At 50.6% G+C, this 141,126-nt stretch overlaps 1 protein-coding gene across 1 annotated transcript; it reads left to right on the forward strand.

The window, feature by feature from the left end:
* The first annotated feature begins 3,822 nt into the window (after positions 1 to 3,822).
* Positions 3,823 to 42,873, forward strand: SMAD6 (SMAD family member 6). The gene is made up of 4 exons (XM_053988778.1): positions 3,823 to 5,061; positions 7,760 to 7,816; positions 9,491 to 9,568; positions 41,874 to 42,873. Exons 1-4 carry the CDS (start codon positions 4,317 to 4,319, stop codon positions 42,413 to 42,415), a joined length of 1,422 nt encoding a protein of 473 aa, XP_053844753.1. The 5' UTR covers positions 3,823 to 4,316; the 3' UTR covers positions 42,416 to 42,873.
* The last annotated feature ends 98,253 nt before the right edge of the window (positions 42,874 to 141,126 follow it).

Below are 141,126 nucleotides of genomic sequence, written 5' to 3' on the forward strand. Positions count from 1 at the left end.
CATTTAGCTTTGTAACAACATTTCACCATTGTTAACTACATTCCCCAAAAGTTTAAATTTTATTTTTGTTCATAACAGTTACATCCCATGGGAAGGGTTTTGCCAAGGCTGCAGCTCCTCCAGGATGGGGGCACAGCCTGAGCTGCTGAGATCACATCTCTGCCAAAAGGGTTTCAAGATGCCAAGGAGCTCTGGGAGTGTGGAGTCCAGCAGTTGGGAAATTCTCCATGGAGGAAAACTCTTCAAACATAATTTTTTTTTAATGCTTTGGATTTATCAAAATGCCTCATTCTGATTTTAGCTTTTTCCATTTTGAAGAGGGTCCAAGGTCCTATCACAGTGTGTTACCACACAGGGCATAACATTTGCAAGAGTAAAATGAAAAGTCAGCTTGAACTGGAAAATCATGGCAATGTCATGAAAACAAAGGAAACGGGACATTCTGATGTTGTCAAAACCTTTTTTCTCTGGTTCCTTTCAAAATCAGCTTCCAGCAAAACCAGCAGGATTTTATGAGGCATTTTAGTTTTTGGCAGAGCCCCTGGCTCTGGCGCAGCAGGTTTGGGGTGATTTCTCTGGTTGGGCTCAGACGCTCCGAGCCCCCATTCCTGGATGGAAAAGGGGGTGCAATGTGTCCCCCAGCCCTCCCCACCCCTTGGGGGTCCCCATCTGCCCCCCATTTTCAAGGCATTAAAATAACCTACAAGTTGAGCTCCTACTACGTTATTTAAGTGTCAATTATTCATTTTGTGTTTTAACCCCTGCATTCTTCTTTTTGATCAGGAATGTATCAAATACTAGAGATTAATAATAATAAAAAAAAAAGAAGCAGCAAATGATGACATTAATTTTCCTTACTGAACACCTGGAGTGCCACAGTCAGGGTTTGGGCTCTACTGATGCCTTTGAGGGTGCTGGCAATGGCAGGGCTGGTCCCTGTCCCCATTTTTTTTCCCCATCCCAGCTGCAGTTTGGCTTTGGGAAGAGGTTGGTGCCCTCCTGGCCACCCACGGTCCTCTTGGACCCAGGAGGATTTGGCTTTCTGTCATACCTGGGAGATCCATGTCAGATAACACTGGCAGGCTTTCAAAAGCTTCTCTCCAGCTTCCCTGCCAAGACCTATAGGATGTGTTCCAGAGCATCTCCCAGGAATGTTTGTTATTCTGACAGGCAAAATTAAAAAAAAAAGGAGGGTTAAAAAAAAAAAAAAAAAAGGCAGTGAAAGAGGACATTGCTGTTAATCACTAGCAATCCTTTAATAACCTACATTACTATAAATTCTACGTGCATTGTGCCGGGCACAATCGAGGGCTCTGTTGTGGCTGCCCACGTTGGGGCAGGAACAGGAACAATGTGCTGTTGTTGCAGGGGCTGGGATGGATGGCATTCCGGGTGCAATGGGGCTGCTCCTGCATACCTGTGCCCGTGGAGATGCTGGGCTGCTCCAGATCCCATGAAAGCCCCATTGTTCTTCCTGCCATATTGCACACTCCGTGATTACAGAGCGTTGGATGAGCGCTGAGACGTTGCTCGTTGGAATAATAACCTATTCTTAGCTCCAGCAGTGCTATATTTAAGATTTATATATATTTAAATGCTGGTAATTGCACATTTGGGATGTATTGTAATTTGGGCGACAGCTTGGAAAGACAGTGGTGGGAAGAAAAGCATCAGCTGCGTTTAGGGAGGTGAATCCTGGGGTCACACAGGGCAGGGTGATCCGTGTGGATTTTAAACAAGGGTTGGGACTTCTCTGGAGCAGCCTCAGGATGGGCAGGGACCCTGCCAGGGTAGGAGATTCATCCCTGGAAGTGTCCAAAACCAGGCTTGGAGCAACCTGGAATAGACGAAAGTGTCCCTGCCCATGGTGAGGGGTGAAACCAAATGGGCTTTAAAGACCCTTCCAACCCAAACCATTGCATGATTCCACGAGGTCCAGGAAATCCCAGTTTCTACTTCCATGCCTGAAGCTGATTTTTTTTTTTTTTTTTGCCCCCTTTTGTGCCTTTTCACTGTGAAAAAAAAGGCATTTCCTTCCCACAGTGGGGATTTTGGGAGACTTCAGCCCAAACCATGGTGAAATGTGGCTGCAGTGTCAGGGGCAGCCAGTCCCTCACAGGTTTTGTAGGAGTTTTTATATTCTTAACCAGGCAAGCTGCACATTTCCTAAACCCCAAAATGGCAGGGGAAAAGGAGCTTTGCCCCTGGCCCTACAGGTCAGAAGGGGCAGAAGTGACCCTAAAATCAAAAGATCTGTTTCCATTCTGTATTTATATTGGTGTAAACGTTGGTGCCACGCACCTATGGATTTTAAATGGAGTATTGCATGATGCACTGATTAAGTTTGCTGTGAAAAAAAAAAAAAATGGTAGTGTTCATCAGTAGATTTAAATTATGTTCTTGGGTGGATTAGGGCAGGTTTGGGGAAATGTGCACAGAAATTTGGACGTAAGCCTTCAGGCATGGAAAAAGCCACCCAAAAGATTCCAAGAGAAAAACTACGAACATTCAGGTTGCCGAGGATCTGTTGGTAGAAATAATTTCGTTGGTTCGGTTTTGGGTGTTTTTCCCTTAACTGATCTGGGGGATTAATTGCCCAGATGAGTTTTTGCTCATTAGCGAAGCCTTCAGGCTGGCCCCAGGCTTTTCCTCCAGCAGATTCCCACCCATCCATCCCAGGGTGGGGGAAACTTCCCCGCATCCCGGGGGATGGAGCCGGGATGGGCAAAGCCGTCCTGCCCCGAACCCCGCCACTCGCTTCCCTGGGCGGGCGCGGGGTGCGAACGCCTTGTTTTATAGGAATTCATTTATTTATTCTGTGTTCGGGGAAGGGGCATTTGGGATGGGTCCCATCCCCGGCGTGCCGCTCCCCACGGGCACTGCGGGGCGGGACGCGAAGCCGCGGCTCCCCGGGCTCCCGGCGGCGCTGCTGGTGGCCTCGGGCCGGTCTCTGTCGCCCCGTTGCCCCCCGTTCCCCCCCGTTTTCCCCCGTTTTCCCCCGTTGCCGGCCCCGCGGTGGCGGCGGGCGCGGGCACCGCGCGGCCCCGCCGTTCATTCACGGGCACGCCGGGGCGGGAGCGGGGGGCGGGGCCCGCGCCGCGCGCCGGCCAATGGGAGGCGGCGGCGCCGCGCGTCACGCGGCCGCGAACCAATGGCAGCGCGCCGGGCCTGAACTTTTGCCACGGCGGACAAGTTGATACATCGCGGGGGGGGGGGGCGTGTCCGGCGCGCGGGGCGGGGGCGGGGGGGGGGGGAGCGTTAACCCCCGCGCTGCCGTGACCTAATTCCACAGCGCCCCGCTCGCCCCGAAACCCACCCCCCACCCTCATCCTCCCCGCCGCCCCGCTCCGCTCCGCCGCTCCCCGCGGGGCCATCCCCCCCTCCTCCTCCCCCCCCTCATCCCGCCCGCCGGCAGCGGCGGGAGGGCGCGGGGCGCTTTAAGCGGTCGGAAACCCGAGCCGGTGTTTGCGCAAGGGCCGGTGCCGCGCGGAGCCGCCGGAGTGTCTAGACTGGCACATGATGGGCGGCAGCCAATGGCGGCGCCGCTCGCGAGGGGCCCCGCGCGCGCGCCCCGGCCACACAAAAGCCGGCGAGGGGCGGGCGGGCGCGAGCGGGCGGCGGCGGCGGCCCCGGGAGCCGCGCACGGACCCGCCGGACCGGGGCCGCGCCCTGCGATGCGGACAAGGGACGCGCTGACAACCGGCCTGCGCTGCGGGCTCTGCTGCTGCTGCTGCTTCTTCGCCTTTCTGATTTAATTTTTTTTTTTTCCCCTTTTTGGTTTTTTTTTTTTTTTTTAATAATTTTTTTTTTCTTTACTTTTTTTTTTTTTTTTTTAAATACTATTTTTGGCCGAAGGGATCCGACGCCTCCGAGCGGCCCCCCGGCGCCGCTTCCCCGCCGGGCGGCACCGCCGCGCCGGGCGCGCTTCCCCCGCTCCTCCCCACCTTGTATGGTGGAGCGGCCGCGGGGCGCAGCCGAGCGCTGCCCCGGGCTCCCCCCGGCCCTCGCCCCCGCCGCTCCCCGCCCGGCCCCGCGTTGGCAGCCGATGTAGGGCACGGCGCGGCGCGCCCGAGCCCCAGCGCCGCCACGGGAGCGGCCCCCGCGGCGCCGTCTATGCCCGCGCCGCCCCGCCGCCCCCCCCATGGTGCGGCCCCGCCGCGGGCCGTCGGAGATCCGCTGGGCAGCAGCGCCGCGGGGAGTCCGGGCTGCTCCGGGGCTGCGATGAGATAGAGCCGGCGGCGGAGCGAGGAGCCCCGCGGAGGAGGGCGGGGGGGGCGGCGGAGAGCGACGCGACCCCCCGGCCGCCCGCGGGTCGTATGTTCAGGTCCAAACGCTCAGGGCTGGTGCGGCGACTTTGGAGGAGCCGCGTCATTCCGGACAGGGACGGCGGAGATGGGAGCGCCAGGAGCGGCCACGACCTCGGAGCCACCGGCAGCTGCAAGATCGCGGAGAAAAGCCCCTCGGCGGAGCTCCGCGCGGTAGCGCGCAGCCTGCTGCTGCGGGAGGCGGAGGAGCGGCGCGGGGCGGCGGGCGAGGCGGCGCCGCGCGGGGACCCCATGGCGGAGCGGCGCGGGGCCCGGCTCCGCGCCCCCGGCTCCGCGCCGGAGAGCGACGGCCGGACCGTGACCTGCTGCCTCTTCTCGGAGCGGGAGCCGGGCGGCCCCCAGCCTCCCCCCGGCCCCGACGGCGCGGCCGACGGCGGCTCCCCGGAGCGGCGGGGCCGGGAGGCGCGGGCGCGGCTGCTGCTGCTGGAGCAGGAGCTGAAGGCCGTCACCTACTCGCTGCTGAAGCGGCTGAAGGAGCGCTCGCTGGACAGCCTGCTGGAGGCGGTGGAGTCCCGCGGGGGGATGCCCGGCGGCTGCGTCCTGGTGGCCCGCACCGAGGTGCGCCTGGGGGGCCTGGCGGCGCCCCCGCACCTCCTCCTGGGCAAGCTGTTCCGCTGGCCCGACCTGCAGCACCCCGCCGAGCTGAAGCCCCTCTGCGAGTGCCAGAGCTTCGGCGTCGCCGACGGACCCACGGTCTGCTGCAACCCCTACCACTTCAGCCGCCTCTGTGGGCCAGGTGAGCGGCGGCCAGTTGGGTCCCCCCCGCCACAAACACGCACCGATTTGGGGGTTCGGGCTTTCTGACCCCTTGGCGGGTCTATCCGAACCCTCGTGGGCAGCGCTGCCCCGGCCCCGCGGTGTTGCGGGGATGCCCCGGGGGGGACGCGGCTGGTTCGGGGTCCCCGCCGGGCATCCCCCCTCTCGTGGAGCCAGCGGTTCCAGTTGTGCGTAAGAAGCCCTTTCTCTTTATTGGTTTTTTTCCCCCCTTCCCGCGGAGTTTCCCCGCTCTCCGGGAGCCGGACGGGCGATAATCGGCGGCTCCATCCCGCTGGCGCCAGCCTGGCTCGCTCGTATCGGAGCCGGGCGGTCACCGCCGCCGGCTTAAAGCCGCAGGCGCTTCGGGGGGGGCTGCGGGGATGTCCCCGCCGCGGGGATCCCCGGACCCGCGGGGACATCTGGGGCTCCTGCAATTTTCGGGGGGTTTCTCTTTTTTCTTTTTTTTTTTCTTTTTTTTTTCTTTTTTTTTTTTCTTTTTTTTTTCTTTTTTTTTTTTTTTTTTTTTTACCGTGGGCAGAGGTGAGCGTTTTCAAAGCGTGGGTTTGGGCTTGTTGAGGGTTTCTTGTTTTTTTTTTTTTTTTTTAAGCAATACTCGATCGTGTGCCCATCTCAGCAGGGAATGGTTACATGGAGGAGAGACACGTTGGAGTTTGAGGTGCAGAAATGGAAATAATATTTAATAGGCTGTACAAAAACTGTAATGAAAATGGACAGCTGGATTCCCACTGCCAGAGGGCAGGGCTAGATGGGATATTGGGAAGAAATTCTTCCTTGTGAGGGTGAGGAGGCCCTGGCACAGGGTGCCCAGAGAAGCTGGAGCTGCCCCTGGATCCCTGGAAGTGTCCAAGGCCAGGCTGGATGGGGCTTGGAGCAGCCTGGGACAGTGGGAGGTGTCCCTGCCCATGGCAGGCGGTGGAACGGGATGATTTTTAATGTCCCTTCCAGCCCAGACCATCCTATGATTCTATGCTGACTGTCCCTCTTTTTGGCAAGAACTTTGATTTTATTCTTTCTTTTGCAATCTGGGATCCTGCCTCGCTTTGCATCACTTCTTTCAAAGAAACTTCTCTTCTGGGCGTGCTTCTCCCGAAGGTCGCTAGAGGCTGGAGGCAGCTTTTTTACTCCAGCTGGAGTTGAGCTGCGTTTTTAGGAACGGGGCATTTCTTTTAGGAACGGGAGAAGTTTCCCAGTCTCTTTCCTGCAGCCGTGGTGGTTTTCCCAGCGGCGAGCGGCTGCCAGCCCTGTGCTGGGAGTAGTAGAAAGCAGAGCTGTTATCAAGTGGCTCCTTATCGCTTTGATAACGGGTGACTGTGCCAGGACCCCACCCGCGCCGGCTGGGCGCTGGTGACAGGAGCCAGGAGAAGGCCTTGATGCCCTTTTTCCACAAGTGGCTCCCTGCAGGGATCGTCCTGTTGGCGTTTCCCACCCAGTTTGCTGTGGGGTGTGAAAGTTCTGGGGTGCTTCCAACCAGTGCCTGGTGACAGCAGGTCTGGAGTGGGACCAGCACAGGCAGGTCCGGCTGTTAGCTCCACATGGGGACATCAGCACCTTTATTTTTTTTTTTGTAGTTCGGGATTTATAAGCACCCTGCTCCCTTAGGCGAAATGGGGAAGCTTTTCTGAGAAGCAGTAGATGACCCCAGAGCCATCCCACAGGGGATGCTGAGGTGCTTTTTGGGGAGCCCAGCCGGGCTGAGCTGCAGTTGCTGGCTGAGTGCTCTCAGGTCGGGGTGGGGGCTGAGGAGCACTCCCGTGTTTCCCTGCTCTGGGGTCGGTGTGGTGCCACTGATGGACTTCACAGAGCAATTTCTCACTGGAGTCGGTGCCTGCTCAATGCTGATAGAGCCCAGCTGGCTGCACGCTCAGTTTTGGCAAGTTTCAATTCAAGAAACATCACTGTCATACTATGGAAGGGGAAAATAAACCCCTGCAATCAGGGCCTGCAGTTGGTGAAGGACCTTCATTGGTCTTGACCCTTCCAAGAGCAGAAGGAGCTGGTTGAATGACCTGGTCCAGCAAAGCACCTCTGAGGACTTGCTGAACTTGCAGCACATGACTGCTCAGTGCTGCTGCTTAAAGCTGAGCTCGGGAGCTTTGTGGGATGGATTCAGGGTGAGAGGGACCACAGTGGCCTCTGCTCCTGAGCCACTCTTGTGCCGAGGCCTTTTGGGATGCACCAAAGTTACGTGGATGGCTTGGTGGCTGAAGCCAGCCTGCCTCTGGTGCCAGCCCTGTGTGCCAAGAGGAGTCTTCTCATCACCCAACCCTTCTTTTCAGTGCTTGGGAAGTGTTTGGGGAGCACTTGTTAAGCCCTGTGTGTTGGAGTCACCCATGGAAGGTTGTCTCCCAGTGCAGATGATGGAAATGTGGTTCTTGGGGAGCAATTTGATGTTTTGTGTGACTCAGTCTGTGGGTCCCCAGGCACAGATATGGGGCAGAGGGGTGCAGCATTTTCAGTAGCAAAGCCCACTATTGAACATTCAAGGCGGAACTCCCATTGTTCAAAAATTAGGAAAACCTTGGTCTCCAGTTGCTTCCAAGTGTTTTGTTTTCCACTGGGTGTTTATAACCTTGGAGGAGCTCCTACCCCAAAAGAGAAAGCGAGAGGGTTTGTTGATAAACCGAACACGGCGCTAACCTGAAGTTTTGTTTTTCCAGAGTCTCCACCACCTCCCTACTCTCGGCTGTCTCCTAATGACGAGCAAAAGCCACTGGGTACGTGTTTTGTCTCTTTTGATCTCCGGGGAACTCGTTCATGGTGCTGGTTCTGAGACAGCCCTACCTGGCACGTCGGGCAAAAGCCAACAAGTCAGGGTTTTATGGCTGCTCATTATTTCTGAGCAAGCATCAGCTGACGGGTTTTAAGAAGAAAATGGATGCCAGTTTATCCTACCAAATTACCGTGTAGACACATGCATATTTTCCAAAATAATATGAAGCTCTATTTTTAATGAAGGCGTAATGAAAGGTTACCAGACGTCATGTTTTGTCTGTGTGTGTAATCTGCGGGAGGGGGAGCTCCTGGGTGCCATTTCCATAAAGGCCTGGCTGTGCTGCTCCACGGAGGAACCAGCTATTACCCTGCCTCTGCTCCTTGCAAAGAGAAGGGAAGTCTTTGAAACTCGGGGTGTCACTTTTCCTGGGGAATTCTAAAAGGTTTTCCAAGCAGAGTTGGTGAGAGCAGCTTTGGGGTGGCTGGGCTGGGTGTGGAGTGCAGGATGCTGGGTGCTGGCAGCCTTGGATCCTGGTCCTGTGTGCTGCACGTTGGCCTGGAGATGTTTAGAGCTGGCATCGCTGCATCCTCACCATCCTTTCTCATCGTCCTTGCTTCTTGTGCAATTAAATGGGAAGCAGAGACACGGGAGCATGGGAGGGAAGGGCGGAATCCCACATCCCTCTTGGATTTCTTGCTGGGATCGGTGCAGCTGGAGCCTTTATCCCGTGGTCAGTGATTTACTGGGGTTAAGGACCAGGGGGAGCTGCTTTTGCTGCACGGGGAGGAGACAAATGGGGTTCAGCAGGGGTAGGAGGGGACAGCAGTGCCTGCCTGTCCCACCCAGCCCCGGGGGAAGGCAGGAGCTGCCCCTGCCAAAGGTGAGGCCCTGCCCTGCCAGGCCTGGGAGCAGCTCAGCCATGTGTGCACCCCGTGCCCGGCGCCTTCATCGCCACAGGGCTGTGACCAGAGCAGCCTGCAAGGCCAAGTTGGCTGCTGGTGGCTTTTTTCTTTTTTTTTTTTTTTTTTTTTTTTTTTGTTAGGTGTGGAAGCAAAAAAAAAAAAAGAGTTGTCCCTCCCTGTGTTCCCCCTTCCAAGTTAATTCCTTTTAGAAACTGCTTGTGCTGCAGGGAGAGATGATAGTGAGCGACACGTGACTTTATTAAAACAACAGCCAGGGGTTGAAATTTGCTTCACTGGCTTGTTTGATTGGAAAAATAATAGTTAATCTGTGAGCAAACAGTTGAGCGCTTAATTAGAGGGGTGTAAGCAAAAGAGAATAACAAAGACTCTTAACTTGTTAAAACAAAGTTTCCTTCGCTTCAGCAAAGAGGAAGGAAGGAAGCAAGAATAAACAGCTTCAAGAATTTTAATGGTGATAATTAAGTATAGTAACTCTGACTTGTTTAGAGGCTTAATGTAACTTTATCCAGTAAGCACCAAGTTCCTACTTGTTTGATCAACTTAACTGGAGTTATTTTTGTGGTCGAGGCAATTCAAACTTTGCATTTGCGTGGTGGAGCTACAAAGTTAATCGCTGCTTTCTGGCTCTGTGGAGAGTTTCTCTCGGGGAGGTGGTGGGAAGCCCAGCAGCCAGGGGTGCTCACATAGCGCTGGCAAACGCAGCAGGACTAAAAGTGCTTTTTCTTTTTTTTTTTTTTTTTTTTTCCCCCCAGATCTATCAGATTCCACGTTGTCTTACACTGAAACAGAGGCTACAAACTCTCCCAACGTCACGCCCGGAGATTTCTCAGGTTGGCAGCTGTTGGTGCCTTTCCTCCCCGCCGTGGGGGGCTGCTGGTGGGGCAGGACAGCGGGAGGGGACGGGGGTCCTGGTCCTGCTCTTGGTTTGTGCTCTGGGTGTGAAGAGAAGGACAAAAAGAGCAGTTATCTGAGCTGGTTTTTCATGGAAGTCCGTGCTCTGCGTGTTGCGAGAAGATGCTGTTTGTGGGATGAGCAGGCACGTTTGGAGGTGGCCACAGGGCCACTCGTGTCCCGTGTGGGACGGGTCCCAGGCTGTGGGGCTGGGCTGTGGGCCCTCCCCATTTCCATGTTCCAGCCTCTGGGGTGGTTCTTGCCGGGACCGTCGGGCTGGTGTTACCTGTTGGGCCCTGGCCCCGGGCTGCAGTCCCTGCTTTCATGAGCAGGCTCCCAGCTACGGAGCCATTGAAGATCCTGAACAAAGCTTGGCTTAATTAGGTCCTGGTTTTTTGCTCTGCCCCACCCTGCAACCTTTCATTCACTTTAATGGGGCTCTGCAGGGCCTGGGGTGGTTTTACCTGATGGGAGGTAGAGCTGGGGCCGTCCTTGGCTCAGTGCTGGGCTCTGGCTGCATCAATCATCCCACATCTCTCTCCTTGGTGTCTCACCCCGGGCTGGGGGCTGACTGTGTGGGGCAGGAGGGGCCTGGCTATGGGACCAGCTTTAATTTCTTTGCCTGGTTCATGGTCTGAGAGCTGGGATGAAGGCAGACAAACGTGGGTTTTGGTGGAGCCCCACGTGCCTCCTTCAGCAGCTGGGGTGGGGTTTGGACACCTCTGAGCCTCCTTGCTGGATTGCTGAGCACGTGGATGGCATCTGCTGCTCACCTGGGGGATGCTGTGAGTCAAGGGGGGTGCTGGAGGGGACCTTTGGGGTACTGGTCCCTTGGTCGTGGCGTTCCTCTTCATTTTCTATCCTTGCAAGAGTTCATGGTCAGTCTGGCGAGGAGTTTGGTGGGACGTGGGCATTCCTGGGGATGTTTAGGCTGATCCCAACTCCAAAGGGTGTCAAACAGCTCAGGGTCTGTATCATGGCACGGTGGCACGTTGCCCTCTGGGGACTTTCCCTTCTCCTTGTCCTTTCGGGTGTCCCTGTGGTGTCCCACAGGCTTTGTGCTGCCAAGTGTCCAGAGCAGGGGAGCAACTGATAGCAGCACTGGGACCATTCAGCCTTGTGCTCTGATAAATATGTGTTTGCAATTCCTAACAAACATTTCTAGGGCTGGATGCACATCCCTAAAGCTCCCCGTGCCCGTGGCTTTTGTTGTAACTTGATAATTGGCATTAATTACAGCAGCCAAGTTGGAAAAGTGGGGTTCCTGAGGATGTAATGGTTTAGCTTCCCTCGTGGCTCAGTCTTTATGGGACATCTGGTGGGTTTGCTGGAAGAGAAGAGAGATTTTAACTTTTCCTTGAACAATATAATGATAACATGTGACCAAGATTGTGCTGAAACCAGATCCCTCCTCTCCCCCTGTGCCGTTTCCAATGGTGTAACTTTTAATAAGAGGCTGGGGCTGGGTGATTTATTTTTCCCCAGTGCTCACGATTGCTGAAAGAGGATAAGAGCCCTGCTGAAGTTAACCCATACATGTCATCACGGGGAAGTACAAGGGAAAAACCCACTTAGGCTCCAGTCTACCTGCCACATTTCAGTTTGTTTATTCTCCATTTCAACTCATTTAATAGCTCTGCTTGAAGTGTAGGTTGTGGGAGTGATACACAAAGCACGTGGTCCTCCCTGCCTCCTCTTGTGTACTCAGTGTGCATTTAACTTGTCTTCCAAAAATAAGTACATTTTGGATCTAGCATCAAGCCACTGCTATTTATTGGTCCAGCTTTGATCATCAAAAAGGCTTTTCCTACTAAAACCACAAAATTCAATTTTGTGTAACAAAGAGAACCATTCTTCTCCTGTTTCTCCTTTACTTGATGAACTTCTAAACAAGAGGTTTTAGCATGAAGGCAAAAGATGATCTCTGTCATATGTGTTAATTTAAAAAAAAAACAAACCCTCTTTTTGAAGTAAAACCCTCCATGGCTATAATATTGCCCTTAAAAAGAGGGAAAGTCTCCATTGAAATACCAGGCTCACTGTAAAGTTCAGAGGAACAGTCAGGGCTAAATGGGAGCACAAATTGTGGGTGGTTGGGTGGATGTGACCTGGATCCCTGGATGATACCCCAGAGCCCTCTTCACCTCATGTTCAAAGCATTTGGAACAAAGTTGTTTGTCCAAGGATCAGCGTCCAGCCACAGCTTTTCCCTTGGAATGGGGATGCTCCTGTTTTCCCAGCGGGGTGCAATGGCCTGGGGAGATCTGGGTTGGTGGGAAAAGGCACTTGGAGATGTCTGACCCCACAGTTTCCTCCTCCTGAGCTCGGGCAGTGCCACATCCAGCACAAAGAGGGGCTCCATCCTTTCCTCCTTGGATTCATTTCTGCCTGGGGAGCAGAGCTGAGGCAAACCTGCTGTTTGGGGATTATATTTTAAAGCCAGGTGGTTCCCTGGCCTGGGCTGAGCCTGTGTGTCCCCCGGGAGCCAGCAGAGCCTTGGCCAGCCCCGGCGTCCCCGCGGCTCCCGGCCGGAGCTGGGGAAATACCAGGGAAAGGGCAAAATCCAGCAAGGCAGGAACAAAAGCTCAGCCTCGTGACTCATAATTGGTGGAACGTTTGTAGTAATTTTTTTTTTTTTTTTTCCCTTCCCCTCAGACTTGGCTCCTCCAGCACATGCCAAGAAGCTGCTGTACCCGTTAGACTTGCCAGGCGTGTGGAGGGCTGAGCCTCTCTGCAGGGGATGGGATGGGATGGAGCAGCTTTGGGATTGCCTGCCTTCCTCTGAATCCCACAGGGCTCTCCCGCACTGCCCTGGGAAGGACCTTTTCTTAAAACCCATGGAATAGCCCCATTCCTGTTGAAAAAGCCCCATGATGAGCATTAGCCAAAGTTGTTTTTAGCGGTGGCTTTAAATTCTGGAGGTGCTGAGGGGAGGCCAGGTGGGAGAGCAAAAGGTGGCCTTGCATCTCTAGGTCTCTGTGCTGACTTGACCATCCCCAGGGGAGATGCTGGTTTGTTTTCTCCAAAAACAGTTGTTTGGATTTTTTTTTTTTTTTTTAACTTAGAAATCACTTCCCATGTGCTAAAAACTCTCCAAGAGTTTTAGCTCTGAACCCGTGTGTAGCTGAAAATGTGCATCCTAAAGAAGAAATGTTGAACTGGTGGTTTGTTGGAGGAGGGATGAATTCCTGTCCGTGCTCCAAAGCAGCAGGAAGGTGTTTTCCACCTGGAAGTGGAAGCACAGGCATGAGTTTATTCCAGCAGCTCTGCTGATGTCCAGAGGGTGCTGAGCTGGTGGAGATGGGCTGTGCTTGGTGACTGGTGATGGTGGAGGAAAGCTGAGAATTAACAGAGAGAAAAAAACAGAGACTGAGTGGGCAGGAGCTTGTTTAAATTATTTCTGGGTTGTTGTTTTTGTGTCTTTTTTCTTTTTAAGATGGGGAAGATTTTGCAGGGCAGTGGTGGGGCTGGGGGCATTGGATTTGGGGAGCAGGGTCCCTGTACCACCAAAGGGAGGAAGAAGGCAGGAGCATCCATCCCAGCTGGTGACTCAGCCCTGCTGAGGTGATGCCACAGCTCCAGGCGAGAGCCAGAGGGTTTTTTCCTGCCTCCAGCAATATTTAGGATGAACTTAAGGAAGCATATTTTAAAACCCACTGAATGGAGAAAGTGAACGTCTCCCTTCCTCTCCCCACCCCCCTCAGAAATAACAGGCTGCAGGATTTATGCTAACAAGGAAATTTATGAAGATCCTGTGTGTTAGGAGTAGGGAAAAAAAAAAAAAAAAGCTCATTAAATCTGTCAGGCGGATGTGTGTGGCAACTGGGCAAACATTGCCCTTTCCGGGCTGGGGGAGAGGTTCTGGAATTACCTGTTAATAGAAAAAAAGGGTATTTTTGTCAGTAATAGGACAGCAGTTTCTTCTTGGGGGGAAGTGTTGGGTTTTGAGGATAGGCTCTGGCTTTGCTGTGTCTCAGTGACAGCTCTGGGCTGGGGGCTGGGTCTGACCCAGCACCACCCTGGAGCCTTTTCATCCCTTCTCCCCTCCCTTCCTGCAGGAATGAGTCCTTTAAAAAAGGCACAACATATCTGTGCATCCAGTTTAATCACAGACAGATGTTTGTTTGGGCCAGTAATGGTTTTGGTTTCTTTTTTTCTTTCATATTTAACTGTAGGTTTGCTGGCTTGTCTTCCCCTGTGCAGTCTAGAACAATCAGGGTTTGGCTAAAACCTCTCCTGGTCGGAGGAACGAGCCTGTTGCCAAGAGCTACTTCTTTGATGCAAAAAAATACATCCTGGAGGTGCTTTGTCAGATGTTTTTATATTAAACAGCTTTCCTCCATAGTTTCACTTTGCCAACGGGAAATAAAGTGCATCTATTTTCCAGTGTGCTTCAGAGAGGAATTCTTTGCTCGCTGTGGAGGCTTTTCCCACTTGGCTGTGGATGGCCATGGATGTTGGAATCCCCATAGGAGAGCCTCAGAGCAGCAACCTGCCCTCCCTGGGGCTTTGCCCATGTGCAGCTTCTGGCCCTGCCTGGGGCTGGCATCAAAGGCAGCTTCTCCAGCTGTGGGGTGAATTGTGGATTAATCCCTGAAAGGGAAGGTGGGGAAGCTCTGGGAGCCGTTCCCTGGGCTTTCAGTGCTGTCCCTTTCACAGAGGTGCAGGTGTGCTCCTTTCTTTTATATAAAGATGTCTTTCTGGGGTGGTGCTAAACCCACTGGAGCCAGTGGATTTATGGAGAGCAGGGGTTTTTTTCCACATCCCATTTGTGCTTACCATGGTGGGGAGCTCAGGTGGCAGCTGCTGGAGTTCAGCCATCCCTTTGGAGCAGAAGGTGAAGGGATCATTGATTCTGGAGCCAGCTGGGCTCCTCGTTGTGTCCAAATCCTCTTGATAGCCGTGCTTCATCCATAAGCAGAGTAACCCAGCAGAGAATATTCCACCTGGGAAAATCACAAGCAGATCAAGAAGTTGTTCAGAGCATCGAGCAAGCAGCAACTTAGGAAATATTTTTTAAAAAGTCAGATGACTTGCCAGTGGAAGAGAAGCACCCTAGGTCAAGGCTGGAGGGAGATATTACCTCCATGTGGTTGTTTTTCCATTAAAACCCTGAGGAATAACTCATGTTGGGCCACCAAACCAAGAGCTGGAGCTGGAGCACTGAGCTGTCCCAGAGCTGGTGGGTGGCAGTGGGTCTTCGTGGTGCCACCTGTACCCGTGTCTTGTGTGGAGAGGTGGCTCCATCTGTGCAGGGCATGGGGCCCTGGCAGGAGGCTGGAGCTCTGGCAGTGCCTTTGCAGCTGTAGAGGTGTTCCTAAAGCTGTTTGTATAAAATACCCCGTGGGTTATGGGCTTGTAGGGCAGAGCTCTTGGTCCTGGGATTAGTGCAGAGCTCAGCCAGGACAGCGATGTGGGGAGGGGAAATGAATTTTAATACAGGCTGAGGAATTTGCTGGAGGTGGGAAGGGGTGGCTTGTGCTGAAGGTCTCCTGAGAAGGGGCATCAAGGTTCCTCTGAGGTTTTGCATCCTGAGCAGCAAGGAGCAGCAGCCCCCAAAAACAGTCTGACAGGAGGGCAGGTGTCTCCTGGACTGGGAGGTGGAGAATGTCCCTTTGTTGCTAAAACAATCCAAGAGGCCACACTTTAGAAATGAGGACAGTCAGGGCTGTCCTTAAAGAATCTGGGCAGCTGGAGTTGGGCCTGGTTAGGAGGAAGGAAGGGAAAAATCCAACCTGGCTGCCAGAGCCTCGGGGTCATCTGCCTGGAGTGGCGCAGGCTGCACAAGGGTGGAACAAGGTTGGTCTTACCAGTATTGGCCCCTGCCTGATGCAGAGATTAAAGCTGCTCTGCAGATGATGCCTCTGTGTTTGTGTGTACACACAGCTCCTGAGCCCCAAAGGAGAATTTTCCATGAGGGAGCCAGGCAGGATGGTGCCCTGAAGTGAAGGTTCCACGGGCACTATTTGGCAAGCATGGTTTATTGGAGACAAGACTCTGAAGTTCTCTTCAGAGAGAGAGTCTCAAGACTCTGAATATTCCAGCAAAGAAGGAGAAAATTGCTTTTTCTCCCTCTGTTACCTAGAACTGGGATGGATTTTCACAGCTAGCCTGGATGTTTTCAACCTAGAAGTTCTTGGAGAAAGTACAAGATCCAGATAAAATGTGTTTTTGTCTGTGGTTCATTGAGTAGTTATGGTGTTTGGCCTTGAATCGCAGAATAATCACGTCCCTCACTTCTCCAAGCACCTAGGCTTCGCTCTTTAAAAAAAAGAAACATCAGGAAGTAAGCAAGTTACTTAAAAGTAAATTAGTTTAATCTTTGTAGCCTAAATGTTACATTCTTGCACCCTATTAGGGGTTGGATACAACTTTCTAGGTAGTAAAACTTCCTTTGATGTAGCTCTGGTTGTGTCCTTTAACCAGCATGGATCCGATGGCTCCGGCTTTGTTTGAACTTTCCTTTTTCCCTGTGCCTGTGTTTTGCTTTTTAAAGGGATTTGCTGAATACTGGACACAGTGTATTTATGACCTTTGAAAACGGTGAATGTTTTGAAGGAGGAATTTTGGCTTCTTATAGGGGACCTGTAGAGAGAGGCTTGTGTTCACAGTCCCAGTAATAGATTTTTTTGTGGCACTTTGATGAGTGAGAGGTGTTTATAGGCTTGATTCATAACTGAGTTACCAAGGTTTTCCACGGAAATAACTTATTAAATGTGTGGCGCTCACCGGAGCCATTGAAGTCTGGAGATTTGCTCTTCATCAAAGGCACCTCCTTTCCAGGGCTCCAAGACCTAACTCAGCATTTTACCTCTGGAGGATGCTCAGACCCAAAAGGGCTGTGTGGTGTGGGAGCTCGAGCTGGCTTTTAGTAAGAAATTAAAAAAAAAAAAAAAGGCAAACTGGAAGGAGGAGTTAAAAAAAAAAAAAAACCCTCAGGAAAAACATCCCCCCCTGTCACTGGGAGCTGCTGATGGTTAAACCTGGTTTTCTGGAACACTGCTTGTTTGTGTGGATTTTGCTTCTCTGCTCGACAGCTGAAAAGTCCATCCCTTCAGTGCTGCTGAGGGCTTTGAAGTGTCCCGAGCCCCTGGAACCACAGGTTCAGCTTACTGGCAAAGGAGACTCAGCTCTTTGTGCTTCCCAAGAGCCAGGCTTGGCACGTGGGGCTGTGATTCCCAGCTCTGCCCCGTGTCCTGCACGGTGCTCCAGGTCCTGCTCTTGGGTGCTGATGCAGGAGGGGGGAATATTGGCTCACTGAGCTCCCACCTTGCTCCTGGGGATTTGGGGTTGGGGGTGCCTGTCCCAGCTCTTGCTCTGCCCCTGCTCTGTGCCTTTCGCTTGGTTGATTCATCAAATCTTGGTTTGGGCTGGAAGGGAGCTTAAAGCTCATCCTGTTCACCCCCTGCCATGGGCAGGGACACCTCCCACCATCCCTGGTTGCTCCTGGTCCAGCCTGGCCCTGGACACTTCCAGGGATCCAGGGGCAGCCACAGCTTCTCTGGGAAACTGTGCCAGGGCCTCCTCACCTTGGCAAAAGTCCTTCTCCAGCTTTCTTGTAGCCCCAGAAAATGGGTGTTTAGCTGGAAAAAAGCATCACCCCAGGGGCAGAGTGCTGGGAGAATGGAGGGGAAGATGTGCAGCACTGGGGTCTGGGCTTGGGATGCTGAGGACTGTTGGATTCCTGTTTGGGTGTGTTTTTTTCTGTAAGGACAAAACCATTTCACGTGGAAATGCCTGTCTTGGCTGACCTCTGGCTGATGCTGGCTGGTAATGGCCTTTGCAGCTCCTGGGGCTGGAGCAGGGATCAAACAGCTCTGCCTGGAAGTGCTGGACTGTGCTGCTGCCCCACCACCCCTTTCCCAGAGAAGCTTCTCCTTCAGGGGGAAGCTGGTTCCTCATTCCAGGCTTTGGATGTGGGGAAAAAACCCACCAGCATCAGAGGATATAAACAGAATTAAACCCAAAGCTCCTCTCCTGCTCCAGTATCTCCTTGATCAGCCCCACACCCCAGGTTTCCCCCTCTTTTTTCTTCTCGTATTTCCCTAGTTTTCATCTTTAAATTTGTAAAGAGTTGCCTCTGATGCCCAGACCTGAAAACCCTCACGAAATACAACCTGTCCCTGCCTCCCCACAGGGATGCAGTCTCTGGCAGGGAACAGGCTCAAGCTGGGATGCTGCTCCCTGCTCTCAGCATTTTGCCTTTCAGGTTATAAAAGCCCATGGATGAAACCTGCCAAAAAGTCAAATTCCCACCAGTGCAAGAGAGAGGGATGTGTGGAGAGTTTGTTTTGCCCCTCACGGCAGTTCTGTGTTCCTGGGGGATGCAGGAGGTCTTTGCTGAGGGTTCAAGGAGCCCACGTGCTCCTGTCCTGCAGCATCCCCCACCCCACTCCAAATGCATTCCCAGAGCAAAAGCTGGAGCAAAGGCATCCCTCCCTTCCCAATGGCAATTCATGGAAGTGCCCTGGTGTCACATTTGCTGTCCCAGCTGGACACTGATGCTCTGCTGGCCCCACTGTAGCTTGGCCACGTCCCCACCTGGGCTTGGAAGTGCTTCCCTCCCCTTCCTCTGCCTGTGTTTGGTTTATGGCTTTGGAGATGTTCCTCCTCCTAAGTGCTTGTGGCAGCTGAGAGGGACCAGGCTGCTCCAGGCTGGAGAAGTTGGAGTCTTCAAGCTGCTGCAGGGGCATCTCTTGATGCCAGGGATACTCGGGCAGGATTTCTCACAGTGGCTCCACGGAAGGGCGGGAGACACAACTGTGTTGGTTTTATCTGTGTATTCCATGAGCAGGAGCAGAACCTGCCAGCAGAAAGACTATTTTTCAGGTCTTTCCATTTATTAAGGTCTCATTTGCTAAGATTTTTCCATGAGAGAAGCCAAAGAATGTTAAAGGCTTGAAGAAAAAAAAAAAAAAAAAAAAAAGAAGTGCCAGCTGCTTTGTGCTTTCGCACAGAGCGATGCAAAGCTGTTTGTTTAATCAGGGAAGAGGTACCTGCAGGAGCTGCAGCACCAGGTGCTGGGTGATGAGAGGTGGGTAAGGCCCTGGCACAGGCTGCCCAGAGAAATTGTGGCTGCCCCTGGATCCCTGGAAGTGTTGGACTGGGCAGGGAGCAGCCTGGTCTCGTGGAGGGTGGGATGAGATGAGCCCTCCCAACCCAACCCATTCTGTTTCTCTGATGAGGCCTTTAGATTTACCCCACCTGCCTGAGAGGCTCCTGCTGGGATGGACATGCTGTGCAGAGCACATCCCTTTTCTTCCCTTTCCTCTTTCTTTTCCCCTCCTGGCTGCTCCAAAGCCTGTTCCTGTTCCTGTTGCTGAGCGTGGAGCTCACACAAGGCCCCGTTTGTGCGGTCCCGCGCCGGGAAAAGCCAAGTTTGTCCACGGGGAAGAATGAGGCACTTGATTCATCCCCCCCTGCATGAGGCTGTGGGGTCTGGGAGCATCCCTGTCCTGCACAGGGAAGGCAAACATGGCCTGGGCTGGCTGGGAACTCCCAGGGTTCTGCTTTCCCTTAGTCCTGAATAAATGTTGCTCCTTGGGAAGCACTGCTGCATCTTCCCCTCAGCTCTGTGGCAAACACGGTCATTGTGTCCTGATTTTTTTCCTGTTTTTTGGTGGGTTTTTTTGTTTGTTTGTTTGTTTGGGGTTTTTTTTATTTGTTGCTCTTTAAACCCTACAGTGAGAGCTGTAGGTAAAAAATGAACTACAGGTAGTTTTTGGGGTTTTTTTTCCAGCATTCTTCTTAAAATCCAGAAGAGTGGTGACACAGCCCAACAGGAGCTCTCAGCCTGGAAGTGTTTAAGGCCAGGTTGGATGGAGCTCTGAGCAACCTGGTGTGGTGGGAGGTGTCCCTGCCCGTGGAAGGGGGTGGAACAGGATGGTCTTAAAGGTCTCTTCCAACCCAAACCATTCCATGGTTCTATGATCCAAAGCTTTGCCAAGTCTTGCAGCAAACAGTCACTGGTGTTTATGAAAAGCTCAGGCTCCAGGGTTGGATCTGCTTGGGCTTGTCTGGTGCAGCAGCTCGGGGTATCCAGCTGTGGAGAGAAGGAGCAGATGTGAAAATGGGCAATTTCATGTCTCAGACCCAATCCCTCCCTATAAACTCTGTCTGCAGCTGCCACTGAGGGCTCAGGCTGCTCTGCCACGGCTCTGAGCACAGTAAAACTGAATCCAGCAGGTTTTGATTTTGGTCTTTTGTGAAGAACTCTTTCTGCTGAGGTTTTATGAAGCCCTGAAAACACAAGAGTGTTTCCAGAAAGGCTGTGGGTGCCCGGGCTGGGTGCAGAGCAGTCCTTGGTGGCAAGGCCAGGGCTCAGTTTCCCTCAAGTGTCACGGAGTTGCTTTCTGAGATCTGCAAAAAAAAAAAAAAAAAAAGAAAACCCAACAAAACTTTATGAATCGACCAGGAAGCCAGTAAAAATTAGTAGTAACAAGCTCATTTCAATAGAAATGGGTTTGCTGCTCTGCTGGCTGCCAACCATTTATGAGACTGGCCGGGTGCCGGGTCCAGCGCCGCATCCCTCACCCTCCTGCTGCTGGAAATCATTTGTGACTCCAAAAAAATAAATAACACTATTGTGGAGCTCTTTTTATGGCTGGGGCCTGAGCTGGGTGGCAGCTCTGGAGTTTGCAAGCCCTGCCTGGGGGGCTCTCTGCTCCATCTCAGGTGGGTTCCTGTGGGTTTGCAGGGTGCAGGTGAGGACAGGGGATGGGAGTTGCATCCGTGGCACGTTGGATCTGTTCCTGGATCTGATCCAGGCTAAGAGCTGGGTCAGTGTGGCTGTGCCAGTTCAGGGGTGTTGCAAGGGAGTGCTGGATGCTGCTGGATGTTGTGGCAGCAGAGGTTTAGGATGGATATTTGGGAAAATTTCATCCCCAAAAGGGCTGTCCAGCCCTGGCACAGCTGCCCAGGGCAGTTGTGGAGTCACCATGCCTGAAGGGATGCAAAAATCATGTGGCTGTGAGACTTGGGGACAAGTGGAATGCTTGGAGGTGCTTATCCTAGAGGCTTTTCCAGCCTTATCCATTCTGGGATTGCTCCTGTCTCTGGTGGGGACATCCCAGCCCCCCAGGCCCCAGGATGGTGTCTCAGGAGTCAGGAGCTGGCTTGTGTGGAGACCCCAGAACGGGCCCGTTTCTGCTTTGGCTCATCTTTAAATGCCACAGGGGTTTCCAGCATGGGAATTCATCTGACTCTTCCATTTGCACCGGGCCTGTTCAGTGCTTGTGTGTGACTGAGAAAACTTCCACCCCCAGCAGAACAAGGAAATTCCTGGGAGAGTACTAAGGTGAAGATCCTGTGAGTTCACGGAGCTGCTCTTCCCCCATGGCCGAGTTATTTGAATGGAAGGGAAATGTCAGCAGAATTATGTTTTTTATATAAAAAAAACAACTCACTCACACTTCACAGGTCACAGACTAGGAGCACACTGGGCAGCTTCTTCATCACTGGAACAAGAAAATTGGAGTCATTCTTTATTCCCCAGTAATTACAGCCACATATTTTGAAATCTCCGTGTCTTTTCCATGTTGAATCGCCAGTGCAGACCTTCAGAGCAGGATTGAATTCAGCTGTGCTTGAAAGGGTCGGTCATTTGAGACTTCCAACATTAAAAGATCTTTGCAAATTAGTTTTGCTCTTGCCATGCTGAATTTGTTTGTGTAGAAAACCTCAGTAGATTTGGTATGTGCCTGTCTTTGAAGGGCTCTGCTTCAAAGGCTGCAGCTCTGGGTGTTTTATGTGCTGAGCTCCGCAGTTCCCCGAGCTCTGCTGCCTCACTGGGAAGTGTCAGCTCATGTTAAACCTGCAGGAAGGAAAAGCTGAGCTTGGCTTTTCAAAGCTTTCAAGGAAACTGGATGCCCAGGGCTTATTCCTGTAGGAAGCGGGTGCTGGAGCTCCATGTGCTGGAGTGTGCCATTGGTGCAGCCCCAAGAATGGTTCTCTCCATTCCCTGTGGGTGAGAGGAAACCTCCAAACCTGTGTGTTTGGAGAATTGGGGATAGCTGGTCCCAGAAAATTCAGTTGAGATCTTGGCAGTGAGCAGCCAAACACAAGAGATTGATTTGGACTGTAGCTAGTATTCAAACAAAGGTAAACAGTAGAAATGATATTGTGAAATTTCCTGCTTCTTGGCTTGAAATCTGTTGGTTTTTTTCCAAAGAAATTGAATCTCAGAAGGGAAAATGGGAGAACCTGTCTCACATCCTGGACTTGTGCATGTTTAGATCAGGTCTGCCACCAAACAGGTTTCGTTGGAGTGGAGCTGGAGCCCTTTCCCCTCCAGCCTTGTGTATCCGTGCACATCCCAGCGGGCTGATCTCTTTAAAACACAGAAACAGTGGGGAAAAAAACCCATGAAATAGAAGGTGCTAATGGAAGGGCTGAAGGGCTGTCACCTCCCAGAGCCTTGGGCTGCCCCAGAGAGGGGCTGTCTGTGCCCAGACAAAGCTGTGGAGGTTTTTGTGAGCAGCGAGTGCGCTGGGCTGCCTGGTGTGCTGGAGGGAAGGAGCTGCCCTGGCTGGGTGCATGCAACAGCATCAATCCAGGTTTAAATGAGGACAAACCAAGCAGCACCAGAACATTGCTGGGAGCCAGCAGATAATCCCAGATCAGCCTCGGGCTGGATCGCTGGCGCTGCCTCGCAGAAAGCGCTGGTTTCTCTCCTCTTCCCCCTTTTCTCCCTCTCATTGAGATTTCGACATAATATTATTTTAATCCCGATCCTCTGGCCCCTCCTCCTCCCTCTGCCCTTCCCTGCAGGCTCTCTCCCCCCATGCAGGCTGCAGAGGCTCTCAATGAGAACCAGCTGCCTTCCAAAGCTGCTTCCCCCCGCAGCGGGGCCGGGCCAGGGCGAAGCTGGCACCGTGTGGGTCGTGCCTGCCTGGCTCTCCCCCAGCGCCCAGAGCTTTTCCTCCTGCCTCTGTCCTCTCTCAGTGGTGTTTGGAATCCCAAATCCTGGGATTTGGGGCTGGCTTTGGAGCCATCCCACCTTGGAAGCACGGTGGGGTGGGGCACAGGGAGCAGCCGGGTTTGGGATGTGCCACGCGGCTTCCCAGCTCCCTGCCACCTCCAGCCATCCCAGCACAGCCTTGCTCGGCTGAGAGGTTGTTAAGGCTCAGCTTTGTTTGTTTCTCGAGCTCTTCTGTGGGTCAGGCTGCCTCGGTGCACGTCCCTGGGGCTGTGTTTGGTGTGTGTTGAGCACAGGAAGCGCCCACTGGGATTTGGAGTCATGTTTTCCACCCTGCTCAAACACCCAGGAAGGGTTTTAGGGATTCAGGGGGTGCTTCCAAGGCAGGCAAGTGACTGAAATTGGTTCAGGCATTAACAGCTCACATGTGCCAGCTGCACTAAGTACCAAACTCCTCACATCCAGCCTTCAGGACAGCGGTGAGGGTGGGCACAGGCTGGTTTAACAGAGGGAAGGAGCATTTCTGCAGTGCCCGGGTGAGTGCAGCCACCTGAGGGAAACAGCACAGGCTGATCTTGCAGCTTCTATTCCTTATTTCTCCTTTGAAGTTGTGCTTAATGCTCGTGTCACATGAATGAACTGAAGGAGGGTGTATAAAGAGCAGGCAGCAGAAATGTTTTCCCAAAGTGCTGTGTCTTTATCCTGGATTAGTGGTGGCACAGGGGTGAGGCTGTGGCTCCTGCTGTGAGTGGTGCAGTTGCACACACTGGAGGTTTGGTGGTCTCCAAACTACAAAGGCAACAGTGAGTGTTGAATGCAGATCCACTCCCAGGCTGGGAGCATCAGCCTGGATACCTTGGATTCATTCCCTGAGCTGTGATGCAGAAAGAAATTCTCACCGATTCAGCATTTCACAGCTTCCAAAACAGGGTTTTTCTGACTAACTCAACCCAGCAGGTCCGTGAGAAAGGGGGGATGAGAAAACACTTCCCTACACGTGCCAGAATTCCAGCGTGGCCCTTGGAGAGCTGTGGCCATCGCTGCCTTCCCCAGGTGCCACCCAGGCTGGTGGCACTCCCAGAGCCAGGGGGGGAGATCCAGGCTGGCTGTTTGGAAAACGCAGCGACTCCAGCGCTCCCAGAGCGGTGCCTCTCTGTTTGAGTGAGCTCGTGGGTGTTTATTTGAGGGAAGAGCAGCTCAGCCAAACATCCTGCTTTTAAACTCGCCTCTGCAGCCCTCGGAAAGATGCCTGCAGCTATATTTGTGTGCAGCCTCCAAGTGCTGGGCTCTGGGCATAGTCGGGATTTGCAGGGAGGGCTTAGGAGCAGCCTCCCGTGTTTTGGGGTTTCTGCTGCAGTGGAAGCTGGGATTTCCTCAGCACGGCACTGGAGAGCTGCAGCACACTTCCATCAAGGTATCCAGTGTCAGGCAGGGAGCTGGATGTCCTGCAGGGCTCTGAAAATCCCCCTTCCCCAAGCGGGGTGTTGCAGCCCTGAGTTTTGAGTCAAAACAAAAATCAGTGGGAGCTGCCAAGTTTTGCGGGGGGGAGTCTTGGTTTGGGGTCAAAACCGCTGTGGTTTTTTTCCCCTCGCCTTGTTTCAATCCCAAGCACAGCCCTGCCAGAAACTTGGCTCAGCTTCCCCAGCAGAATTAGGGATGTATTTATGTTTCGGGGTTTGTCAGGAAACCTGAAACCAGGTGAGTTTGGCCAAGGCCAGGCTCTGGCTGGGACAGGGCTGCAAGGAGGAGCGGGACAGGGATGTGCCTAAGGGAGGGCACAAGCAGGACTTATTTTTGTAGACATTTCATAGCAACAGGGCTAAAATAGAGTTGTTGCTCTTTCTTCTCCATTGCATTGAAAGGAGACCCTTTTTCTGCTGAGCAGAGCCTCTGTGGTGGCTGGGATGGGGCTCTGGGTTGGTCCTTCAAGCTGCAGGAGAAGTTTGTGGCAGCTCTTAATTTTAACCATTGATTCTGAAATAATGGGCTCATGAATAAGAGTTTTAACTTCACCCTGCCCTGAACACCACAGCATTGTGCTTTTCCAGCCCTGGCATCCTTCAGTTATGTGGGTGTAGCTTAATGCCACCACTTATACATCAGTTCTGTGTCTGCAGATAGAATACACCGATATATTTATTCTCACAATCCATTTCCAGCTCCATTTCCTATCCAGAGTCATCCAGGCAATGACACATTGCCCTTAAGATTTGAATTCCCTTAGTGAAATGTTGTTTTTGCATGTGATTAAAGAGCTAATAATGTTTTGGACCATTTTGATGGTGTTTGGGTAGCAATTCTTGCACTTAATCTCAGAATAATACAGATGTCAATGTCTGAGATGGTTTTTTTAGATACTTAACTGCTGCCAACAGGGAGGAAGAGCCAGTTGAGGGGCACAATCCATCTTCTCTCTACAGAACAGGGCTAAAACAGGGCAGCTAAGTTGTGCCCCCATCATTCCCTGCTCCCTGGGGAGTGCAGGTGGGAGGGTCTGGGCTTGTTCACATGGATTTGGGGTGCTGCGATTTATCCTCGGATCAGCTGAGCCAGCAGAGAGGATTTGGGTGGTTGTGAGGCACTGGAAAAGAAAAAAAAAAAAAAAAACAATCACTATTTTTAAAAGAGGGAACTCTGTAGGATGTTGGCCACTGGAACAACCAGCAAAGTCCTCTGTGGCTTCCACCAGCACCATCTCTGCTTCGTGGCGGGTTGGGAGCGTGATGTCATGGGCAGAAAATAGCCCCTGTTGTTATCAGAGTAAAAGTTGAATTTCTTGTAATCTCTGCCTGGGCTGCTGCCCCTTCCAGCCCTCCCTCAGCAGGAACCTGTGAGCACACCCCCAGCCCCTTCCTGATTGTTTTTCCAGCCCCATTACACAACAGCACGTTTGTTTGGATTTGCAAATTGGTCCCGAGCAGCAGCGTCAATAGCTGGAGATACACACAGAGGGGGACGGACTTTATTTGGGTTTTAGGGCCTTCGGAGCGAACGGTGCCAAAATAAATAGGGGAGTTTTATCCTGGGCCGTGTTAACCAAACAGCCCTGGGAGCTCCTGGGGAGAGCTTCAGTGGAGAGCAGCAGGGATGGAACCACCAGGGATCCCGGAGCGCCGAGCAGGACTCGGGACTCATCAATGTCCCCTTGAGCCTGGGCTGTTGTTTTTATTCCTTAATGATGGATTTACAAGGAAATAAGGACATCAGGGTCGGCAGCAGCGCGCTGGGTGACTGAGCCCAGTTATCTTCTGGCTTTGGAAACCACGTTTTGTTTATCGAGCTCTGTCTTAGGAGAAATTCAGATTTTTGTTCCTCTGCTGCTGCTGCGTTGTCCTGCAGTAAAAACCTGGCCAGCATTTCCACTCTTAATTGGCTCATGGCAGGTTTATCCCCATTTTTCCTGGATCTCTCTGCAGTTCCTCGAAGCTTTGTGGCAGGGCTGGGAGAGGCCAGGTCAGAGTTTTCTTGTATTGCTGGGCTGGAGCGTTGGGCTTGGTGGTTGCATGAGTTGTACCTTCTTAAAAAACTCAAGGACTTCATTTTCCTCCTTTTGGGGCTGTTTGAGGCACTGGTGGTGGAACCTTGCTCCGTGTCCCCATGAGCAATTGTGACTTCATCACTGACAGCACCCTGGACCAGCCTGAGAGCTGCTAAAAAAGACAATTTGAACGCCCAGGCCAATTTCTGTTGATTTTCAGCTGTCTAAATACAACCATGGTGAAGTCAGTGGAAATACTTTGAATTTCTGGTCAATATTTGGAGCAGAACCTGGCTGTGCCCATGTGCAGCATGGGAGGATTTATTTGTAAAAAAAAAAGAGGAAAATATGACGGGGGTTGGAGAATAAATGGGGGGTGGAGAATAAGGCTCAGGCTCCCTTCTTCTTCCTGACTTTTTACCATCCAGAAAGAACTTTCCCTTTGGAAAGCAGGTTGCCTCAAGTGGCCCTGGTGGCTTGCTGAGGGCCCTGGGTTATGACAATAAATAAAAGCCAACGGCGCTTCTAGAAATGTGAGGAATGTGGAAATGTTTAAATGATTTAGTACCAGAAAACTTTATTTAAACATTTAATCGCAGAACACGCTTTCATCTTTAAAACATCAGTGCTTGAACTCCCATCCAAGTTTTTTTCCAGTCTTTCTATGTGCTTCATCATATACAACAGCAAGCTGTGCTTTGCAAAGAGAATAAACTTCCAGTTCCCTGATTCCGTTTGTTGTTGTTGCATCAAAAGCAACTAAATTACAGTAGAGAAGCTGTTTTGGGGAGAAAGAATCTTAAAAATGTTATTTTCCTATGTTAAATAAGGTCTCATTTATTTGAAGGATTGGAGCTGGTGAGTGCTGTGTCCAAGCAAATCCCATAAAGCTGCACGGTTTCCCTATGGAAAGCAGCCTGGATACAGATGTGTCCATCAGCACATGGGGGTTTTTCCCAATGCAAGGGAATATCCACCTCTGAGAAGTTCATCTCCCCAGAAAGCAGCACGAGAGAGGCTGGCACGGGTGGGTGCCACTGGTTTGGACTGGTGAGGGATGCAGCAGTGGGCTCTGACGAGTTGGGCTTGACTCCAGACCTTCCACAGGCTTCGGGGGAAAAAAAAAAATCATTTCATTCTTAAAACGGATGAGCATTAGTGGATTGTTTTTGAATTACATAATTCTTGAGTGTAGAGGGCTGTGCTTTGAAGAGGAAAAACCTCAGGGCTCCCTGCACACCACCACCCACCAGCCATCAATCCCTGATTGTTCTCAGAGGCAGCCACGCCGCAGTCACCCCGTAGCAATGACTCAGTGCACGTAACCACGCTCCCTTTTGGGGTGAGCCCAGGGGATCAGCTTAGTAATGATTTTCCTGAGATTGTGACCTCAGGGCCCCTTGGGTGCAGCATTAGCACTGGAAATGTCCCCGTTTGTGTTCCCAAAGTGCAGCATTAGCACTGGAAATGTCCCCGTTTGTGTTCCCAAAGCCGCCTGAGCGTGCGCGGCCGGGGCTGGGGAGATTTATGCTTCCTAAGTACATTGTAAAAGTTTTATAAAGTAGCTTAAATATTTACACAATAAGCATTTAAGGAAACAGTTATGCCTCTAAAGGAGCTGCTGATCCTTTGGGTCCATCAGACCATGGACATGAGGGTTTTTTAACTGTCTGACCTCCAGGAATTGCTTTTTTTTTCTTTTTTTTTCTACCTAACTGGTTTTAAGCAGGCAAACAAATGGAAACTCATACACAGGAACCTATAAATAATGTTAATGACCTGGCTTGTATCCTCAAAAGCCAGGAAATTTAGGAACACGCCGGCGAGCTGGCCCTTTGCTCACTGAAGGGTGGAAAGCATAGCTGGGAGGATTCTTCCCCAGTATCCCACCCATCCCTGCCCTCTGGCAGTGGGAGCCATTCCCTGTGTCCTGTCCCTCCATCCCTTGTCCTCAGTCCTTCTCCAGCTCTCCTGGAGCCCCTTTAGGCTCTGGAAGGGGCTCTGGAGTCTCCTGGAGCCTTCCCTTCTCCAGGTGAGCACCCCCAGCCTGGCTCCTTGGAGCATCTCCATGACCTCCTCTGGAATTGCTCCAGCAACTCCACGTCCTTCTTTGCCTTGCACTTCCCCCAGCACAACCACCTTGCTTCTGCTCCCAAATTTCCTCTGGCCAGGCTCCAGTGATGCTGCATCTCCAGGGAGCTACAAGGGGCCCGTGCAGCCCCCTTTTATTTCTTGCTTCATCCAGCACCAGGCTGTGAAATTGCCTGGAATTCCCCCCTCCGGAGCTGCTCCATCCCACTGTAAGGGGGGAATCCTGGACAGGTTTGGGTGGGAAGGGACCTGTGCAGATCATCAAGTCCGATCCCCGCGGATGTGTTGAGGAAGGTGGGAAGGTCCAGCCACTGGTCCTTGGCTTGTTCTGCTTCAAGGAGAGCATCCCAGACCCCTTGGGTGACCATTCCCTCTTGTTTCAGGCCAGCAGGGAATGGGGACCCCCTTGGCTGGGTGGGTGGGTGCTGTGCTCCCCTCCCCACCAGCACCCACCTCCCCTTCCCTTGTGCTTCCTGAGGCACTCGGGGCTGGGTTTTTTTTCCTCCTGCTCGCACGGCAAACGGATGTTTAGATCCGAGAGGAAATGGGATTGCTGTTTGCTTGGCTCCTCCTGGAGCAAACAGCCCTTCAAAATAACTCCAGTGGCGTAAGTGCCAGGAAAAACAGCGAAGCCAAAACCTTGTAAGCAAATAATTGGCCTTTTTGTGAGAGGGCTCCTCTTCAGCTCCAAGTTTGCAGATCAGAGCTGCTCTTTTCACGTTTTGTTTTGAGGTTTTGCAATTCTTCTCAAAGCAAACAGATCCAGTATGTGCCAGATGGGTTTTGCTGATCCCAGAGTGCTGCTTCCAGGTGATTCCCCTGGGACACGCAGAGCTTTTGGGTGGGAAACTGGAATTACTGGAGTTCTGGAGCTCAAATCTGGACCCTGAGTGCTGGGTGTTGCCCTGGAGGAGGTGGCCCCAAACGGTGCCCTCAGGGTGTGCTGTCCCTGTCCCTGCTCCTGCAGGGATGGCTCCTGCAGGGCCCTTGGCCGGGGCTGTGGGAAGAGCTCGGCCTCCCCACGCAGCCCAGCCCAGCCTGCCTGAGTCACCCCGGGCAGGGAAAGGCTCAGCAGGTTGGGAAAACCAGCTGGAAACTCCCTGCCTGCCCCAGGGCTCAGCTTTGCCCCAGAGCTGCACCCTCCAGGTGGGAAAACGGGGCCACGACCACCCTAAAACAGCCATCCCAGAGGAGAGCCCCAGAGAGCTCCCCAGGGTGAGCACTGTACCTTCAGGGGTTTCTTTGGGATGCACAAGCCAGGAGCCCAATCCTTGCACCCCCAGAGGCTCGTGCAGGGGAGCAGGATGTGTTTAAAACACGCCAAGTGATGAAGTGTCACCCAGACCGAGCTGTCTCACAGCTCTGCAGCCATCCCATCCCCATTTTCAACTGCTCAGCTTCCAGGGAAAGGGCTGGAACGGGGGCTGCCACCTCCCTGGGGTGTCCCTGAGGGATTGACAGCCACCAGCACCCACCAGCACCCAGGTGCTCCTGTGGTGGAAAATGCTGAGTTTTTCAGGGTTGGCAGATCTGACACAGAGGATGCAGAGGTGGCAGCGTGTCCTGCTCCCTCTTCATCTCCCTGTGGAAAAACTCGTTTGAGTAACGACTGCAGACGCTGAGGTGAGGTACAGGGGGAGCAGGTACTTTTTTTAAACTTTATTTTATTTTTTCCTTTGGAAATGCAGCCTCTCACAGCCATGCTGTCACACTTAAAATAAGGTTTAAATTACAGGGCTGGCTGTGGCTTTTTCCCTTTCTTTCAGAATTTTTGCCAACTTGCAATTTACTTAATGAAATCCTGCTATTTCGTTTAACTGGGATATTTTTTGCAGATGTTGATTTAACCCAGCTTTATAAAATATGTGAACTGTGCAGTTTCTTTCCTATTTTTAACAATTTAAAGATTCTAGTGCAGGACTTGACAGAGCTTATAACACCAATATCTGTTTGTACCATGTAGGAGTGGGGTTGAATGATGAGACTTCCACATCATCCACAGCCCCATCAGAAACAGTGTGAAATGCTGCAATAATGGGCAAAAATTTCCCAAAGTGGGAATTTGTATGAGCTTTGTGAATGTATTTCTGGAAAAGTATCCAGCCCTGGTTCTACACCCAGTTATTCTTCAGGGTTTTTGCAGGGGGATTCTCTACATCCACGTGGATTCTTTATATGTGTGATATATATGGAGTGAGGGGGAAAAAAGGGTCTGGTTTAGGCTGGTGACAAGCTGCCTTTTTAACGTGCAATTCCTGGTGTTTCCCCCAGTATCCCTCACTTTATTTTTTAGAAGGGATTTCCCCGGAGGGAGGGGAGGAATCTGATATTTCTCCTGCAGTGCTGAGTTGAGGGAGTGCAGTGTTGGACTCATTATCCCTGAGGATGCCTTCACGTGCTCCCTTAATCTCCCTGGCCTTGATGTACAAAGAGCCCGACCTGCTCCCCTTCCTCTCCTTCCCTTTTCCTCTCCATGGGAAGGTCATTTATTTGCTGATTCTTTTGCACTTTCTGAATTCAGCCTTTGCTTTCAGCCCCAAAACAGCTTGTGGAGGAGTCGCAGCCACAAACCCCGCGTAGACCAATCCTGGAAAGGTTATTTTTTTCAGCTTGAAAATTCAGCTCCCAAGAAAGATGAGAGCTTGTCCTAGAAAGGTGGGAGAGTTTTTTAATCCAAACAGCTCCACTGGCTGTGTCCTTGCTATAACACAGCACGGAGGGACAGGACGCAGGGAATGGCTTCCCACTGCCAGAGGGCAGGGATGGATGGGATCTTGGGGAGAAATTCTTCCCTGTGAGGGTGGGCAGGCCCTGGCACAGGTGCCCAGAGAAGCTGTGGCTGCCCCTGGATCCCTGGAAGTGTCCAAGGCCAGGCTGGAGCACCCTGTGATAGTGGAAGGTGTCCCTGCCCATGGCAGGGGTTGGAATGGGATGAGCTTAAAGGTCCCTTCCAGCCCAAACCATTCTGGAATTCTGTGCTAACTCATTCATCCTTTTCTCCTAGAATATCCCAAGCAAAGCTGGAACTGTCTGGGATTCGTATTAGTGCAGCAGGACAGGATGTATTCCATGGAGCTCTCTGTGGATTTTGGCATTTTCCTATTTTCCCCCTTCCCTCTTTTTTTTTTTTTTTTTTTTTTTTTTTAAGCAACTGTGGTTTGTAGAAATGAAAACAAGTCCTTCTTGGCCAGGGAGGGTAATTGGTGTGAGTCACCTCCAGTCTCCATGGGCAAGTACAGCATGAGGAATGTGGGAGAGGACACTGGGAGATGGGGATTGCAGAGGTCTGGGCTGCAGTGATGCTCTTCAGTGTCGTGGGTTTCATGCAAATACATTGATTTTCATCCCCCACCCCTCCTTCACACTGATTTCCTTGCTGTTTCTCTGCACTTTAATGGTTTTACAGCACCCCTCCAGGGAGTATAAAAATGTGACAGTTGGACTCCATGATTTTAGCATTAGAGCTGAATTCTAACAATTTACAATTTAGAATTGTAACAATTCTACAATTCTAAGAAAAGATTTGTTTGATCTTCAGGGATGGTCTTGTCCCAGGTTAGCAGAAACTTCTCTGAGCTGCTGGTTTGTGGATTTTGCAGAAGCAGGGCCCCTCCATGGCACACAGATGGCACAAGGGCTGTTTTCCAAGGCACTCAGGGTGCTGCAGATCCTCCTGGAGATGCCAGCACGGCATCCTCACTGCTCCACTGTGGACGTGGGGCTTAAATCCCGAGCTGCTGAAGTCATTGTTTAGTCTTTGCTTGAAGTGGGAGTGAGAGCCCGTGGATGCTGGCCACGAGCAGTTGTGAGTGGCCCAGCTGCCTGCTTGGAGCGAGGGCTGGGGCGGCCCCAGGGACGTTTACACACAATACATGGAGCAGCTATCGGAAAATCTGGCGCGTGTGGGTGCCCACGCAGCCCTGGGCACGTTGTAGGAGGGCAGGAGCCATCCCTGTGCTCCCTTCCACCCCTCCTGGTGGGATTCCTGCACCCTTCTCATCCCTGCTCACCCCAACCCCATCCCAGCCCTTTCAATCCCTCCATCAGGCAGGAGCCCGAGACCTCCCCGTACAGGTTTAGCCTTTCAGCATGACCAGGTTGGCCGGCACACCAGAGGGATTTGTTTCCATGCAAAGGCCACGCTGGCACCCAAAATCCTTTTAATTCCCTGTAAAACCCCAGCAAATCCGCCACGAGCGAGGACTTGCAGGAGCCGTGGGCGTTGTGACAGCGGTGGCAGCCCCGGAGCCCTGGCTCCCGTCTCGAGGTGCCTGCACAGACAGAGAGGCTCGGCAGAGCTCTATCAGGAGCAGGATCTTGGGTTCTGGCCAGGCAGAACAAAGCCTGAATTCCCATTCCACTCGCAGCCCCTGTCTGCTTCCCATCTATGTGAGGGTGCTGATACCATGCTGGAAAAAAGCGCCTTTTTTGCTGGGGAGGAATTATCAGATGAGGGGAGGCTTCAGCTGGAGCCCATTTGGAGAGAGGGTTGGGTTGGAATGGAGAACCCACAGCCGCTCTGGGGTCTGGGATGAACCCTCTGGCACAGGGTTGGGTTGAAAGCCAGAGTTCCCCAGCTGAGGTCTCACGTCTGCCCGGCACCGGACTCCACGCCCAGCTGGCCAAGGAGGAGCAAAGCAGCTCATTCCCATTTGTATGGAGAAAAATACTTGTTGGGCTGCTGCTTGTGGCCCCCTCAGGGAGCCTCCTCTGGCACAGGTTGTTTTCCAGGTCGGGGATGGTTTCCTAAAGCTTTCTCAGTCCTTGATACTCGCAGTGGTGTTGGCGTGGAGCCGACAGACACTCTGTGGCTGCTGAGAAATCAGGGTGGCCTTGGGATTTTTAGCCCATTTGCTGCTCCTCACGTCACCTCTGGAAGCCATCAGCTCGCTCTCAGGAGTGAATCCCATGGAGGTGTGAGAGCAGGGAGAGGCTCTTGCTCCAAAGGGAATGGCTGGGGCTGGAGCACAGTGCAGGATCTCAAAATACGTCTGGTGGTGGTGTCTGGTTTGGTATTGCTTTGGTTTTCCTCCAAGGGAGGCAGCTCCACTCATTTCTGGTTAGGAAATTAAAAATCTGCTGCAGCCACAGCATGCTCAGGGTCCTGTGTCCTCTCCGAGCTCTGAAGCCCAGAGTTCCCATTTTTCTGGTGTTTTGGGGAAGTGGATTTTCTGTGATCAGCTGGGACACCTGAAGTAGGCCTCATGAAGGGGAAGCTGAGCATTCCCCTCTGGAAATGGCAAATTTGGGTTGTTCCTGGAGGGAGCTGAGCTATAATTTGGGGTTAGGCTGTGCAAGGAGGTGGTGATGGGCTGCCTGGCCTTTGCAGGACAGCCTTTCTGGTTTGGAGGAGCTCAGGTGCCCATGGATTATCCAACAACTGGATATAAAAAGCAGCCACTGCTGGGTCAGTGGTCCTGCTGCTGCTGCTGGGGACACCCTGATGTTCTTGGGAAGTGTGAAAAATGAGGAGCAGCAAGCAGCATCTCTGCAGCCTCTTCGTGGCATCCTCCCCAACTCTGCCTCTGGCTTCAAAACCAGCTCCAGCACCTCAGTGCCCCCTCCACCCTGGGAGAAACCCCTTCCTTGGAGGTCTTTTCCATCGTTAATGATTGAGGATTAGTGCTGGTGTGCACCAACAGGGTTTGGTTTGGTGCAGCCAAAGCCTCTGGCCCGCTGAGGAGATTCCCAGGCTCGGCTCCAGCGCCCAACGTGCTCTTCCCGAGCGGCGCGATGGAGGCGGCAAGGGGTGTTATTCCTGTTTCTCTTCTGAGGGACCTACTAATTAGTTTCTGCTTTTAAAAGGCTTTGAAGAGCTCAGCCGAAACTCCTCTGGGAGCGAAAACTATGATTATTTATATTTAGCCCATTTCCCAGCGCCTCGGCCCCGCCGCGGGACGCGCCGCAGCTCCGGCCGCTGGGCGGATCATCCCCCACCCCCAGGGGATTCTGACAGCACCCACAGCTGCTCTGCCAAGCCAGAACGGCTCCCAAAGGCGGCTGAGAGCCCAGGAGATCCCATTTGGCCATCCCAATCCCTGCCCATCCCACTGGGATGTGGCTGGGATTGCAGCCCCCGGATTGATGAGCAGCGGGGCCGGGCGTGGGGCAGCGCGGGGAAAGGAGCCTTGGACATCACAGCTGGAAGGGAGTTCTGCCATCCCGTGATTTATGGGGTGATTTCTCCCAGATCCTCAGTGTTTTTCAGGCTCTGGGAGAACAAAAAAGCAGCTGCACACATGGTTGGGTGGAGGACCTGGAAATGTGCGAGTTCTCAAGGTAAAAGTGGGGGGAAAAAAGGGGTTTCCCCCCCATTTTTGTCCTGGCTTCCCCCACCCTGCTGCAGAGGGCACTTTTGGGAATGAACCTTCTCCCCTGTGCATGGAGCTGGTGCCTTGCCAGGAGCAGGCAGAAGAAAAAGCCAATCCCAACCAGACGACGCTCGGAAGATTTTCATCAAACCTCCGGATTTTACAGAAAATCAAATAGTGGGGACCTTCCCTTGCCCAACCTTTCCCCTGTGGTTTTCACCAGCTCGTTTTTCTCCCCGTTTTCCAGCTGCTTGAGGCACAGGGATGGATGCTCATGGAGATGCCAAGCACGACCCCAGGATTTTGCTGGGTTTGGGTTTATCCAGGGCTGGTTTCCAAGAGGGAAGAAGTCCCAGCCAGGCTGTGGTTGATGACAGGTCTGATGCTTTCAGAAGTGGCAGCCAACGTGGGCGGTGACGTTCGGGGCTCCTTTTGAAGCTGTATTTACACTGTTGTGTTCCCTCGGACGTGCCAGGTGTAATGCAGGTACCTGCACAGCCATGGATATGCCTGAAAGCTCTGAGCAAGGCAAGCTGAGGTTAATGGAGACTGTTGGACTCAAAAACATTTTAAAAACATCACCTAGATCTCTGAAAACTTTGGCCTTTAGAAGGAACACATAAAAATGTCAGGGAAAAATACCTGAGTTGGGTTTTTCCAGTTTTCACCTTTGGCTGAAAAGCCCTTTCTAAAACAGGGGAGCTGGGGAGAAAAACAGTGCTAAAATACCTTAAACTCATGTTCTGGACTGTGGATTTAGTGGCCAGGGAAAGTCCATTAGAAGCAAACTCCTTGAGTTTAGCTTGAAAATAAGCTAACTGATGATGACTTCCAAATTTCCGGGCAGAACTAAACATGGCATGTGTTTTGCTTTGAAGGATAAAAAAAAAAAAAAAATTAGCATGAGCTGATGATTTTGCAGAGTGGTTTCTTTTATGCAGAGAAAATTGTTTTCATCCTCATTCTTGGCATTGGCTCCTTGTCCTGTGTTGCTTTTGTTTCTTGGGCTGCCATGGAAATGTCCCCCTTTCCCCCCAGGCCTCTCCACACACCTCTTGCACCAGCTCTGGTGCTCGTCAGACCCTTTTTTTTGAACTAATTTAATTAATTAACCCAGCGCAAGTGTTCTTCAGAGTTAATCATCTCCTGGGTTAACAAATTAAATCTGCTGGAGGGAGCAGCAGAGCTCTGCTCCAAGGGAAGGGCTGGAAGAGGAGGAGGAGGAGGATGGTGGACGTGGTGGTGGGGAGGGCTCTTCTCAGCTGTCTTCCCGTGGTTTTTGTGGGATAAATGAGCTGAGCTGGTGTCCATGGCTGCCCAGCAGCCACATCCAACACGAGGAGCGTGCCTTGTGAGGGTGGAGGAGCTGGGACCCCGCAGTGGCAGCGGTGACACCAGATTAACGACAACAAAAAACCACACTCTTGTTTTGTAGCTGAGACGGGAGCTGGGCTGAATCCTTCCATTCAGTGGAGTAAACCAGAAGCCTGGGAGAGGGTTTGGTGCTGTGCAGCACGGGAAGGTGCAGCTGGCTGTCCCTGTGGCTGCCCTTGGCCATCGGCTGGGCAGCCGGCGACCGCTCCTCAGGGCCTCTGTGAACCTTTTGAAGCTTTTCTTGGCGAAAGCTGGGACAATAAAGGATCCTCTGTTGATGCTGGGCTTTAAGGAAAATGTCCAGGAGGAAAACCAGGGCTGCCCATCCTGCCTTTTTCCCCTCAGGAGCCCGTTGTCCTGCTTTCACAGCAGCTTCCCTGGAGAAACCAAGGAGCAGCTGGGGAAGGGGACTGAACTGTCCTGTCCTCACCAGGATTTCCACGTGGAGAAGCTCCTGCCCAGCCTCCTGTGTCTGTTCCCTGCTGGGATTAGGATGTTGCCCTAAATACACACAGTGGGGCCAACATTGGGGCGCTCCCGTGGTGGCTCCCCAACCCCTCCGAGGTGCCCTGAGGGTGCCACCCACGGCTCCTCCTGAGGATGGGCAGCCAGAAGGGGCTGGTTTGTGTCCCCTGAGGGCCCCCCGTGCTGGGGACAGCTCTCAGCCTCTCCCCAGCCCAAGGGGCCGTGCTGGGGTTGGTGCTGGTGGCTCTGGGGGGCACAGTGATGCATTCCAGCTGAAACCTGTAAGGCAGAGGTATTTTAAGTATATTGGCTTAAAAAAATGGTTGTGAGCTTTGCTGGGGCAGATTGACAATTAATTTATTTTTTTTTTTCTTCTTCTTTCTTTTTTTTTTTTTTCTTTTTTTTTTTTTTTTTTTTGCGGGGCCATAAAAATTCCATTTCTGCTGTGGAAAATTTTAACCCCTTCCTAACCCTGGCGCTTGTTTCCAGGGGTATTAATGGGGGATTATTTTAACTGATGGCTCCCCAGTGAACTGTTAATAGATTTTGGGGAAATGTGTATGTTCTTTGTGCTGGGCTTTTTATCTGCACCCTGTTCACAGTGACCTGTGTATGGCTGTCACCTTCCTGCTTCCCTGCTCCTGTGTGTTGGGCAGTGTAAATACAGATCTGTGCTGTGGCAGAGGGGAGGAAAACGACTGAGCATGGGGCTAATAGTCCAAAAGTGGAGTAAAAGAGAATGGAAAGGTGTTGAGGGAGGATGTAACTGAGCTCCATGGCCATGGAGTGTGAGGCTGCCCTGTGACACAGGAGGGAGGGACATGGAAATGGGGAGTGGGCTCTGTGGTGGGGGGACTTTTGAATATCCTGCTTCGTTTTCAGGTTGCCCAGATGTGCCTTCAAGTCCCCATCACATCTGGAGAGTGCAGTGATTTATTTTTTCATGTGCATGGTCTTCTTTCTGGGCACCTCTTCAATGTGTTTTGAGAAGCTCTTCCTTGCAGCCACGTATTGAGGGGGGCCATTTGACCTGCTGAGAGGAGGTTTGGTGGCTTTGGAAAAGCCAAAGAGTGAATCAGAGCCGTTTCTTTCATGTGCTTCGTGATCTGCCCATGTTTTCCACCCTGCTCTCAAATGCAACATCAAGCAGTGGGACTGTGCAGCGTTTTGTTTTGGAAAAAAGCATCTTTCTTTTCTCTTTTAAAGCACTCCTTTGAACTTTACTGGCATAAAACACTGTCAAATCACAAATAGTCTGAAACCTCAAGTTATTTTCTTTACCTCCACAGTCTGCAGGGAGCGACAGCAGCAGCGCTGCTAACGCTGGGAGGATTTACAGTGTTTGCTCTCTGCATTTATTCCCAGGCCCAGATTCCTTTTGCCTGAGCCACGCAGGAGCCTTTTCCCTTTAAATTCTGGGTTGGATTCTCCTGTCTTGTTCCTTTATCTCTAATTGTTTGAATTCACTTCGGGATGTGCTGCGAGGCATCGGCATCGCTGCGTGGAGGAAACAGTGGTGGAGGAAGGAGTAAACACAAGGCAGAGTTCCAGCCCCTCCATCTGATGGATGAAGGTGGCTTTGATGGAGGAGATAGCCCTGACGCCAGCCCCTCTGGAGCTGCTACAAGTTGTAGTTGCCTACAATGATAGTTGTTAAAAACCCCTCCTGTACCACTGTGGGACTCAAATATTTTCCTTTCTTCAAAAAGAACGCTAACAAGCCCGCCTCTGTTCCAGCAGAAGTGGGAGGGGGGGGAAAAACAGAACAAAAAGTGGATTTTCTTGTCTGTGCATAAAGGGCAGCGTGGAAAAAAAAAAGAGGAGGGAAAAGTGGAATATTTATTTAAAAGGAGAGGAGGAGGAGGAGGTGGTGCTGTGCCGGCCGCCCCTGCTCTCTGCAGAGTGGTAGTGGCTAATGGCTGGAGGCGAAACTAATACTTGGCAGGGGATGAGACACAGCACAGGCCCCCCTGATTTGGGGGCTTGCTGAAGTGCTTGTTTTATGTCAGGGCTGCGGGATGAGTTCATCTTTGCAGGAATTGGTTGAGTGCACTGGGAGATAAAAGGAGGGAGAGGAACCCACCGCAGCACCGGGAGCGCTGGGAGAGGGACCCTGCAGGCAGGGGCTGCCCAGATGAGCCTTGAACTGTCCCCTTCCAGGGGATTGTTTCCCTGTGGGTTGCTTTTTTTTTGGATTTTAAAGACTTTCCTCTCGCCTGGCCAGAAGAAGTGGGTTGAAAGGAAACTTCTCACTTCTTGAGGTGCAGTTACCTGAAACTCACGTCGACACCTGTTTGAAGGAGCACAGGACTTCTCCAGGAGTGCTGTGAGCTGGCAGAGCTGGCACTGCCAGCCAGGAGCTGTGGGATGACAGAGATGAGGAGCTCATTGGCTCATGAGGAGTGCATTCATGGCTGGAATGGAGGGAAGTTCCTGCCAGAAGTTGCATGGAAATGCTTTTAATAAAGCTATTTCAAATGCATGTGAAAACCATCTATGTTTTTATGGATGATTTTGCTTAGATATTTCCCAGTTCCTGGAAAGCAGAGACGGCACCAGGGCTGTTGGCACCTCCAGCAAAATATTTTTGTAGGATAGGCGCTGTTTTCCTCCAGCTTTACTTTTCCCCCCTTGTATATTAATTTGCACTAAACCATGAGAAACTCCTATTTAAATGTTTATTGCTGACTGTTCCCCTGATTAATGGAGCTGCTGGGGACACTGGAAGTTTGAAGTTGTCCCATCCTTAATCTGTAAGGGAAATGCAGGGGCTGAGCAGTAGTTTCTCAAAAATGTAATAACAAAACCAACATGGCTAATGGGCATGGAGGGCTTTGAGGAGGTTGGGAGGTTAAACAGATGCAGAGCTCAGTAATTGCTACCAGCCTCCAGCCCCGGCAACATGAAAGGCCCTGAGCTGGTCTGTAGCCCCCAGATCACTTGAGTGGGACAACAGCAAAAGTTCAGTGTTTGGAGAGAGCTTTGGGAAGGCATTGGGAGCATCTGTAGGATGTCCCAGGGGAAAAAACTGTGGAAACTGGATGCTGTGGAAGATGGATGGGTGTCTTAGCACCCTGGTTGAGTGGAAGTTGTCCAAGTTGATGTGGCAGGGGGGTGGACTGAGATGGTGTCCCCAAAAATGTGATCTGTGGTGGGTGAAGGGGAAAAAATCTGACACGGTTCCCCCAAAAATGTGATCTGTGGTGGGTGAAGGGGAAAAAAACTGACATGGTTCCCCCAAAAATGTGATCTGTGGTGGGTGAAGGGGAAAAAAACTGACATGGTTCCCCCAAAAATGTGACCTGTGGTGGGTGAAGGGGAAAAAACTGACACGGTTCCCCCAAAAATGTGACCTGTGGTGGGTGAAGGGGAAAAACCTGACACGGTTCCCCCAAAAATGTGACCTGTGGTGGGTGAAGGGGAAAAAAACTGACACGGTTCCCCCAAAAATGTGACCTGTGGTGGGTGAAGGGGAAAAAAACTGACACGGTTCCCCCAAAAATGTGACCTGTGGTGGGTGAAGGGGCTGCTTCAGGCTGATGAGCATTGCCCACAGCAAAGGGCATCCTGCTGCCTGCCCCGTCACCCCTTCCCCCACGGCCCTCCCCTTAAATTTGTATAGTTACAACTCCAGTTAAACTCCAACAAAGCCGCTTAATTCAAAGCTGGTTAATGGGGAGGGGAGCCCGGTCTCCTCCGGGGTAATTTGAGCCTGAAAAGAAGCGGGGCTGGAGGGCTGTGCCTGAAATCCGGTGTGTCAATGGGGGCTCTGGAGCAAAATAATGGCATCACCCCGCGGGCGAGTTAATGGGACATGATGGCACGGAGGCACCGGGGTCAGCAGGCCGCGGGCACGTGAGGGATTGTCAGGGAGCTTAATGCCGGCCACGGAGCGCGGCCGGCTCGGAGCAGAGCTCCTTGCTGGAAATTCCACGGCGGTTTTCCGTTAACCGGTGTGGTAGGAGCAGGAATGATGTTCAGCAAGTGGTTAATTCGCCCTCTTTGGGGCTCCTTCCTTTCCTGTCTTCCTTCTGGAGACATCATAAATTCTGGAGGCATCATAGATTAAACAGATTTCTGGCAGCCTGCGTCCCTCCCGTCTTCCCTGAGTGTAATTCCTAGAAAGAAGAGATGTTTCTCATTGTCTGGAGAGTGTTCCAGTGGGTTTTTAGAAGGACATGTATAGTTCATAGCAGCTACTCCCCCTTGGCATGAAACACTTCCTCAGATTTCATGTTCCCCGCGGGAACATCAGCGTCGCTGTCAGAGAATGTTACACAGAGGAGACACCCGGCGGGTCACTCATCCAGGCACATCCTGGACATCCCCGGGGGTCAGCTCGCCACAAGTTGGGCTTGGAAAGCGGGGTTGCAGGAGCACAGGGGTGCTGGGGAGCCACCAGGCTCAGGATACCGGCACAGCGTCCATACCGGCTCCGGGGCGAGGAATGCAAACATCCTGAGGGCCCAGCTGTGGATACAAGGTTGGACATTAAATGGAGAGACGTGCTGAGCTCACGGGAGATAGTGGGTGTCCTGTGGGGTCTCCAGCCTGGGCTTGAGCCGCCAGTCTTGGTGGCATTTGACACAATCAAAGAGAGGATTTGGGCTGAGCACAAGCTTTGGGTTGAAGATGGACTTTGGGTTGAGCACAAACTTTGGGTTAAACAGAACTTTTGAGGTGAACGCAAATTTTGGGTTAAATACAAGTTTGGGTTGAACGCAAATATGGGGTTGAACGTGAAGTTTGTGTTGAACACAAGTTTTGGGTTGAACACCGCTTTTGGAAAGAGTATGGAATTCGTGTTGAGCACGAGTTTTGGGTTGAGCACTGTCTTTGGGTTGAGCACCATTTTTGGAAAGAGCATGGAATTTATGTTGAACACAGATTTTGGGTTGAGCACCAGTTTTGGGAAGAGCATGGAATTTGTGTTGAACACAGGTTTTGGGTTGAGCACCAGTTTTGGGAAGAGCATGAAATTCGTGTCGAACACAAGTTTTGGGTTGAGCACCATCTTTGGGTTGAATACCAGTTTTGGGAAGAGCATGGAGTTCATGTTGAACACAAGTTTTGGGTTGAGCACTGTCTTTGGGTTGAACACCAGTTTTGGGAAGAGCATGGAATTCATGTTGCAACACAAGTTTTGTGTTGAGCACCAGTTTTGGGAAGAGCATGGAATTTGAGCACAAGTTTTGTGTTGAGCACCATCTTTGGGTTGAGCACCAGTTTTGGGAAGAGCATGGAATTCGTGTTGCAACACAAGTTTTATGTTGAGCACCAGTTTTGGGAAGAGCATGGAATTTGTGTTGAGCACAGGTTTTGGGTTGAGCACCAGTTTTGGGAAGAGCATGGAATTTGTGTTGAGCACAGGTTTTGGGTTGAGCACCAGTTTTGGGAAGAGCATGGAATTTGTGTTGAGCACAGGTTTTGGGTTGAGCACCATCTTTGGGCCGAACATGAAGTTTATGCTGAACACAAGGGTTGGGTTGAGCACAAGTTCAAGTTCTCACTGAGCAAAGCTGATGGGTGGGAGGAGCCGTTTCCCAGGCTCCATCCCTGAAGTTTCCCAGGTGATCCCAGCACTCCTGACTCCCTGTCTCTCCCCACAGACGCCAGCACGTCGCCCGATGCCGTGAAGAGGAGCCATTGGTGCAACGTGGCCTACTGGGAGCACCGGACGCGCGTGGGCCGCCTCTACACAGTGTACGAACAGTCTGTCAGTATCTTCTACGACCTACCTCAAGGAAACGGCTTCTGCCTCGGACAGCTAAACCTGGACAACAGGAGCGAGACTGTGAGAAGGACTCGAAGTAAAATCGGCTACGGGATTTTACTGAGCAAGGAACCGGACGGGGTGTGGGCCTACAACCGCAGCGAGCATCCCATCTTCGTCAACTCCCCGACACTGGACATCCCCAACTGTAGGACTCTGATCGTGCGCAAGGTGATGCCGGGCTACTCCATCAAGGTGTTTGACTACGAGAAGTCCTGCCTGCTGCAGCACACGGCCGAGCTGGATTATGCAGACGGGCCCTACGACCCCAACAGCGTCCGGATCAGCTTCGCCAAGGGCTGGGGGCCATGTTATTCCAGACAGTTCATCACGTCGTGTCCGTGTTGGCTGGAGATCTTACTCAGCAACAACCGGTAACGGTCAGCCTCCGACGAAAACGAAACATCAACAGCAACAAAACACACACACACACACACACACAAAAAGAAAAAAAAAAAAAAAAAAAAAAAAAAAGGAAAAAAAAAAGAAAAAAAGACACAGACTATCCCAAATATCATCTACCTAGATTTAATATAAAGTTTTATATATTATATGAAAATATATATTATACTTGTAATTATGGAGTCATTTTTACAATGTAATTATTTATGTATGGTGCAATGTGTATATGGACAAAAAACAGAAAATGCACTTTGGCTTATATAATTCTTTCAATACAGATTTTTAAAAAAAAAAAGAAAAAAAAAAACCAACAAAAATTATACAGCAAAAATAGGAGAAAGCCCTAATTTTGATGTATGGTTTTTTGAAATATTATTAATACCCAGACAAAAAGCTAATACCAGTCACTCATTGATAATAAAGTATTCGCATTATGGGGGGGGATTTGTCTTTTTTCTTCCCCCCCCCAGCTGAAGTTGGCAGCAGTCAGGGGGGTTCCAGGGGGGCAGCTGCTGTCTCCCATCTCAGCCAGGACCCTGGAAAACCAAAAAAAAAACGAGTTGGAAGGCTGCAGCTGGCTCTGAGAGGAGGGTGAGTGAGGCCAGTTGGGGAGCCAGGGAGCACTGGGAGGAGGTGAGGGGAAGATCTGTAGCTTCCTCAGGGCTGTCTGACCTCTCTGATAACGCAGAACGTGGTGGGAACATGGTGAGGATGAGGGTGCACATCCACGTTTGTACAGACTCATCTTCATCAGTGCTAATCAGTAGGACTTGGAGAAAAGCAGGGTATTGCATGGCCACAAAGCTGCCCAGCAGGACCAGCCTGGATTTTTGGCCTTACCCAGGGGTTGTCTGTGAGCCCTGCGTGTCCTGGACGTGTTTGATGGTTGAGAAACAAATGGAGGTTTTGGACAACTCATGGTTGGGTGGATCCTCCACTGGAGCATGGCCTGGATTTTGGGAACGTCTCCAGTGCCTCGGAGGAGTCATGAGCAGCTTTGTCCCGTAGATCTCCCAGTCTGTCATCCAGGCAATAAATGATCCAGGAGTGTTTGGGAAGAATATATTTACTCTGAGGAGCAGCCGCAGCCAAAAAAATGTCCTGGTCAGATGTGCCTGTCTCAGCTGATTTACTCTGCCTGGAAATCCTGGATAAAATCAGCTCCTTTGCTCTGACTTGTGCTGGGCCTGGCAGGGGCAGGTTGGACACGGGCTTTGCTTGGTCAGGGAAGTTATTTATTGCCAGGGAGTAGCTCTGCCAAGTCCTGGAGTTCTGCTACAATTCCCTCTGCCTTGGATTCCCATCAAATCCCAGCCTCTGGAGCCCAGTGACTGGGAAGCTTTCAAGGTTGCAGAGGATGTTTCTGTCACCCTCACATTTGCAGAGAAAAAGAGGCAATGAGACCTCAAAGAGTTAAATAGGGCCTAAATTTACTACTCAAAAACCCTCCTGGTGCATGTCAGGGTCCTGCATTTTGGCACCTGGACCTGATGTTCCTGCCACAGCCACGAGTGAGGATGGGGAATGACAGAATTGTGGAATCCTGGAATGGTTTGGGTTGGAGGAGACCTGAAATCTCAATCTTGTTGCACACCTTCCACTGTCCCAGGGTGCTCCAAGCCCCATCCAGCCTGGCCCTGGACACTTCCAGGGATGGAGGGAGGTGGGGGCTGCATCCCACAGGGAAGCACAGGAACCTGGGTGGATGCTGGGAGAGGTCTGAGCAGGGATGTTGCAATGACATTCCCACAGTCATTTTTCAAATTATAACCATATTTGATGTTTAATTGGGACCACATTGGTCGAATTCCTGCAGCATCAGTATTAATACTTGACATCATTAATTTTTGTTTGTGTTACAGCCATTCTTAGGGAACGGTGTCAAAACATGTCACTCTCATTTAAAGCAGCTTTCAAGAGCTTTGCAGGGGTTTTTTTATCCCTTTGGCTTAGGTTTGGTGGGTCCTGCCAAACCACCCACCTCTCTTGCTGTATCGCTTCCACACAGTCTATCAAGAGGCCATTTTTTATGTTTTGGGGTTTTTTTAAAGAGATTTTTCTCCGTACTGTCCTCATTTTACCTGGGAAGCACCAGCAGAAATTGCTTTCCCTGATTTCTTCTTCCCAGCATTTCCCACCATCACCCCTTTGCTCCCTGTCCTCGTGCAGCAGTGCCACCATTTTCCACTTTGTACCCACTTCATCCATAATTTTGGACAAAACAGCACCAAGGATGGATTTGAGGGTTAACCCTGGGCTTTCCCTTGTGCAATCCACTGATGGTGCTTAATTCTCTTTCTTTTCATTACTCATGTGCTTTCCCAGGAATAAATCTGGAGTTTTATTTCAGTTGACAGCGGAGCTTTAGAGGGAATAAAAAAGGATTTTATGGTGAGGCAATGAAATAAGACATCAAGTATCCTTTTCTGTCTCATTTTGCCCCTTTAATACCTTATAATCGTTGAAACTTAGAACTCTTTAAAGGAGCTTTAGGACTTCAAAGCTACTGAGCTCCACACTGGACCCTCTCAGAGCTCAGCTGGAGCCTTCCCTGTGCATCCCCTGCACTGGGCTTGGACCTGGGGCTGGGAATTGGCACCTGGAGCAGCCCTTGGCATGGCTGTGGGTGGAGGGCACTTCCATGGGGAAAGAGGAGTTAATTCCCTGCCAGGTTTGCAGGAGCAGCTGGGCAGGGTTGGGGTTGATTAAGGAGCTGGTGGGATTCTGCTGTGCAGCACCCACAGCTGCTGCTGTTTGCCCCAGCCCCTGTAAAAGCAGGATGGTCACAGCCCTGCTCTTTTCTGAGCAGCCTCCTGAGCCTCTCTGAGTGGGGATTTTCCTCCTTCCTGCGGGAATTGTGCTCTCCCAGCACCCAAGGTAAGTGGAACACTCCCTGTTGTTGGGTCTCTGCAGTGTTAGAACATTTTAAGGGTAGAAATTAAGGAGCCTCCTGGGCTGGAAGGTGCTGGGCTGTGTTTGGACTGAGCTCCTGGTGCTGCTGTGGGGTCTCTGTGGCTCCTTTTGAGCTGGAGGTGGCCCAGCTTTGTCCTGAGGAGGCTGTTGGGTCACCCCTGTGGTTACAAACCACCAGGGGCTTGTTTTGGGCAGTGCAGTGGGGCACTGAGAGGTTTTTTTCCTGTAGCAGTGCTGAACTCCCAGGCTGAGCTCAGGGAGTTGCGAGCCTCTGCTGCTCTTGGTGCCAAGGCTGGGTGTCTGCAGCACCCCTCAGGCCCAGGGCAGGCATCCCTGAGCAAACACAGCTTTGTCCTGGTGCTGGAGGGGCCCAGCCGGGCACTGCCCCCGGAGCTGCTCTGCTTTAGGGGTGACTGTGCCAGAGGGGATGGTTTTATTGCAGGATGGGGCTCTTGGGTGGGTTTGGTGCCTCAGCTGGTGACTGTCACCCCTCCAGGGTGTCCTCCAAGGCAGTGACTCCTCAGGTGGAGCTGCCCAGGGAGCAGCCAGCAGAGCCTGGGATGGGTGGTGTGATTCACCTGGCTCCTCACGGGGCACCTGAGGGGGTGGTGGGACAGGGAGATGTCCTGAGGGGGTGTTTGAGCAGTGAAGCTCACTGGACAGATTTTCTGTGAGCGCCAAGGCTTTGTTGGAGGCATCAGCTGGATTCTCCTGGTGTTAGGGGTGCACCCCAAGTCCACTCCAGTGGAAGTCCTGAATTAATAATTCTCATATTGGACCTGAGTCCTTGCAGGCTTTGGTGCGTGGAGTGTGTTTATTTGACAGGATCCTCTTAATTTAGTAATAATGGGTTTTTAAACTGTGCACTGGGCTGGGGAGGAGCAGGCAGTTGCTGCTGGTGAGTCCCAGAGGCTGCTGCTCCTCCTGTGAGCAGAGATCCATCACCCCAGTCCTTGACTTCATTGCTGCTGTGACTGAGAAATGCTTTTCACCAGCCGGAATGGAAAAGAAATTATTGCTAAATTCATCTACTCTCAGCTCTTCTTGAAAAGAGAGGCTGAGAGCCCTTTGTGGCACAGGTTTGGCTACAGTTTTATGGGGGCTGCCAGTCTTTGGGCCATAACCCTCCTTCTCAGGGCTTTATCTCCACAGTGAAAGTGGAAGGGCTCCCTCAATGCATAATTCAGAGCTGGAATTCAAATCCAGGGCTCTGTGTGGGCTACCAAGGGAGAGGACAAGAATCCCTGTTGGTGCAGAGGAAGGAGCTGAGGTTTGGTTTGGGGTGTGATGCTGCTTGGCTTCATGGGCTGTGAGTGGTGGAAGGTCTCCAGCTCTTTGGGATGTGGGTTAATGCTTTTAGCAGGGCTGCTCACACACCAGCCTGTGCTTCCCCAAGCCCTGGGTGCTCCAGGCTGGGGCTCTGCTGCTCTGGGGTGGGATTGAGGTGCAGGAAGAGCTTTAACAGCTGCCCAGGGTGATGCTGGGTCAGAGGATGGAGCTGCTGGTGCCTCTCAGGGCTGTGGGATGAGCCAGAGGGGGGTTGTGGGGTTTTCCCTGACAAACACCAGCACAAAATAATCCAATGTCTTTCTCATCCATCTAAATGCCTCGTGGAGGGAGCTGGTGAGGGGACAGGGCTGTGGGGAACTCTGGCAGAGGCCTGGGGAGAGGCTGGTGCTGGATCTGCTGCTCCCTGGCTGGTTTAAGCTCAGCTTTGGAGGAAATGGGAGTTGGGTGCTGGGGAGGAGAGACCCTGCACCTCCCCCTCAGTGTCCCTGCTGTCCTGAGCTGTTTGGGAGCAGGAGCTGCCTGGAGGGAGAACAGGATCTGCTCTTGTGAGCGTCCAGCACGGACCACGGCCTTCCCAGGAAGCAAAAATAAGGCTTCACCTCCATCTGCCCTCACCTGGGGTGGGCTGGGGGTGCTGCAAGGGGGTCCATGGCATCACTGGCTGCTGGTGATACCTGGGGCTGCTCCAGCACCCCAAAACTGCATCCAGGAGCCTGGCTGAGTGCAGAGCATCCCGAGTTATTTCCTGTGAATAGCTCCTTCTGCTTCCCTCAAAGGTCTCATTTTCTGTCTGGAGCGTGATGAAGCATTACTTGCTGCTTTGTGGATAATCCTTCCTATATTCCTGATTTATGGATGTGCTGGTGTGATGCACAAAGTGGCATCTGTGCTCTGCACACTGTGGGAACAACCCAAAATTGCTCTGAAACTCGACTGGCTTACAATTATATTGGATTCTATTAAATTAAAACACATAGCACATATATTACACAATAAACCGCAGCTATTTCATGGATCAAATTAAGTTTTATTTGGGCAAATTACAACCTTTCTTACAGTTGGGCCTTTGTGAAACCATTCCTTTTTAATAAAAACAGGCATTTTTGGCAAATGCTCTTAAAGTGTGCATTCCCAATAATTGCATATACTGTTGCTATTCTTTCTGGGATATATGTGGCTAATTATCTTCTGCTTAGGATAGGTTTAAATGAGTGGGATCTTCCCTTTGCTCCTCCCCCACACCTCCCTTCTGCTGGAATTTCTTAGTGCTTTCCATTTTTATTAGCTTGGCTATGGAAGAGAGCAGAGGGGGGAAAAAAAAAAAGTCTTCTCATTAAAAGCAGGAGTGCTTTTCCCGGAATTTCTTGGGGAAATGTGACTCTCACAGCCTTCCTCCAGCCCTGACACGGGGACAAAGCTGCAAATGGACCTTGGAGAAGTGGCATGGAGCTCTGGGAGCGTGGTGGGAAGTGCACCCCACTTGTGGGGGGCTGGTGGAGGGGCAAAGCTCTGGAGAAAATAAAGATGTTTGTTGAGGAGGGGTCTTGAGGGGCTCCAGCTGCCGTGGAATTGCATCTGGGGGTTGGATTTTCCTGCTTGCCTGAGAAGATGCAGCTCTGGTTGTGGCCTTTGAGGCCGGGACATCTCTTGTGGCTCCTTACCCAGCAGGATTTCGGTGCCGCTGCCGCTTTCCCTGCACGGGGACAGGAGGGGCTGTGGGGTGGCACGTCAGACCCCAGGGAGTGCCTTTGGCAAGGGCTCATCCTCACCCAGCTCTGGTTAAAAGCAAGGCAGTGGTTGAGGAATTGTGGGGATGGGCAGGCAGGGTGGCTCATTCCTGTGTTTCCTTAGGAATGAAGGAATGAGCCCCCCCAGCTCCCCTCTGGATTTGGGAAGTGCTGCTCTGCTGCTTTCCTGCTTCTGGCTTTCTGCTCACTGCCAGGCTTGGAGATACCAAATTTCTCCCTGGGAATCATTTTTCCCACAGTATTCTCAGCCTGAACAGGGAAGCAGAGGAAGTGTCCTAAGTTCTGCTTTCCTCAGGTGATGCCAGAGTGATTTCCAGACCCCCAGGGTGGAGGTAAAGGGAGGAGCAGCCTCCAGGCTCCCCAGTTCCTGAATCCAGCCAATGTCAGGCTCCTGTTTCCTGCCCCAGCAGCACCTTGGTGTGTGGGAAGGGTGCTCAGCCTGGTGGGATGGGGACCATGGAGCTGTTGCTGAGGATGTCCAAAGCACATCACATAAAACTTCAAAGCGTTCTGTCAGCTTTCCAAATCCTCCTGGGCACCACTGTCAGGAGATCAAGGTTTGTGGAGCCTCCCAAAGCACATCTGGATGCTGTTTATGGGATTGTGCTTGGTATGATCACATCTGTGGGAGGGGTTGGCACTGGGAGCTGCTCTGGGAGTGCCAGGGCCACGGGCTGGTGGCATCTCCCTGTGCTGTGGTCACAAGAGGAGCCCCAGAGCTCAGGGTTTCCTTGTTGCTCTCAAACTGCTGCCAGGAGTTTCCTCAGAGGCTGGTGCTTCCCAGCTCCTTCCTTCACAGCCCTGGCAGTGCTGGGAGCCTCAGCACCCTCCAGCTGCCAGTTTGGGTGGGGTGAGAAGCTGGTGGCCTTGTGCCAGGGTGGTGGGACTGTCTGGGGACTCCCCTGTGCTGACAGAGAGTGGGCACCAGCCTGTGCCACAGGGAAGAGGAAAGGAGATTGTTCTTTCCTATGAAACACTCACAAAAACTTCTTTAATGATTGATTTTAATTTTTTTAAAATAATAATAGTGTCTTTGACCTCTTGCCTCTTCCCAGAATGGGTTTTCCATTGCCACAGAACGTGTGGTAGTGGGGCAGGAGACAGTGGCACTTGCTCGGTCCCCCAGTGTCTCTGCAGCCCATGGTGGGGCAGGAGCCAAATGAAGTGGCCAACAAAACATTTTTGATGGCCAAGCCTGTGTGATTCAGTCACAGTGGCAGCAGGTCACAGCCTGGCTCTGTCCCCAGGGTGTGCCCTTCAGCCTGGCATCCCAGGGACAGGCATGGGCAGTGGGAGAGAGCAGGGATGGGAGCAAAGGGAAGAGTCCCCAGGGCTTCCCTTGCAGGTTTTGGAGGGAGAAGATTCTGCACCTTGTCCCTGCTGGTCTCTGCCATCCAGCATGCTCTGTCCTTGTCCATCTCTGATGGTCTCAGCACCTGGTGGGTCGGGTCATGGGTGGCATTTGGGACACGAGGCTCTCCAGGCTGGTGGCACAAACCCCTCCAGGAAGGGAACTGAATCACCACCACCCCCTGAGGGCTCTGTGAGGAGCAGGGCTGGGCCTCCTCCCCTGCAGCAGGGATCTGTGTTCACTTTGGGGATGCAGGGTTGAACCACAGCCCCTTTCTGGGGAAGCTCCGTGGTGGCTGTGAAGCTCCTTCTCCCGAAGGATGCCGGGGGGAAGGGTGAGAAGAAACCCCCCACACGTCTCTGGAAATTGCTTTCCTTCCTCTTCTCCTTCCAAAACAGTGTCATTAACAGAAATAAACTCCTCAGTGCTGTTAATTTTGAAGGCCTGTGTGCCAAGCTGGAGCTGTGCTGGGAACAGTTAATTATTACCCAAACGGGGTCTGAGCGGGGCTGAGAGCATTGAGGAATTATGAAACTCGAACGAGGGAGGCCCGTTCTTGGCAAACACTTCCGTGATCCAAATGCTGGGGAATTCAGCATGTTTTTCTCTTTCTTCTGAGGACTCTGAGCCAGCCCATGGTGCAGCTCTCATGGAGGGGATGGAGTGGGACCATCAGCCCAGGGAAGCTGGTGCTGGAGCAGCTCCTGCAGCTCTTCTGCCACAGCAGCAGTTTAAAACAGCTTTGGCGAGTCCATAATTAACCCATTATTGCTTCTTGGAACTGCCAGAGGTGTGGATTCCTGGGTGTGAGGTTTGCTGCTGGATCTGAAGGTGCAGGTTCATGAGCATGGTCACAAAGGCTGTTCTGCTTTTCTGAGCCTCCCACCAGGAAAGTCCCTGCTGAGTTGTGTTGCTGCTGCATGAGGTCCCCTCTGCTCGTGGCTTCTGCTGTTTCACGAGGGCAAATCCTCCCCTCCTCCAGCTGGTTGTGTTGGCAGAGAAATCCCTGGCAGGGTCCAAGCTCTGCTCTCCAGAAAGTGGCTGGAGGGAACATCTGACATCGCCCTCCATCTGTGGCAATGTGATGGCAGAACTTGCTTCCTCTCTGCTTCCCAGTTTTATCAATCCCTGAAATTGAAGATCTGGCCCAGCTGGATCAGAGCTGTGCCCTGTGCTGGGGTTAAGTGAGCAGGAGTTGGGATCAGTAACCCCTGGGATTGCAGTGCAGCTGTAGGAACTCGGGCAGGAGGCTCCCAGCACCTGAGGTGGCTTCATGTGATGTGCCCTGATGGGAACTGAGCTCAGCTTTGCTTTTCCCATTAAAAAAAAAAAAAAAAAAAAAAAAAAAAAAAGCAACCTTGATAGCTTTGAATTCCTGCTTAGGAAACCTCTCACAAAAATGTGCACACGAGCTGGCATCAAGCAAGATGAAAGGGGGTCTGTGGTGGTTTTGGGAGTTAACCAATGTGGTTGGAGATTTTCAGCCTGAAATTAGACAAGCTGAGATGAGATTTCCAGAAGGCTTTTGATAGCAGCTTAATGCTCATAAACTTTGGTTTATTAAATGTAAAAGAATTTTTTTTTAATGTGATGTTGTGAAATGTTTCCTCCAAGATAAGTGGTGGTGTGTGGAGGGAGGGTGGGAGGTCAGAGCTGCTCCTTGAGTAAGACTTGGGCAATCCTTCCTCTCTCACCAACCCACAGCCCCCCCTCAGAGACCCCTCCTGTGGCTTTGGGCTGATCTGGTGCCACACACCTGAGAAAGGGAGACCAAGTCAAGGCTCGTGAGGCCCCTGGGCATCACCTCTTGGAGCAGCAGCAGCAGCCCCTGAGTCAGGGGAAAATCAGCAAAACAGCTCTGAATCCTCCATGTGGGCAGGAAAACGCAGCAGATGGACTTGGGGAGCTCAGCCTACTTCTTACGTGGTCAGGAATGAACTTCAGCAGCAGCACTGGGCATGTTCTTTCTTTGTTTTAGAAACACCTCTGGGGCCATTGCTTAGAGAAGGGCTGGGAAATGCTCTGTTCCCCCAGTGCTGTGGTTTCCACCCCTCCTTTAGAGCTGCTTTTGCTACCAGGCCCCTCAGGTGCATCAGGAGAGGGAAGGATCTGGGGACTGGGCTTTATTTAGTGCTCTGAGGCTTTGCGTGTGCACAATTCAGTGCAGCACCAGCCCCGTGGTGGGATGTGGGTTTGGGCTGAGCTTTGGGGTGTTACTGACCCTTTTCACTTTGCTGTGCAGCCTCACCTTGCTCCGTCCTGCCCGGGTGGTGTCCCCAGGCACGGTGGGGGTGACACCACCGAACTTGGGAGCACCAGGGAGAGCCCTGAGCTCGCCATGGAGCCGCTCCAGTGCGGAGGGACCGCGTGGATCCGAGGGGCTGTGACCCCACTGTCCCTTTGTGGCACCCCCCTGGCCCCACGGGGGATGTTTCTGAGCACTGGGAAAGCTGCTGGGGCTGAGCCCCTGCCCTGCCTGGCCCCAGCATCCCCCTGGCTGAGCAGTGCAGGTCCAAGGTCAGCATCCCCCTCCCCCGGGGCTCTCCCACTCCTCAGAGGTCACTCGTGCCGAAGCAGAAAAACAGTGCAGCAAAGCAGAATTGCTGCTTGAGTTGCTTTTTTTCATTAAAAAAGGAGGCAGGGAGAGACATCAAAATCAACCCCCTGCCCCCACAAATCCTTCCCTTGTCTCGGAGTATTAAAAACATCCTGGAGCTGGGGCCATGCCTGTGTTCCTCGGCACTGGAGGAGGATTTCTGCCAAGACACTGACCCCTTGTGGATTTTGCAAATGTCTTTGAATCTCTTTTCCTCTTCGAAAGGCGAGGGAAAAAAAAAAAAAAAAAAAAAAAAAAAAAAAAAAAAAAAAAAACCAACAAAACAAACCAAAGCCTTTCAAACCTTTGCTTGGTCCTTTGCAACGCAGAGCCATCAGAAGATTTATTCTTAAACGGAGGCTGCGGGGTGATTTATGGAATTACAGCTGAGCCGCATTGTGTGCTGGTTACAAATTGCACAGATATTCCATGGGACGTGAGCTCCAACGAGCACGGGATATATTACACTGCAGGGAAAAGGGGAGCTTAAAACCAGCTGGCCCACTGTAACAACTACAGCCACTTCTCTTTGAAGAGGAGATGATCTCCATCTGGGTTTAATACAAACCATGATGGACTGACACCGGCTCTCGGAATATCTTATACAAACGGGATCATTTCTGCTTGGTTTTTTCCAGAGCTGTCACACCGCTTTATTCCGTGTTTTATTCCTTTTTCCTGCCCCCCCCTGCTCTGTTGTTTCTTCATGTTGGCCACTCCTTGTCGAGCTTTAGGAGCTGCTGGGGGTTGTTTCTCAGCAGAGGAAGGGTTTTCTCTGAGTGGGGAGGGCGATGCTGCGGGTGCCACGTGTGGAACCACGGAGCTGAATTGGCTACCTAGAAATACAGCCCAGATGTGAACAGGGAAAAGGAAGCTGGAACACATTATCAGGAAGGATGCGTCTCCTTTGGAGTGAATCCCTCCCAAGGAGCCCCCTCCTCTGGCTGTGGGTGCCTCCAGGAGCAGCCAGATGTGAGCCCTGTTGTGGTGGGTGTGCTCTGGGGGGGTCATGTGGGTTGGGGACACCCCCTGGAACCTTCCAGGCAGCACCAAGTCCTGCTGAACCAGGCTCTGTGGGGCTCTGAAGCTCAGTCTCCAACATCTGGTGTAAAATCTTCATCTCTCCACAAAGGAATGTCCTGGCCAGGTTCGGTAGCCCGTGAGTGGGAGGAATTGGTGAATGGATGAGATTCCTTTTAAGCACTTGTTGTCCTCTAGGATCAAAGGTTTCTATGTGAGCAGTCTCATCTTCTGGCTCCTTAGGAAGTCACGGTGGTTTTATTTCCCTCCCTCGGCTGGATAATGGATCATTTAGCAGTGATTTTGTTCCCTGGCCTGGTTGAGCTCTTAGACCTGACTTCTGTTGTGGATATCTAATGGCAAGTCTGGGATTTTTGGTGTGAGTTGGCTGTTGTGAATGAATATTCCTGACACACCCAGTGCCAGGAAATAGCCCTTAAAATCCAACTGCAGCTCGGAGTGCTTCAGCCTTCCCTGAGCTTTCCAGGCAATGTCCATGGTTCCCTGCCTCAGTGCTCCTGGGAAGCATCCATAAATACCCACTGGGGTGAGAAATCCTGATTTTCAGTGGTTGATAGTTGATATTTGCCTCCCCTGAGACAGCTGCTGGCCCTGGGCTTTTGGGATGGATCCTTCCCACTCCAAATCAGTCTCCTGCCCCTCAAGGAGCTGTGCCTGGGGTGGGTGCAACTTCCAAAGCTGAGCTCCTCACCCCTGAGATTAAATGGACAAAACGTGGGGGAATTGTCTCCACTGGGAGCTGCAGGCTGTAGTTATATCCTTTATGGGCCAGTCTTTATCCCTCCATGCCTGCTCCAATCCAGCATGTTCCCAGTGCTGCCCTCAGGCCAGGGAGCCCCAGCTCCCAGACATTCCAATTTTGGTCACCCTTTGAGGACTTTTTGGGCCAAAGAGTGCTGTGATGTCTGGCAGTTTGGTCCCTGGCACACGCCGTGGTCTGGCCTGGGAGAAGTGCTGGGAGGACAGAGCAAAAACTCTGAATTTCTGCAGCGCCAGGCAGTCCTGGCTGAGCCTCCCCGCTCTGGGGGGGTTACAAAACTCTGTCATGGCTTTCTCTGAGATACTAATTAGGGATGGACAAACCAGAGGGAAGAAAATAAGAAATCCCTTTGCGCTCGTTGTGGGGTTAAGCAAAGTTCAGCCGACTTTCTTCCTCCCCCCCGTGTTATTTTTCCCTTCAGTGCAGGCTCTGCTCATCCAGGTTCCAGCAGGACTGGGATGCAGGGCTGCCTGACTGCTGGAGCTGTTGCTGCAGGATTTCCAGACAAGTCTAACCTAAATCTGGGAGTCTGTGGGACTTAGAGCAATCCTGATGTGCTCCTGGCCCTCCGAACAGGATAAATATAGGTGTGCTGTGCATCCTGCAAAGCTCTGGGTGTTGCTCAGGGTGGCAGATCTTTATCCCTCCTTTTTCAGATGGGGCTGAGCTTGGTGCTGAAGGTTTGCTGGAGGCAGCAGCCCTTGGGACCCCCATCCCAGCCGGGCTGGCTCCCCCTGCAGCCAGGCTGCTTTTGGTGGTGTTTGTTAATGGTTGGACTTGACCTTAGGGGTCTTTTCCAGCCTAAAGGATTCCGTAATTCCATAAATCCTCCACTCAGAAATCCTCTCCGCGCTGCTGCTGGCCTCTCTCTGAATTCAGCTCGGTGAATCCAGACCCTAAAGCTTTCTAAACAAATCAGAAGGAGCAGGGAGTGAATTAACAGGCCCCAGTGGCCCTGGCTGGGCTCTGCTCCTCTCTCTCCAACAGGAGCCTCTTCCCGCAGACCTCCCTGCCACCACAATGGGCTTGTCTCTAATGAAGCTCTGCATCCCACTGCAGCATTCCTCTGATGCATTAGGAAATGGTAATCATTCTTCTCTGGCACTGGGTTTGATAAGCAATTGCCTTTGGCCAAAAGCCGTGCCAAGATTTTGCTGCTTGTTAGGGAGCTAAAGATGTGACATTGCAACGCTTGTAATTGGGATAATTTAACATCCCGTTAAATACAGGCAGGAATGGCCCTGTCTCTTACCTATGTTTGGGGCAGTTTTATGTAAATCCGGTCCTCATTTGGGAGAATCACTGTTTTAATGGAAATATGGACACATTCTTCATTACATTAATTCATTTTCAAGCGTGGAGGAGTGGCAGCACGGAAAGGGGGGAGCTGCTGTGATGGGAAATCTGGAGTGAGCCATGCCCCAGTTTGGCAAACTGAGAAATAATGGACTATGGTCCAAATCCTAAATCTGCTTTCAGGCGAGTCCCTTCTTTTTAAGGAGATGTAAAATGAAGGTGATATTTAGAATTTCAGGGTCCTTGTAGGGTGGTGCCATTAGTGATCATTCCCCTAATTAATCATCACTCTTTGGGCTTGATGAGCAAGGAAAAAGTTGGGAATTGTGTTTTGTAGGGGTTCCTGCAGTGCCCACAGCACTGCCTTGCCCCCGGTGTGGTGGATCCCAGGACGTGGCTCCCGGAACATCCCACCCTTGGGAGGATCCTGGCTTGACCCAACTTCCTGGAAAAAATTCACTTCCATGTCAAACCACGACACTCCCGTGGGTTCTGCCACAGCCTGGAGCCTGTCAGGCAGCTCCTGTCCCCCTGGGGAGCCCATGCCAGCTGTGGCCTTGCCACGAGCAGGTCTGAAAGGAGCCAAGCTCACCCCGTGTGAGGCAGGAGCAGCTCCAACCCCTCCTGTCCTCCTCAGGACCGTCCCACCATGGCCAGGAGCCCTCTGCACCCAGGGCTCTGCAGCTCCTTTGAGCTTCAGGGCTGCTCTGCCTCCTCAGCTCCTCCCTGCTCCTCTCATCAGGACCACGGGCTCTCCTGATCCACAACCCAACCAAGGCTTCCTCTCCCTGCTGTGGAAAACCTCTCCCGAGGTCTCCAAGGGCTTCTCCTCTCCTCCAGGCTGGATTGCCTGTTGGTTTTGGAGGCTGTGCTCCCCTGGCAGCCTTCCAGGTGTATATTTAGAAAGGGAGATCATACCTTCCATCTCAGGAATAACCAATGATGACTTAATTCAGAGCATGAAAATTAAAAACTCCCTCTCTGACTGAGGAGCATTCAGGCCCTGCAGCCTCCTCCTTGTCAGCTCTGATTTCCCCACTGGGCTGGGGGCTCCTCTTGCTCAGCTCTGGCCATCCTGGGCTTATCTGGGGCAGGAATGTGTGGAAGGAGCCATGGGGACCACCAGAGTCTCCTCTGCTGGCTCTGCTGCTGGTGTCCAGCTGTGTCACTGGGCATCAGCACTGGAGCTGAATTCCATGGGAGACTCTTGGCCATTTTTAGCAGGCAGATGGCTCTAAAAAAAAAAAAAAATCCTTTTAAAATCTCTTTGGATCATTAATACAACTTTACACTTCCTGGAGGCTTTTCTGGGGCACCTTCAGAGAGCTCTGTTGGCACATTGCAAACAAACGGGCTGGAAAGTTGGGTGTAACCTCCATCCTGGCAGGGAGAACCCATTTCTGGTGTCCTTCACGTGGGCTGGAGTTTGGTGCTTTGCTCACAGAAAGGGTTGTGGCTCCTTTGGCAGTCTCTGCTCCCGAGGAATAAGAGAACTCTGGGCTGTGCTGGGCACAGGATGCCTGGTTCCCTCCTTTCCTCACTGCCAGCTGAGAGACAAGGCTGGGAGCAGCTGGGCCAGTGGAAGGTGTCCCTGCCCACGGCAGGGGAGTGGAAGGAGCTGATTCTTGATGTCCCCTCCAGCCCAAACCAGGCTGTGATTCTGTGACTCTCTGGGCAAGCCTAGCACAGCTGCTCAGCTCCTTTACACCCAGCTTTATTGGTAAATCTGGGATTAGCACCAAAACTGGGCTCCCGAATCCCTGTCCTGCAGCTTGGGGCTCATCTCTTGTGTTTAATAACAGCGTGGAGGGGTTGGCAATGGGTTAGAGATTGATAAAGCCCTGGAGACCTGCAGGACAAAAAATTCTGTGTGCTGCCAGGAGAAACGCTTTCATTCTGCTCCTGGAAGCTCAGCTTTCCCCTCTGCTGCTGATCTCACCACTTTTTTCACCTCCTCTATCAGCTGTGTTATCTGAAGGGTGCTCTGAGTGAGTGCAATGTTGAAAGGCCCCAGAGTTAATTGGCATTAAGGATGGTGTAGTATTATTAGGTGTGCCTTAATGTAACAATCTCCATTTTGGTCTATTTACTCTGTACTACTGAGTAAATGTGGAGATAAAAGAAGGTGGAATTAGCACTTCTCTTGCTTGCACTAAAGCCAAGCTGCATTATTTTCTTTTCAGTGGGTTTAGGCCTAAAAGTAGCTCAGGTATGTGCAAGTTTAAACAAGACGAACCAGGGCCCCATTAAAAATTACTCTCTCCTGGATAATATTCAACACAGGATTAATGGTAAAGAGGCTGATGTCATCCCAGAGCTCCCGTGACCCTTTGCACTTCTTTAGCACACTGCTGAAAGAAAACGTTCCTGACACACAGGCCTTGTCCTGCTGGAAAATCTGAGGCTGCCTTTCTTTCCAAGAGCAGAGGGAGAGGTGTTCTGAGCAGTGCAAGAAAAATTAGTTGGGAATGAGGGACTTCACCTGAGCAACCACCTTCCCCTCCAAATCAGCTGGCTGCTGTGTCCATCCCAGCTCCTGGGCTGAGGAGGATGTCCATCCCATTGTCCATCCTGGTGTCCATCCTGTGTCCCCAGAGCATGGAGAAGGTTGGGAGCCCACCTGTGATGCTCCCTGTGCAGGATCCTGCTCACTGCCCTCCCCCCTTGGCAGTTCCAGCAGGTGCCAGGCAGGGATGGGCTCTGTCCCTGCTGGGACACTCTGGAGCTGAGCTGTTCCAGGCTCTGCTGGAACAGCTGGGGCTGGACAGGTTCTCCAGGGATGCCAGGGCAGACACCTCCATGGGATTGCTGCCAGTTCCCACCAGGCTGCAGCTGGCTGGGGATAAAAGGAGACTGGATGTGGCCCTCAGTGCCATGGTTTAGTCGAGGTGTTGGGGCATGGGTTGGACTTGACCTTGAAGGTCTCTTCCAACCTGGTCATTCTGTGAAATGATGAGTTGGCTTCAGTTTTCCCTGTGCTTGGGTAGCTCGAGGAGAAAACTGGAGACTGCCCGGGCTCAAGTGAATTGAATTTAAGCTGTCACAATTTTAATCAGTGACACTAGAAATAAAAGGCTGTGCAGGAGTTTGGTGGGTTTGGATGGGATCAGTGAGGTTAAGTGGCCCCAGCGCTCTTCATGGAGAGCATATCTTGCTTTTTGAATTTAGTTTTACCTTCCTGCCTAAGCTGGGCTCTAAAACCCTGATTTCTTCTTCAAGGGCTTGGCTGAGCCATGCTCTGCACTGCACCAGCCTGGTGCACTCCCAAATTGGGCTGGATGAAACCAGAGCAGTGTTTTGGACTGTGGGGTTACGAGCAGGTCCCGTGATAAGGACCTGGGTGTGCTGTGGAATAATTAGGGACTCTCATCTCAGAATCATCACAAACATTAATTAGCAGATTTCATAAGATCAGTCACCTTTTCCCCGTGCCTGTAGGGACAGGTAAATGTTCCAGCTCTGTCCTGGTGTGCAGCCTGTGGCATTGGAGGGGCAAAGTGCCCTTGCAGCAGCTTTGGAACTGGGGTTTATTTGTACAGAGAGCCTGCAATGTCAAAAAGCAAAGCAGTGACAGCAAGGATGGAAGTGGCAGAGCCACTTCTGCTTCCTGAACCCTGGTTTGGGTTTAGGGATCCCCATGGAAAAATCAAGATGCTGGGGTGAAGTTTGGCACTTTTATACTGAATGTGAACAACCAAGCTGCAGCTTGAGGTAAAAAAGGCACCTGGGAAACAATCCAGAAAGGCCAGTCAGGGGCTAGAGAGGAAAGCTCCAGAGTGGAATTATTTCTCACAGATTTCTGGGAGTTTTCTCTTTTTTAGCTTGAGCCTTAAGTGAACACTTAAACCAGCCAGAATAAATCTGGGGAGTTCTTGGCCCGTTTCACTTGTGGTCAGCATTGAAAAAACCTTTTGGAAATGAACTGGAGGAAATTCTGCTCTCTTTGGGGAGGCTTGGATAAGGACATTGAGAGGCACCTCTGGCACAAGGACAGCGCTCCCTGTGCTGGTGGCAGAGACATCCTGTGCTGAAGGACTGAGGGATGATGGAAGTGGCATTTTGGGATGTGTCTGATGTGGCTTCCCCTGACAGAACGGGTTCAGCTCCCCCAGGTTCTGGGTCCAGAGCGTTTCCTCCTGCTGAGCAGCCTCAGCCAGCAGCTTCAAAGGCTGCTCAGCCCAAACCAGAAACCTCAAGAAAGGATTCAGCCACGGGAAAAGCCAGAGGCCACGTGCCGTGCATCTGTCTGATAAGCCACTCCCAAATTTGTTCCTATCAAGCTTCAAAACAAAGGCATCTCATGGTTTGCATTTCCCTTTTCCTGTCAGAAAGCCAAAAATGCCATTTTCAGGCCACGCCTCTGTGTGCAAGTTGCAATAACTTATTGAAATCAGTTTGGATTGATGTCATCAGTTGTCCTTTAGGGCCCGGAGGGATTTTAGGCTGGGATTAGATTTTGGGGAGATCAGAAGGCAGAGCAGTGAGTGCCTGATGGAGGGGGCAGAGCAAAGCCTGGCTGGGCTTGTGCAGAGGAGGGGCTGGGCTGCCTTTTTGGTGGGAAAGGCTTTTCTGTGCAGTGGCAGGCAGTGCAGGAAGCCTGGTGGGAAGCTCTGGTGATGGATCCAACACCTCACATTGAGACCAGAAGCCTTTGAGATAAAACAGGAGCGTGTTCTGCCAGTTGCCATTAGCACACAGCCAGTGACTGTGCAGATGGTTTGGATTCTTCCTGATCAGATGGGGAGGGTGAGATGGGAACCCTGGCTGGAGCTGTGCTGCAGAGCCTGGAGCTGGTGGGATTCCACAGGCCCTGACAGATGTTGGTCACCAGCCTTTGGGAATGCTGGGGGGGGAAATAATCTCCATTTCACAAAAGCTGGTGCTTTTCCCTTTGGGAGAGGGGCATTCCTGGGCTCTGGGATCAGGAGCTTTGCTGGGGCTCTGCCCATCACCAGGAGAAACCTGACTGATGCAGTCACCTGCAGCTCTTACCTCCCAAAAGATGGGAGTGAAGAGAAGCTTCCCTGAGCTGCCCTCAGGGTGGGAGAGCCTTGGGAATGGGGCAGCAGCTCGTGGCTGACCTCACATGAACCCCAGTGCTGGAGAATTGGGAATGGAGGGATCTGCAGGCTGCAGCTGGCAGTCGGAGGAGCTGTTTCCAGAGACATCAGGTCCTGTTTGCTCCCAAACCTCTGTCAGCTGTGAATTTCCATGGGGAATCGTCACTTCAGCTGCAGGGCTGCTCTGGGGCAGATTTTCTGGGCAGGGTTTTATTGCATCTGTCAGAACTGGGGTTTGGGGGAGCAGCAGAGCCCTTTGTCCTGTGGAAGGGTGAAAGATGTGGGTGAAGCACAAGGCATGTCTGTAGCTGGGATTTTGGGGTTTGATCTGGCACCCTGAGCAGGGGAGAGGCTTTGGAGGCACCTCAGAGAGAGTGGGGAGCTCTGGGTGAGCCTCGGGGGGGTTCTGGGGTGGTTGCACAGAGCAGCTTCTTCCAAAAATGGGGAAAAGGAGGAAGGGGAATTCTGGCACTCAGTTTGGCAGGTGGGAGGAGTGTGAAATGTGGGCACGTGAGTGGACTCCTGGAGGCATTTTGGGGTTTGTAAGTGATGCTGGGAGAGCTGCCTGTGTGACCAGTGCTGAGGATTGGGAAGGGCCCATCTGGACCAGTTTGGACTGGGCCACCTGCTGCTGTCAGGCTGGGAGAGACTTCTTGTCCTGTTTCTACAGCACTGGAGTGTCCCTGGGGCACCTGCTCTCTCCCTGCAGCAGTCCAATGGATTTAAACATCAGAAGAACTGTTAGGTCCCGGTTATCCCCTGGATTTCCTGCAGGATTTGTCCCTTGGAATCTTCACAGCCCAGTGAGAGGCTGGTGGCAGATGGGCAGGTGGCTGGAGGGCAAATTTTGTTTATAAAAAGTACAGCCCCAAAAGGATGCTTTCTGCCCCTTCCATGCCCTCGAGGGAAGGTGCCTGACCCTGTGGGGTTTTTTGCTCCTAAAACAGCAAAGATCTGACTCCAAGAGCACCCTCTTAAAAATATTATTGCCTGGTCTTCAAGCAACTTCTTATCTCGTACTTTGCCTTGATCTAGGAGGGAACTCCTTTGTCTGTGTGTCACTGAGCACAATCAGTTCCAGTGTTCTGAGCACCAGACACGCTCTGGTTGCAGCCTTTGGCCCTGAGACCTGAGATTTGCCTGTGTTTACAAGCCCAGTAATTGCTGTCCTGAACCTGTTATCAACAGAGATACATGCAAGGGAAATTGCAAGGTTATGGCTGAAGCTTGCAGGGTTTTAGACTAACAAATATTTTAGCCTGAAGATATATTCAGCTTGATTTTGCTTTTAAGTGGCTCTGGGTAACATGAGAAGTTGCCTGTCAGATTTGATGGGGTCAGTAAAATTCAAGCATGTTGGACTGTAATTAACATTTGAAAAGAATTTGCTTAGGAATTAGCTGTTGGCAGTGCAGAGCAGCTCCTTGTGTGGAAGCAGAGCTGCCCATCAGGGTCCACCCTGTCCTGGGCAGTGCAGGAAGGGAAATCCAGCCTTTTCCACTTGTCTTCCTGACAGTTCCTGCAGGATTCCTCCTGAGGTGCTGACTGCATCAACCACCAGTGATTCCATTCAGGAATGGCATCATCACCCCAGCACTCGCTGAGAGGCAAAGGCATTTCTGCACTGATGGGGGTGGGGTGAATTTATAACTGAAAGTGTTTAAAGAATGGAGTGGTCTGGAGGCTGAATTGTCACTTACTGCTGCACATCCATGGAATAACTGCTGTCCTGCTGAGAAATGTCTCCAGCAGTCCTGAAGTGGGGTTTGGCTGGTGGCAATTTTTGTTGTGATGTCACCTGGAAATCCTCCCTCAGGGCTGGCTCCTGCCTGGGCTGAGGGACTCTCTTGGAACCCTGGTTACTGGGAATTTCAGACTTTCTGTGCTGCCAGGCACTGACCCCCAAGAGAACACTGCATCTGACCTGAGGCCGTGGAGAAGTCTTCCAAAATGGAATGACAGAACTGGGATTGTGGGTGTGGAGTTTGAATAGAAATGTGCAATATCACATAGTTAAAAACTTAGAGTTTAATGTTTTGGAATATTAGTAGTATATATAGAGCAAGATGGAGGTTTTAGGGTGGAGGCTGGTTCTTCTTCTTCACCTTCTTCTCCTTCACCTCCTTCTCCATGGGTGTGGGTGGTTTTGTATAATTGGATAGAAAAGTCCACATTGTGGGGCACGGGTGGTGGTTATTGGGTTAAAAGTGAAAATAATTGAGGTGTCATTTCTTAATTGGCCAGTTTATCCTTAAAAGGTCTTGTAGGGAGAGAGATGGGGCTCCATTTTCAGTGTGTTAGAGTGAAATGCTGTGGAACTCATGGTTTGTGAGACTGTAACAGAGATAAGCACTAATAAACATCTGAGTCTGAACAAGAAATACCTTCTCACACATTTAAGACTCCACAGGACTCGTTCCTGACAGGAGCTTAGCCAGGTCTGGGCTGGTGGTGGCTGTGCCAGCCGCGGTGACTCCACATGAGCCACCAGAGGATCCCCAGGACACGCCTGGTCCTGGCTGGGGACAGCTGCAGGCAAAGCTCCCCATGGGGTTTGATGAAGGGCAGCCCTGCTCTTATGGATCAGAATGAACTGTAACTGAGCAAGGGGAAACCTCAGTAAAAAATGGTTTCTGGTTCTTTTTTCTGCAGTTCCCAGCTCCTGAAGGAGTGACAGTGGATTTTGCTTTCTCCTGCCCACAGATGAAAGGCATCCCAGTGTATTGCCCAGTGCAGATGTGAAATAGAGAAGTCCCCAACTTGGCTTTGGCCTGGTCATTTGTCACTGTAAAGACAAGTGAAATTTCAGTTTTTCTGAGTGGCAGTAGAATAGCCCTTTGTCATTGTCACTAAGTGACAACTACTCAGACTTTGGGTTTCAAAGCATTCAGGGAAAGAAAATCTGTTGTGTTGAGATCACAGGGAAAACGAGGTTTCAGTTTATCAAAGCTTTGGCAGTTCGGCTCAATTTGCCAAATCCTTCCCTAATAAATAACTCGACGGGCTTTGTCAGGGAACAATAGTGTTACTTCATAGTGCTCTGTAATTAAGGCTGAAATTGTATTGATAGACACCCAGAGGATTTTTTTGGTCAGTGTGGATTAGAGCTGCTGGTTTGGGGAGCAGAGATGACTTCTGAGAGCTGAAGGTGCCATCCCTAAAATGTTAAACCAAGCTGTGCCTCAGAGCTATTTTTCTTCTTGGAATAAGACACTTTGTGCTTGGTGTGTGGGATCAGGAGGGGATTTTAAATATGCTCTAAAACCCAAACATCAATGAGGACTTGAAAATGTAGAGCCAAGTAGTGGTGGATGGGCAGCAATTCTGTTAATTAGACTCATTAATGTGCCAGCAGCTGTTAATGCTGGGAACAGATGATGATATCGAAGAGCATCTGGTTTGTTTTCTTCTTTATAACTGGTGGGAGTTAGTGGGGCTCGGAACAACCTGGGCTCATGGAAGGTGTCCCTGCCCATGGCAGGGTTTGGAATGAGAAAAGTTTTAAGGTCCCCTCCAACCCAATTGGTTCTGCCCTTCTGAACATCTTCAAAAAACCCATCATAGACAAAAAAAAAAAAACCAACAGACTGTATGGAGTGCTTTCCATTTAAACAGGGATTTATGGGCTTTTCCCCCAGATTATCTTTCTGGTTTTTGGAAAGGGTGTTGTGCCCTCCCTCTGTGCTTGCCTGAGCCCTGCAGGGTCCTGGAGCTCAGCCCTCTAAGCACAGCTGCCCTGGAACTCAGAGTAGCTGGTGCAGCCCTAAAGCAGTGTTTGAACACTTCTTAGCTCTGCCAGACATCAGCCTGGATAAGGAAAACCCTTGTGGGATTTATTCCCCAGCCAGGGCTCTGTGGGGCCAGAAAAAAATCTGAAATAATTGCAGGGGTTGTGTCATTCCTTTGTCACCCCCGTGCTGTCAGAGCTCTACAGACACAACATTGTTCATTGCACCGAGCCCGGTGCCAGGCGGGCGCTGCAGCTCCTCTGCCAGCACCAGCTGTGGGCAGTGGTGATGCTCTTTTTTTAACCAGAATCCCAAAATTCTCCTTCCCTGAGGGTCACCTCCTGCCCTTCCTGGTGGCAGTGGCTGTGTGTGGGTGCCAAGTCCTTTGTGAAGGACTCTTCCAGCTCCTGGAGAACTGAGACACACCAAATTTATCTGTCCTGTTCTATCTGATGAAGGAGCTTTATCTCTTGCACCTTGTCTGCTGAGGCCACCCTGTGTGCGTGAACGTGCTCTGGGTGGGCATGAGCGGAGTGTGGTGGGATCAGCTGGCCCTGGCCAGACTCTGGGAAGGGAAATTGGGTTGTGCTCCTGTGCAGAGGCTGCTGAGCCCTGCTCTGGCTGCCCGGTGCTGTGTGCCTGCCCTGCAGAGCTTATTTCCACTGCTGACGCTCAGCTCCACCTTTAGGATATCCTTGGAGCATTTTTTTTTGGGGCAAACAGGCTTTGCTTCTTCACCAGCTCGGAGTTATTTGGGCTTTCTGATGTTATCTCCGAGTTAGTTTACCTTCCTTATCGCCGCGGGGGTTTGGCAGGGGGGATTTCTGTGTCTGGTTGCTGTCTTGCAAGGCTGGTGTTGGGAAAGCCCGCCTTGGATTTACAGCTTTGCTCTGGATCTGCCTCTTCCATGGGAAAACGGCAAGAGGTCTTCATCTCCACAAGGAATTGGGTTGGGTTTATCTGAATGGCACTGACAAAGCAAACAGAGGGTTTGGTTGGAGAGGACATGGGGGAAGGCATGGGAGTGAAAGGTCCTTCAGGGTGGCAGGTCAAGGATGAGCCAGGGCTGGACATGTGGGAGCTGTGCACAATAGACACCCATTTGGAAACCTAATCCTTTAATTTCCCCTCATCAAGCGGGTCAAAATAATATAATAAAGGCTTTCTCATGGAGATGCAAGCTGTAATTCAGGGCAGCCTTTTTTTCATTTCACATTTTCCCCTGCATAAAGTCGCTGTCTCCTGTTCCAGAAGCAGCAGCAGCATTTGAGAGCAGAAATGAGCAGCCCTGGCAGGACTACAAAGGGCTCCGGAGGAGCAGGTACGCCGGGGATGAGGTAAGTGCTGTCGTTTGGGTGAAATAGGTGTGGAAAGTGCACTCTGCACACGTTAGGCTTCAAAGCCAGCAATAATTACTGCGTTTGAGACTGTATCAGCACCCGGGGCTGCCATTCAAGTCGGGCAGGAATTCTTTGTGCAGGGCTTTTGTTCTCCAGACATCCAAGCACCCGAGGAGCCCAGGGAAGTGTCGTGGCTTTGAGCTGGGCTTGTGTGGAGGCCTGGCTTTGATGCATTCATTGCGGTGCCCTGTGAATATGACTGGGCTGGAATTGCTTTTAATGGCAAAACCATGAAAGGAGAAAATAAGCGGTGGGGTAGGTGGCAGCAAGATGGATCTTGCACGGTGGCTCCTGGCAGGGATCTGCTCTCCGGACTTGCTGCTCTTGGTCTCCTCTCGTGTCCTTCTGCCTCCGTGGGCCCTGCGGAGGTTTGGAATTGACCTGGCGGTGTGGGGCTGGTGTCTGCCAGATGATGTGTGCTTCATTCCATCAGCGTGTGCTAAATGCAGGGTCGTTTGGGGGGGTAGAGCCAAAAAATATCTCTCTCAAGTGGGTTTTGTGATGGATCTCCATGCAGGAGGTCAGTTATGTACGGCTGAAATTATTTAAGTTCATCACTGCCTTGTCAGTGACCCAGGACAAGGAAAAAGTTTTGATGTACTGAGCAGGAGCTACCCAGCCCCACCACCCTTGTGACTTCTCCAAAGTAACTAAATCTCGATGTTCCTGAGCAATCCCCTCTGGATCAATGTCCCCAGGAGCTCCTGTGCCCTCTCCCAGGGAGGGGTTCCCAAACGCTTCAGATGTCACCAGCGCTGTCGCCCTTGCTGCGGCCGAGCCGTGACTGCTCGCTGCCACCCCAGAGCCGCAGCCTGGCTGTCACCCGTGGGGAGAATGTCCCTTTTTGCAAACTGTGGGCTCATTTTTCCCCTCGGCGGGGGCCGCAGCACACAAAGGCGGCGCCGCGGGGCGGTTTTATCTCGGGGCAGAGCTGGGGGGGAACCGATCTAATCTCTCCGCGGAGCTCCCCTCCCCAAAGAGCCCTTGTGCTGGAACAATAAATGCCACGGGACACGCTTGCCAGCCCGCGGCCGCTGATTCCATCCCAGACCCGTGGGCATTTCTTTCCCAAGGGCCGGCCGGGCCCCGGCACCCCCGTGTCCGCTGCCCAGGCCGCGGCGGCGACGGCCGGTCTGCTGGCACGGCCGGGCTGTGGGCAATGCCCGCTCGGGCCCGCCCTGACGTCCGGCCCGGTGACAAAGCGCCACTATGGCCGGGGCGGAATGCGGCCCCGGGGCGGGCTGGCACCGGGGGGGGGGGGCTCCTGGAAAGGCCCGGCCAACCCAACAGAGCGCGGCTTGTCCGGCCGACAATAAGGGATGTGTTGTGGTGGCGTGGACGAGCCCAGCCGGGGCTTCCACAGCGCGGGCAGACGAGGGCCGAGGCCTCCGCTCCTCCTCCAGGCGGCGAAGGCCGCTGTGGGAGCTTTGGGATCCAGCTTAGGGAACCTGGTGTGCCGCTTCTGTGGCCTTTTTGGCCACCTTTGTGGCCTCAACCAGCACAAGGCCAGCAGAAACAGGATCCTGGAACGGTTTGGTTTGGGAGGGATCTTAAAGATCATCCAGTTCCAGCCCCTTGCTATGGACAGGGCCAGTGGCAGGTGTCATTTTAGTGGTGCTTTGAGGATCCCGTTATCCTGCTCAAGCCCTCTCTCAGGCTTCACTTCAGCAGTGCAGCCATCCATCATTAATGCCACTGTGCATCCTGAAGCCTTTCAGCATTCCCGGGTCCCTCATTCCCAGTGGCGAGATCGGAGAGATGTCCGTGCAGTTTCCGTGTTGTTCACGGTACAAGCTGCTCCTGTGACCCTGTGGGTGGAGGATGTGGTGAAATCCCTGCTCTGAGATGGATCTGAGCGGTGCAGAGACATCGTTGGCATCCTCTAACGTGTTCCTGGGGCAAGTGAGGCAGTTTCAGGTGAGGCCAGGGGCCAGGGCCACCAGCTTGGTGGCCCTTGTGCCACCTGCCCAGAGCGAGGGGGTTTGCAGCCCCCAGACTGTGACTCGTGCATTGTATCTGCTCCTCCTGCCAATGCTAAATCCCGTTTATTACAGAGAACTTCACAGGCTTTTAATGAACCTTCCTGAGCTTAATTTACAACTTGGGGAAAGATAGACAAGGTGACAAAGTGAACTGAAATATGAAATTACTTTAATTGCAGAGGAGGACAGTTTATAGGCTTCAGAATCCAAGTCATTTATTTTAATGATCTCCTCTGCCCTCAACACGTAATTACCATTCCCATTCCGAGCTGGTTTCAGGAGAGGTATGCAGGGAAAGCTGGTTGGACCTGTTCAGGCAGCAGAACTTTTGGCAACTCATAATCTGAGACAAAAAACGAATTAAAAGCAAAATATATTGTCATGTCAGAAACACTTTTCATTTAAGACACGCTGGGTTTTGCTTCGTTTCCTGGAGACAGCTGTGGCCCATCTGAAAGCAGCAATCCGAGGCACACGGCACTGGTTGAGTGCCTTTCCAACCCTACATGGTAAAACACTTGGAAAACCCCTAGGAGTCAACACGGGGGCCAAGGGGTAATGCAACCTTTGGGGGGAGGAGATGGAAATGTTTCATTTCCCTGTTGCTCCTTGCGTTGGTGGGTTGGGTGTTCGGGGTGGCAATAAAAAAAAAATAATGGACTTTGAGAAATGGATGCTGCTTTTCCCGCATGGATATCTGATTTTTGGCTGGTCCTACTCGAAACCAGCTGGAGGTTTTCAACCCCTGTGGAAAGAGGGGCTGTCTGTGAGCAGCTCCAAGCTGTTCTCATGGAGTTCAGGCCCCTCAGTGTGAAAATATGGATGTTGCTGGAGCCTCTTGTGGGTGGTGTTTGGGCACGTGGACATTTTGGTACATCCTGACTTTTCTGATGTGGTGCTTCGGGGGGTGATTTGAAAGGAGGTTGTGTTGTAATTACCCAACTTGGCTTAGCTCTGCCTCTGCTTCTCCAGTGTCCAGGGGCTCTCCAGCTGAGCTTGGCCTGGCTTCCTCGGAGTTAAAACTCTGATGTCCCTCAGAAACCTGAGCGCCAGGCCTGGCTTTTCCTCTGGCAAGGGTGGGAAAGTGGGAGGAAATTGGGTGTAACCTGAGGAAGCTGGAAAGCAAAGATGAGCCCAGGCTGGTGGGACTCATGCCAAGGAGTGGGTTCTGAGCCAGGCTGATGCACCTTCCTGTAGGGAAAGGAGGTGAAAACACATTTTTCTTACAGGGATCGTTAAGTTCCTTGGATTGGACAGTTGTGGCACAGAGTTTCTTAATTATTTTCGGATTTTTTTTTTTTTTTTTTTACCACAAGGTTGGGTTGTGGACCAAGTGATCATGAAATCATTAAAGTCTGTTAGCTCTCTCTACGTAAAGTGGTCAGGAATATGTGGCAAAATGGGACAAAATCCAAAGGCACCTGGACTCCCCATCCACCTGCTGGAATAGGCTGGCTGGGATTTCATGTGGCCCTGGCTGAAGTCATGCAGCACCAGAAATTGGGGTTTCAGGGGTGCTGAGGCCCAAAATCCCCCACAAGGGTCAGTGAACTGCATGTGCCCAGGGACACTGCAACTTGTCCCAGTGCTGGTGAGTTGCTGGAGTGGAAAACCAAATATTTCCAAGCTAATGTTTCCCGAAGTTGCCATTTTGGCATCTTTGAGTTTGACTTGTTATCGATAAGATTGGCTGCTGGACAGTGTGGAGCAGGTGGCACTGGGGCAGCTCTGGGTTCGTGGCTGCTGCTCATCTGGCCTTCAAGGCTTAGCAACAAGAAATAGTAAATTAATTTTCCTGAGTCGCTCTGCCTCCTTGGCCAGATCAGTCTCCAGAATGAAGTGCTCCTGGCCTGAAGGAGAAGTGTGACATTCCTCCCCAAAACAAAATATCACAGGTCCTTCATGTGCTCACCCCAGCACGGCCCCTCTGGCCCTGCTCCAGTGCTGCCTCCAAAGTATTTGCTTTTAAACCACACTTAAAAAAAAGCTCTATCAAAAAGAACATGAAGGATGCAGAGCTTAGGTCTTAAAATTGGGAAATAGTACGATAAAGCTGCCTTTGTAAACTTCTTTCGGCCTCCTTGTGCAGTAACCCACCCTGCTTTCCAGCCTGCTTTCTTCTCTCTGCTGCTGCTGGCCACCAGGGGAAGAAGTGATGGAAGGAAGAGGCCATTTGGCCTTTTTCTGCTGGTTTTCATGTTTGGCAGCATGGTGCAGCTGGGAGCTGGGCTGGGGAGGGGGATGCTCCTGTTGAGTAGCCTTGGAATGGGGGGTGGTGTGCTGAGGGGAGCTTGGGTGGGTGTGGGGAGGTGCTCAGGGGGGCAGGTGGTGTCTCCTGGCTGGTGTGCATCTGCCCTGGGACAGCTGGGGGCTTCAAAGCACGTGGGATGATAGTTTGGGAGGGAAACTAGCCTGGGTGATGCCCGTCCTGAGCTCAGCCACCAGCATGGAGGGACTCAGGCCTGGCCTGCCCTTGGCCGCTCTCCTGGGCTTCCTTTGCTAATTCCAGCTCCTGGGAGGCCTCACAAACTTTGCCCCGGGACCCTCTGTCCCCAGGGGTGGTCACTCTTGGTGTGCAGGTGCCCAAATCCCATCAGCCAAGGCCCTTTCCCTCCTCTGCCTGAGCAGCCAGTCCTTGGTGCAAAGGGCTTCCAGGACTGCCTCTCCTGGGGCTGCTCCCGTGAGGGTCATGAGTGAGGAAAACATCCCAGACCGGCTCCTGTCTCCCTTCCCACCAGCCCCTACTTTTTAGGGAAAGCATCTTTTATTTGTTTTGATGTTCAGAGGTTGAGGGGAGGGGGGGGTTCTGCGTTCTTTCTTTTTTTTTTTTTTTTTTTACCTGAAGGAACAGCAGTTTTCAGACAATTCAGGTTTAGGAAGTGGGAATCAAATTTCTTTCTTAATCCTGTGGTGTTTTTGTTTGGTGTTTTTTTTTTTTTTTTAAATGAGGGTGTGTGAACTACAAGAAGGATCTTGTTCAGCCCCTCACTTGCTGATTTAGGTCCAAGCCGACAGAGCCAGGCTTGGAACTTTGATGCTGCTGGGGGAAAAACAGGGAGAAGTGGAGGGAAGGTTGTGGGATTGGTGGTGCTGCTCAGCAAACAGAAAGAGGAAAAGGAGAGTGATTTCTCATTCTACTTCCTAACTCCAAACACAACCCAAAGTTTTTATAAACTTTCTGCTCAGGTTTCAGGAAACTGCAAATGAAACTGCATTCCTCTGCATGTTGGTCTTTTTTTTTTTTTTTTTTTTTTTTTTTCCCCTCTTTCTTTTTGAGATGTAATAAAACATCATCACCTACAAGGCTGTGGCCTTTAAAAGTATTCTCCGGAGGGCAGGCGAGGAGTGGAGGCAGATTGACTGACAGCTGGAATAAAGCCTCTTTATTATCTCTGGGATTATAATTTCCCTCTCTTCTGGGTGTTGGAGCAACAAGAGCTTGGTTGTCTCTGTTCTCACTGGTTTCTCCTGTGCTGTGCTGTCCATCCCCCCCATCAGCTGAGGATACTGAACTTCTCATCACCTAGAAAATAATGGGGTTTTTTTTTTCCAAAACTTGAAGGCCTTGAGTGTAACTGTTGAGAAAAAGACAAGCTGTTAAAAATAAGAATATAAAAATAACAGCAGTGGGGACAGAGCAGCCACTGCAGGATGTGGTCACAGCATCGTGTGGCTGCAGGGGGGGTCTGTCTGTCCTTCACCAATTCCTTTAACTCTTTAAACTGGTTTGGGGGGGCAAAGCTTGCAAATCTCTGATCAAAACTTGCAAATCTCCAGCAGCTGTTGTGGAGCTGCAGCTCCCAGGCTTGTCTGGAGGGAGCAGAGAATGGAGAAATGGCAGAGCTGGGGGTAAAACCAAAGGGGATCATCTTTAAAGACAGAGGCAGGAACCGTGTCTGGGGCAGTTTTTAAGCGATTTAAGGGATGGGCAGTGGGATGCTGGAGCTGTTGTGGTGGGACAAGGTCTCTCCTGCAGCCCCAAGGCAGGAGAAGGAACAGGGGATGCAGGGCAGAGGCAGGACTGCATTGGGGTGGGGTGGTGTGTAAGCTGCTTGCTGGAAAGTCTGGGCCTGCTTTTTGGGGTGGTTCCTGGTGTTTTCCCTGTGTCCCTGTCAGGACTCTCTGGAAGGAGGGGTGGACACAGCCCTTCCCTCAGTGCCCTCCTGCTCCTTGGCACAAACCACCCATGGGCCAGGAATTTCCTGCTGTGGAGGGCTCTTGGAAGCCAAACTGTCCTTAATAATTAATCTATTAGAAGAATGCAGTATATATGTGTGTAAAAATGACCTCGAGATGTGGTGTAGGCTCTGCATGTGATGCCTCAGACCTCCTGGGACTCGTGGTGCTGACCCATGACCCAGGCCAGACCACGTTGGAGTGTCCTGTAGGGACACTCAATGGATTGCCACCCCAATAACACATCCCTGGCATCTCCTTCCTGTCTGGAATTGGGGACAGTGCTCTGGAGAGGAGCTGGGCTCCTCAGGGACCCAGAGAGTCCCTGTGTGATGGGGAGCAGCCCTAAAGGCAACCAGTGCCCAGCACCAGGCACCCCAAATTGCTCAGAGGAGGCCATCAGGACACTTGGTTAATTAGAGAAGCCCCATTATTGGCAGACAAGGGGTATAATTATTTTTAAAGCCTGCCTGACAGTGAGAACAGGCCTCTGGCCAGAGATCTGAGGGCTTGGCTATGTAGTTGAGTTGAAAAGGGAATTTAGCTTTTTTCAAACCAGAGGCCCATGTCCCATGTCCTCCCTGCCAAGGAACGGGCACGAGCAGGGAGCTGGGAGGGGTTGAGGGCTGTTATTTACTCAAAGTTTCCGCCTCCTTCCTTCCTTCCCACCAACTCCCCGTGACCCAGACCTGCCTGCTGAGGAAAGCTGCTCCCCAGCCTTGCCAATTCTGGGATAAATAGGTCATCCAAAATATGCAAAAGCCAGTTCCAAAGTCTTCCAGCAGTCAGAAAGACCTCAGCAGTCTTTGGATGCATAAAGCCTGTGCTAATTGTGTTATTTCCAACGTGGATTTTGAGGCTCTGGGACCTCTGGAAGTAGGGCCTTCCACAGCAGTCCAAGGGCAGGGATTTGGCAGAGGAAGCCAAAGACCATTTCCAGCTTTATTTCACCCATTTGCTCACTCAGACCTTGACCACGGTGGTGGCAGCTGTGTTCTGCATCCTCCCAAACCCAGGGTTTTATCCCTCCCGGGGGATGGGGGCTGTAACCTTTCAATTAAAGCAGAGCAGAGTCCAGCCAAGGATGTCTTCATTTAAACCTCAGTGATGCCTTTAACCCCGGGAAGTGCAGCTGCCAAATTTTTGCTGGGTGATTGAGGATGATATAGGAGGGTTTCCTTGAGGAAACTCTCCAGCATCCTGCACTGACAGATTTATGGGCTTTGCTCTGACCACGCAAGGCACCTCTAGAAACGAGGGGGGAGGAAATGTGGAGCTGTCAAACCCTGCCTGCCCATGTTCACACATCCATGCTTTCACTCCCCTCCCAGCTCCATTTTGCTAAAATGCTGAAATACTTGTGGTTTTTCAAGATTCTTTTTTATTTTTTTTTCCCCTCATGTAAATTTTCTTTTAAATGCTAACAAGCTGCTTTTCTTGCTGCTGAAGTGATGGTGCCATCTGATGAATCTGCAGTTGGTGTGAGCCCTGGGCAGGGTGGATCAGGGCTCTTCACTTGCTCCAGCTTAATTTCAAATTGAGCCTTTTTTTTTTTTTTTTTTTTTTTTTAAGAGCTAAAAGCATGTTTTGAGTTGCTTTTTGTCTGGTATCACAGCTGTGTATCCTGTAGTGTGTGAGCCAGATCAAAAGGAAATGATGCCCGAGATATTCAGTATTACCTAAGGTAATCAATAGTGCTTTATGTTCTTTATTTTCTTCTCTGTCTCGAACAAACTTCTGCTCTCAGGGGAAGTCCAACCTGTTTGCAAGGCTGTCTGTGCTCCTCCAAGTCTCTTGGGATGATAAATAAGATTTATCAGGGATCAAACTCAGCACCAGGGCTTGAATTGTGGAAAAGGTTTAAAACCTTTCCCAGTTCCTCTGCAAGTCCCTCAGCCCATGGCATGAAGATGTGCCAGGGAGGGTTATGTGGGATTTTGGGAAAAGATTCTTCCCTCAGAGGGTGCTGGGCACTGGAACAGCTCCGCAGGGAATGGTGACATTCCCAAGTCACCAGAGTTCCAGGGGAGTGTTTGGACAATGCTCCCAGGGCTGCGCAGAGTGGGATTTTGGGGTGTCTGTGCAGGGCCAGGAGGTGGATGATGATCCAGCCCCGTGGGTCCCTCCCAGTCAGGATCACCCACGAGTGGTGTCCCTGTGCCACAGTGACATCCGTCCAGGACACTTCTGCTGTGTCTGGACCTTGGGGAATGCCTTCCCTGCAGAACCTGGAAGCCTGGAAGCGCTTTGGCTGACTTTGTAGGGGTTTTTTTTGGTGTTTTTTTGTTTGTTTGTTTTTTTGGTTTTTTTGTTTGTTTGTGTTTTTTGGTTTTTTTTTTTTGTAGGATTTGTAGGGATTTTTTGGTAGGATTTGTGGGGGTTTTTTTTGTAGGATTTGTAGGGGTTTTTTTTGTAGGATTTGTAGGGTTTTTTGTAGGATTTGTAGGTTTTTTTGGTAGGATTTGTAGGGTTTTATGGTAGGATTTGTGGGGTTTGGTTTTTGGTTTTTTTTTGTAGGATTTGTAGGATTTTTTTGTAGGATTTGTAGGGGTTTTTTTGTAGGATTTGTAACAGTTTTTTTGTAGAATTTGTAGGGGGTTTTTGGTAGGGGTTTTTTTGTCGGATTTGTAGGGTTTTTTGGTAGGATTTGTAGGGTTTTTTTACAGACCCGCTCTCTCCCCTGGAGCCCTGCTGTCCCCTCACTGTCGCAAGCCGCTGTGCGGCGGTGCCAGCCAATGCTGCCACTGCACGGCAGTAGTGAAAGGTGGGAAATAAAGGAAGCGAATGTCGTTAGCGAGCGGGCGAGTCACAGATCAACAACTTCCTGCCATTGTCCCTCGCTGCTCCCCGAGCAGCGGGGCTGGCCCGGCGCCAGGCAGCTCCTTCCCCGCTGCCCACGGCTCCATTCCTGCATCCATCCATGCATCCATCCATGCATCCATCCATCCATCATCCATCCATTGTCTGTCCATCCATCCATTATCCATCCATCCATTATCCATCCATCCATCCCTGCATCCATCCCTGCATCCATCCCTGCATCCATCCATCCCTGCATCCATCCCTGCATCCATCCCTGCATCCATCCATGCATCCATCCATGCATCCATCCATCCATCCATCATCCATCCATCCATCATCCATCCATCCATCATCATCCATCCATCATCCATCCCTCCATCCATGCATCCCTCCATCCATCATCCATCCATCATCCATCCATCATCCATCCATCATCCATCCATCATCCATCCATCATCCATCCATCATCCCTCCATCCCTCCATCCCTCCATCCCTCCATCCATCCATCCATCCATCCATCCATCCCTCATCCATCCATCCATCATCCATCCATCCATCCATCCATCCATCCATCCATCCATCCATCCATCCATCACTCGGGGCAGCGTGAACAAATATCTTGGGTTTTGGTGGTAGGCAGAGAGATAGGGACCAAACTGCTGCTGGAGCAGCAGGATAGAAAGTTTTTAAAGAGTGATACAATGTAGACAACTTCTTGCTTTGCTTTAATATTAAACTTATTCATTTCAATTTTAATATTTAAATTGTTAATTTTAATGTTAAAATTAAAGGTATTGTTTCATAATTATAATTCTATGTATTACAATAGACAGTAAAATTATATAAGATCATACAATGTGTTATAATAGCTATAACTGCATTATAATGATATTTTTATTAAAATTAATTGATATAATAATATTAATTAATTTTATTTAATTAATAATGTTTTAAAGGCTTAAATAAATATATATTTATATATTAAAATTAAAGTTATTGTTTTATAGTTATAATTTTATGTATTACAATAGACACTATAATTATATAATTATAAGATCATACAGTGTGTTATAATAGCTATAACTGCATTATAATGATATTTTTATTATTAAAATTAATTGATATAATAATATTAATTAATTTTATTTAATTAATAATGTTTTAAAGGCTTAAATATATATTTATATATATTTATATAAAATAAATATAACAAATAAATAATAATAATAAATAATAAATAGTAATAAAAATAATAATAAATAATAGTAAAATAAAATAATAAAACCAAAATAATATTAATGAATAAAATATCAAAAATAAAAGAATAATATTAAATAGTAATAAATAAAAATATATTTATATATTATAAATAAATATAATACATATAATAATACAAATAATAAAATAAAAAAGATTACTCTTTTTAAAGGGCTCAGCTTTGTGAAATGACAGCACCTTGAGAACGTGCACATCTGTAAAAATTTCCCCTTTTTTTCCTCCGAGCTGTGCTCATTTCCCAACTGCTGCTTGGGCGAAGTGGTTTGGTGAGGAATGAGGTTCAAACCTCTCTCGGGTGCTGTTTCCCCAGTGCAGCCACCCGTGTAAGACAAACAGCAGCTGATCTCTTGTTAGTGAAGTGCACGCTCTCCTTCACGCCTGACTGGCAGGGAAATGCGGAATCCTCTGCCATCTGCTTCCAGCAGGGAGCTGGGGCAAGGATGGAGCCTTGGGCTCTTCCAGCCCAAAGCATTGCTGCTGCAGCCTCACCAGGAGCCCATCTGTCCCCTGTTGGGCAGGGGGACTGTTCCCAGCACAAAATGTTTTTTGGTTTTTTTTTGGGAAGCGCTTTCCTGCTCATCATAAATTCAAATGCTGCAGACAGGAGGTGTCGCCCCAAAAATGCCCACACAGGGCTGTGTGTCCTAGACCCCCTTCAGCCTTGTAAAAACTGCAGCCACAAGGGATGAGTTGTATCTAAACAGAGCAGCCAAGCCCCGTTTCCTTCAGGAACAATCTCTCTGTGAAAATAAAGGGATGCACCTTCCCTGGGTGCAGCACTCCCACTGCTCCAGGTGAATTCTTCAGCTGTGACAAAGCCCCCAAACTCTGCATTTGGCCATTTCTGGCCGCAGAGTGCCATTATCACACGTTGCAGTGCTTGTCTAAAGAAGGAAGAGCACTGTGGCAATCGGATTTTGGGGCAGTTTCCAGGGGCAAGCTCTCTGCCAAGCAGGGAGTGTGCGTGCAGGCAGGAGGTGCTGGCAACAAAAGCGTCGCCCTCCCGAGCATCCTCCTCAGACTTATCCCAGGAAATCGGTGCAAACAAAGCTGTTTAATTGCATGAAAAGCAAAAGCATCAGGCAGGCAGCTGATGGGCAGCAGGTCTGCGCTGAATTGCTCAGAAGAAAAGGGTTTTCCCTGGAGCGCAGGTTCCCTGGATGTGGGGTTTGCAGTGACACAGAGGTTTTCTTTCTCTTTCCTGTCTGGGTGCCACTGCTCCAATCCTGCTGTTCCACTTCAACCCAGCTCTCCCTTTATTTCAGCAGTCCTGGTTTTCTCCTTGTGAATGTGCCTTTTGCTTTTACGTGCCATAAATTTTTTAATTGTTTCTCATCTGTCTGGGATCTGGGTTTGTGGGAGGGAGGTGATGCTGGTGATAGGGGCTGGGCCACATGGGAGAGCTCAGCTCTGCTCCAGATTCCCTGGATAGCCCTGGCTGAATGTGGCAAGAGATGAATTTATCACCTGGATTCTGGGGAGGAGATGAGCTGCAGCACCCCCAGCTTGTGGCCCTGGGCTTGTCCTCTGCTTGTTGTCCCTCAGCTGCTCCTCAGGCAGTTTTTGGATCATGTGAGGATTGGTTTTCACCCACTGACTCCTGGGAAAGCTCATGTGAGCATGCAGGTCCTGCTTAGAGAGTGAAAAACTTGTTGTTCTGACAAGGGAAAAGCTCTAAATGTGAGTGCTGGAGTGACTCTGAACTCAGACACCAACCTGTCCTTCCTCAAATCCCTTTTTCTCTTTGCAGTTGATAAAACAGGCACTGGTTGGAGACAAGTGATGCTGCAGCGCAAGTGGCTGCAGAATTACAATTTTAGGTTTTTTGTGAAAATTTTCAAGGTTTGAACATTTGTTTTCATTCTGCTGGGGCATCCTGGGATCTTTTTTTTTTTTTCCCCTTTTTTTTTTTCAGCTTTGGCTGTACTAAACATCCACTCAGCCCAAAGTTTAAAGCTGTGGCTCCCATATGTCAGGGCAAGTGCATCACCCCCCACCAGCCAGGCAGGACTTGTCAAGGTGCTCCTAAAAAGTTCATCCCAACACTGAAAAAATCTGTATCAAGGTTTTAAAGAGCACAAGAGTCTTTTAAAGAACCCAATAAACAGCAACAATTCTCTCTTCCTTGCATGGAGTAAGGATGTGTGAAACCCACAGGACCTGGGAAAAACAGCTTCACTAGGTAACCTGCACCCTAAAAAGAAAAATCCCTCTGCAACCTTTGGCTTTAGGCTGTCCCTCATGGAGGAACTTCCAGCAGAGCTGTAGCAGCACAAATACATCCAATTTTTGGAAAAGGTGCTTAAATCAAGCAGTTATTGGGCTGAGCAGAGCTCAGTCAGCTTCTGCATGAGCTGGCAGGGAGGATGCTGCAAAGCAAAGTAATTCTGCAAGGTAAAGCAGGGAAGATGAGATGAGCCAAGGGCCCTGAGCTTAAATTTTATGAGCAGGTTCTTGTTTGCAAAGAGCAGGGCTGGGAGACGGGAGGGAAGCAGGATTCCTGCTCTTGTGTAGAGTCAGGGAAAAGATGGAAATCTCTCCTGGGTTGGTGCTCGCTCAGCTGCAGCCTTTTCCCTTTGGGCTGTAGCAGAACTGTGTGAGAAGAGCTAATAAAGGAGGCATTTTTAAAATAATATTGAGCATAAAGAGGCAGAGGCTGGTGCTGGGACACATGCAGAGCTGCTCCAGGGCTGAGATAAAGCAGTGACAGCAGCTGACCCCGACCTCCCCGGATTATCTGATGCTCTCAGCGTTTATAAGCAAGGACGAGGCAGTGGCCGTCAGACCGGCTGGCTCCGCTCGGAGCCCCAGCCCAGATGGGAGGCGAGACCTGCCCTCCCAGCAGCCCAGTCCTGGGGACAGCCAGATGAGCCCCTCCACCACTCTTTTCCCAAAAAAAAACCCTGGACAAATTGCTGGCCAGGGCGTCAGGGCAGCGTTTCTCAGCGGGTCACTGCGGCTGGGACCGTCCTGGACACAGAAGTCACCGGGGACTTTCTCGTCTTGCAGATGTCTCCAGGGTGGCTCTGAATGAGCTGCATCTTTTCATCAGTGCAGCAGAACTCTGGGCTAGCACCAGGCAGCCTTTTTCTTTTCATTTCTAGCTGAAAAAAAAAAAAAAAAAAGCTTCATCTGTCACAGAGTGGAGCCACAGCAAAGTCACTGGGTTGAGGATGATGTCTGTGCCCCAGCAGTGCAGCTGCCACTGACCTCTCCTGTCCAGGCAGGGGAGGCACCTCCTGCCTCGCTTTTTGGTGGCCCAGCAGCAGGCAGCTCCCACGCCCCTGTCTGGAACACTGAGCCTGTTTATTTAAGTTCAAATCAAATGTTAAAATAATTCTGTGCAAGTGTTAAGCGAGGGTGATTGGAGTTTGCATGACTCCACATCCAAGCTATGATTTCTTTAGGGCAGAGGAGTTATTTTCATTAACTCTTCAGTGCTGGCTCTCTCTGGCAGGAGGAAAGGTTGGATTAGCTGGATGTTGATGTACAGACTTGCAGCCCTTCCCAAGCTGTTTTAAATCAAAGAGGGGTAGGTAAATGTTTGGCTGCGTTTCCTGCGCCGGCCCCGCTGTCCACAGCCTGGGAAGCAGCAGGATCCAAAGGGCAGCTGTTAAACAAAGTGAAAACACACAGGGCTGGGGCTGCCCCATCTGCTGCCCAGGGCCACGCAGGGAATCCTCCCTCCCCCAGCCCCGGCTGGGACAGGCCTTTGGGAGAACAGGGAGAGGAGCTGAGGGCTTTGGGGAGGGGGCTGTGGGCTGGGGGCTGCTGACAGGGTGTGCACTGGGGTGGGCTGGTACCCACAGGGATGTGGTCAGGTCACCATGGGAGCCAGGGTGATGCAGCTGGGGTGAAGTGATAAACAAGGTGATGTGGTTGGGATGCTGTGGTACCCAGGGTCATGTGTTTAGGATGCTGTGGTGCCCAGGGTGATGTGTTTGGGATGCTGTGGTGCCCAGGGTGATGTGGTTGGGATGCTCTGGTACCCAGGGTGACATGGTTGGGATGCTGTGGTACCCAGGGTGATGTGTTTGGGATGCTGTGGTACCCAGGGTGATGTGGTTGGGATGCTGTGGTACCCAGGGTGATGTGGCTGGGATGCTGTGGTGCCCAGGGTGATGTGTTTGGGATGCTGTGGTGCCCAGGGTGATGTGGTTGGGATGCTGTGGTGCCCAGGGTGATGTGTTTGGGATGCTGTGGTACCCAGGGTGATGTGGTTGGGATGCTGTGGTACCCAGGGTGATGTGGCTGGGATGCTGTGGTGCCCAGGGTGATGTGTTTGGGATGCTGTGGTGCCCAGGGTGATGTGGTTGGGATGCTGTGGTGCCCAGGGTGATGTGTTTGGGATGCTGTGGTGCCCAGGGTGATGTGTTTGGGATGCTGTGGTACCCAGGGTGACGTGGTTGGGATGCTGTGGGGCCCAGGGTGATGTGTTTGGGATGCTGTGGTGCCCAGGGTGATGTGTTTGGGATGCTGTGGTACCCAGGGTGATATGGCTGGGATGCTGTGGTACCCAGGGTGATGCAGTGATAAACCTGAGCGATGCCATTTGGGAGGTGGTGCTACCCAGAGTGATCCACTTGGAATATTTTCCTACCACCACCCTGCACTCCCACAAGCAAACCTCTGCAGGTTAAAGGGTTTTCCCTTCCCTCTCTCCTCTTTATCTTCTGCTCAAGTCCCATGCAGGTCTGTAATTATCCATCCAGATAACAGGAAAACCAGTCAGGTTTGGCTGCTGATATTGTCTTGATAGGAATCCCTGCAGGATGTCACAGGGAAGGGGAGCAGGGTGATGTTGCTGAGTATTTATAGTGGCCATAAAGCCCAGGAATTTGTTCTGTCCATGATTTAAATGAGGTGTGCAGGACTTGCCTCCTGCCATCCCCTGCAGGAGTGGGTGGCACAGGCTGGGTGTGGGGGCACACATGGCATCCCCTGCTGCCTTTGGTGAGGAGAGGCTGACAAAATGCAACAGCATTCCTTGGAGCTGCTGAACTGTCTTCCTTTGGATTTTTTTGCCAGGGCAAAGTTTTTTTCCAGGACTTGGCAAAGCAACTCGTTTCTCAGACAGGCACTCCTGAATTAACACATCTGTTTAATAAATGGCCACGGTGTCTCATGGCATCTTAAGAGAGATCCAAAGATGTTTCTCCAGTTGTCCTGGGTTTTTCTCCCCTCCAGCCCCATTTTCCTGGGAGCTGGTGTGAAGGGACAGAGGGGATTTGTGAGAGCTGAGCCCTTTTTCCCAGGCTTTGGCCTTTAAGGTTGTTTGTGGCAGGGTGACCTGGGCTGTGCGTGCACAGGGGTTTCTTCCACGAGGAAAACTCGGGGTATTTTTCCAAAGAGTTCTCTGATTCTCCTAATTAGAGAATCACCCCCAAAGTCGGTGAGGTGGGGAAGCAGGACTGCTGATGCTGGAGCTGCAATCCAGGTCGGGATAAATCCCGTTTCCGTCTCCAGGTCACGGGTTAGGCGGGAGTGGCACGTGGAAAACGAGCCGGGTTTTGTGAGTGCTCCTCGCTCTTTCACAATCCCCGCGAAGCGATTTTAATGCAGTTTCAGTTTGGGCACAACAAAGCGGAGCTGCAGATCAGAAACACATGTTGTGAGTGCTGCAGGCACCGAGTGAAACCTGATCTGCCGAGGTTTCCCTTAAATCTGCACTTTCTCATTTGGCTCTCATATTAAAGCTGTATTTCAGAGCTGTCCAACCCTCTCGAAAGATGATGAATAACAATAAAAACATTCACTGGAGGACTGTCATCATTTCCAAAGGAAGTGTAATAAATACTTTACGACGGGGCTTTTTTTTTTTTTTTTTCCCTATGTACAGCCATAAACCAGTTTTAAGTTACAACTTATTAAGCCTCTAAACAATTAGAGCTGGGCTGTGGGGAGGGTGCTGGGGCTGCTCCCCGAGCTGAGGTTTGGGTTTGGGGGATCTGGAGGGGATAACTTGGCACTCACGTGCCTCAGTTTCCCCTTGTGCTGGTAGAGCTGTGGGTGTCGATGGTCTCTGAGGTGTCAGGGTGTAGGTCAGGCTCTCGTGGCACAGATCAGTGATGAACCAACGTCTCCCAAGCTTGGTTCTTGTGCAGAAGGGAGTTGTCCTTTCCCTCAAGGCTCCCTGTGTGTGTCCCACCTTATTTTGGTTAGAAAACAGGCAATGGTTTTTTGGCAGTGCTGCGTTAACGGCTGGACAGCCTCGGAGATCTTTTCCAGCCTTAATGATTCCACGTTTGGCAGCTTCAATTAAGAAAATAATCATCCCAACGCTGGTGGTGCTCCCAGCCCTCGCCTCCATCTCGGTGGGAAGCGCTGGCCTTGGTGCAAAGCCCCTTTTCCCTCCCCAGCACCTCAGCAGGGGAAAATCTGAGAGGAGCTGGGTTAGGAGCTCCCGACCCAGTCAGGAGAGGTTCACACCCCTCTTTGTTGTGCCTTTTCTTGTGCTGTTGGCTGTGCTGAAGGAGAATGAGAATGAAAGGGGCTCGTGGCCTGGGGACGGTGCCTCTGCAGCATCTCCCTGCTCTGGCTGCAGCAGGAATCTGCTGGAGAAGCTGGGTGTGAGCCTTCCCCCAGTTCAGTCCTTGCTTCGGACGATGCCTGAGGAAGTTCTGCTCAGAGCTGGGATGGGCTGGGAGGTGCCTGGGTGGGATTGAGGATGGGCAAGGATTTAGGGTCAGGGGCAGCAGCGAGACATTTAAATTGTGATCTCCCTGATATCCTTGTGCTGCTGCGGGGGGGTTCCACAGCGGTTTTAGCTCTTCCCACAGCGGCTGCTGTGCCCAGCTGGTGTCAGCCCGGAGCCCAGCCTGCCTTTCCTGCATCCCAAAGGCAGGGATGGGAGCTGTGCAGTTTGCAGCCCTGCCCCAGCTGCTTCCCCGAGGGTTTGTGCAGCCCAGCCAGAGACTGCAGCGGGGAAATGTCAGAGCAAATCGGTTCCACATGCAAAGCTGCAGAAACTGCTGCTCTGCTCCTCGTGCTTCCTTCAGCCCCAGCCTTGGGATCTGCAGGGGGATCCGTGGGCAGTGCTGGGATCTGGCACCAGCCCTGTGGTAATCGCTCCCACAATTTACTGATAAGTTCAGTTCAGAGCCCAGAAATTCATTTGTAACTCCAAAAAATGTATTCCTAAGGAATGCTTTGCCCTGCTTGCTAACGGAATTCCAGGTCTCTGACGCTGTGTCATTTCTAATCCCCTGCTCTTTGATTTCCCTCCTTCCCTGCATTTGCTGTCTGTGCAATTACCTTGCTGTGAAAATGTTGCTGGAGAGGCAGGTGAGACAAGAGCCACCCCGGGAGCAGTGCCCGCCCTTCTCTGGGTGTTTATTCAGCCCTCAGGGGCTATTTCAGAGCATCCCAGAATTATTTGGGTGGGAAGGGACCTTAAAACCCATCCAGCCCCACCCCAGCCATGGCAGGGACACCTTCCACCATCCCAGGCTGCTCCAAGCCCTGTCCAGCCTGGCCTGGGACATTCCAGGGATCCAGGGGCAGCCCCAGCTGCTCTGGGCACCTGTGCCAGGGCCTCCTGCCCTCCCAGGGCAGAATTCCACCCCTGGCACACCTGGCAGGAGGTGCAGAATGTTTTCCACACCGAGGCACCAAAAGGAACCAGTGCAGCTTGAGAGCCATTTGTTTGATTTTTCTCCTTTAAAGCTTTTCCAGGCAGACTTTGGTTTGGATTGCTGCACCCCCATTTTTTTCTTTTTCTTTTTTTTTTTTTTTTTTTCCCACTTGCAATTAATGCCACAAATATTTCTCACTGAGCACTGGATGGTATTGGCAGGATGGTTATTAAAAAATAATAAAAAATATTTAAAAATAATATTAAAAAACCAAAGAAACCCCAAACCCAGCTGTAACCTGGAACACATTTGATCTGAGCTATTTTACATTAAAGAGCATTTGCACGTTGAACGTGGAAAGATTTCTAGTTGGGGGTCCAGAATATCTCCAAGTGTTGCTCTTCAGGTGCATTAAATCAATATTTCTGTTGCTTTCCAAAGCTTGCAGAGCCCTCAGAGCTGTGCTGGGCTGTGGAGTGGCTCAGAGTTACCCCAAAGCAGAGCCAGAGCATCACCAAGAGCCCTCCAGCCTGGCTTGCTCAGGGCTCCTTTGCTTGACAATCAAACATCAGGAAGTGCAAAAACCCTTCACAAAAACGTTGATTTACACCACGAACCAGAGTTATTGGGTGAATTTTCTCTGAGCTGTGCCCAGAGGGACTCTGGGCTCCTGATGGACGGTGTGTTGTGTTGTGCCTTGTTTTAGTGATGCAAATGGAGCCAGGAGCAGATTTCTCAGGAATTCCTTACTCAGTGTTTGTTTACCCGGCTGAATGAGCCAATTCTGTGCTCCTGGAGATGTTATGCATCAGTAATTGATGGATACGTATGCATGGGGGCTGCTTTTAAATGCAAGGGCGTTTGGTGCCAGGAATTCAGATTAAAAGCCATCCCCGTGAGTGTTTTGGGGGGTCCTCATCCAAGCCCTGCTCTCCTGAGGCCAGGTCTGGACAGCTGGGGCTGAGCCTGGGCTCCTGCATCACCCCGGGCTTCAGAGGGAGCCCCGAATTCAGGCGGGGGAGATGCTCTGCCAGGACCTGCAGGTCGGGCTGGCTGTGAGGAAAACCGTGCAGAGAGATTTCAGGGAGCTCCAGAGAGAATTCAGGGAGCTCCAGAGAGATTTCAGAGAGCTCCAGAGAGATTTCAGAGAGCTCCAGAGAGATTTCAGGGAGCTCCAGAGAGAATTCAGGGAGCTCCAGAGAGATTTCAGGGAGCTCCAGAGAGATTTCAGGGAGCTCCAGAGAGAATTCAGAGCGCTCCAGAGAGATTTCAGAGAGCTCCAGAGATAATTCAGGGAGCTCCAGAGAGATTTCAGAGCACTCCAGAGAGAATTCAGAGAGCTCCAGAGAGATTTCAGGGAGCTCCAGAGAGAATTCAGGGAGCTCCAGAGAGATTTCAGAGAGCTCCAGAGATATTTCAGAGAGCTCCAGAGAGAATTCAGGGAGCTACAGAGAGATTTCAGAGAGATTTCAGAGCACTCCAGAGAGATTTCAGAGAGCTCCAGAGAGAATTCAGGGAGCTCCAGAGAGATTTCAGAGAGATTTCAGAGAGCTCCAGAGAGATTTCAGAGCACTCCAGAGAGATTTCAGAGAGCTCCAGAGAGATTTCAGAGAGCTCCAGAGAGAATTCAGGGAGCTCCAGAGAGATTTCAGAGAGCTCCAGAGAGAATTCAGGGAGCTCCAGAGAGATTTCAGAGAGCTCCAGAGAGAATTCAGGGAGCTCCAGAGAGATTTCAGGGAGCTCCAGAGAGAATTCAGAGAGCTCCAGAGAGATTTCAGGGAGCTCCAGAGAGAATTCAGGGAGCTCCAGAGAGAATTCAGGGAGCTCCAGAGAGATTTCAGAGAGCTCCAGAGAGATTTCAGGGAGCTCCAGAGAGAATTCAGAGAGCTCCAGAGAGATTTCAGGGAGCTCCAGAGAGATTTCAGAGAGCTCCAGAGAGAATTCAGAGAGCTCCAGAGAGAATTCAGGGAGCTCCAGAGAGATTTCAGAGAGCTCCAGAGAGAATTCAGGGAGCTCCAGAGAGAATTCAGAGAGCTCCAGAGAGATTTCAGGGAGCTCCAGAGAGATTTCAGGGAGCTCCTCCTGCCCGCAGGTGACCTGGGGCTGGGAAGGATGAGCTGCAAGGGACAGATGATGGAACAGCCCTGCCCTGGCAAGGTAAATGCAGGTGGGGCAGAGCCTCTGCCCTGGCACGTGGCCTTGCTGCTCAGAAAGCACCCAAAATTCCCCTTTTTCCTTCATTCCTGTGAGGCAAAACTGGCAGAGAGAAATGTTTGGGTGCTGACTGTGTTTAGAGAGAGAGAAAGAGGGAATAAAATCCAAAACACAGCCAATCAAATCATATTTTTTTTTTCCCAATAGAGGAGAAAACTGGTTCAAAAAAGTTTCAAACCCATAACATCGGCCACACTTGGATGTGTCTGTCAGCTGCTCTCAGCTATTTGGAAGTAGCATCATGCCCTGTCTGCATTTCCCTACAAACTCTGAATTTTGTAGAAGCCCAGGGGCAGTGCACTGCCTCGAAGTGAGCAGGGACTGATCAAAAAGATTAAATTAACTGGTGAAGTTAATTTAAAATTTCTTTTAGGGCTGTCTGAAGTTCCCAGAAGTGTTTTTGGGAAGAGTCAGTGCTGGGCTGAGTGGGGCTGAGCACAGGAGCAGAGGAGCACTTGGATGATGCTGGGACAGCTCAGACAGGAACTTTGGAATGAATTCTCCACGAATCCATGTGGCTTGGAAATTCATTCTCTGCTAAAACCCGATCCCCAGAAGGGAGCAGAGTGAGGGGGAATTCGCTTGGAAATCCATTCTGATAGCAAAGGAATGTGACTGCCCGTGTGCCTGGCTGCACATCAGGACAAGGCAGAGCCAGGGCAGTTCTGCTCCCCTGTGCTGTGGCCAGCTGCTGACCCAGGTGTGACACTCGGGGGGGTCTCACCCGAGCCCCGGCTCCAATTCATGCACGTGAAATCCGGGATTTGTAGAATTAATAGGAATTCTAGGAATTCCTATTAGGAATAATAATTAAAAAACAAAAAAAAAAAAAAAAAAAAAAAAAAAAAACAAAAAACAAAAAAAAAAAAAAAAAAAAAAAAAAAACAAAAAAACAAAAAAAAAAAAAAAAACAAAAAAAAAAAACAACAACCAGCTCCGTACTCCGTACTCACCTGTTAATTTGTTTTTTTTTTTTTTTTTGGACGGTGAAAATTAACTTGAGAAGGGCTTTGTAGTCTCCGAGCCAGGGTTTCCTGGCTGGCAGAGATTTCCCTGCCCTTCCTGGCAGCAAGATAACGATGGGGAGGTGTTGGGGCAGAGCCGCTGTGGTTTGGAGCCGCCCATCCCCTGGCTGAGCAAGGATTTCTCCCTTTTTCCCTGCCGCGAGCTTTAGGTGTCCGTGGCCACATCCCAAACCAGGGCTCAGGGCTCGGGGAAAACGCGGGATATTGAGGAAATTAAACATTTCTCAATGGCCTGTGCCATCTAGTGGCAAAGCAGGGCTGGAGCCGGGGCTGGGATCGGGCACTGGGAGAATTCCTGGATGGCTGGGAGAGTTCTGGATTATTGGGAGAGTCCTGGGTTGCTGGGAAACTTCTGGATTGTTGGGAGAGTCCCGGATTATTGGGAAAGTTCTGGCTTGTTGGGAGAGTTCTGGATTGTTGGGAGAGTTCTGGATTGCTGGGAAGGTTCTGGATTGTTGGGAGAGTTCTGGATTATTGGGAGAGTTCTGGATTGCTGGGAGCAGCCTGGATTGCTGGGAGAGGTCTGAATTTTTGGGAGAGCCCTGGATTATTGGGAGAGTTCTGGATTGCTGGGAAAGTCCTGGGTTGTTGGGAGAGTTCTGGGTTGTTGGGAGAGAGTTCTGGATTGCTGGGAGCAGCCTGGATTGCTGGGAGCTGGGACTGGGGATGCTTTGGGGCTGTGGGTGCTGCTCTGGGGGTCTCCCCTGCAGCAGGTTTGACTCCAGGTGTTGGGTGCAGGGATTTGGGCTCTGCACCATTCCCCGTGGCTGACGCTGTGTCTCTGAAGTGAAGGGCTGGGGGCCAGCTCCTGTTGGTGGCCACCTGCTCCCCGTCCTGCTGGTGACAAGGCCACAGCCTTGTGTGTCCTGGCACCCCTCAGATCTGCTTTGGGCACGTGCTGAGATAGGAAAGTGAAAGGGATTTAAATTTTAAATGTTTGCTGTATGTTACAAGGCAGAATTTCTATCTGGCTGCCCTGCACAGCCACAGGGATCTCTCCAGCTGGAGTTCCTGGGGTGCAGCTCAGCCTGGGCTCGTTTTTGGGCAGCAGATGAGCACCTGAGCTGTGTGGCCAGCCAGGGGCTGCCCTTGAACCTGAAACACAAGGCTAAAACAGGTTGCCGAGTCTAAAACCCAAAAAAGAAGCCGGAACAAACCATCCCATTAAGCTGGGTATTTACACTGCTATTTCCAACCTAATGCTCTCTGCTATTTACCGAGCCTAAACCACAATATTTTACCAAGTCCTCCAGAATCCAAGATGCATTTTTGCAACTTCAAGTCAGTGGAAACTTTGCAGTTTATTTTTCCCTTTGGAAAGTAACCAATTCCTATTTTTATCCTGCTGAAAGCCCACAGCGTCACCCTTCAGGCTCCTGCAAGCAAACATTTCTTCCCCCCTTTGCACCAAAACTGCCAGGCTTCCCCCAGAATCAAGCAGTGAATTGCTACTTTGTGACCCCAATGCACTGCTCCGAAATAGAAATGGAAAATCCCGTGGCAGGAACACAGGGATCTGTCAGTAAAGAAAACCAGGCAAACTATTAAAGCACATTTAATCTGGGGCTGCTGGATATGAACTGATCTTTCTTAGAGGGCTGGATGAAAGAGGCTGGATTATCCCAGGTCTGAGTGCTCCCATTGTTTGCTTCCCTTCCTCCGGAGCATCCGGCCTGGCTGCTCTTGGAGACAGGATGCTGGACCAGGGGGACAGAGCCTTTCATCTCCCACAGCGCTTTTGGTGCTCCCATGAACGGGCCCAGTCTGTAAAATACATTGCAAAAACATTTTTATAGGGGCTGGTTTGTGTCCCCTGTCCTCAAAGGATTCCTTCAAGCCCATCAGAAATTTTCCTTCAAAGGCTTTCTCCTGCTTTTAACCCCCTGGCTGAACATCCCCTGCCCTTGCCCAGCTTTCTGGGCTTTAAAAGCAAAGTTTGCACCTTGCTGAGGCTGAAGTGTCCCAAAATAGGTGAGATAAAGCCAGACCTGCTGCTGGTGGCTCCACGGCTGAGCCATGACCTTGTTCTCTGGCCAAAATCAAGCTCCTGGTCCTGCTGGGGGTGTTGAGGCAAGATCCCATCAATGGGGGGGATTGTTGTCCACATAGTAGGAACATGGTGTAAAAAAAGTGAATTAAATTTATTGGGAAAAAAGAGATTTGCAGCTGAAATCATGCTGTGACCAGCGTCCCAGCTGAGGGAGCTGAGAGCAGCCCAGCATTCAGCCCTGCAAGCACTAATTAGCAATTAGGAGTGGGTGCAGGTCATCCTTTCTGTATGTGTCAGGAATCAGCCCTGCCCTGCCTGTGCCCAGCGGGGTGTTGGTGATGTGCCTGCCCTAAAGCCTCCGGGGGTGGAGGGAAATGTCCCAGCTCAGCCTCACTGCCTTCACCTTCTCGTTCTGTACAGCAGGGGTGAGGGTTTGCTTGAAAAGGTGAAGGCTCAGCAGCACACACGAACTTCAGCCATTGCTTTTCCCTAAGCGTGGCTTAGGAGCACCAATCCCATGGATTTTGGCACATCCCAATCCCGTGGCCACTCAGCCCAGGCCCCACTGGCCCACAGCTCGTGGGCAGGTGGGAAGGAAAACGATGAGGGTTTTCCTTAAAGCCCTTTATCCCGAGGAAATGGAGAATTTGTGGCCACACACACCGGTGGAGCCTTCCCTGGTGATTCCTGAGCCTCCAGCATCCCACGTTTCAGGCTACAGCTCAGGAATTCTGTGCTTCCATCCAGCTTCACTCAGCAGCCTTCAGCTTTCTGCCCTAACACATCCCTCCTGCAAAGCAAACACTCTGAAAAGCCTTCCTGTGGCTGAACTGGGAGGTTCTGATGCCTTGTGTGAGAGCTTTTAGCTGTGGGTGCCCTTTGATGGTCCCTTGTGGAGCACACGGAGGGAACAGCCAGGGACAGGCAGTGTGGGGGTTCAGTGGGTGATGGGGCCTCAATCCCACATTTATCCCTGCAGAGCTCACAGCTCACAGCACAAGCCCTGCCAGCCTCGTGGAAATACAAGAACCCGACAAACTCCAAAGCCAATCTGAGTAACAGCAGGAAGGCGTCAGCCAACACCCAAATTCCCATTTCTTTGCCACCTCGGGATGGCAGGTGAGGGGTGGGAGCTGCTCCATCCCCACAGAGCTCTCAGCACATGGCTCCAGGTGAGCTGGAAGAGCCTCCCCTCAGCCTGGGGGGTCTCTCAGCCTGGCTGGTGGGATGGGGGATGGCAGGGCCTGGGATTGCTCCGGGTCTGCAGCCAAGGGGAGGAAGGAGCAAGGAGTTCATTTGTGCCAGGGAGCCCCAGATCTGGGTCATAAGGCAGTGCAGCTGCAAGGTGGGAGCCAGGGCTGTGTCCAAAGCAGGGCCTGGGAGCCAGTCCAGGGGTCTCAAAGCCTGGGGGAGCCCCTTAAGCCAAGATCAAACCAAAGGGGTTTTGCTTTTGGACCCTTCCAGTTCAAACCTTTGACCAAAGGGTCTCCAGTTCTCCTGGATGGGCCTAGGGAGCAGGAGCCAAGCACTTTAAATGCTTTAAATGACATGGATTGAAGGAAAAGCAGCTCTGAGCCTGTCGAGTCACCTGCAGGAGGTGCTTTGGTACCTCCTTGTGCTGCCCATGGTTTGTGCTGGGTGAAAGTGGGCTGCTGTGGATTTTACTGGGCAGTTCTGGGTGCTGGGCTCTGAATCGTGGGGGTCACAGGGGGCTGTGTGTGAGCAGCAGGACTGGGAGCTCCCTGAGCTTCTGGGTAAGGAAGGAAATTCCTGGAAACCACAGCAAAGCCCCTGCTGGTCCTGTTTTATGGTTTCTGAATGGGTTTTGTGCTGGTGCTCAGTCAAATCTTGGCTTGATGACCTTACCCAGAGCAGCTGTGGCTGCCCCTGGATCCCTGGAATGTCCAAGGCCAGGTTGGACAGAGCCTGGAGCAGCCTGGGACAGTGGGAGGTGTCCCTGCCTTTGGAATGGGGTGGGCTTTAAGGTCCCAAACCATGCTAGATCCCATGACTCTGTGGCATCGGAGGCCTTTCCCAACCTCAATGATCCAGTGATTGGGGTGTTTCCCTCTCTGGGTGTATTTCCATGGGAATTGTGACTTTCTTTGGGCAGCGGTGGCTGGGAGGACTCTCTGACAAATCTGGTGGGACACGCCCAGAGTTTTGTCACCGTGGCTGCTGGCAGAGCCACCACAGCCTCAAATGTCCCCCCAGGATGTGATCCCCCCATGGCCACAGAGCACCAACGCCCTGGGGCTGACAGAGATCCTGCACGAGGGGAAGTGAATACCTAAATGTGATTGTTATCTTTGCTTCCTGGGCTGCAGATAAGGTCTCTCCAGGGCGTATAGAGTTTGAGCCTGTGGTTTCTGGAGCTATAAATGTAACACCAGTGTGTTTTCATTAAGTCTGAGGACAAATACGTGCAGTGAAACCTTATCTCCTGCATTACCCAAATGGCCTCGGTGATACCAGGGCTGGAGGCTTAAAGAAGTGCACGAGGGGTGACCCCGGTTTTGTGCAGCTCAGATGCCTCGTGCCAGATGTGTGTCACAAGCCCAGAGCAGTGACAAGTGTCCCAGTGCCACTTTAGCACAGAACACAAGCAAACCTGGTGCTTTGTGCAGGTCAGGCACTGCCCAGCCCGGCCCAGTTCTGTCAGGGGTTCATTTTTGACCCCACGGTCTATCCAGAGTTATTTGTTTCATTATTTATCTGTGTGGAACTATAGGTGCCCCCAGCTCTGATCCCTTGGTTCTCCTGATCCTCAGACATTTTTCCTGAGCAGCCAGCAGGTCCCCAAAGGACAGAGTGCATTTTTGGGGTGCTGCTTTTCTGTGTGCCTTGAGAGCCCAGTGCAGGGAATGTCACTCTATTCACAATGGCTTCCCAGAGGGAAGGGGTGGATGGGATATTGAGAATAAATTTTCCCTGTGAGGGTGGGGAGGGGCTGGGATGGAATTCCCAGAGAAGCTGTGGCCACCCCTGGATCCCTGGGAGTGTCCAAGGCCAGGCTGGAGCAGCCTGGGATAGTGGAAGGTGTCCCTGGCCCTGGCAGGAGGTGGAACGGATTGGATTTAAGGTCCCTTCCAACCCAAACCATTCTATAATTCTACAATTCTGTAGAGCCAAGCCCAGGGATTTAGAAATGTTTAATATTTCTAAATATTCCTTCCATTTTAATACCTTTTCCCCCTGCCTTCTGTTGGTATCTCAGGTATTTAGAAATATTTAATATTTCTAAATATTCCTTCCACTTTAATACCTTTTCCCCCCTGCCTTCTGCTGGTATCTCAGGTATTTCTCTGCTCAGCTGCTCTCAGTGAACATGCACAGAGAAACATTCAGTTAGGAAAAAGCCCTGCTAATTATTCCATCACATTAAAAAAAAAAAAAAGCCTGAGAAGTGATAAATTAATAATTAGCTTGAAAATAAAGAGCTGTGCATATCCCACACATTTCCATACAGGTGGGAAACACTTTTTTTTTTTTTTTTTTTTTTTTTGTTTTTGTTTTTGTTTTTTGTTTTTTGTTTTTTTTTTTTTTTTTGGTTGGTTGGTTGGTTGGTTTTTTTCCCATCTGGCTGGACAAACTATTAACGGCGGAGCCCGGCAATTCAAACACGCCCCGAGCCGCACAAACAAAGGCATTTCTCAGAGACGTGAAGTGCACACGGGAGCAGGGGACACCAGGGGATTGCTCCGCGTCGGCCCCGGGTGTGGGTGACAAGTGTGACTGATCCAGGGCGGGGATCCCGCCTTGTCCCTCTCTGGGAGCGGGCCCTTAATTCCCGTTAATTGCGCCCCGCGTTAATTCCCGTTAATTGCGCCCCGCGCGTTTCGCAGCCGCGAGCGTCCCCCGGGTCAGCGCTGTCCCCGAGAGCCGGGGCTGGACATGGCAGGAGGGACAGGGATGGGACAGTGAGGGACAGTGATAAAAGGGCTGGGACAGTGAGGGACAGGGATGGGACAGTGAGGGACAGTGAGGGATGGGGCTGGGACAGTGAGAAAAGGGCTGGGACAATGAAGGACAGGGCTGGGACAGTGAGGGACAGGGTTGGGACAGTGAGAAAAGGGCTGGGACAGTGAGGGACAGGGTTGGGACAGTGAGGGATGGGGCTGGGACAGGGCCAGGACAGTGAGGGACAGGGCAGGGACAGTGAGAAAAGGGCTGGGACAGTGAGGGACAAGGCTGGGACAGGGATGGGACAGTGAGGGACAGGGTTGGGACAGTGAGGGATGGGGATGGGACAGTGAGGGATGGGGCTGGGACAATGAAGGACAGGGCTGGGACAGTGAGAAAAGGGCTGGGACAGTGAGAAAAGGGCTGGGACAATGAAGGACAGAGCTGGGACAGGGATGGGACAATGAAGGACAGGGCTGGAACAGTGAGAAAAGGGCTGGGACAATGAAGGACAGAGCTGGGACAGGGATGGGACAATGAGGGACAGTGAGGGACAGTGAAGGACAGGATTGAGACAGTGAGAAAAGGGCTGGGACAGGGCTGGGACAATGAGGGACAGGGATGGGACAGTGAGGGGCAGGGAAGGGCGAGGACAGTGAGGGACAGGGCTGGGACAGTGAGGGACAGTGAGGGACAGAGCTGGGAAAATGAGGGACAGTGAGGGATGGGGCTGGGACAGTGAGGGACAGGTCAGGGAAGGGCCAGGACAGTGAGGGACAGTGAGGGACAGGGCTGGGACAGTGAGGGACAGGGCTGGGTCCCGGGGTTTCCCCAGGTGCCTCCATCCCACAGCCCTGTGCTCCTGAGCATCGCCTCCTTAGGGAATGCTGTGGTGCTCTGGCCCTTCGAGGTGCCCACCCCTCTTCAGCGAGCAGGGACATCTCCAGCCAGCCCCATCCAGCCCGGCCTTGGATGTTTCCAGGGGTGGAAACCTCTCTGAGCAACCCATGCCAGCGTTTGGCCACCTCCACTGTACAAATCTTCCTCTGGAGCAATCCCTGGCGTGTTTTTCCGCAGGGCTTTGGGATGTGGGAGCTCCAGGTGAGCCAGTGCTGCCTTTCCTGCTGCTGTAAAATCCCTGGCCCGGGTACAAGCTCTTCCTTTTGCTTTGTTTTGTTGAACATAGTGGGCAAAGTAATTGCATCTTTTCTTGCTGCCATGGAAATGTTGCTGCTTCTTTTGGGGTGGCTTTGAGTGGCCACAGGAAGTGTTTAAAGCAGATCTTCCACCCCAGAGGTCACAGAATGTGCTGTTCTTGTTTCTCTGTTGGGTTTGAGGTGTCAGGGAGATGGATCTTCTTTGCAAAAGCTGCTTGAGATATCCAACCCTGTAAATTGTTCATTGCAAAAATGCTTGACCGTGTGGTCAGAGGAGAGAATCACTGAAACACGTTCTTGTAACTTCAGAAGAAAATTATTGTTTTAATCTGTGTCTTTTATCAGGAATTAGGGGGTAAAATCCTTAGACCATAAGTGTTTATTTTTTTTTCCCCCTTTTTAAACCAGAGCTGTATATTAAACAAATCACATCATTAGTAATGAATTACTTAAAGAAGATATTCTTAAACTTAGGGCAAGAAGGGGACCTTTAATTTCCCTGAGTGGGAACATGTGATGAAGCTTTGATGTGAGAGGTTCCCATCCCAGCTGGGAGTTTGGTCCATGCTGAGGAAGGAATGGATGTGGGGAAAGCTTTTGACCTCGTGGTACAGATGGGTGGGTGCAGGGATCTGCTGCACTCCAGGGGGATGCTCCAGCTCCTCAAACTCAGCAGTTCCCAGCTGACAAATCCACCCAGAAGTTTCTCCCTTCCCGTTTTGGTCCAGATATAAAGGTCTCTGGATTTTGAGCTGGGCTTTATCCAAACCCCAGGCTCTGAGGTGCAGGGATGGCTGGGGCACAGAGATGGTTTGAATGTCACAGCAGCAGGGATGGGTCACAGCTGCCAGCCCCTAACATGGCGTTTTGGAGCTGAAACGTTCATTTTCCACCCCTTGGTCTGCATTCTTGGATTCTGTTCCCCTCCTGAGAGCTGGCAGAGCTTCCCAGAGCTCCCATCTCCCTCAGGAGCACCACAACAGTGGCTCTGCTGGAGCTGGAGGGAGGATATTCCACCCAAGCCCAGCTTTTCCTGCTGCTCTGACAGGGGAGCATGAGGGAATAGCACTGGGAAAAGGCTCCACTTCGTTCTGCTCTAACCAGAAAGTTTGTTCACCCAGAAGCCCTTTTGGGGGAGCTACTTATTTTCTAATCTTGTGGTAATAATGGAATGACACACAAGTCTGGGGATAATGAAAACTGATTTCCTCATGCACCGAGCATAAAAGGAAGCAGGGAAGGGTTTCAGCGACAAGGCAGGAAAAGAGTTTATTTTAAATAAAGATTACAAAAATAACCTACTGTCAAAGATGATGTGAAAACCATTAAATAGCAATTTAATGTAATTATGATCATGGGTGAGCTAAGGGCTATCTCACACAATTCCAATCAATCTTCCTGCCTGGATGTGTTATCCCCAGCCCTCACTCCTGACTCCAGCCCTGCTGCAGAAATGCTCTGCTCGGAATCCAGTTCCAGGCAGAGCCAGTGAGACCCACTGATGTCCTCCAAGGGCTGATGGAGAAAAAAAACCTCTTTGGGCTCTGCCTTCCCCAGCCCTGAGAGCCCTTTGGGAGCTTCTGGAATTGACACCAGAGAGTGGCACCAAACGAGGAGCAGATGGCACTGCCAGGCTTGGCTGTGCTGAAATTTTGTGGGCACTTGTTTACTAAGCTGGCATTCCAAGGAAATTTGCTGAATGCACTCCAAGGAATGGCACCAATCAGCCAGACCAGGCCCTGCTCACCCCCACAAGGTGCTGCTGCTCCCAAGGAATAATGTTTGAGAGAGAAAATGAGGTCAAAAGTGCTTCCAGCAGTGGGGAAAAGCCAGCCCTTGACCCAGTGTGGCACCCAAAGAGGCACTGGAGGAACCTCCAAGCTGGGAGTTGAGGGTCTGTGCTGGTGTGGGTGGGATCCTTGGCCAGGACCCAGCGTGGGGGGCACAGGGATGTGATACCCCGGGTCTTGCTGCAGCATTTTGGTGTGAAACAAAGGCTCCTCTGCCAGCTGGGAGCGAAGAACCCCAAAAATGAATAAAACTAATCTCAGTAATCGAATTTAGAGCTGTTCCAAAGCATTTTGTGAGCTGGGGAGGTTAAATCAGAGACTCATCAATAGGGCTTGGCAGCAGTTTGGGCAGGGCAGGACCTGCACACCCGTGGTGGGGAGCTGCTGGGACCATCCCATCCCATGATTTACATCTCAGCAGGGATGAGAGGCTCAGCTCTGGCTGCTGCCAACAGCTTTGGACGTGCTGGGAAGAGGTTGGGTGCCTCTTGTTCCCAGGAAAATCCGTGTCTGCACCCTTCTCCTTCGACCTGGAAAAGCAAAGAGAGGCAGTGCTGGGCCAGAAGGGGTGCTTGGGTGTTTCTCCATGTCAGGTGGACATTTCTGAGTTGGGCTTGATGGTCTTAGAGGTTTTCTTCAACCTCAGGGGTTCTCTGAGTCTGTGGGAAGTGCAAAGGCTTCTGCTCAAGGAGCTCTGACAGCTTCTCCTGCCTCCTCCTGAGCCAAGGAACCCTTCCCAACCCTCCACGCTGGTACTGAGCTCCAGCTCAGCCACAATGTTCTTTGGATCACAAGAAAAAGCCTCTTGAAAAGGAAAAATGAGCAACAGGACAAGGGGGAGATGCCCAGAACCACTTTGAGCAGCCTCAGGGAGCTCGTTTCATCCCCAAGAAAAGGGGAGCTGGGGATTAGCTTTGTGTCACAGATTGTTCTGAGGGGGGGGGGAATGGTCTAATTAATTGGATTTTCGTTTGGAAAAGGGGCGGTGGTTTAAGAGCCTGATTCCTGCCAGCACATTAATTTCTCCTGGAAATGTGGCTGCAGTTTATCCTGATCATATTCAACTCGAGGCAATGAAAATTCTTCCTGCTATTTGTCTTGGCTTCCCTTGCTGGTACAGCGTCTGCAAAAATCTGTCATGCATGAAATGCTCCCCTCTCTTTTTGACAAGTTACTCCTTCTGCTGGCTAATTTTTCATTAAGAAAAATGCCAGGAACACCAGATACCCCGTGAGGGCTGAGCACCCAGATTAAAGGCTGACAAGTGTGGCTCTGCTGGCATTGCTTTGGATCCATTCTTTTAATGGGCTTGGTATTTAAAAAAAAAAAAAAAAAAAAAAAAAAGCCTCCCGACCCCTTCCTGCACTCCTCAGCCCCGACAGCTGGAATTTTGCCTCAGTCAAACACAGAGATGGGGTGAAGTGAGTGGTTTGTACAAGGCAAAGCTGCTGGCCAGGCCGAGCTCTCACACCCCGTGCTCAGCCAAAATCTGCCTCTGGCTGGCTCTGGCTGCTGCTGGTGGTTGAGGGAGGGGGGGGGGAATCAGTGGGATTGGGGCACAAAACTGAGGTGCCAGCCAAAACAAGGTGGGGGTGTGGATTAGGCAGCCTAGAAAAAGTGCAACGATTGCAAATAATTCCCCGCTGAGGAATGTCCTGGGTGAAAGGGAGCACAAGGGATGTGGAGCAGGGCACTGGTGCCTCAAACAGGAGCAGGAGAGGTGCTCAGGAGGTTCAGATGGCTCTGAGGCTTCCATGGGGACATCCCCCAGGATCCCTGCAGGAGCTGGTGGGGTCTGAGGACCCCGTGAGATGACGGGAGCGGTTTAGGGATGCGAGGCCTGCAGGATCTGAGGCTGGGAAAACTGCAGGGAGAAAGGTCCGAGGTTTGGGTGGGTAAATGGGGATTTTTGCAGTGCCCAACCTGCTGGGGAAATGGCACTGGCTGGTGGTGGCCACGTGGGCCTGGAGCAGCGAGGCAGGTCCAGCCCTGGGATGAGCTGGAAAACGCTCTCAGGCACAGGGATGGGATCCCTGGGGTGGCCTGTGCACGGCCAGCAGCTGGATTAGATGACCCTTGTGGGTTTCTTCACGGAATTCGATGATTCTATGGCATTTTATGACCCTAAAGGTGGCATTTAGGGTATTTTCATCGTCCTCCTTACCCCTGCCACCTTCTGCTGTGCGTCATCAGCTTCCTGAGTCACAGGGGATGCTTTTATATAGGATTTAAATGGGGTTTTAGACCTGAAGTGGGCAGTTAAACAGAGCAGTGTCTGCCAGACAGATCGAGGCTCCACCAACAAAGCAGCAGTGGGTGAGCAAATCGGTGTTTTGGCACCCAAAATAACAATTTCCCCGCACGTGCCTTAAAGCACGGAGCAAACTCGGGGGTGCAGCTGCAGAGAGGCTCCCGAAGCAGGGCTGGGCTTGGCACGGAGTCATTTCCATGGTAATTAATGGTGGCTGTGCACGAGGAGCAGCCGGGGCTCCCCAGGGACCTCCCTGTCCCAGCACATTCCTGGGGAGCCCTCGGAGAGCAGGGAAGGAAGTGGAGCCCCCAAATAACTTCATTTCCTCAAGGACCTTCCCCGACAGATGGGAGAAAATTGCCATAAAAAACCCGAGTCCCAAGAGGGGAAAATGTAATGAGCTGTGGGCAAGGGGAAAAATAAATGCTGAGGGATATTTATGCGGCATGGGGAGCAGAGAGATCAAATCAGAAATTCCAATTAAGTCCATAATTTATTTCAACGGAAATAATAAAATTAGAGATGGGCCCAAGCGGCGAATTTCCGATTGGGATCCCGATCCAGACAGGTTTTTTTGGGATGTTCCTGTGGTGATGGGCACCATGGAGCTGCACCAGTGGCAGGGCCTCCAAAAATCCTGCTGGAACCCACCTGGAGGAAGTAGCAGCAGTCAAAGAGCATCATAAATGGGAGATAGTGGGAGAAAGGAAATTTTTTTTTTTTTAAATCTCAAGAAGGAAGCTACAAGAGGGAAGGATTCATTGAGAAATAGCATTTACACCCTGCCCACATGGGAATGGAAAGCAGGAATTAGCCCTGGGGACTGCCCAGGAGGAAGAAGGGGCAGCTCCCTTTGGCTTGGTTTGGCTTTTGATGTGAGGAATCAAAAGCCTGGCAAAAGCTGCTGGGGATTTATGGGAGGACGAGAGCGCAGCGCTTTTAACCCCATTGCAGCAGGATTCCACATTGCAATTTCTTTTCATTAAAAAACTCTCAGTGTTTGCCCTGAGGTTGCTCCAGGCCTCTGTCACCGTGTGAGGAGTGTCCTGGGAGGGTCTGGTGTCACCCACCCTGCCCTGCACCCTGCCCGTGGCTGGGCTCTGATGGGACCAGCAACCCCACCCATGCTGGTGCTGCTGGCCTGGGAATCTCAGGGAATACAGGGGGAAAAACCTCATTTTTTCCTGTCGGTGACCCAAAAGAGCGTTGTGTTGGTGGCTCCCTGCAGCTCATCATCATCACCACCATCACCACCAAGGAGGGGATCTGTGGTTTCTCTCTGCCTGGCTCTGTGTTATGATGCTCTCTGGCATCCTCATGGCCATGAGCTCCATGCAAGGAGCACTTGGGATAGAAGGATCCACCCAGGGTGGATCCCTGCAGCAGCACCCACAGCTCTTGTGCAGCCCCTCGGGGCTGTCCCAGCTGCTGGGCTTCCCTTTCAAAGCCTCACAGCTCCTCAGGACACCTCTGTTAGCATTTCACCCCATCCTTCCAGCTCCTCTGAGTCACCTTTTCCACCCCCTCTTATCTAACCCCCCCCTTTCAGCCAGGACGTTTTGCAGCCCGGGGCTGTCGTGATTAGAAATGTGAGTTTTCAGCGTTCCTCCCTCCCTCTGCCCCGTTCAAACCCTCCATTTACAAAAAGTATTTTAAACACAGAGATCAAAATTACACACCGGCTTAAATGTGTCACTTTTTGGCACGGCCACCTCGTTTCTCAGCCAAGACTTGCAACTGACTTCTGCTCCTCTATTTTATTGATTTCTTTCTTTTTTTTTTTCTTTTTTTTTTCTTTTTTTTTTTTTCCCTTTCCACAAACCCAGATAGCCACTTAACAAAAATATATTTAACCCCTAAGCAGCTGCTCCATCTTCTTCCTTGGGGCCTGGGGTTTGTGCTAACCCAGAGGGTTTCCCAATACCACGGTGCAGCTCACTTAAGTTTCTCAGCTTCTCCAAGCTGTCTCAGATCCCTCAGTTTGGGGTGAAAGCAGCTCCACACGAGGTGTCCTGGCTTTTCCCAGTTGCAAATGTGGGTTTCTTAAATAGAAAGGTCTGAATCTTCAGGAAACAGGGGCTAATTTATAATCCTGCATCTCATTTCCAAGGAGCTCTGAGTTTCTCAAGTGTCGTAGCCTTTAGTGCATCGTGCAATTAAAAGGGGGATTGTGGCTGCAAATGCAAATAGTAGCTTAAAAAAAAAACAAAAAAACCCAAAAAAAAGTATGAAACAGTATTCTGCACTGTGTTTGTTCAAGGCTCTTGTGACAGGAAGATCCCACCAGACAAATGGGATTGAGATGCTGAGGTTGGAAATGGAGTGGGCTCAGTGATATCCTGCACACAGAATGTTTTGTCTCCTGGCACATGGAGTATAAAACACAACCCTGGTGTGCAGCTCAGGGCTTTTCCAGGCTTTCCTGCTGAATTTAGAACTCTCAGGCAATCAAGACACATTCATTGGGAATTGACCAAAATGGGGAGGTGCATCCTTGGTGGAGCTCAGGCAGCAGAGGCTGGAGCAGCCGGGTGAATCCTGAGCAGCAGAACAGAGGGGACAGCCCGGGGCTCCTGCCTTTGTCTCTGGGTGGCTGCAGGGCACAGTCTGGGAGTGCCACACACCTGGAAGAGAGTCCTTGCCCTGCAAGCCAGGGAGCAAATCCCCTCTTGCCCATCCCCGTGCTGCTCCTGCTTCCCAGGAACGCGACAGGTCTGATGTGAGCCTGGATTTCCACCGAGCAACAGATGGAACCACAAGATCAATATATAGTCCAAATAATTAAGAATTGTCTTTTTAATTGTGCCTTTTCAAGCAAGCGTTTTGAATGCTCCCTAAATCAGCTCTGTGGTTGTTGATGTGGGGAACAGTTGGGATAGATTTTGGTTTGCAGCTGCAAAGAGACTGATCCAAACAAGTCCAGCGAGTGCCTTGAGCTTGGGAAAGGTTTTTGGCAGCTCCAGGGGGATCCCCACAAACCATCACTGTCTGATATCCAAGAGATGAACCTGGGAAGGAAAGTAAAGCCCAAATGATTTTATCCTTCTGAAGGCTTTGGGCTTTTTCCTTCCAAGTTCCGTGGTTTTGGAGGAATCAAACGGTTTTAAAACTCTTGTAACGGTTTTGTGGGTTCAACATTGTGGTATTTGGGGAAACTGAGGCACGGGGCTCCTGTGGGATGGGCTGAGGGAGGGGAGCAGGAACACTGAGCCCTCCTTGCCTCTTTTTCCCTTTGCTCAGTAGGACTAGAACCCTTCCCAAAGCAGCATTATCCCCCAAGGGCTCCAGCAGGGAACGAGCCCAGCAGCCTGGTGGGATGAGCTGGATGTTCTTTGCATCCAGTGTGAAAACCATCCCACTTGGCTGTTCTTTTAGGGGTTCAGCCACAGCAAGTGGCTGAAAATCCAACCTGACAAAGAGGTGCCTTGGAAGCTGTCCTGGCTCCTGCTGCCCATCCCCGTGCACACACAGAGGGGTGCTCAGATGGGCAAAACCCTCGTGTGCCTCTGGGAAGGGGCACAGTGGGTGGAAAAGATGCTTTTTTTGGGGAACACTGGGAAAATGTGCACCCCTGGCCAGGGAGTGTTGCACCTCAGCAGCCTCTGGCATGGTGCTGTGCCAGCCTGGAGCTCCTGTGTGTTGAAGGAATTTGGGGGAATATCCCAGAACCAGGGAATGCTTTGGGTGGAAGGGACCTTTCCAGGTGATCCAGTCCCACTGCAGTGGGCTGGGACACCCCAGCTTCCCACCAGCCCTGGGTGGACCTTGAGACCAGGCAGAGCTGCTCAGCAGTGCTGCAGGAAGTGCCTTTGGAATTGCAGGGGAGATGAAGTCACACCCCCCTGTATTCCAGATTTTTGGCCATTTGGTGCCATCTCTTGTTCCACGGGGTTTCAGCACCTTAGCGAGGTGATTTTGGGTCGTTTCCATTCGTTAATGCCATTTTGGGAGGTCGTTTGTTCATGCTCTGCTTGGAGCAGGACTTGGAGGCACATCCAGGTATGTCCAAGAGCCAGGAGGAACCTCAAGGCTCCTCAAGGCACACACCCAAAGGGTCTGAGCCCCAGATCCAAGCCCTGCCCCTCGGGGGGGACAGAGCTGTGCCCTGGAGCCAGGGGAACAGCCCAACTCCTCCATCCCCAGCACCTCCCAGACCAGGGCAGCGCTTCCTCCCTGCCTTAACTCCTGCCAACCGCGGCCACATCCCTCAAACCACCTCGTGTTTGTGCAGGTAATGACGATCTAGGCTCATTTATGCAAGATTATCCTTTTATCACATTTCCAGACTCATTTATGAGGCTCATGTTTTCCCCCCAAGGGCATCATCAAGTGAGTTAAGTTGTACTATTTGCCTCCCGCAGTGAACTGGCAGGAGCCTACTTCATTGACTGATGAGGGCTGCTGCCTTTGCCAAATAGGGGCTGTGTGATGGATATTTTACTTGTGAATATTAGAGCTGGAAATTAGCATGTTTATTGAGGTAGAATGTGTTTGTTTACATTCTGCTACCCATGGTATTACCTTTTATGACCTGAGTTATTTAGCTGAGGAGAAGCAGAAGCGCTCCCTATCTGAGGGGGGAAGGGGGGATAAAAAAAAATAGATTAATGAGCTACTAGATATCAAATTATGCTTTAAGTGAGTGACAGAGAGGCCTCGCTGGGAGCTGCCCCGCTCCTGTCACCTGGGCTGGAGAAGAGAGGGGTGGGAGGGAGAGATTTGGCTCAGTTTTGCTTGGTTTTGCCTATGGAGAAAGAGGCTTTGCAGGGAGGAAACCACCCAGGGCCTCTTGGATAGCCCTTGGGGGGGATGTGGGTGGGAAGAGCTCAGGGTCTCCACCTTCACCCTGCAGCACTTCCCTTTCCAGGCTCCTTCCCCATCCCATTGCCCTGATTCCACGGGGAGAGCCTGACCAGCACATTTCAGAGCAGAGAAGCTTTCCCCAGCCAGGGAAACACAGCAGGCCTTACAGAAAGTGACCCCTCTTTGTGTCAAATCTCCCCAAAATGCCATCCCTTCCCTGCTTTAAGTGGCAGCAGCACACTGATTGTGTGGATTGCAGAGCTGCTGTCCCAGCCCACAGTCAGGAGAGTCTGGAAAATGACACGTTGCCAGCTCTGCAGAATGGAAGCTCACACATCAAGTGCTTGGGAATGCAGAAATATTCACGTATGCAGAAATGCCTGCCTGGAGCAGGGGATCTGCCTGGGCTGGCTGTGGGACTGGGCACTCTGCTCCTGGGTTTGTGGGGTTCCAGCCTGTCCTGAGCCCGTGTCAGGATTTCATTTGGTTTGCAAAGGTGCCTGCCAAGCTCTCTGACTTGGTGCAGCCTGCAGACAAAACGTGGTTTCTACCAAGTCAAAGAAATGCTCTCTTTTTGTCTTTCAGCAAAATTCAGCTCTAATTTGTGTGGCCTTTAAAGATGCACTGTCACATGTGAGCAGAAGAGGAAGGAATTAATTTTGTGTCAGAGAGCAAGGGGGAGGTGTCAGTGAAGGGCAAGGCTCCTCCTGTGCCCCTCATCAGCTGAGAGGGGCAAACTGGGACTGGGAAATCCTCCAAAGTCCCACCAGCCCTTCCCTGCTCCGTGGGATGAGAACTCCCACCCATCCCTGCCCACCTGCACAGCGTGCTGGTGGCCGTGGAGGGCTGGCAGGTGACACTGGCAATGCCACCACGGATGTGCCAGAGGTTCAGCTCTGAGAGCAGGGGCAGCACCCCCCCAGCAGCCTCTGCCCACCCTGCTGTGCCCCCCACGTCTCCTCACTGCCACGCGGCTCTCCGGGGTGGCACGGAGACAAACGTGGCTTCACTCTCACAATAACTGGCAGTAAAAATTATGATTGCCAATATCTGGGAGGCACTTGTGAGTCGTGAGACGAAGCGAGTTAACAGCTTGAAAAATTGTTGGCCCTGGCAGAAAGCAGAGCTGTAAATGTTGGGATTATTTCCCCCGTGCCACGGCTGTCAGTCAGCAGGGGATGGTGCAAGTGGGATGTGCTGTGGCTCCCACATGGAATCATTGCCCCTCTCCCTTTTCCTCATGGGTGCTGGAGTTGTTGGAGTGTTTAATATGTGGTAAATGTGGCTGTGCACGGACCTGTGGGTGTGTGAATCAGCTGCCACTGGTCAGCTCCAGGAGCATCCCCAGGCCACTTGTGTGTGACACCAGCCACAAAGTCATTTCTTCCCAACTGCTGGGCCAAAATTTGGTCTATCCTGAGTCTGTGCCTCTTCCTGCTCCCCTAAAGAGCTCTCAGTACTCCTTTGTCCATGTTCTTCCTCTCCTCATCCTGCTCTTGGCCTTCAAACTCCCATGATGTCATAAATTCTTGGGGCTAATTGTGCGTTCTGCAGGAAATATTCAAAGGCAACACTTTGCCCAATGGGCTAAAATACATTTGCATGAAGTGCTCATTGAGCAATTATGAATAACCTACAAGTTTTCAAAACAGCCTCTTTGTGGCTAATTTGAATGTTTGCTGCAAAGTGCAGCATTTGCTGAATTAATGAGTCATTACAGATATTTCACTGAGCTCTGGTGGCACTGCCTGCTGCTGCAGGAAGGGCTTTTTATTCTTCCACTGCACCTGTACCATTCCAGCGACATGCAATGCTTAATTTCTGCAAATTACTCCTACTAGAGCAATATGAAATACAACTAACTTGGGGGAAGGAGAGGTGTACTTTAATTAAATCATCTTGCAATTAGTCCTTGAGTGATGAGGTGAAGGTGGTTTATCTCCGTGCAGTGGCACCAAACCACTGAGGAGATGCACACAGAGGGAATTCCAGAATTTACAGCGGCCTTCCAGTGCCTCAGGAGAGCTGGAGAGGGATCTGGGACAAGGGGTGGAGGGACAGGACACAGGGAAGGGCTTCCCACTGCCACAGGGCAAGGATGGGTGGGATATTGGGAAAGAATTCCTCCTTGTGAGGGTGCTGAGGGCTGGGCTGGAATTCCCAGAGCAGCTGGAGCTGCCCCTGGACCCCTGGCAGTGCCCAAGGCCAGGCTGGATGGGGCTTGGAGCAGCCTGGGATAGGGGAAGGCGTCCCTGCCCATGGCAGGGGTGGTGCTGGATGAGCTTTAAGGTCCCTTCCAGCCCCAACATTCCATGATTTTATGATTTCATGATCAGATGAGTTGCTCAACAATTGGGCATTTCCTAAAAGCCTCCGAACAGCTCTTTGCTGCTGGCTTGGGACCACCCATATTTCCAGCGTTCACACTGGCTCCATGAAAATGTATATTTCCTGGAAGTGCAGTGGGCCCTGATTCCATAGAACAACACACATGTTATTCTATATTATTATTTAGTTATTCTAACTAAAATATGCCATCAGACAGATGTTTTGTGATGAGGATGATGCACATTATTGAGTGTAGATACTGGATTTGGTCCTTTGGGGATCTTCCCAGCTGTGGGACTCTGGCTCTGCTCCTTTTTTGCACTTTTGGGGATTGATTTTTTTTTTTGTGTTTTTTTTTTGTTTTGTTTTGTTTTTGGTTTTGTTTTTTTTTTTTTTTTGTTTTGTTTTTTTTTTTTTTTTTTGGTTTTTTTTTTTTTTTTTTTGACTCAGGGAGCAGGGAGATGTCAGCCCCTCACACCACTGTGGGTGTGATGGTCCCCTTTGTCCCTTCCATGGTGACACACAGAAGTCAGAGATCCACCCCAAACCTCTCCTAGGTGGGACAGAGATTTCCCCACTCCTTTCCCCTGGGATTTTCTGCTGGAGGAGGAGATGAATGGCTGAGTGCTTCCAAAGGCACAACTCCCCCAGCAGCATTTAGCAGGATGTAAAGTTTTCCTCGTGATTTATTGTCCCCAGTGTTTTAGACAGACAAAATATGTTCTGGCTGACACTGCAAACCTTGTCTGGAGCACAGAGCCCTCCACAAGAGAGGAACATCTCTTGTTTGCAGACATCCAGAACCCCTTGGGAAGTCACTGGGAATTCCTCTGCTGGAATTCTGTCCCAGATTGAAGAGCAAATGTTAAACAAAGACACGTGCAGGACAAACCTGTCCTTCAATCACTGTTGTCTAGGTATAAAAAAAATAAATGTGTTTTTTAAAAAGCCCCTAAGTGCAGATTAGCAGCAGAATTTGGGATGAAATCATCAAAGGCAAGGAAATTCAGCAGCAATTCCTCCCTTTCCTCTCAGCAACCTGAGCATTGCAAGAAGCAGTGGGATGGAACACAGGGACGTGCACAGGGGTAGTGTCATGCAAAATGTCATTTCTTGAAGTTCAGAAAAAAAAAAGTGTGCTTGTAATAATAGAACTTCAGGTTCTGATAAGCAGCAGGTTCACCGACACGCAGCCACACAGGATGCAGACAGCACAAAGCCTGAATTTAGATTTTGGGCTTGTCTTAGGTTGCTTAACAGCCTCAGTGTTACTTAAATGTAGGTGTTTAGAGTGTGGGTGCACGCTCCTCTGTGTGTGTGTGTGTGTGTGTGTGCATTAATAGCAATTTGTGATAGATGCCTCTGGGGCCCACACATTCAATAAGGAAAAAAGGAGTTTTTATGGGAGATAACATAACTGTTTGCAATTTGGCTATTCATTGTATCTTTGGCATTTTATGTACTGCATTAGCTGAGGCAATTTCATGCATATGGATATAATGCATTAAGTAGGAGCATTTAAATATAGTGAAACTAATTTTATGATGATTAGTTGAAGGAAAACATTGCATTGGTATCATCTATACAGGAGCCAATTTGCATGAAAATGCCCAAAGTTGCTATGCCAACATTTTCTGTGTTGCCGGTCGGGGTCGTCTCTGTGTCAAGACTTTGTATTAAAAATCGGTCTCCAGTGCCCGTGTCTTTTAATTCATTGCAAGCTGTAGGCCATTTGCTCACAAAGCGCTTGCAGTAAAACAAATGAATAGCTAAAATACTCATTTGCATGATTCCCATTTGAAAACGATTCCCCTGAAATTAAGGAAGCGTGTGACTCGGTTGCGAAGATGGATGGGCAGATGAGCCGTGCAATTAATATTTTTCGGCGTTCTCTTTTAAAGCCCTCCTAAGACTCCGAGCAGCACATGCTGCCTCCCAGACAAATTGGGTCCCGCAACAGTTCCAGGGCTGCCATGGCAGCAGCTTGTTCCCACTCTCTCCCCTTTATTGTCTCACTTACATTATGCAGTAATTAAAACTATTTACCATTCCTACTTATCTGCCATCTGCTGCCATCCAAGTTTCCTCTCCTTTATAAAGCCATCTTCCAGGAGAGGAGCGGAGTCAAGGGCGAGGAGGGGGAGGGAGGAGATGCTCCTGCTTTTATTAATAGGTAGCAGACCAGGACGAGGTTGAGTGCTGTAAACAACTGGGTACTTCCACGGAGAGTGCCATTTTCTGGCATTTACATCTGGCCACCGCGACGGGAGGAGTTTTTTTTTTTCCTGGCGCAAACGCTGGCACACGGTGGAGGGGAGCAGGCAGGGCAGGGGGACGCTCCTCCGCTTTCACACCTAAAAATTAGGATTTCCTAATCCCTGCGGTGGAGCGCTCGAGGTATGGGAGAGAAAGGCGATGGAAATGCCCAGAGATCCCCAGGGCTCAGGGAAAATGCAGAGCTCGGGGCCTGAAGCGCTTAAATCACCGCTGGGGTGGGGACAGGAGTGATGACAGCCAGGTAAACGCAGCCTGCCGAGAGCCCGGCCCCGCAGGCAGATTTAGGGAGGGCAGGAGTGCCCGGCAGGGCTCTTTCCCAGCCGAATGGGCCAATAAAACAGCTCCCAGGGTGCTGCCGGTAATAAAAAGTGAAGAAGCCGGCAATTACTGCCGCCCTCGTCGCGTAACTCATGCTCCAGATTATTTACAGTGACTCTAAAATTTAAAAAAATCCAGTTGGTTTAATTGCCTTTTTCTGGCGTGGGGATGTCAGCGGCACAAAAGCTACGGGCCAGCACGTCTGGAGCTCCGGGTCTGGTCGGGGTAGCCGGGAACAGTTCTCAAAAACACCAAACTTCGCTAAAAAAAATGCTAAAAAGCACTTTTCAGCTGTATACTCTCCTTTCTTGCAGCCCTGGCAGGCTGAGTTACAGCTCACAAAGCCAGCCATGGCACACAGGACTCTGGCTGAGTTGGGTTTTTTCTTAGAAAGCCGTGGCAGTTCCACGAGTTTTCCATCGTTCGACTGCAATTGATTTTCTCAGTGCTCATTTTTTTTATATATATAAACACTCCGGTCTGGATTTCAACTCTTTTTCGTGGCAGTCCCTGTTTTTTGCCACCATCTCCTGGTCTGAGGAAAACATCAAGGGAAAGAAGGAGGGGAAAATGTTTAGTTCTGCGTTTGGGTTCTTTGGGGATGTTGGCGTGAGGCATCATCCAAGAAACTCTGGCAGAAATAGTCCCAAATCTACAAAAATGTGCAACAGGGAGAAAATGCTGCACTGGTGTTGCAAACAACGCTGGCAAGCGCTGCCAGGCTGCTGGGGTGGCTCGTTCAGTGCTCCAGAGATTCCCTCCTGCCCACAGATGTGGGAGGATTTAGGGGTTGGGTGAGAACCAGCACCCAGTTTTTCAGCACTTGGTGGGGATTTCTCAAAAGCTGGACTCGTAATTTCCCAAGCCATTAAATTCCTTTGTTACCGGGCAAATACTTTTCATTCCTTGGGAGTACAGTAGAGGGGGCGTTGTTGATTATTCACAGACACCTGGTTGAAACCTAAAACCACAGGGCTCTTTCGGGTCCTGTTTTGGTGGCCACACTGGGCTGTCCCCTTGGAACACCCGGAGATTGGAGCACCTCAGGCACATCCCAGCTCACCCCAGCTCTCCCCATTGCTGCTGAAGCTCATCCAGATATGGCTGAGATCTGTAGGAGGATGCAATTTGGCCCCACCACAGTGTAATTTGCTTTTTGTGTGGTGTTGGGCTCCTCCTCACAGCCGTGGTGATGTTGGGCTGCTGAAGGTTGAGTGAAACCTCTGGAAATCTTAAATATCCCTTTCACTGAAAGTTGAAAAACTGGCCGAGTTTTCTTTATGCCATCCAGCATCCCCATCCCTTTCAGTAAATGATTTTGCATCACAACCCCGCAAAAAAATTACCATAGAGATCCCATTTAAGGCAAGGGGGAAAAAAATAATATAAAAGGAAATATTTTAGGTAGGAGTTGAACAGCAAATGCTTTTTGGTCTCTGTGGGGAGTAATGATCCACAACAAGGGCACAATTCTATATGCATGTAATATTATCACATGCTTCAAAAAGCTTTTAAATCACATAAATGCAGTTATGGACCATTGTACAAAATAAACATTCCACTTGTGTTTAGGCTGTTTTTAGTTCTTTGATCTAAAGTGATGCTTGCAGATTTTATTGCTTTGTAAATTAAAGCAGCTTTGATTTGATTGAACTAAATTAATAAGGTTTCTGCCTTGTTGCAAGATAACAACTACAGTATATTTTGGCTGCACTGCACGTAAGGAAACTGCAGTCTGTAACAATTCCACTGAAGCTTTGTGGAGGATTTCAATACCTATTTTAATTAAAACAAAAGCTACTAATGTGTTTCTTAAAGAGAAAAAAAACCCCTTAGAAGTCCTTTTAAATCTATTTTAATATGTCTTAAGGACTAGAAGATAAATGGCAGGAGAGCTGGGCTCTGACAAGGGACTTTTTCTCTGCCTTTTGAATTTGCTTCTTGCACGTCTAAGGCGTGGCTCCTTTAGGATGACAAATGATGGAATCCTGGAATGGTTTGGGTTGGGAGGGACCTTAAAGCCCATCCCATTCCACCCTGCCATGGGCAGGGACACCTTCCACTGTCCCAGGCTGCTCCAAGCCCCCTCCAACCTTGGACACTCCAGCAGGGATCTGAGGTCAGGTGGGCTCTGACCACGCCAGGAATGTCCTCAGCCCGCTTTAACCAATGTGCTGTGACATTTTCCAGCTAATTTCTCCTCTGTGGGGCTTTCCAGCACAGTCACCATCTTTAAGTTACCCTGGAGAGGCTCCCATAGCTCACAGGAAGGTTTGGGACGTGGACATTCCTGATGTGATCATTTTAAGGAAGCTTTTTGCTGCCTGTACATCTCTCTCTTTTTTTTTTTTTTTCTTTTTTTTTTTTTTTTTTTCTTTTTTTTTCCCCTTGGGAAGTTTGAAACCAGAACTGCTTTTTGCTCAATTTCATTTCCCAAAAAAAAAAAAAAAAGCGCCTTCAACAAAAGCTGCTCTTTGAAATCTCTAACAATAAAAAAAAAAAAAGGCAGTGCCAAAAAGACAGAGCTGCCACATCCTGACCACAGGGGCACCGTGGGAGGAGTGGAAGAACAATTTCCAGCAGGGAAAATCCGGGAGCAAAGGGACTGTGCCACTCCACTGGTGGGGCATCCCCGTGTGCCCCATCCCTGGAAGTGTCCAAGGCCAGGCTGGACACTGGGGCTTGGAGCACCCTGGGATGGTGGAAGGTGTCCCTTTAATATCCTTTCCAACCAAACCTTCCTGGGATTCTGGGAGCTGGTGGGGTTCCCAGACACAACTGCAGCTGGGAGGGCTCAAGCCTGGGCTCCCCCTGCACATCTCCAGGGCTCTGCAATGGAAACAGCCAAAGAAAGGGTAAAAGCTCCCTCAAAATCTCAGTGGCCCCATTCCTGCAGCCCCTGGTTCAAAGCTGCCACGTGAAGCAGGCCCTGGGGTGGTGGAATCCCCACGCAGGGTGGAGGACAGTGTTTGGGTTCCATCCATTTTATCCCAGCAACTCAGACCCATCCAGTCTCCTTTCCTTCACCACGTGGGTGGATCTGCCCTATACAGCAGTGCTGGGATGCTTCCCAGTGTTTTTCTAACTATTTTCAAACTATTTCTGGTTTGGAGGGGCAGATTTGCTGACCCAAATTTTGCACGGGCAGGTGACCCCTGGTCCTGATGCTAAGCCCCTGCTCAGCATCCGCTGACATTCCCCCTGTCTCTGCTGTGAGCTCAGCAGTGGGATGAAAAAATCCCCCAGGCTCATCTCCCCCAGCAGCAGCCCCAGCTCCCCATCCTTCCCCTCCCTCTTACTCTTTTCATAAATAATTTTAATATAGTCCAGAGTGGCTCAAAACAGGAAACTCTGCTGTTTTAGTTTGGTCTGGAGTCAATTTTCCTAATCCCTGCGGTGGAGTTGCTAAGTTACCCTATCCCAGGGCCCTCGCTGCTGTTTTCATGTGGAAAAAAAAAAATAATAATCATAAAAAAAAAAAAAAGATCTGTTCTTCACTAAAGCGGCAGAGTTTGGGAAAGCTGCGGCTCGTCATCGCGCCAAGGGCCGGGCACAAGGAGCCTTTGCAGAGCTGCCCTTCAGAAATCCCGCTGGAAACCCAGCCCTGGAAAAGCAAAGTCCTCAGCAGCTCCGGCGAGGTCAGGAGGGTCAGAGACGAGATGAAATGAAAGACAAACAGTGGCCGTGGAAAGCTTTCCCTGCCATCTCCTCGGGCGTAATGAGCCCTGGCTGCGCGCTTGGACAGAGGCCAAACATTCATTTACCACAAATCTTCTGTAAATGATTACATTACCTTACATTAGTTTCTGTAGTACCCCCAACTGTTCCTTCCAAAGCAAGTTAAGCAGAAGGAAAGCTGCCACTTCCCTGTAATTATTCTCCCTTGGCCACTGGGCCACGCTCCTCCCGTGCCTCCTGGCCAGAGGTGTGGGACAGAGGGGGACAAATCTGCCTTCCTGCAGTGGCCTCTTGGACACTGCTGCCTTGGATGAGGGAACAGCGGTTCAGTGGGAGCAGTGGAACAGTGGGAACAGCGGGTGGAGAGCATGGAGAACAGGGATGCTGCTGGAGGTGCAGAATCTCCCCAGAATTGCAGCTGGGAACAGGAGCAGGTCATAGTCACGGAATGGTTTGGGTGGGAGGGGACCTTAAAGCTCATCTCGTTCCAAGCCCTGCCAGGGGCAGGTTCACCTTGCCCTAGAGCAGGATGCTCAGAGTTGCTGCACACCAGCAGTGATGGGTTGTGCTTTTGCTCCTGGGGTCTCCTTGGCCGCTGGAAGTCCCTGGGGTTGAAGTTTGGACCTCGGCAGTGTGACCTGGCTCAGAGGGGAGGCAGGCTGTGGCATCCCTGCTGCACTCCAGGCAGGGCAAAATGCTCAGAGAACTCCTTGGCTTGTGAGCTCCAAGTGTGGAAGTTTTAGAGAAACCTCATCTCTCCCTAAGCAATTCCTCTTTTCTCCCACTCCACCTCCTCCTTTCCCTACAGCAAAACCACTTGGCACAACCCCTCCTCTCTCCACAGCGATTCCCCCAGCTCCCTCCTCTGCTGGACCAGTTTGTCCAAGCTGTGTTTGCCTTCTGGGGCTCCTTTCTCCAGTCCAGCCATGTGCCTGTGAGTGATGAAAGAGCAACTGGGCCCTTCAGCCGGGTGCAAACTCACGCTCTGCTGGTGTGAACTGCTTTTCCTTGATGGGATTGACAACCACACGGTGATTTCTCCCCTCTCCACTCCTCCTCACATGACAGATTCCTGTGGCTTGCAGTACAGGGCCAGTTTATTTATTTTCTCCCAGCCCTACATGTGCAGCCCATGTTGCAGGGAGGCAGAGTGATCCCTATCCTGACAGTTTTCCATCTCTCCAAGGCACAGGAAATAGCATTGCTTCGCCTGCCAGGGCTGGAGTTACACTGGAGGCTGGGGATGGGGGTGGTTTGGTGCTCAAAAAACCCTTGGGAAGATGCTTTGAGATGAGCAGCAAACTAAAAATAACCTCTGGGAGTCAATTCTTTCTTAAATTAAGCCAGGGAGCACCGGAGCTTTCTGTCATTCCCAGGTGTGCTCCCCTCCCTGCGTCCTCCCTCCCTTCTTCCAGCCTTTTCCCGAGGCCTTCTGCTAATCTGCCATTTGTTATTGATTTTATTTAAGCTGCAGCAGTTTGTTATTATTATTAATTCCAGGCACATTTTTAACAGCACTAATAGGCTGGAAGAGAGAAGTGCTCTCATTTGCACACCCCTTCTCTCTGGAGGTGATTTAAGCCCATCCATCTCCCCAGCACAGAAAAAAAGAAAAATGGGAAAGGGAGATAAAGGCTGTTAATGGGGGGTTTAAAGTGCTGAAGTGTGAGGGGGTGGGAGGTGACACCAGGAGGTGTTTAATTATCATCCTGCACCATCACAGGTGATAAGGGAATCGAGCTTCTGCTGCCTTCTGGGAACCCAGGAAAGTGGTGCTGATCCTGCAGTTCCTCCCCATTAGACAGACAGCCCAAATAGCCAAATATTGGCTCAAAACGTCGTAATTTGGCCACACGTTGGCAGCTTGCTCTGGAGCTCGTCCTTGTGCTGAAATCCAGGTGTTCATCCGAGGGAGGAGTGATGGAGGGAGCGCTGCTGCTCCTCGTTACATCTGTGATCCTGCAGCTGATGTTTGCTGCTCACACCACGGGAGGATTTTCCCAGGAAGGGAGAATGCCTCTGTTAAAGTGAATTTTGGAGTAAGTGACTCCATAGGATTATGCTCGGCGAGCGCTGCCCTGCTTGGAGACACTGAGCACCCCCAGAGCTCGAGCTGCCCCTGGAATCCTGCGGGGAAAACGTGTGGGATTCTTTGTTGGCATCTCCCCTTCACCTCCTGGAGCGGAGGAGCCTTTTCCAGGGATGAGGGAAGGTCACTGCTGTCCTGAGAGGCCAGGTGTGGGCAGGAGCTGCTCCCAGTGCCATCACTGCCATCTCTCCATCATTGCTATCACTCCATCAATGTCATCAATCCATGATTGCTATCGTTCCATCATTGCCATCGATGCCATCACTACCATTGATGCCATCATTGCCATCGATGCCATCATTCCATTGATGACATCACTCCATCATTGCCATCACTCCATCAATGTCATCGCTCCATTGATGCCATCACTCCATCAATGCCATCAATCCATGATTGCTATCGTTCCATCAATGCCATCGATGCCATCACTCCATTGATGTCATCATTGCCATGGATGCCATCACTCCATGGATGCCATCACTCCATTGATGTCATCATTGCCATGGATGCCATCACTCCATTGATGCCATCACTCCATCATTTCATTGATGCCATCACTCCATTGATGCCATCACTCCATCATTTCATTGATGCCATCACTCCATCGATGCCATCATTGCCATTGATGCCATCACTCCATCATTTCATTGATGCCATCACTCCATTGATGCCATCACTCCATCATTTCATTGATGCCATCACTCCATCGATGCCATCATTGCCATTGATGCCATCACTCCATCATTTCATTGATGCCATCACTCCATTGATGCCATCACTCCATGGATGCCATCACTCCATCATTTCATTGATGCCATCACTCCATCATTTCATTGATGCCATCACTCCATGGATGCCATCACTCCATTGATGCCATCACTCCATCATTTCATTGATGCCATCACTCCATTGATGCCATCACTCCATGGATGCCATCACTCCATCATTTCATTGATGCCATCACTCCATCATTTCATTGATGCCATCGCTCCATCAATGCCACCACTCCATTGATGCCATCACTCCATCATTTCATTGATGCCATCACTCCATTGATGCCATCACTCCATGGATGCCATCACTCCATCAATGCCATCATTCCGTTGCCTCCGGGCACGCAGCTCCGCTGCCCCTCTGGGCCTGCAGGAGATGAAAGCAATCAGAATAACAGTGGGACACGAGCTGTGTGCAGGAAAAATCCCAATTCTGAGGCATCACAAAAGGGCCCTGGCTTGATCCGAAGTTGCTGCTTGCAGGAAGTTTGCCTTTTGTTTGATCTATTTTGCGCATCCCTATTAAATAACTAATTATTTAACATCTTTTAAAGCTTTGCTATATATTACAGCAGGCAGGACACAAATGGCTGCTTTTAATAATATAAAAGCCCATTAGCTTCATTTACTGTTAATGTTAAAATAAACATGAGGCAATTTAGATATACTATTCCAATTTCACGGAAACTTTGATGTTTTTCTTCTCCACTCACATAATTAAGGGAAAAAACTACTAATGATATTAAGTTTGTACAGTGTTAATGACAGAAACAAGCTGCAGTAGAAATTGCAGCCATTAATATGGAAAAATAAAATATTTAACACAGGAGATAAATGAAAGCAATTTTAATAAAGTAAAATGAAGAAAATTAATTTTAGAAACTTTCAGCATTCTTAAAACGCTCTCGGTTTGTGACACGTTTTGTGTGGTTTTCTGGTCAGGATTATTTATGATTATTTTTAACACCTACCTGCTTTCTTTTTTTTCTCTTCCCATTGTTTTCTCTAAAGGTCGAATTCTGCCCTGATTTACATCCCATAACCAGGCAGCAGCTAAAGGTGAGCTCATCCCTAGGAGATGCTTTATCACAACCCTTTATTTTTTGGGAAGCAGGAGCCCTTCAGGCATTTCAAACCCCCAGATGCCATCTGGGGATGCAGGGTGGTGCTGCCTCATCGGGATGGGGCTCATCCAGCATGGATATACAGCATTGCAAGGGAATTGTGTGGCAGGGTTTGTGGCTCTGGGAGGGTTGGGAACAAGGTCGTGCTGCGGGGGTTGAAGCTGAGCCTCAGGGGCACAGAGAGCAGCTACAGGGGCTCTGCTGCAGCAGGATCTGGGCTGAGACCACCACAGCGTGGAAATCTGAGTCCTGGGAGCAGCCTGGAGCTTGGCCAGAAACCAAAGGGGCTCTGTGGTCAGGGCAGGAATAATCTCTGGGGTGCAGCAGCCGACACCAGCCTGTACTCCCACTCCCATGGGCTCTGCTGCCACAGAGACCAGAGCAGTGAGGAACATCCCTCTGCTCCCCATTAAACCTGCTTCCCACAGGAGAGGGGCAGGGAAGGCTCAGCCCCAAGCAGAGGAGCTCTTGCTTCATGGCTCAGCCACCCAGGCCCCATCATCCCGCTCATTTTGGAGCCCCTAAAGTGAATCCACTCCCGAGAACAGGCCGTTCCCACGTTTCCAAACTTGGGAGGGAGGACAATTGCACCCACATACATTCCAGCCTCTCTGCTGCCTCTTCCACACCATCAGCTCCATCACTAACATGTGGCAGCCTTTGCCAGCAACCCATTTTTAGCAACAGCTCAGTGATTTTTTTTTTTTATTCTGATGCATTTATTTACAGGAAATGATTAATTAAAGGAATTCTTCTCATTGCCATTAATAGTTTTGCAGACAACCCGACGAGATAATCATCACATGCTGGCAATCACTTGCCATCAATCATCCCCACGCTGCTGCTGTCTGTGGATCACAGCCCCTACCTGGTGGGAGTCACTGCTGGTGCCACCGAGGCATTTTCCAGAAATGTAGGACTGGGGAGGATGGGAAACAGCTTCCAGACAGGCTCTGAGATTGATATGCAAGCCAAAGGGAAATGCATTAAACTATTTAACTGCCTGGAAATCCAGCGTAATGAACATCCAAAGGTATCTTATTACCAGTTCACTGTAGCTTGCCTTTATTTATTTGTTAGCATTTAAATTTTGTGCCAATTAGTTCTTGTGTTGGGAACTCTCTTGCTGCAGGGGTGGGTCCTGCTGAAGGCCCTCAAGTCTATGCTGGCTCAAGTGTGTGGGAGTGGGAAGGGAGAGGGATGAGGGACGGCAGACAGGGAACAGCCAGGTCAAGGATGGTGGCAGCACTGACAGAGACCTGCTCTTGTGGAATTTGGGTGGCCCTGGATGAGCTCTCCTGTCCTGATTCCCCAGGCCACCATTTCCCCACCCAGGGCCCATCTTCACCTGAGCCAGGGCTCGCTCGTCACCACCTCCACTCCCTGTTCCCAAATCACAGAATCCTGAAATGGTTTGGTTTGGAAAAGACCTTAAAAATCATCTCACCTTTCCACTATCCCAGGGTGCTCCAAGCCCCATCCAACCTGGCCTTGGACACTCCCAGGGATCCAGGGGCAGCCCCAGCTTCCTCACAGGGAAGGATTTCTTCCCAAAATCTAATCAAAACCTACCCTCTGGCAACGTTAACCCACTGCCCCTTTTCCTGTCACTCCAGTTCCCAATGAATTTCCCCTCTCCAGCTTCCCAGTAGCCCCATTAGATCCTGGAAGGAGCTGTGGGGTCTCCACAAAACCTTCCCTTCTCCAGGCTGAGCAGCCCCAACTGTCCCAGCCTGTTTTCATAATGAGGTGCTCCAGTGCCCTGATCCACCCCATGGCCTCCTCTGGAAGTGCTCCAGCGTTTCCATGTCCATCTTTTGTTGGCAGCACCAGAAGTCAGCACTGTTTTGCCGGTGCTTCCCAGCCTGCCTGTTGGATGTTTTAGGAAAAACCCCAAAACCTGCCAGCCAGGGCTGTGTGTGTGTCCCCAGCGAGGTGTGGGGAACACTGGGGAGCTGTGGTGGCCTCCTGCTCTCCCTGGGAACAGCCAGGCACCCAGCGAGCAGAGATTTTGGGAAACTGGACCAACGTGCTCAGCAACGCCTGAGCTTCTCAAACATGCCAGAAGGACATTAAACGGAATGTATTCAGTGCTAAGAATTATGGTATCTTTAGAACCTAAAGTGTATAATTAAATTATAACATCTGAGATTGGAATTGCTTTCTCACTTGTAGGGGGAAAAAATAAGACATTTTAATAACATGTCATAAGTTTTACAGTTATTGGATTTTCAAATTGTTTACAAAAGCAATATTGTTCAATTGCATTGTTGTTTTGTTTTTTTTTTTTTCTTAAGTCTTTTGATAAAAAGAATAAACTAACAATAATGTTCCCAGGAGGTAGAACAAAATTGCATTTCACTTTTGTTATTTGTTTAATTATCCATTTAGCCAGTCAGTATATAAAACTCATTTTCAGCAGATTCCTCCTCAAAGTCTCTGGCTCCAGCTGTAACTGCAAAGAGCTTTCAACTTTTATTTAACATTAATAACCCAAGGAAATCCTGGTGTTTAGGTGCTGCAGAAACTTGCCTGCCATTCCAGGCACATGGGTAGGAGAGGACATCATTCCCAGACTGGTCATTCCCAGTTTTTAGGATTGGAGTGGAACACTGGCTCATGGTGTTTATTTTCAATAGGGAACCACAGGAGATTCCTAAAAATCAAGAGTCCCTGGTGGTTTTGCAAATCTTGAGCAGTTTGGGGGGGTTGTGACCTCTCATTCTTTCCCTGGCTGTTTCTCCCTGTTTGTAGGAGGAGACCTTGCTCCAGGAGAGGGATTCTCCAGGCCATGACCTGGCTGAGGTTCACATTTGAAAGGTGATTTGTGTTGGGACAGGACCTGCTCCCATGGCAGGTTTGGCTGCTCGTGTCTTGGTTTTGAGGAGATTTAGATTTAATTAATTCATTTAATCAGTAGCTTTCTGCCTCCATCAAAATGTCTGTATTTCTATTCTATAAAACCATCAGTTTCAGCAGCCTTTAAACCCATGATTTGCTTGGCAAGGAGAAGTTGGGCATAGCTGGAATCCCACCAAGGCACTCAGTGGTTGATCTGTGTAGATGGCTCAGGTTGAAGCTGTTCCTGTTCATGGCAGGGGGTTGGACCAGATGACCTTGAAATGTCCCTTCCAACCCAAACCATCCTGTGATTCTATGATTTATGATCCTGGGATTTATGATTCTGTGGTTTTATGACGCTGTTTCTATGATTAGCAAGCACTGCACAGTATTTTCATCAGTGTTTTCTCTCTTCTTTCAGCATCTCCTTCCAGAGGCTGGTTCCTGCCGTGTTTGAAGCACAATTGCTGATATTCAGGATCGTGTTCCAGCCCCTCCCAATGGCAGGGAGCTGTTTTCAGGCTGCAGCAGGATCCCACCCATCCCTCGGAGCTTCGCAGGACACCCCAGTGATAAAACCTTGTTTTTTGGGACTTATGGCCACATAACCCCCAGAGCAGCACCTGAGCTGGAGACTGTGGGGAAAACAAAACCAAAGAGGTGTAAAATGGAGCCCCTTTATTTCCCAGCCTGCATCCCTGGGATGAGGCAGAAGAAGGATCTATTCCATCCCTCTGGATGAGCAGCCTGCTCCCCCTGCCAGCACATATCGGCTGTTAAATGCTTACCCAGCACCGGGAGGAGGGTTATTAGGAGCAGCGAATTCCTTTGATAAGTTCTCGGGTCATAAAGATGTTTGACTCCTCATTTGCACGTTCCTCTTGGAATCGATCAAAGCGGAAAAGCTGGAGGGTAAAAATCGATAAGGGAGAAGGGTCTGTGGGAAGATGTATGGATAGAGCTGGGCAGGGGCAGGGCAATCAGTTATTGTGCTAATTGATGGCAGGGTGATAACTCAGAATTGATCAGAGGCTGCCTGAGCTGATACAACTCAGTGGCTCCAGAATCCTGCTCTGGAGATCTCTCAGAGGGATGCTCGGATCAGCTGCACAGTTCCCAACCCTCTCAGCTGCAGGGGTTTATTGACAGGGAAAAGCAAAATGAGCCTGGCTCTGGGTTAGATCCCTCAAAAAGCAGGACTCTGCCAATCAGTGCTCCCGGTATCCCAGCAGATTTCCACTGCCATGGTGCACGGCTTGGATCCAGGGGCTGTTGGTATCACCCACCTTCTCCTCCACTGAGAACTCCACTGAGGGCTTAGAGCAACCTCTGCCTCCCACCAGAGCACCACAGGACTTCAGGGATAAATATTTCACCCTCCTGGCACCCTTGTGGGCTGGAATCTGTCCAAAGGAGAGAGGAGACTGAGGCACGGGCACAGTGAAGTACCCGAGTCTCATCCAGAGGATGGAGAAGAGCCATTTGCTCCTGAACCTCACTGTGAGAGGAGATCAGAGATCAGGAGATCAGCTGTGCACCAAAGCTGTTCCCATTTTTTGCAGGGTTCCCAGCACTGCTGCTGTGGGATGAGACAGGAATCCTCCTGCCCCTGGAAGGCACAGGTTTGACATTCCCAGTGAGTATTTCTGGATGAAGCAGAGCTTGAACACCAGAGAGAAGCCTACAGACCCCCTTTCTTGGAAGGTAAGCAATCAGATAAACCAGATCCAATCCTCCTGCTTGTGCCCTCCAGGTGGGAATTCCCTTCTTCCATTGGGCAAACTGTGCTCCAATTCCCCTCCTGTGCAGTTCCTTGAAATAAATCATACTTTGGGGATAATTTCTGGAAGATCTGCCCTGAAGCTGGATGGGAGGAAGGTCAAAGCCACCTCCATTGCCAAGCTCCAGCAGCGACCCCACAACGGGAACATCAGTGCCAGGCACTGAGAATTCTGAAGACCAGGTAAGAAAAACACACCCAAGAGAGTTTAAAGAAGGATCAGCCCTGGGGCAATGGGGTGGCAGGTGACCAGGCAAGGTCCTTCCAGTCCTGTGCCCCTTCCTTGGCCACAGGGAGCTGCCCAGAAAGGGGCTCTGCTGGTGCCCAGGTAGCTTGGGCTTTTTGCTGCCCTGCAGCCAAGAAAAGGAAAGGAAAAACAAATTTCTTGGTAACAGCTGTGTTTCCTTAACAAACAACTGTTCCCTTAAAACATCCAGGATGACGAGTTGACAGTAATGAAGTAACATCTGTCCAATCAGTGCACTTTTTGGCAGCTCTGGAGCCTCTGAGTGAACGTTCCCTAATGCTCACCAGACACTCGCAGCACCTGCTCTGCACCCCCAGCCTCTTAGGCTGCCTCCAAATGCAGAACAGATGTGAGGGCTGAGATAAAAAGCTTCCCCAAACAATCTATCAGTCTAATAGCATTGATAAAACTGTCCTGGAACATCCCTTGTTTTGCTGCGAGCACCTTCCACCTTTCCTGGGCATCAACCCTGCTGTTAACCCTTGCAGGGTGCCAGGAGGGAGGGTTGGGGCTCTCAGGACCTGGCAGGGTCCACAGTCCTGCTGTGGACTATTGTTATTATTAAGACTATTATGGATTATTATGACATGGTGGGATTTTTGGGGTGTCCTGTGCAGAGCCAGGAGTTTGTCTCAATGATTCTTGTGGGTCTCTTCCAACTCAGGATAATCTATGATGCTGTTGATAGTGCTGGGAATGCAGCACTTAGGGGTGGATATGAACTCCTGCAAGGCTCTGCTGGGAGCAATAGTGGCACAGAAAGACCATCCATGGATGCATCAGCTCCAGGACAGCTCTGAGCCTGCCCATGGCTGGGAAAACACAAAGCAAGGGCACATCAAGAGAGGTATTTTCCATGGGGGCACAGGGATGCTGTTGGCATTGCATAGGGCACTGGGAACACCTGGCACATCCAGTGCAGCTTGTTCATGGCAAATGAGCAGGGAAGCTGTGAAATTCACCTTCTGAGGGGCAGCTTGTCCTGGCTGTGGAATTCGCCTTCTGAGGGGCCATCTGCTCTGTCTGACCCAGTGCAGGGAAGAGCAGGGCTGGAAGGATGTGCTTGGTGGATCTGGAAGGAGACCAGGAGATATCGATGTCTCTGCATCACCCCCAGCTCCCTGGTGCTATAGAGAATTATGGAATCACAGAATGGTTTGAGTTGAAGGCACTTTAGAGCTCAACTCATCCCAAGCCTGGGCAAGGGCAGTTCAGGACTGTTTATTTTCTCCCAGATTAGCTCAGGCCCAGCTGCAGCTCGGGGGTCAGCAGCTCCCGGCCCTGGAAAAGTGCTGCCATCGCTGCTTTTTGCTGTTCATTTCTCAGCAGCCTCTTTCATCCCCTTGGCTCGGTGCGCTGAGAGGGTCCTTGGGTTGCCCTCCCTCATGGGGACACATTTCTGGCCTTGTGCAGTGACAACACGAGCAGCCACTCTCTTTCCTCCGGCTTCGGCTTGGCAGGCCTTGCCGCGCAGCCGGGAGGGCTGGGAGCGCCTGGGAAGGCGGGGAGCAGCCGACCTGCCCTTTGTGTTAGGGGGGAAAGCAGGAACAGGTAAGAAAAAGAAGCGCCGGCAGGGCCGGGAGCGGGGCCGAGCCGAGCCCGGCTGCGCTGCGGGCCCGCGGCCACGGGAGGGCGCGCGGAGCCCGGGAACGGCGCGGGCGGGCCGGGCCCTGAGGGAGCGGCCGAGCGCGGGCTCGGGCCCTGAGGGAGCGGCCGGGCTTCCACAGGGCCCTGGGGCTTTCGGCTTTGCCCTCTCTGCTGCACGGGCTGCGTTTGGAGCAGTTAAACCATCAAAGGTTACGTTGGAGGGAGCCTAAAGCCCATCCAGTGCCACCCCCCGCCACGGCCAGGGACGCGTTCAACCATCCCACAGTGCTCCAGCCCCAGTGTCCAGCCCGGCCTTGGGCACTGCCAGGGATCCAGGGGCAGCCACAGCTCTCTGGGAATTCCAGCCCAGCCCCTTCCCACCCTCCCAGCCGGGAAATCCTTCCCGATATGCGTCTAAATCTCTCCTTTCCCAGTGGGACCCCATTCCCTGTGTGCTTTGGGGCAAGGGATTCCCTCCATCCCTTATCCCAAATCCCTCTCAGCTCTCCTGGAGCCCCTTTAGGCACTGGAAGAGGCTCTAAAGGTTCCCTGGAAACTTTTCTCTTGGCTTCTCTCTTCCTGCTCACAGTTCCTTGTACCAAACATAAGTTATTTAAACCTGGGCCGATTTTACAAACGAAATAAATTAATTAATAAGAAGCCAGAGCATTAGTGGGTACACCTGTCTTTTAAAACTCATGGGAGTTCACTGATCTATTCCAGCTCAGAGCACACATGTGGGCACACTGTGGTGTCTTTTGAGCTGGAAGGAAATTTGATATCCAAGTTAAATATCCTGCCTGAGCTTCTGGGACAGGGATTGCCCTCGCAGGCTGGCAGCAGAGCATGGCAGGCCCTGCCATGATTCCAGCTACTACGGGGACAAAAACCTGGATTTGTTGTCCCATTAACACAAAGCTGAGATGAATTAGCAGAGGTGGAAGGTGAAAGGTCTGGCTGCAGGCTCGCCTGGAGTAAAATAGAGGGGTCTCAGCTCGTTCTGCATGAAGTGCAGCCAACTATAGCCTCAGCATCAAGGCTCAGGGCCATTGAGTTTATGTACATTGATTTCACACCTTCATTCATTTGCCTTCCCTCTCCCCAGTCCTTTCCTGCAGATAAATTCAAGGCTCAGCAGAGAAGGAACATCCTTAGCTGGAAAAATCAACTGTGGCAAATTCGCGATAAAAGTCAATCTTCCGTGTACCTTTGTTTTACTGGGTGTTGTGAGAGATTAGACATCTATTTTATGCAGCTGGATTTTCACCCTGGGCACGCTGAGTTTTCCACAGGATGGATCAAACTGGAGGGAGGTTGCTGTGTTTTGCTCTCCTCAAGCCCAGACCTACCAGCAGCACTCCAGATCCCAGGAAATACAGACCCTTAGAAGAGGATGCTGGGCAGGGATTTCTGTATTTCTTTTTTAGGCTTGAATTGGAAAACAGTTGGAATTGGAATAATTTCATTTTTAGGAAAACCAATTGGCTGTGCAGGCACATTTATCAGAAGTGGGGGACATTGGTCCAATGTTGCAGCAATGAGGGGAACACCTCAGCCCACATTTTGGGTGCTGTTTCTGGAGCTGTGGCCACTTTTCTTTCTGGTTCGGTTGGTCTGGGTGTCCCTGTGGTTCTCCACAGCAAACATTTGCAGCTCCTTTACTCTTTCTTCCTGCCTTATGCTGCAACCTGAAACAAGTCATTGCCTTTAACCCAGGAAAAAATAAAATCTGTATTGTTTCCTGCATCCTCTCCAGTCCCCATTCTCTTCCCCCACTCTAGCACAATTATCCAGTTTATAAATTTGACAAATGCACGTCAGGGCACTTCAGACATCAACCCTGAGCTGGTTTTATTGGCAGCAGTGAGATCCTGGGCACGTTTGCAAGAAGCATCTCTGAGCTGTGGGTCCAGAAGTGGGAACTGCTGGGCTCATCCTTAGGGAAAAGCCTTCCCTGCCCCTCGAGAGACCCAATTCTCCTGCAGGAGAGCCCCAGGCCAGCCCTTGCCTTTGCCAAGTATTTATCCCACTGGAGGAGTGCAGCCCCAGCTGCGAGGCTGAGCTGGATGAGGCATCTCCTTCCAGGCTTTGTTTGGATGAAGCAGCGCTGCTCCCAGCTGCAATGTTTGATCTTTTCCAGGACTGAGGAGATAAGAGCAGGGTCCTCACGGAGCTGGAAAATCCTCCCTGCCCTGCACAGTGAGGCAAATGCTCTGTGCAGCACTGGGACCCTCAAGGGAGGGGTTGCTTTTCTTACAGTCCCATAAATTACAGCTCCAAGGCTGCTCTGGCAGGAGGGAAAAGCAAGGAGGGGTCGGTGGAGCAGTTTTTAACCCTGGATTACCTGGAGAGCTGGGAGTGTGCCAGTGTGGGAGCTGGGCTGCTCCATCCTGCTCCTTCATTTGTAATTGGCAATTAAGAGCACAGCAGGGCAAGGAAAATGTCTACAAAGTCATCACACCTTCCCCTAGAATAAATCTAGAGGAGGAAGAGGAGGAAGAGGCGACTTAGGGGAGGAAGGATATTCTGGAGTAAGGAATGCCCAGGGTGGCACCACTGTGAGCCCCGTAGAGAACTGTGGTGGAGCACCCTCCTCATTCACAACCATCAGCATTGGGGCTGACCATAGGAAAACAGTGACATGGCCTTTGCTACGTGGCCTTTGCTATGGCCTTTTGTGTGTATCCCACAAAAATGTGCTTTGGGGGAGAAAGTCTGTGGTTTCATCCCTGGCATCTACAAAAGGGATAAAAAACCCCTTATCTCTCATAGCCATAAATGGCTGTTTTTCTTAGGCAGGGCTTTGGGAACAGGGTGACCTGGTTAGGGGTGATTCATGCAGCCAGGGCAGCAGGAATTCCTCCTGAAAGGTGTCCTTCCCTCAATCTGCTTTTTGCCGTGTGAGTAACAGGGAACCTCAGCTCTCTGTTATTAATATGCCATCAGACCATATGTTCTCAGCCTCAGCCCATATGTATTTTTGAAAAGAACCACCTGTGAGTAATTCTGTCTCCTCAGAGGAGTGAGTAAAATCTGCTTCGGTGTGTGTGTGTGTGCTGTGTAGGGAAGGAGGACTCCAGGTTTTTCGGGAATTTTTAGGAATTTCGCTGTTTTGGGCCCTCCCTGCTGCGGCTCGGGGGTTACCTGGTCCCTGTGCCATCAGCTGTGCCACCTCAGCGCTGCACAAAGCAGCTCTAAGGAGGAGGCTGTTGTTGTTTTTCAGGGAATGGACGGTTCTGCTGGTCTCAGGTTATTTGAACAGCTGCCCCGCGCGGTGCAGGCGGAGCGGAGCTGGGATTTCAGCGCTGCCGGTGACTCACCTCCGCTGCCAGGGACAAAGCACAGACCCGGCGGGGATGCCAAGGGTGAGAGGCTGCCCTGCTCAGGGGTGCTGCCAGTGCTCACTTACCCCAGACAGGCAGGGCTGTGTGCCTGAGCCTGGCCACTGGCTCCTTTCTATTTACCTCTGTTTTTAAAGGATTTCAGATGGACCGAGCCCTTTGCACAGCTCTTAGAGCCTCTCACCCACTGCAGCCCTAAAGGATATCCCAAAGACAGTTGTGACTCTCTCATTTTCTGAGGGTTAAATCTGTGTCTGAGCTGCTGGGGATGGCTGAACTCCCAGCTGAGAGGCAGAAGGACAGACCCGTGGAGAAGGGCAGCTGCCCTTTCGAAAGAAACTTCACCTTTTTGGTTTCAGGGAAGCCAAGGCGTTATAGCAGCAGCAACCACGGGCCAGTGAAAGTCTGGGAGTAGCTATGGTTTGCAGATGCAGGAGAAAATATTTGCTAAACACGTAATGAATCAGTGTTTTAAGGGATTGAAACCACATGCCTGTGTGGCTGATGTGTGGATTTCTTCGTGGTAAAATGCTAATGAAAAACTTTTGGCAAGCCAGTTCCAGTAAGCCATATAGCCCAAGCCTGTGTGGTGCTGGGAATGCAGGAGAGAGGGGCAGATTTTTTTAAAAAATGCTGTGAATACAACAGAGGAGTTGTTTCCCATCCCTTTCATGCCCTGCCTGTGCTCTCCTCATTTCCCTGGCACACACGTGGCAAAGCCCAGGATAATCCCTGTCCCTTGCAGGGCACTGCAAGAGGGAAGAGTGCGTGTGTGGAAAGCCAGCACCTTGGATCACTCCACTCTGTCTGAGCAGGCTGGCTGGAACTCACAGAGGCTTTTTTCCCTTGCAGACGGAAAATATTCCTCAGTGGAGCCCCAGTATTTGAGTGACACAACAGTAATATTCCCTCTAAGTGTGTGGGGCAGCCAGGTGAGAGAGGCTTTGCTGGCACCGCCGGGGATGCTCTGACACCGGCTCCTTGCCCTGGCTGGAGGCTTTGAAGCACACAATGCTTTCCAAGTGGGATTGCACCTGAAGATTTGCACCTTCTCCAGCCTGGAAGGAGCAGCCAGAATGAGAGTGCCCTGCTGAGGCTGTGCTGCAGCCAGTGCCCAGGTATTTTCCACCACAGCTTGGTTTTGAGGGGTTAAAATTGCCCAAGAGTTATACCCCAGGTTTTATCAGGGCTGCAGATTTGGGTTTAGGAGGAAAACCAAGCTTTTGGGCGAGTTGTTGGGTTTTGATGCTCACTGCATCCGGTCAGTGGAGCCATTCAGAAACAACAGCTCCCCGTGGCTTGGCAGAGAGCAGCCCCAGATCTGCTCCCAGCCCACAGTCCCAGTTCAAAGGGACAGGGAGGTCACTGGTGCTGTAGGGACAGCAGCATCACCAGCAGGCACCAAGCTCCCAGCCACCCACCAAATGCCACTTTGGGCAGGAATAAGGCAAATTGCTGCTTCCCTGTGTCATCCAGGGCACTCAGCAAAATCATAGGATGGTTAAAGTTTGGGAAAGACCTCCAAGATCATGAAGTCCAACCAAGTCCTTCAGCATATGTTTAACACCAAGTCTGCTCAAGATTCAGTTAAGCACAATTGCTCATTTTAGTGCATCAGTGTGGCTCAGGCACCAGATATATTTGCTGTATGTGCCATTCCCTTTTAGCCTGCTTTCCTCTCTATCATTTGGGCAGCAAATGCTTGCTCAACCCCACTCTGCTCCAGCTGCAAAGTTTCACTCCTGCTTTTTAGAGAAATTAGGAAGTTGTACGTTGTGCAAACAGAGTGTGCCATGTGTGGCGTGAGAGTTTCATTCATTCATTTAGGAGAAAGAAAGGGAAAAGCAAAAGGGCCCAGTGCAACTAAGAAAACAGAAATTGGGAAATAAAATTTGAGTGAAGATCATTTCAGGCCCACTGGGGTTATGCACCATGTGTCAGGGTCTGGAAGAGAAATGGGTTTATCAGATCCTTTGCCTTTTGTACAGATAAAGAAAATATTTCCTTACAGAAGAACACCATAAAGTCTGGCACCAAAAGTCTGTCTTGGCTTGGTGGCAAGAGTACAGTGTGGGGGTTTGGTCCATAAATGTGATGAAAATCCATATTCCCAAGCAGAGAAGCTGTGCAAGGCAAAGTTTCCAGAGCAGACCTGACCTTTGTTTATGAATCACTTAAATCATACATTTAATGTAATGCAGAAGGATTAACCCACTACAGATTTTTGAAAGGAAGCTTTAGAAAGATCACTCTCATACATTGTGGGTTTTTTTAGAGCAATGCCTCAATTTAATCTATGTGGAAGCTATTGTTTAAGCTGTTAAATTCCATAGGATTTCTCATGGGATTGAGGATGAGTGAGAGGTAGACAGACAGCTGATGACCAACACTGCCTATTCCAGCTGCTGTTTTCTCTTCAAGGCCTCTCTTTAGTAGGGGCAGTCTTAAATGTCAGGCCTCGACCAAGGAACAGAGATACTTCCAGGTGCCCTTTCCTGGTGATCTCATGTCTGCACCAGGGAGACCTTAATTACAAATCCTAGGAACAGCAAGGGGGGTGCATCCCACCACCCCTGCAGCCCCCTGCAGCAGGGCTCTGCTCTGCTCCCTCTCTGCTCCCTGCCCAGCCTGTTTACTGCAGCCTCCCAGCACCAGCGGTCGGAGCAAAGGGAGGAGCGGGGTTTTGGCTTTAGGGCTCAGCACCAAAAATAAAACTCTCTGCTGAAAGGCAGGCAGAGCTGGGAGCCTTGAGAAAGGCTCCCGCCCAAGCAGCCAGACGGGCTTCCTGGGGTGGAAAATTAGAGATGGGCACTGAGCAGGCGTGGGCGGAGGGGCGCTGGTGGAGGACTCACAGAAACCAAGGCTGCCCTGACACAGACACGTCCAGGGCTCCAGTAACCAGTGCCCTACTCTGGTGTAAGCACCAGCAGGGCTGGGGGCTGCCAAGCCCAGGGGGGAGCCCTGGAGGCAGCAGGGAGAGCCACGTGGGTGCTTATGGAGCTGTGTGCTGCTGGGGAGGCCCTGGCACAGGGTGCCCGGAGAAGCTGGGGCTGCCCCTGGATCCCTGGGAGTATCCAAGGTCAGGTTGGACAGGGCTTGGAGCACCCTGGGATAGTAGAAGGTGTCCCTGCCCATGGCAGTGGAAAAGGATGGGCTTTAAGGTCCCTTCCAACCCAAACCATTTTGGGATCTGATGATGTCCCACAGCCTCAGGCAGTGCTGTGTGTAGCCCACCTAGGGCCAACCTGTTTCCTTCAACTACGCTGTGATATTCACCCATATTGCTTTGATTTTGGCATCTGGCCTTTGCCACCTCTTGGAAATGGTGCTACAAGAACATTTTGTGTCAGCAGGTTACCAGGTGACACCAGGTGTGTGTCTCTGCTCAGATGTGTCCCCAGGACTCTGCCTCTCCATCTGTCTCTTCTGATGGACCAAGAAATACACACAGCTTTTGTAAGCCCACAGAGTGACTCTCCAAATTCATATTTGCAGAAAGACATTAATGTTCACATGTGGTGTCAGAACAAGATAAGTGTCTGTGCAATTAAGAAACAGCTGTTGCTGGCAGCTTGCCCCAACCAGTCTCAACAAGGAGCAAGACAGGTAGCCTGGTTTTATCAGACTCTGGGATCCCTTTCCAACCACCCCTGTGTGTTCCCAGCAAGACAGTATATTAGCCTGTAGGAATGGCCCCTTGGTTTGGGGCCAAAACACAAGATTAAGTTGTTCTGAGGCAGAATGCGCTGTGGCGAGGACAGCGTGTTTCCCCAAACAACACCTGGCAGCAGGGATTCAAAACAATGCTGAAATCAGGCCAATCTAAAGATTTGCTGGAGTTGGTAGTGATGCAAAACGAGGACAGGTGTGGCCATATTTCCAAAATTGCCCACGGCCAGTGTTTGAGGAACTTGGCAGCACCTGGCTGGGACAGATTTTCTAAGGAGGTGAGCACCCAAGATGTGGAGCCAGCGTGAAAACCTGTCCCAGAGTGTCTAGCAGAGAAATACATACCTTGAGGGTGGCACAAATGTTTCCCCACTCCACCAGGAGCAAGGAGACCTCAGACCCTTCTCCAGCCCCTGGACACAGCCTGGCAGTGCTAACAACCTCTCCTACTCCCAGCCAGAGGTGAGTGAGGAATCTCTTAGAGCTGAGTCTTGACTCAGCTTGTGGTTTGACAGCAACTCCTGTCATTTCTTGAAAAATACCTGTGTAATTCCTTTTCTTTTTCTCTCCTTACCTTTTCTCTTTCCTTTCACTCTTGTTTTTTTCTGTAGTTGGCTTTAATTTCCAAAGGGTTACTGTGTTGTGGTGTGGAGCATTCCCAGATGATGCTGGGAGCTGCACAGACACCTCTGTCTGTCCTGCTGTCCCTACCCAGGGCTCGGGCAGGGTGGCAGCTCCTCTGAGCCAGAGCAGGATGCCCTGAGTGAAGAAATGCCTCCAAACCACCTCTGTCCGGCCTTGGGAGAGGTGGGAGTTGGATCCCAGCTCTTGCCATAGTTCATATTGGACTCAACCAAACCCAGACACCATAAATTCTGGGAAAGTCTGGTTCTGAACTCTGTGGCTTGGACTCTTCTTTAATTACAGGTCACTGCTAAAGCTGGTTGGAAAATGTTAAATATGTCCTCTGCAAAAATGGTTGTGCCGTTAAAATTTTTTCACAGATTTTTGTTCCTTGATTCTTGTAACTTTTTATTGAGGACTCACATACATTTAGCTGTCAGTTTTTCCACTGAGCTTCCGTTTTTCCAACAGAGGAACAGATTAAGTGACAGAAAATCAAAACCCTCCTCATGTGCATTTTTGTCCAAAAACTTGGAAAATTCCAACCAAAACAAAGAAGAACTTTAGCCAAGAGCCATTTTTGTCAACGGAGTGCTCTGTGAGAAGCCAAATTGAAACCAGCCCTGGACACAAAGCTAAGCTGGCTGCATCCACAAAGTGCTGTGGGAAGGAGTTATCCCCAGCACTCATGCTCCCCAATCCTGTGCCCAGGGTGTTGTCCTTGCTGAGAAACCCCACTGTGCAGCTGGAGGGGCTGCAGGAATCCCAGGAGGGATTGAACCGTGTGGCTGTGGCACTTGGGGACACGGCTCAGTGTCCCTTGGCAGCGTTGGGGGAACAGTTGGACTCCATGGGCTTGGAGGGCTTTTCCAAGCTCAGTGATTCCGTGATTCTGTTCTCTGCCAGCTCCTCCCAGCCTGTGCCCCTGGCTGGTATCTCCACTCTTTCCCTGCCTTTAGGGCTGCAGAAAGTGCAAGTGGTGCCGTGGGTAGGACGCTGATCCAAAGGGACAGATGTTCCCGGGAGGTGAAGGGTGTGGAAGGAGAATTTCTGCAGCGAGCCAGTGGAAAAAAAAAAAAAAAGAAAAGAATTAAAAAAAGAAAGCCAAGTGTCTTAAGCAATGGTGCTTCCTGCAGAGCCAAACAACAGTGAGGACAACCACCTTTGGGAATTGGTGATGTAGAAGAGCCCTTCTAGCAGAGGAGGAAGCAAGGAAGTGGGAGGAAGCAAGTCAGCAAGACAGGCCAATGCTGCCGAGCAGCCTGGCCCATTGAAGTCTGCATTTTATTATTAGAATCGTTATTATTTGTATTGTGGCAGCATCAAGTGGCCCCAACTGGAAGAGAGGCTCATTGTACAAGGCACTAAACAAACATGGAATAACAGACACTCCCTTCCCCGTGGGATTTGCTGGCAGAGAAGACACACAGAGGACCATAGCGGACAGGAAATTGTCATTTTATGGCATTTCTTGTGAGTGTAATGGCACCTCTGTGCTAAGGAGAGTCTCCCACTACCCTTATTCCCATGGAGGGCCTGATCCAAAACCTGTTGGGGTCAGTGGAAGCATGGACACAACTCAAACCAACATTTATTTGTGCTCCCTTCCTGCCTGTCTGTCCCCACAGCTCCTTGATATGCAACAGTTCTGGTTTCCAGTCAGCCCTGGCTGGATACAGAGGCAGTCTTGAGACGGGAGGGACATGTTCACACTCCTCCTGGAGCTGGCAAATCTAATTTTAGGTTTGTCAGCCTTGGTTAAGTCCTTTTAAAGGCTGACCCAGGAGGGAAAAGCCAACGGTGCAGCTGTGCAGAGGCCAGGCACAAGGACCACGAGTCTCTGATTTCCCCAGCCTTCAGCTTTATGAACTGGGGATTACTGCAGCAGCCTTGGAAGGGAAACTTGAGATACATCCAAGGTTGACAGATCTCCCTGGATTAAGGTCACTTGCTTTAAAAATCAATTTTTTTTCCACATATGTAAGTGGCTGGGACTCACTGTGTGCATCTCCAAGGAAAGTGGGGCAGGAAAGCATATTCTCCAGGGGCTCTAAGTCTGAAAGACAGTCCTTGTGCTGCCAGATGTGTGATAAAGAATAGTTCCAATTTACTCCATTTTTCATGCTTTTATTTTAATCAGCTGACTGGGACCAAAAGTCCAGGCCTGGCAGATGATGAGCACTTTGAAACCCATTTGAAACAATGGGAGCTGCAGAGGCAACAGCTCCACACCAGTGGATGGTTAAGGGAGGCATCATTCTCTGCTTCCAAAATCTTACAGTGGGTCACAGCAGCAGATTCCTTGCCTGCCCATAATCTGGCTGCTCTTGCACTCACACAGATGATTGGATATTCCCAATGCTCCTGCTGAGCCTGACAAAAAGTCTCTGCACAACCCAGCTGAAAAATATAAAATCTAGTGCTCCAGCACTGCTCCCCGTGCAACGAGTGGGAGTTTTGCCATTTGCCACGGACAGGATCAAGGCTGTTGTTGATGGAGGTGGAAGAGAGCTACTCAGATCTCAAGAAGAAATGAAACGTGCTGTTTGAACTCCAGCCTGTGTCACTGCTGAGCGAGGAGCCGTGGGCCTTCAGTCTCATCTGTGCGTGGAACGTATCCAGGGGTCCACTGCTCACTGGTGTCCCCAGAAGGGTGACACCAGAGCAGGCAAACACAGCAGCTTGTGCCCAGGTTTGTGGCAGCTCTGAGAACAGGAAACTCTCTAGACAATTGTTCAGAGAGGTGTAGGCAGGGCATCATTTACGGGCAGAGACTGAAAAGCAAGAAATCTTTTCCAGCCCAAAGTGACCCCAACCCTTTTTGTTGTGTGCAATGTATCTTACCTTGTCTCTGATCTCAACAATGCTTCTTTTTCAGAGAAAGACTTGTTTTGGCACTTAAGCATCAAAATCAAGCACTCAGCAGTCAAGTTCTCAAAAGTGGAAGTGCTGCTGAGAAGGAAGGATGCTCCCCGAGCCTGAATGTTCCCGTGCCCCTGTGTCACGGTGTTTTTCTCTACTCTGGCTCTGCAGAGTTTTCCTCGTAGGGCTCCTGTCTCTTTCCATGTACCAACTTGCTCAGTGAACCATTATTCACCCTCTTGCTCTCCCTGGTTGTGCAATGTGAGCCCTGTGCCTCACTCACTGCTCACTATTCAAATCCTGCTCTGAACACAGAATTATTCATTTCCTTGGGAGCGCTCTTTGGGCACTGATGACAGGCAGTAGCAAATTTTATTCTTCACATTCCCCTGTGAGGTGTGGGGGTGGCATTTGCTTGGGTTCTAGGTGATGTTTAAGGGTATGCACCAGCTCTGGGTTTGGACATGATGTGTGAGCAGTCACGGTCCCTTGCAGTGCTGCAGCTTCTTAAAGCCCCACTCTCTTCAGATCCCCTCAGGAACCTGGTGAATGCAGAATGCATATTTAGTGATGATCTCGGAATCTTTTATCCAAGTGACTTGCCTAATTCTGCTCAAAAATTCTGTGGTGGAGGCCAGGATTTTACAGACATTTTTTCCAGCTTGGTTTTCAGCTGCATTAACTGGTTCTCTTTCTGATTTCCTCCTTAATTCACTACCTGCTTCCCATCTCCTGCAGCAAATGGAGCAGGAGCTATCAGGTTATAGCTTCCATCACCTTGCAGTCTTTATTCACCTCTTAATAAGGTCTTGCTTGCATGCTGATAGAAAGTGAGGAGAAAGGGATGTGGCAATAAAATCGGTGATAAATGCTTTTGTGGGGGCCACAGTAAATTGACAGGCAGGTCATCAGGCCTGTGTCTTTTCTGGTTCCTTCCAGAATGGTGTTACTTGAATTAATCTAAATCAAAAGAATAAATAAAACCTCAAGGCAAACCAGACAATGGCAGGCCTTTGACATGAAATTTTCAGCTCAAGTGATGAAAGTTTGGCAAGGATTTCAGCAGGTCTTGGCATCAGGGCAGAGCTGCAGCACCAACCCTGGGAGCCACGTCTGACTGCTGGAGTGACCTCATAGCATTTTGCAACCAAAGAAAGTGAGATGAGACAGTGATATTAAAGGTATTAAATCATTAAAGATTGCAGAGGTGGTAATCTTTGGTTCAAAGGCTGGTGGAGATGCTGGAGATAGAGCTGAGCACTGCATCCATCAGCTGGGACACCGCTGTGCCTGGGGCTCTTGGCCTCTACAGTGCTGAGATTCCCCAGGAGAAAGCTGGGCTGAGGCTCTGCAGCTCTCTCCTTTCATTTCTCATGATGGATTTCTGGGTGTGGAAGTAGTTTATAAGTAAAATGGAATCCCTCCCATGTAGCTTTTAAAAATAAACAGGCCTTAAAGGGAAAGCTCTGCTTTGGCAGAAGTGGGGCTGGCTTGAGTCAGGGACTCGTGGTGTGATCACTGAAGTGAGGGGTAGGAAAGGAAACATGGAACAAGTTCTGCCTTAGAAAAGGCAACAGAATCAGGGAAGAGGGTGTGTTTGGCATGGAGGATGGAGTCATGGCAAGGGGAGCATTCTAGTAAAGTAGGAAACTCTGCTCAAGAGATGCAGGTGATGTGCCTTGGCTGTGTGCACCTGCATAAACCAGAGAAAAGTTGGGACACAAAACTGGGATGTGATCAACAGGCAACGGTTCTCCGGGTTCAGGATTTAAACTCATTACCTAGCCTAAAGCAACTGCTCTCTTTCTAGTGAAAAGTACTAATCAGAAATCCTTGATCCTGCAGATCCCAAAAAAATGGAATAACCCCTTCAAGGCTCTTCCAAGGCTCTTTCTCTTGATGGAAAAACACTGCTTGGCTCAATTTTGCATCAGCACAACTCTTCCCCAGCACATCCTTTGGCACAGGTAGGAATAATATCCATCAGTTCCTTTTAATTGTTTGGCAATAGGGGAATTTTCACCACCAGATATATATTGCTCTTAAACTTTTCCTCTAAAAAATCTCCTGTTTAGGGAACAGAATAACAGCCATCCCTTAATATAATATATTTAAACATCATGATAAAAGTCCTCTCTGGGGAGTTTGACAACACACTATTCCACCAACGTTATAATGGATGGTTTTCTTCTTTTAAATGCCTCGCCATTAAAGTTTAACGAGCAATACTTACTTTCATTCTAAACTTATTTTTCTCCTTGACAGATTGGATACTTAGTTCGGATTTGTTAACATTGCTGGTCATAAAAATGTCTGCTTCAAATAAACTGATAGATACTGTCCTTAGGAAATTGGGCTTTGATGCCTTATTTGATTTCCATGGCAAAGGAAGTTCATACTTTCTTTTTTGGAAAAAATTAGGTACTGTACAGAGCAAGCTGAGAACCTCATGCCCCTTTTTATTTGCCTGAAATTTCAGTTTATATCAATTTCAGTTTTTATCAATTTTTTTCAGTTTATATCAAATTTCAATTTATATTATTTCTGTGTAGATCAGAAAAGTCCCAACTCAGGACTGGACTTTTTAACAATGAGGGGGCATTTGTGGAATTTCTAATGAAGCTTTGACTTTCTCTCTTCTAATCCTTTAAGAATATGTACCAAGAATAACCAGAAATGAAATTGCAACAAAGGCTCACGTCTTTACATCAGGGTTATTTATGGCATCATACATCTTAACCAACAGTCTGGTTAATGTCCTTCACAGTGTTTCCAGTCCTCGTGCTTTTACTTTCAATCTCACAATATTAGTATTTCTCTTTATTCTGTACTTTCCTTCCAAAAATTAATTCTTGCCATAGATCTGGAAAGGAAAGGCTCACCTTGTGAATTCTCATGCTTCAAGACAAGTACACATTTATTTTGAACCTTAAACCAAAAGAAGCTGCAAAGAAGGAGGGATGAGCCTGACATGATTTTTCTTACATTCAATTTGTCCTTCATCTGACATATTCAGACTCTCTTAGGAATCTCTGTGATCTTGACAAGCTTCAGGAACAAACATGGGAGGAAAATCTCCTTGACCCCCTTAGTGCCTGGTGGCTGAGAGTGTTGTTAAGAGTTACAGCAGAGAAACAGAGCCGGTGATTCAAAGGCTTGCAAGAAATATTCACAGGGGGGGCAAAAATGCTGAGCAAGGACGTTCAGAATTTCTTTAACATCGTTTCCTTCCAGCAGCTGCTGTCGTTACCCTCTGCTCCAGAGCTGAGCTGCAGCACCTACCGAGGAGCCCTTTCCCAGCTCAGACAAGGGCAGCAGGCAATTGGGATTTGAAGACACTGGCAAAGACAAAAGCAGCCCACAAGTAGCCGGTAGAAAGCCCTACAACAGCGCAGCAAACATTTCCTAATTTACTGCAATGCCAGAAGATGAGTCACCCCAGTGTTCCTGTTGCATAATCTTCCCCAAAGCTCAGGAGAGTGAAACCAGAGAAGCAAAGGTCTCGCTGGGCTTTCAGTGACATTTATGTTTAGACTGAACTTTCAGTTAGGAAAGTGTGAGTTTTTCTCTGATGACAAAGGAGGGGGAACCGATAGAGTAAGGTGTTCTTTCGGAAATTATAAACTCCTGAGTGTACAGATTGTCATCTCCCTAAGCCCCCAGCCAGACCACGGGCTCCTCTGCCCTTCCTGACTTCCAGACAGGTCTCCCCATGACCTGTTCAGCCTCGCCTGGTCCCTGGGGAGCACAGCTGGGCCCTGAGAGCTGTAAAACCCCTCCAGACAAAGCATGGCCATCCCTCAAGGCTTGCTTAGCGCAGGGAAGGATCATGGGGCTCCCCAGACCTTTCGGTGGCTGCAGGAGGGCTGGAAACCCCTGACACGTGTTTGCTCTGCCTCAGCATCGTGCCCGTGGTAGATCCAACCCTTCCAAAGCAGCAGGATCTCCCCGGCATGCAGGGAGCCCCCGGCACAAGCACAGCTGTGCTGCCTGTGCAGTCACCAGGGAAATTCCACCTGGGAGAAGGGAGTCAGACAGGAGCAGGCAGCACAGGTCCCTGCTTCAGAGCCCCTGAGAGGTGTTACTTATGTGCAACTGTGTATTTTAGGGGCTAATCCACTTTTTATTCTTTAAAATCAAGTCAGGTGAATTAGGGAATGCTGCACATCTCCAGAGGAATGTCAGGCTGAGGGCTGCATTCCTGCTGGGCTGTGTTATCCTGGGTTAGTGCCTGGTGCCAGGCATTTTTCTGTGCTGATTTGGTAAATGTTGTTTCAGAGGAGCCGGTGTGAGCAGCACAGGAGTCCTCCACACCTCAGCAACTTTGTGCTTTCTGTTCCACCAGAGTGAACCAGGTTAGTTCCTCCTTCTGGGCACCATTACTACAGGCAATGTAATTTCTTCCCCTCTCTGATGATAGCTGAAAATTTTCCTTTATTCAGCGAGACAAAAAAAAAAAAAAAAAAGTGCCAAGTATAGTTTTGTTTTTCTCAGCATTTCTGTGGGATTTCCAGTGCTATGTTTCATGTCCCTCTCCCTCCAGCTGATGACCTAAATGAGCTGCCGATGGCCAAAATCATTTGTTCAGTACTTGTGTGGAAGAAATTCCCTTTTGGGAAGGGATGGGAGCTCCTGAGCACAGCCTGGGCTCTGCAGGGGCTGGCCCTGGTTCAGGGCAGAGCCATCTCCTCTCTGCAGCAGGGAATTTCTCCCACTGGCTCCTGCCCCGAGCTCTGCCCTCTCACCAGGTCTGGACGAGCCATCTGCATCCAAGCATGGATCAAACGGATCAAACAATCCAGGGCTCGACCTCGAGGAGGAGAGAGGGAGATCCCCAGGTGATCAACAACAGCTGCTGGAGAGAGCCGCGGGTAATCCCGAAACTAAAGAGGCTTTAGGGTTTGAGAACAAAAGGACAGAGCGAGGGCAAGCTCAGTGCCACAGGGAGCACTGAGAGCCTTGGGTTAAGCTCAGTGAAATGAAGGTTCCTGGCGTTTTTCAGCGGAGACCACAAAGCCAAGAAGCAGCTGCCTGTGGCTGGGAGAGGCTGCCTGACTCACCAGCGTGCCACCATGGCATGGGAGCGCGGGGGGAAGCACAGCTTCATCCCTCCGGGCCAGGAGCAGGAGCACATGTCAGAAAGGGGAACAAAAACTCATCAACTCAACCACAGCTGTGGTAGAGAAAGGAAGATGGGGTTTCACAGCCTCTCTGCTCGCACATGAGGGCTGCAGAGCACAGGGAGGGAGGGGTAACCCCACACTGCTCCCAGCCTGGAGCTGGGACACAGCCTCGCACCACTCCCCGATGGAGCTGAAGGCTTGTGTTTTTTGGATAAGGATGGGGATGGAGGGCTCTGCCAGCAGGCCAAGGCATCGAGGCATGGCTGCCTCCTACATCCCTAAAGCCATTACATTAAATGGGAAGTCATCCATGAGCAGAAAAAGAACAAACTGGGTGAATTGTGGAGGTACAGGTTTAGGTGACAGCCTGAACAGAGAGAGAGAAAGGGCCTGTGCCTCTGGTGGTGCTGATGGTGCTGAGATCACTCTGTCAGCTGCACGATACAGCAAAAGGGAAATCATGAATATACATGGATTTAGAATCTACCTGAGAGGCCATAATTGCTACCATAAATTATTCCTGTGCACTGGAGGTTCCATCTAAGGGATTGTGGCACAGCTCAGGGGTAAAAGTGGTTTGGAAATGATGTGGGGTACCAACCCAAAAGGAAACTTTATCAATCCTAGATATTCTGCATGAAAATATATGTGAAATTTTGGGAGGGGAGGAGAGAAATTACTTCAGAGTTGCTGAAGGACTGATCATTTTCAGTGCTAAGCTTGAAGCAGGTGTTTGTGGCCAAGTTATTGAATGGTTTCTGATGGAAACACTGGCACCACCTTAACTGCAGCAACAATGGCAGGGACTGCTGAGGCTCTGGTACTCAAAGCAGCTGGGGCTGCAGAAATGGGAAACAGCCTCTTGTTTGTTCCTCATTCTGAGGCAGGGAGGGCATATGTGCCTTCTGTGGCACAGCCCCTTCCTCTTGTATCCTCTAATCTGTGATCTTCAATATCCTGTTTTAACTGGAAGTTAAGATTTTAGCTTCATAAGGCTGCCTACAACCTGGGAGGACAAAACTGAAGCACATCAAGTTCAAAGTCGTGCAAAGCAAATACATGTTCAAGTATTCACTCAAACCCATTCTGTATCAAGAAAAAAAGTATAAAGATGATTCAGTGTTTTGATCAGCAAAGGCAGATTTAAGCATGCACTTAATTAATTCAAAAATTTTGTGTCCAAGGGCTGTTCCAAAAGTGTTATAAGATGTTCCTTTTTACAGAAGGTCTTTTAGAGAATTCTCTTTGCAGAGTCTCATGTTATTCTATCTTAATTCATTACAGGCTAGACTTTGCCACTTCCATTAATGCAAAACCATCCCTTCATGTCGAGCTGAAAACAGCTAAAAGCAAAAGCCTAATTTAACCCTTAAAACAAGCAGAGTGTTTGGAAGGATCTGTTACCAGAGAGGAGGCTGTGCCTGTGTTCTGTTTGATCTGTGCTGACTGGGGGGTGTTCAGGCCTGGGACATGCCTTGTTCACTGGAAATCAAATTGCACCCTGTCATAACAGTCTATTAACAGCCCTGAATTTCTGCAGAACTTCACCTCTTTGCTAGAAGATAACATTTCTCTTTCCTCCCAAGGATAAAACAGCTTCCTTTCTTGCAGCCCTGCATATAATGGTGCTATTGCTTGACAGGGATGTCAACTTCCCTTGACTATTAAGGAGAGGGGAAATGTCTTTGTTACACATTTCTGTTCTCCTTTCATCCTCTTCAGAGAGGCCCCCAGCTCAATCTAAACAAAATAAAGCCAGGGTATCAGTTAAAAACAAAACCATTTTGAAAAGTCTTTGATCTCTCTGGCTTCCTGTTAAATATACAATCGACTGTTTCTCCACATCCTTGACCACTACAGCTCTGATTTTCTCTGCAGTTTGTATTGACTTTGGCACCACATAAAATTAACATATCATTGGCTATAAAATCTCTTAAAGGCAAAGAAATCCAACCCCTCCTCAGCTTCACCTTTGCCTCTCTGTGTTGTCTGTTTTTCAATCCTGCCACCCACCTTTCTGTTTGTGTGAGGTTGGACCCTGTCTGTTGTCAGACTCCTGTTTGTGACTCCTGTCTGTCCATCACTCCCTGTCCCCAGGCCAGCATAGACTGTTAGCTCTGGAAAAAGCCAGCATCTCTTTTCCCCTGAATCTGCACATCTTTTTTCCCCCTGAGAAGTTCCTCCTGCCCTGCTCCACCAGCACTGCTACCAGGGACTCTGTTTGCTTTGGTCTTCTCCTCCACCACAGCGTCTTTTTCCACTCCTGCCCTTGCCTTGCTCCATCCTCTGGAAGGGGAAGAGCCCTGGGTACCCTCCCCACATCCCACCACCATCCCTGCAATGCTGGACCTGACTGCTCCCCCATCCTTCCCTTCTTCCTCACCCCTGCCTCTTCCTGTGGTGCTGGGTTAACACACTGCTGATCATGGTTCTGTGATCCTGTGGAGCTCAGCTGCATCTCAGCCCTGCCCTTCTCCCTTTGCAGAATTTCAGCTTTTCCAGTCTATTCATAAGGAATTTCTTCTCTCTCAAAGGGCTTTATGCCTTCATCCTCACCCCATTGTCATTTGAACAATCCTTTTTTCTTTTATTGTTTTTCCCTTTGGGAGGGTGACAATGGGTGGATGGGAATGGGACAGTGCTGTCAGTTTTCTGCTCTTTGAATTTATCTCAACTGTCCAGCGTTCATCAGTTTTGGTGCATTAATGACTCAGACAACATTTATTAATGATTTAGGCTGAGGAGGGAGTTCTATCTGATAGAGATGAATCGATTGTAAGGTATTTAGGTCTCACTGTACTTGTGCAAAGCACTGCACATAATCTATGGAGTTCTACAAGTAGCAACAGGAAGTTTAATCCTCTGTACTGGCAAACTGGTGACTTGGTCTCTTCCAGCATTAATCACACTGAAGAAATACAAAACGTTGTACCTTTCAGGACTAACTGCTCCATTAAGGGTAGCATTTTAAGCAAGAGAAATGCTTGCACACAATGGAAAGACACATAATGTTGCTCCATGCACAGATCAGATAAATTGTTCTGTAGCTTTAGTGACAGCAGAGACAAAAGGCTCTGTCTCCCTCATTGTAGCAGCAACATCTGGGTGATGCCTCCACATTTCTGCCCTGATTTGAGGCCTCTCCACATCCCAAAAGCAGGGAAGGAACGTTGTTTCTCATACTTCAGGTAGTCCCAAAATGGGCCAGGGCCCGAAGGGGCTGGGAGGGTGGGATGGATCTGAGTTTTGCCATACAGCACAGAAGTGGGGACTGAGTTTGCACACACCGCAGGGAGATTTGCTGTCACAATAATGGATCTCATGGGGCTTTGAGTGGCTGATCAGAGAATTATTTCACAGCTTGGCCCATCTCCCTTCTTGCTTCAGAGGTATTTTATAAAATGAAAACAATAATTTATAAAATGAAGCAAATAATTCATAAAATAAAGGGCCCAGAATATCCAAATTGCTCTGTAGAAGAGTCTCAGGTTACCAAGTACCAACACAAAGCAGAGCAAAGACTGAACTCACAGTTTCCATAAATCCACTCAAATCCTGCCCTGCACTGCAGCAGCTTTGGAATCATCCTGCCTGGCAGAGCTCTCCACACCTCAGGAGCAATGGTCCTTTTCAGGATTCTCCTTCCATCAAAGCCCCAATTGATGATGAAGAAATTGATTTGGGGTGTTCTTCCCTGCTTACAGCCTCCTCCCCCCTCCTCCCCAGCCCCCTTTCTACAGCCACCATGGAGATCTGCATGCTTCAGACCCAGGAGGTGCTCAGGAGTCTTTGAGGAAAACTCACAATTCTCAGAACTGGCAGAAGACCTAAAAACAAGCTGACTCATTTCAGACATGCCTCAATCTCCACCTCAGCAAGCCTGGTTAAGTTCTTAGG

Source organism: Vidua macroura, chromosome 12 (assembly GCF_024509145.1).
Source record: "Vidua macroura isolate BioBank_ID:100142 chromosome 12, ASM2450914v1, whole genome shotgun sequence".
NCBI classification, from domain to species: domain Eukaryota; kingdom Metazoa; phylum Chordata; class Aves; order Passeriformes; family Viduidae; genus Vidua; species Vidua macroura.

Coding starts and splice junctions, on each gene's coding strand:
- SMAD6 (XM_053988778.1), top strand. CDS start 4,317: ATGTTCAGGTCCAAACGCTCAGGGCTGGTGCGGCGACTTTGGAGGAGC. Junction 5,062..7,759: donor CAGCCGCCTCTGTGGGCCAG/GTGAGCGGCGGC, acceptor TTGTTTTTCCAG/AGTCTCCACCACCTCCCTAC. Junction 9,569..41,873: donor CACGCCCGGAGATTTCTCAG/GTTGGCAGCTGT, acceptor CTCTCCCCACAG/ACGCCAGCACGTCGCCCGAT.